Genomic DNA, 133488 nt, shown 5'->3' with positions numbered 1-133488 from the left:
AGGCCCAGCTTGTTGCTGGCTGATGGCTTGCCCTTATTCAAGGTTGGCATAGGGCGCCACCTATAGATCGAAAATGGAAATGGCCTCTTGAGTTCCAGACCTCTCAGGTATCTCCTCTATCTTTTCTGCAACATTTGATTTCTCGCTGGTTTCCTTTTACTGAAACGCCCGATCACACAGCTTTTCACAAACGTTTGTGCCTTGAAACAAACACAGTGGCAACATTTTAAGATACATATGTTGTTGTTTTTTTAAAGTCTACTAGAGAATGTCACAGTGGTTAAAGCTACAGCCTCAGTACCCTGGGGTTGTAGGTTCAAATCCTATGCTGCTCCTTGTGACCCTGGCCAAGTCACTTAATCCCCCCATTGCCCCAGGTACATTAGATAGGTTGTGAGCCCACCGGGACAGACATGAGTACCTGAAAATTGAATAAATAAATATTTTTTTTAATAATGGATGATATGAAGTTTATAAACAGTGGGGTAATCGATCTTTTCTGTACAAACATTTGTTTAGGGGATTCCCTATTTGCAAGGTCACCCTACAACCAGCAGCATCCGTTTACTTTGAAAATAGATTGTAAGCTCTTCTGAGCAGGGACCATCTATCGTATGTTACATGTACAGTGCTTGGTACATCGGTATAGACATGATAAATAGTCCCATAGATGGTGTCACATATTGTCATTATTTCAGCCACAGATAGGCCACGTCTCCATCAAACTAAAAGCAGCACGCCATTCTTTTAAATATGTCCCAGCCCTTTATCCCTTTTCAACTCACCTCATTAGAGTGTAGTTTTAGTCAATTGGTTATCGACTAAACAATTTATCACACTGAAAAGATCTCTCACAGATTACATTTTAGTAACGCAAACAATAAACCATTTGCCTTTCTAGATTAGACTGGAAGGATTCTGAAATTTCTGATAAAACATTTTTTTTTTTTTTACAAAATATATTTTTTTAAAATTTTATTATTTTATAAACTACAACAGTGTAATACATTTGATTGAATACAGAAAAATATTACAGAGATTACACCATTTTATACAATTAGTATATAGAACCATAACTTTACCCACCCACCCTTTATCAATTATCAATAATACAAGACATCTTTATTTATTACATTGATATGAAGAATTAATATCAATTTTTCAATTACCTCTCCCTCCCCCCCCCCCCCCCCCCCACCCTGGATGTGTAAGGAAAAACTATTTTTATGTGTGCCTTGTCTTCAAAGTGAAATCAGTATTCGTTTACCTTTATTTTATTTGGCAAGCCTACTACGAATCCAGATTTTTTTGAAAATTTTGTTTTCACACGTTTGGGCTTTTACAATTGTTAATACACATGCTTTTTTAAAATCGACTTTAGAACGTCAGTTCCACTAATAATACTAATAATTTAAAAAAATAGAAAAGAAAAAAAAGGCTCCAGACTCAAGAACGCCAATATTCTGGGAATGATTGGGGGTGCCAAACCCATTGCCCCTCTCTGAGCACTACGAAGAAACTTGCTAAGTATCGGGGGTGCTCAGCGCCCATAGAAATGGCTCCGATACAAGACACCAAAATAAGAGTAAACATCAGTTAATATAACTTGCTAAATACAGATATATTTATTCAAGTAAAAAAAAAAAAAGTCATCTGTCTCTTTTCCACATGCTCAAGTGGAGTAACAGGTCCACCACAATTCTTAGCTTTTTTATATTTATTTATTTATTTATTGAATTTTTAAAATTATTAGACATGCACTTCAATACTTGAATACAGATTTATATCATTAATTCTTTGCTTTAACAAATAATGGACAGAACTGTGAAGGTGCATGAAATGCGAACATTTGATTATGAATTTTATTATGAATTTTGCAAGGTTTAAATGACATTTTTTTCCTCTTTTTACAGCCTAGGAAGGAAATCAGATGAAAGTGAAAAAGGGAGGCAGTCAGAAGGATGAACCACGGACACCCACCTGAGATGTCTGCCTGATCGCCTTGTCAAATCACAATATTGCAACAGTGATGACAATAGTTGGAAAAAGCGACAGAGGATCTCAAGTGGCTTGTGCAGTTTGACAGCTGGGATCTTGGCGCCAAGGATAGAGCCGAAGCAGAACGAGGAAATCGTGATGCCTTTCCCCTCTAAGCCTGCTCCCAGCACTGGATGACAGGATGTCCTCGTGTGCTGGAAAATAAAAAAATGTGATGATGATAATAAAGAATTGAAAATGATGGGGTCAAGCAGATTCCAGGAGAGATTTTATCTTGCTTTTGATGTAAGAAGGGGGAAATAGTAAAAATAAAATATCAAAAATTAGAGTTGTTTTTTTTTTTTTTAAAAATGGTCATTTATTTCAACTGTCTTTTATTTATATATAATATTGAAGCATACGAAGGAAAAGTTGCCCTGTGATACTAACAAATGTAATGACATTCCTATGTGTCTCTGAACATGTTACTGAAGAGAAAACATCACATTCAGTAGCAAATAATGTAAAGATTATATTTTGTAGCAGAACAGAATAACTTTTAAGGTTTTTGTGTTTTTTTTTAATACTAAGGTCTTATTTTCCAAAGGTTTTCTTCCATTCTTCGTCTAAGTACAGTTATTGAAAGAAAGAAAAAAAATTGCTTTTTTAATTAAGGAACTGAATCGTGCTATACTTTGGACATAATTTTAACCACCCAAAAGCATCCTGCCTGTGCAATGGACACTAACATTTTAGGCATCTTCTCCAAGTTTTTGTTTTGGTTTTTTTTCCTTGAAAATGTATTGAAAGTTTTAGAAAATACAAATGCAAAAGGGAAAAGGGTACACAAGAAAAGTACAATAGTCAATAATGTACAGACAAAGTGTTGGTATCATATGAAAAGTACATCAATGTAAGTGAGGAAGGGGTATAATATATAATACTCAAGAATCCCAAATCTAATACAGGTAGGGACAGAAAAAAAGGAGGAAGGGCAAGATGGCCAAGGGGGTTTAAAGGCAATTGCTCACATATCTATAATATCACGTCAAATAGACTTTCAAATGATAGATCCCCCCCTCCCTCGGCAAACATGGTAAAGAAAACCACATAAGGCAACTACCTAATTTTACTCCGAAAGGAAAAAAGATTGTGATACTTTACTGTGTGCCTAATACATACGGAAATGTGTTTAATGTTCAATCATTTTTATTGGGTTTTTAAAAAATAAAATATACCTAACAAAAATCTTACAAAGAATATCATCTCAACTCAGTTAATACATTGTAGATATATAAATTCCAAGAAATCAACAATCAATTATCACCACAATACAGACACAATAAAGTACCTCCCAACACTCCCTCCCCCCTTCCCATCCCCCCATTCCCAAATATTACTAATAAATAGTGCTTCACTTTTTGATTACAAATGTAATGAGTTCACTCCAAAACTGCCTCCTCTGGCTGATAATTGCTGTATAGAAGGTTCCCAGGTCATCCCAAATGCGTTTAAATAATAGACAAGCAGTCTTTCGGCGCCCATCTATCATCTTGTCTCTTCATCCCTCATTCCAAGCGACCTTCTGGTCTGCTGAAGACTTCTATTGACCTGGTCTGAAAGAGATAACCATCAGTCTGGACCTGAATTACCTTAAGAACCTGGCTGGATTTTGGGCGCTGGCCCCACATTTCTTATCTGAAGTGCCTCAGTGAAATATTTTTTCGCTTGGAAAGCATTCTGCGTTTAGTTCAAGCTGAAATCTTCAAATGCATATGAGCAAGCTTGGACACCTATAGATCTGTTCTCTTGTGCTCTTAGAATCCTACCTGGGTACAATGAAAAAGAAATCGGAGAAGACCCGTGACTGCCCTGGAATCCAATTCTACCACTCCTGTACTGCCCCCTTAGAACGAGAGCATTTTGGAAACTCGTCTCAAGCAAAAGGTGCTTTTCTTAATATCTAGAAATGGAGGCGTCAGAGATTTAACCAAGGTTGTTCCAAATTAGTACAGGGTAAAGGAAAGTCCTTGGAAAACATGGTGGGATGAAAAATCCAGGGATCAAGGAAAGTTAAGATCACCTCTTCAAGTGGATGATGGCTTCAGCCTCTTGATTTACTTTTTAGATAATCCACATTAACGGCTCCTTTTACAAAGCTGCGCTAGCGGTTTTAGCGCACGCAGATTTTTAGCGTGCGCTAACCCCGTGCCACGCGGTGAGAACCAACGCCAGCTCAATGCTGGCATTAGCGTCTAGCACGGCCGGCAGTGTAGCGCACGTTATTACGCACGTTAAACCGCTAACACGGCATCGTAAAAGAGCCCTAAGTGTTACAACTTGACACGAGCAGGTCCTAAATGAATTTTTGGATATCAATATTTTTTCCTACCGCAAATAAAAGACGACAGTTAAATAATTGATTTCAAGTATGCATTATAATATTCACTTCCCTCTTTCAAATGATAGTAAAAAAAAAAAAAAGTTACAAAATATCCGTATTTTTGGAGTGTAATAGTTCTGAATATTTCTCTTAATCAGATGCTATTAAAATATAGATCATACTTACATATTGAAGGACTGGCAAAGACAATTTCTTTTTATAACCATCGCAGTCAGGCTTTAAACTTATATATCAAGTCAGCCATCTTTGTACTTATGGGTTTTCTTTTTTTTTAATTTATTTATTTATAGATTTTGAAATTACATATGAAGTAGTCACTAGTACAGAAAGTGGGTTAGTAAAGATATGACAAACAACCTATTTAAATAAAAATGAATAAGGAAAATTCTTTTCAACTAACCCAACTCAAGTCCTCAAAATTAGATCCAAGATTACGTTATGTACTTATGTGTTTTCAATAGGAAAACCTGAGTTTTCAGGACACCTTTCTTTCAATGCAATTTAATTAGTAGCATCATTACTACTACTAGTAACTATTCCTATTATTTCTACTACTTCTGCTAAAATCAGTGTTTGAAATGTCCGCAGACGTGCCAAGGGGTGCTGAAAAGTTCTCAGCCCAACCAAGAAGAGAAATGATGCGGGTAAGGTTCAAAGGTCAAAACACAGAAAGTCCTTTCCGCAAATTGGCCCCTAACGAAATACGTTAAGTCTCTTTCCAACTTAGCGTGGCAGAATAACGCTCAGAATTTAGGAAGTTGGTTGGTTGGGCCGAGAATCTTTCAGCTCCCCCCTGGCATGTACATAAGCCAAGAGAGACAACTTAATTTGGGGATTTTCAAAACGATCTGACCCTACAGCAAATTGAATGGGCCAATAAGCCTGCTCGCAAAACGGTCAGGTCCCAGAACATATCGTGAGATTTCACTGCCAGAACGAAGACAAAAAGTTTAGAAATTGCCTTTCAGAATAAGCAAATATACTTTGAACGATCATCGCAGCCAAAATTTCATTCTGACCCAGGAATTTTTTTTTCTTCTAAAAATCAGTTGTGAAAATAGATGTAACCATTCAATTTGAAAAGGACTCCCCCCCTCCCAATTTTATTTTTTTTCCAAAAACATAGTGTAGTTTTATCATTTTTTTTTTCTCTCTTTTAAAGCGTTTGTTTTAGTTACAAAAGTGCTTGGGGGGGGGGGGAGGGAAATGCTGTGTTTGCCATGTTTGATAAAAGTGTGGAATTAACCTTACAGGTGGGGGTCATATTGTATCAGGTTAATTCCATACATTGGCAAGTTAGTCTTCTAGAAAAACTAGGGGTGGGGTGTTATTTGGGGTATATGGACAAGGTAGAAGCATTTGATTTCAAAAGGCATGCATGATTGGTCATAAATGTATTTTGCAATATTGGTTATAGGAAGATCCTCCTAGTTTTTGGCATTGGAGGAACCAACTCCATCGTTTAATTTTGTTTGAGGTTAGGGAGGTGTGTAAGTTCCCTAGAAGAACACGATTATTTTTGAAACTATGGGACCCCTATATTCAAAACCTTTTCCCCAGAGCACGAAGTATGATTATTAATATTTTGCATTGAAACTTTGGTATCACAATACCTAGTAATATATGTCATCTTTCATTCAGGGGGAGAGAAGGAAAGTGGGGAAGGGGAGGGAAAGGAGGGAATTTTCCATTCTGGGGGGAAGGGGAGGGGAGTGAGGGGTATAAGATGTTTTGCAATAGGTCATTTTGAAAAAATATTTTGAAGGAATGATTAAAATATGTATGAAAATATAATAATTGTGAATCTAATTGAAATGAAAATCTATGTATATTATATTTTATTTTATTTCCTTCAATAAAATGTTGTGAATTAAAAATTATCGTCTTTGTTCACGTTTCTTTCTAAATTTTCCATATAAAGATAATAGACCTGTATCCGTGATTTTCAGGGGATTGGGACGAACCGGAGGCAAACATCAGTCATCTGACAACTACCAGACGTACGCAGCGCTGTACAGAGACACAAAGAAGACAGCCCCTGTTCGAAAGAGCTTACAATCTAAACAGACAAGAGAGACAAACAGGGGGAACGGTTAATCAACAACAAATAAAAAAACAATTTTCAATTTAGTTTGACTTCGCCAAAATAACTCGGTAAGGTTATATCTTCGTTTTGGATGAAATTAACGACTAGTGTTGTCTTTAAAGGAAAATAAATTTGGAAAGGGTTAGATGTTTTTGGTTTTTTTTTTTCCAAGTTCCGCTTCTACTCTCCCACCGCCCAATGCAATCACGTAAAAAAAAAAAAAAAAAAAGTCACCTGTCTGAAATTATTTAATTTTTGGCAACTAGCGAGGCATGACCTCTTTTTCTAAAAATATTCCGCAATGCGCTGCAAATCTTTTAAGAGCCAACCAATAAAAAAATGCATGACCTCTCGTTTGTAAAGAAACATTTTCAGAAAAAAAAACCAAACGCCGAACGCGTCCGTATCTGGTGTACTCCAAATTGTAAGCGATTTTTAAAGATTTGCGCGTACTGCGCACGCTATGCTAGTTTATTTATTTTTCTTGTCCAATGAATGTGTTTAGGGCAGATAATTTCTGAGACGAAACTTTTCGTATAATTCACCCCATAAGGTCGATTCTATTAACCTAAATTATTGTTTTTTTAATTCTCCGGTGTGTATAACCGCTGTATCATCAAAAGCTCATTTTCGGGTGATTTAAACCCAATCAACTTGTCCCCTAGACAAATGCAAAAGCAACATTTTAAAACTAATTTATTTCGTAGGGGATACCAAAGATATTACTGTTAAGAGCCTGTCATAATAAATTGAGAATAAGAAATTTGATAGTGAAGTCTGAGCAATTTAGGCGATTTTTGCTTTAAGGTATATAACGTTTGAAAACTTGGCAAGACTTTTCACTATCCTGTTAAGTACCTTGCAGGATAAAAGTAATTTTAATCCTAAATGTTCTCCCAGTTGTATTTTCACCTGTACATGGCTTTTGCTGAAAACGTTAGCCAAAATAGATTCAGCTGACGCTGGAATGGCCTCAAAGCTGTGTAACGTGTTCCGATGGCGCCACCTGGTGTCCGCAAGGGTGCACCTGCAGCTCCGGAGATCAGGAGACGTGCGGCCACCAGCCAGTTGGAAATAGCCTGAAAAAGTTCCTGAAGAGACTTGTCTTGTGTGCTTTTCCCTTTGCTGCTGCTACCTGAGCTCTCCTGCATCCCATGGTTCCACCCCTTGGTAATTGGGGCAGGGTGATGGATCCAGAAGCCAAATTTGGAAGGAAGTTGCCAACATTAGGGGCCCATTGGCTAGTGTGGCCCTCAAAAAAGGGCTTATTTTGCCACCCATTCTTTTTCATTAATAGCTGTACACTAATGCTTGTATTGGCATGTGACCATTTGAAAAAAAAAAAAAAAATGCAGGAAAAACACATATAGCCATTGATTTAGGTTCGCATTACAATATGGCTCTAGAACGGGGGTGTCAAAGTCCCTCCTCGAGGGCCGCAATCCTGTCGGGTTTTCAGGATTTCCCCAATGAATATGCATGAGATCTATTTGCATGCGCTGCTTTCATTGTATGCTAATAGATCTCATGCATATTCATTGGGGAAATCCTGAAAACCCGACTGGATTGCGGCCCCTCGAGGAGGGACTTTGGAGACCTCTGGCATAGGGTGTAAGCAAAGGAGTATAGAGATCAGGGGTGTCAAAGTCCTTCCTCGAGGGCCGCAATCCAGTCGGGTTTTCAGGATTTCCCCAATGAATATGCATGAGATCTATTAGCATACAATGAAAGCAGCGCATGCAAATAGATCTCGTACATATTCATTGGGGAAATCCTGAAAACCCGACTGGATTGTGGCCCTCGAGGAGGGATTTTTACACCCCTGCTCTAGAAAAAGGAAGATGGATTGAGACATCCGGGTTTTACCTCCATTACTTTCAATGGAAGCAAAGCTCAGATGTCTCAATCTGTCCTTTTTCTGGAGCCATATGATAACCTTAATTTAGCTGGTGTTACAGACATCTGCATTATGGATGTGCTAACCAGCTAACAACACACTAGCCAGACCCATTCTTTCTCCATTACAGACCCTCTAAAAAATTATCAGTAACTAGTCTTATAGCCGTTACATTAACAGGTGCTAGAATATATGTGTATGTGTGTGTCTGTCTTTATTTCTCTCTCTCTCTCTCTCTCTCTCTCTCTCTCTCTCTCTCTCTCTCTCTCTCTCTCTCTCTCCTTAGCCGCTTTCTGTATTTTTGTCTTTCTTTTTCCTTGGCTGTCTACCACCCTTGCCTGCTCCCCCTGTCCATTCTCCCTTCCTTTTACCTCCCCTGTGTCCACCACCACCCCTTCACTGCTCCCCTTATCCAGCAGCAGCCCTTCTCCCTTTGTTTTACCTCCCCCCCTGTCCAGCAGTAGGCCTCCCTTCCTTTTTCTTCCCCCCGTCCATCAGCACCTCTTCCCCTGTCCATCAGCACCTCTTCCCTGCTCCACCTGTCCAGCAGTACGCCTCCCTTCCTTTTTCTGCCCCCTTGTCCATCAGCACCTCTTCCCCTGTCCACCAGCATCTCTTTCCTGCTCCCCCTGTCCAGCAGTACGCCTCCCTTCCTTTTTCTGCCCCCCGTCCATCAGCCCCTCTTTCCTGCTCCCCCTATCCAGCAGTACACCTCCCTTCCTTTTTCTGCCCCCCCCTGTCCATCAGCACCTCGTTCCTACTCCCCCTGTCCATCAGTACACCTGCCTTCCTTTTACTGCCTCCCCTGTCCATCAGCACCTCTTCCCCTGTCCATCAGCACCTCTTTCCTGCTCCCCCTGTCCAGCAGTACGCCTCCCTTCCTTTTTCTTCCCCCCAATCCATTAGCACCTCTTCCCCTGTCCATCAGCATCTCTTTCTAGCTCCCCCTGTCCAGTATGCCTCCCTTCCTTTTTCTGTCCCCCCTGTCCAGCAGCACCCCTTACCTCAGTTCGCGTCTGCCCTCCGCCGACAGCCGCCGCGTACGCCTGAAGCCGACAGCCACCTCGGTAGCGATTCCGCCTTCCCTGCCACCGCCGCTGCTTGAGAGACCCACTGGTCAACATGTCTGGGGCTCAGGAGGAGGAGTCCTGGTGTCGCGCATGCGCACTCCCGCCGACCACAGCCCTGCAGATCAGGGATCAGGGAACCCGGCGGTAAGAGTGCACAAGCGCGCTTAGCATTTTATTATTATAGATTACTGCACTCTTAGGATGGGCAGATGGCAAAGCTAACTCAGAGCACTTTAACATGTCCCATGTTAGGGGGAGGAGCCAAGATGACATTGGGAGCACAGGTAGCATTTGGACCTCCACTGGTCTGAAATTTGGCAGCAAAAATCTAATGCTAATGGTGGGCAAACTTATGTTGCAGTTACAAATATGAAAGAATGAACGCTGGCTTTTTGGGATCTAGTAATGCATTTAGAAGGGTGTGGAGCCCGTTGACATCATTTGTTGAATCACATTAGTTGTCATGTACCTTTTCTTTTTACTTAATTCCTTACACATCCAGGGTGGGAGGGAGGGAGGTGGGAAGGCATCATGATTTCTTCTATTTAGTTTATTGAAATTCTATATGTGGTGATACTTTTGTGGATGAATGGGAGGAAGTGCGGGAGAAAATGATTGCTTTCAGAATGTTTGTATATTTAAAGTGCTTTTCCTGATTCATTTATGTTTAAAATTTTTGCAATGCACTATTAATATTTGAAAATTAATAAAGATTAAAAATAAATTAATGCTAAGAAATGCAAAGGCATGCATTTGGGCTGCAAAAACCTGAGGGAATGGTACAGTTTAGGGAGTGAAGAGCTTATGTGCATGACAGAAGAGCAGGACTTGGGTGTGATTGTATGTGATGATCTTAAGGTGGTCAAACAGGTAGAAAAGGTGATGGTGAAACCTAGAAGGGTGCTAGGTTGCATAGGGAGAGGTATGACCAGTAGGAAAAAGGAGGTACTGATGCTTCTGTATAAGACTTTAGAGAGACCTCATTTAGAATATTGTGTACAATTCTGGAGGCCTCACCTTCAAAAAGACATAAAAAGGATGGAGTCGGTCCAGAGGATGGTATGTGGTCTTCATCATAAGCCGTATGGGGACGGACTTAAAGATCTCAATCTGTAGACTTTGGAGGAAAGACAGGAGAGGGGAGATATGATAGAGATGTTTAAATACCTACATGGCGTAAATGCGCATGAGTCGAGTCTCTTTCATTTGAAAGGAAGCTCTGGAATGAGAGGGCATAGGATGAAATTAAGAGGTGATAGGCTCCGGAGTCATCTAAGGAAATACTTTTTTACAGAAAGGGTGGTAGATGCGTGGAACAGTCTCCTGGAAGAAGTGGGGGAGACAGAGACTATGTCTGATTTCAAGAAAGCCTGGGATAGGCACATGGGATCTCTTGGAGAGAGGAAGAGATAATGGTTACTGTGGATGGGCAGACTAGATGGGCCATTTGGCCTTTATCTGCCATCATGTGTCTGTTTCTATAACCATAAAGTTCTATGACATCACAATGCTAGGAGCCTTAACCAATAGGGAGAGGAGGAGATAGTGTATGCTGTGGATGGGCCATTTGCCCTTTATCTGCCATCATGTGTCTATGTTTCTATGGTATGAAGGACGGGTAAAATGCCTACCTTTTCTACTGAGGATGGCACTGGTGATCCTCCTGGCCAGCGAACTTTGGATCAATTCGCAAAGCCCACATTAGAGTCAGCTCCAGTGGAGACACATAGCACTGGAGAGCTCGTGTCAGCAGGGGGAGGTGATTACTCCTTAAACCCAGAACTTCTTAGCAGTCCCTGATACCCAGAAGTGAAACTGTGGTCGTAGGGAGAGTAGATGAAGCTTTCTTGGATGGTGTTTTAGGTTCAGCATTGTCCGGTGGGGCTCCCATTCCACGAAGGCTGGTTTCTGAAGGATTCTCTGGTGAGGATAATACGTCAGAGTGACCTGGAAATCCTGATAGAATTCCTAGTACTGCGATGAGGCCTTCTGACCTTGGGTTCCATTCACTGGAGCTCAAGACAACTGTTGGGGTGTTGGGTTCAGTATGGATGGAGGTTAACTGCAACCATAGTGCAGATGGAGAGATCCTTGTTCGAGGGGTGATTCGGGAAACTACAGACCAGTGAGTCTGACCTTAGTACCGGGAAAAAGGGTAGAGGTGCTGATAAAGGATCGCATCATTGAACACCTTGATGGACACGATCTGATGAGGAAGATCTTGCTTGACAAACTTGCTGCACTTCTTCGAGGGAGTAAAGAGGCAGATAGACAAGGGTGACCCAGTCGACATTGTATATCTGGATTTTCAGAAGGCGTTCGAAAAGGTTCCGCATGAATGACTACTTTGAAAAATTGCGAGCCATGGAATCGAGGGTGAAATACTCACGTGGATTAAAAACTGGCTGGCAGATAGGAAACAGAGAGTGGGGGTAAATGGACAATACTCGGACTGGAAGAGCATCACCAGTGGAGTGCCACAGGATTCGGTGCTTGGACCCGTGCTCTTCAACATATTTATAAACAATCTGGAAATTGGTACGACAAATGAGGTGATTAAATTTGCAGACGATACTGTTATTCAGAGTAGTGAAGACGCAGGAGGATTGCGAAGATTTTCAATGTGACATAAACACGCTTGAGAAATGGGCCGTGACATGGCAAATGGTTCAGCTTGGATAAGTGTAAGGTTGATGCATGTCGGTAACAAAAATCTTATACACAAATACAGGATTCTCCGGGACGGTACTTAGAGAGACCCCCCAGGAAAGAGACTTGGGAGTACTGGTTGACAAGTCGATGAAACTGTCTGTGCAATGTGTGGCGGCAGCAAAAAGGGCGAATAGAATGCTAGGAATGATTAAGAAAGGGATCACGAACAGATCGGAGAAGGTTATCATGCCGCTGTACTGGGCCATGGTGCGCCTTCACCTGGAATACTGTGTTCAGCACTGGTCGCAGTACATGAAGAAGGACATGGTACTACTCAAAAGGGTCCAGAGAAGAGCGACTAAAATGGTTAAGGGGCTGGAGGAGTTGTCGTACAGTGAGAGATTGGAGAAACTGGGCCTCTTCTCCCTTGAAAAGAGGAGACTGAGAGGGAACATGATCAAAACATTCAAGATAATGAAGGTAATAGACTTAGTAGATAAAGACAGGTTGTTCACCCTCTCCAAGGTAGAGAGAACGAGAGGGAACTCTCTAAAGTTGAAAGGGGATAGATTCCGTACAAACGTAAGGAAGTTCTTCTTCACCCAGAGAGTGGTAGAAATCTGGAATGCTCTCCCGGAGCTTGTTATAGGGAAAACATCCCCCAGGAATTCAAGACAAAGTTGGACAAGTTCCTGCTGAACTGGAACGTACACAGGTAGGGCTGGTCTCAGTTAGGACACTGGTCTTTGACCTAAGAACCACCGCGGGAGCGGACTGCTGGGCACAATGGACCAGTGGTCTGTCCCAGTAGGGGCAATTCATATATTCTTATGTACTTTACATTCGAGGTGAGAGGATTTCCAACTCCACTATTTTGATTCAGCTCTTTTTGGTTTATATCTTCCCACTCATCTGAATCCTAGAACCACTTTTAAACAAGTCACAACATCCCTCAAAAATGTCAGTTTCCATCTTTCAGTGCCTAATTTGCATAGGGAGTTACCCTCCTCTGTCACATAACCTAAGTGAACTGAATGCAGTTCCCCTATATCCCCAACAGGTGGCAGTCACAACAGTTCCCATTCAGTTTCAGGGCTAAACAGATAAATACTGGTTTAAAATCAAACTAAGGGCCAGATGCTCAAAACTTAAGGTTACCTTTAACGCGGTCACTAAACTGGGGTTCTAGCTGGTTTACCCTGCCTGCATTTTAGCGGTGGATTATCAAAACAGCTTATCATGGTCTTTCGTGAGCTTTCTAGCAGTCTCTGACACTGTCATGCAAATGGGCTCTTGAATATTGAAACGAGCACTCAGGTGGATTCTTAAACATCGCCAAATCATTCTCCAAGCGTGGCGTTGGCTTATGGCGGCAAAAAAAATCTGCGACTGTTCCCGGGATGCTGGTACAGTGTCAGCACTGTGAAAAGTGAATCTTGTGACATTTGTTTGGACTGTGGTTAATGAAACAAATTAAAAATTACATGATTCACATAAATTATAGTCTTTTTTTTAAGGGGAATAGTAAAAGCACGAATTATAGTAGTTTTTGTGGGAGAAAAGGCATGTCTTTTGCATGCTTATTAAAAGCCGAATTTGCATCTCCCCTCCAACACACCCCAATTCTCCTCCCCCTGTACCCCCGGCAGCGGGAGAGATGCCCACTTTCTCCTGCCACCACGCAACCCCCCTGTGTCTCTGACGACCCCCACCCTTTCCTCCTTACGTTACTTAGATGGCTGGCCGGAGCGATGCCTACTCCCTCCAGCCAACAGGCCCGCCTCTTGAAAATGGCAGGCCTTTCCCTCCCCAGTGCATCCTGGGATGCACAGGGGAGGGGCCTGAGGCTCTGATTGACCCAAGTTGATTAAGGCCCCTCCCATGGGAGAAAGGTGTGTCAATACCTTTAGTACTTAGGATGGAGTGGGCCACTGTGGCCTTGACATAACTCTTTGCTCCACACAGCTTCAGAAGCTAAGGAGTTTGGAGGTCAGGGACAGAAGAGCTTTCTTTGCTCCTTCAATCCCAGCACTCTTCTGCTGCCCCAGCCTAGAACCCCAGTGTATGAATGGGAAACCTGCTTTAGTGCTTAAAAGTGCTGACTTACCGCCATCCCTCGTTACACTATGTATTACGATGATATGCAAAACACCTGCAGGCAGGCCAAGCCCTACCAATCAGCAAGCAGGGTTCAGGCGTATCCCAGTTAGATCTGAGAATCGAGTGCTATGAAGAACCGGGGCAGGTTGGTTTTCACAGCCTTCTCTCGGCTTTCAGTTGGTTAATCCTGTTGCTTGTCCTCTGAAGCCCAACTTAATAGTAATGTTTTATTAAACTAACGTGACAGAGTGGTTGTGCAACCCTCTCCTCTTACAAAATCCAAGACCAGCCTGAAAACTCACCTCTGAGGTTGCATCCCACTCCTTCTTGATCACGTAATAGAGTTATCCATCTGCTTGCTGTGCCAGTTCCTTAGACAGAACTGGGACGGACATTACATTGGGAAAGGCAGATTAGCAATACAAGCATTTAAGTATTTGAACTCATCCACTGTTCTATTGTACAACCCAAAGAGATTTACAATCGTACATTAAAAACACAAATGCAAATACAAATACTTCATTTCTCACATCCAGCCCATAACCTAGTTCCTTCCTCCACCCTCTCCATACACCCCTATTCTCCATAATTAAAGTTCTCCTCACTTCCATCCCACCTGCCTCAACTCTTCTGAGCCTCGCCTAAGGCCTCTTAGACGTGTTTTTGTTGTGTACCTTGCCTAGATCAGAAGCTCCTTTGAGAAAGGATTGCCCATTACGGGAGTAGTTTCATAACAGGACACCCATGTGAAATGTCCAAAAGTCACCTTGTAAAGGCAGCTCAGGCCCCTGTGTGAATACGTATACCCTAGAGGAAAGGAGGGACAGGGGAGATATGATTCAGATGTTCAAATACTTGAAAGGTATTAATGTAGAACAAAATCTATTCCAGAGAAAGGAAAATGGTAAAACCAGAGGACATAATATGAGGTTGAGGAGTGGAATGTAAGGAAATTCTTTTTTACGGAGAGGGTGGTTGATGCTTGGAATGTGCTCCCGAGGGAGGTAGTGGAGAAGAAAACGGTGACACAGTTCAAACAAGTGTGGGATGAACACAGAGGATCTAGAATCAGAAAATAATGGGCATACATTGAAGGAGCTATGGCCAGTACTGGGCAGGCTTGCATAGCCTGTGCCCCATATATGGACATTCAGTTGAGGACGGGCTGGGGAGGGTTTCGATGGCTGGGATGGTTAAGATGGACCGGAGTGAGCTTTGATGGAGATTCTAGGAGATGGAGCCTAAGCACATAACTGGGCAGGGCTCTGGGTTTCTGGCCCAGAAGTATCTGAGAAAAAGGACCATTTAAATCAAATTAATTTATGGAGCGTGTGTGGTTGGGCAGATTGGATGGACCACTCGGGTCTTTATCTGCCGTCATTTACTATGTTACTATGTATACAAGGTTTATTTATTAATTTAATTCCCGTGATAGCACACCAATCCTCTTGCACAAATTTACGCCTGTTCCCAGGAAGGCGTAAACGTGTGAGTGTTTGCGCAGTTCTTGTGTACAAGTGTGTTTTGTGAGACAGGCGCTCACATTGCAACTCTGTCCCAGTCTTGGGAGCTCAAATGTGTAGATCACTTAAATCTAGGCATAAGATGCATCCACGTATCAAATGTGTGTTACTTGTTGTCAGCTTTGTATGAGCCATTTTCGTGTGCATAATAACATACTTTACAAATGGAGAAATGTTTTATAAAATCACCCCCTATGAGGGCAAGTCTGTAACTGGGCGCTTTGGGTGTGAGGGTCAACAAAATCAGAACCTACGCATGTGGGGCATGGGCGCAGTGCGTAGTGAGAGGGGTGTTCTCTGCCCCAGGCGTGGTCTTCCTAAGGGCGCGGCAGCACTCTTACTCCTCTCTGCCTCCTCCGCTTCTCTGCTTGCCGTGCGCACCCCTTGCCTTCCCCTGTATCTTTTTGATGCTCTCTTTGACGTCACTTCCGGGACTCGTACCTAGGAAGTGACGTCAAAGGGGGGTATGGGGAAAAGGAAGAGGGCGCCCCTCACCCTTACTACGCCACTGCATGGGCATGTCTTCAACTTACACGTTTAACTTAGAGACTGCTGTAAACTGCGTCATTGACCTGAGGTAAATGGTCAGACCTGTATTTCCGTGTCGATGCTTGTAATGTATTCTATGACAGCATCTTGGCCAACAGATGGCATTACAGCATTGATACTCAGTGTGTGACATTGGTTCGCCGAACCAGAGGCGCCAAGTTATAAAACTGCCCCTTAAGCAGCTCTGGGTATGTCTTACTTGCCCCATCAAAGTCATGAAGTCATTGGCCAGTAGGAAAAAAGGAGGTGATGATGCCACATGAAGTCATTGGCCAGTAGGAAAAAAGGAGGTGATGATGCCACTTTAAGTCTCTTGTGAGGCTTCATTTGGACTACTGTGTACAGTTCTGGAAGCGGCGCCTTCAAAAAGATATAAACAGGATGGAGTCGGTCTAGAGAAAGGCTACTAAAATTCGGGTTGCCAGATTTTCCAATCGGAAAATCCGGACCCCCCTAGACCCGCCCGCCAGGCCCGCCCATCCCCACCCTATAATGCACTAATCCCACCTCAGTCCCTCCCTAGCCCCGCCCACTCTGCCTGTTCTTGTCGGGCAGGGAGGAAGTCCACGCATTGTCACAAGCCCGACTCCCGTTCCGGCCTTGTGCCAGTTAAGAGCCCCAGAAATCACCTGGTGAAAATGGTTAGAGCTGACCAGTATGTCCCTGCAGGGCAGGAACAGGACCAGAAAGCTCAGGCTGAGTTCAGGCAGGACTTAGTACATAGCCCTGGGAAAACGGTGTGGTCCCTTTAAATCCTCCATCTTGAAAACTGCTGACCAAACAGGTTAGAAGGCAGCCTCAGCTGCAGAAAGCCCTTCCCCCACGTAGGGCTGGGCGTGGCACAGCAGCTCTTGAGTATTTAGAGAGCTGGCTGTCTCAGAGGAGGGAGCAGCCCAGGGAAGCTCCCATGTTGAAAGAGCCTCCACCTCTTCAGGAGCCAGCAGATGTGGAAATGCTAAGCCCAGAGGCGGAAGAAGGAAATCAAGAACCAGAGGATATGGACTGGAGTGCTCTGCCAGAGTTTGCTCTTCCTGAGGAAATGGAAGTAAGCTGATTTGACTGTGGGTTTGCTTTTGAAAAGTTTTCTTTTTCTGCATTTTTTGGGGTTTGGCTGCTGGGAGAGCTTTTCAGCTGCTGAAATGTTTTGTAAAAGTGTCACTGCTGAAGAAGTTAATTGACTGGGTTTGCTAAAGAAGGAAAATTGTTAGTAATTTATTTTGGTTGTTTGGAAGTTTGTTTTTTTTGGAGGCAAGATGGCCGCTGCAAGCAGAGGCTGGGCTGCAGTTAGGCAGCACTCGTAAGGTCCTTCCTGGAGCTGTTATAACCCTGACGGTTGGGGGGCAGGATCTGGCCAACATCTATGTGGTGGGATTTGAGGTTTTATTTTGTTCTTTTCCTTGTCAAGGAACCAATTTGGCAAATCTACCAACCTTCTACTCCTGAACTCTGGGGAGAAGTGAAGATCTGCAACATTGCAAAGTGAAAAGTTTTTTGTTTGAATTAAACACTACTGGAGACTAAATTGTGAATTGTTCTATTGTTGCCACTATGTAGTAGGACTTACCTGGGACATAAGTTGAACACTTGGGAATTAACCAGACCAGGCTGGTGAGTGCAACATTATTTTGGTTCCATTATTTTTGCTGTTACTTTTGGATTTTTGCTTTTCTCGCATTTTGTTTTGCCCTGATTGGATGATAAATAAATCTGAGTTCATTCTTTTTGATACTTACCTGTGTGGTGCCATTCTGTCCATTGTCCACAAGGTAAGCTCTCCACCACAGGGACTTCCTCCCTCTTGGGGAAGCACGCCGGGGCTATTTTGTGGTTGTGTGCCAGTCCTTGCCTTGCCCTAAGGGACGGCCACGCTACAGCATGCACGGATGCCACGCGATGACATCACATGCACGCGCAGACTGCTTCCCTGCCCGACACGACAAAGTGCCTGATTTTGAAAAGCTGTCTGGACCCCCTAGACATGTCCTCAAAAGGAGGACATGTCCGGGGAAATCCGGATCTCTGGTAACCCTAACTAAAATGGCTGGTGGTCTTTGTCAGAAGGCATACGCGGACAGACTTACAGCTCTTTATCTGTATACTTTGGAGGAAAGGCGGGGGGGAGGGGAGCTATGATGGAGGCGTTTAAATACCTACATGGTATGGTGTCAGGTCAAAAGCGCGCTGGGTCAAAGGCGCACCCAGACAATTGAGCGCAGCGCGGAGGTGCGCGCCGCTCAAACTTACTGTTTTTAGGGCTCCGACGGGGGGGGCGTGGGGGGAACCCCCCCACTTTATTTAATAGACATCGCGCCGCATTGTGGGGGCGTTGTGGGAGGTTTGGGGGGTTGTAACCCCCCACATTTTACTGAAAACTTCACTTTTTCCTTGTTTTTAGGGAAAAAGTTAAGTTTACAGTAAAATGTGGAGGGTTACAACCCCCCAAACCCCCCATAACGCTGGCGCGATGTCTATTAAGTAAAGTGGGGGGGGGGTTCCCCAACAAAACCCCCTGTCGGAGCCCCTAAAAGCAGTAAGTTTGAGCGGCGCGCACCTCCGCACTGCGCTCAATTGTCTGGGCGCGCCTTTGTCTTTCGCGCCGTTGTCTATGAACCACATGGTATAAATGCACATGAGTCGAGTCTCTCTCAATTGGAACGAGGGGGGCATACTATACTCTCTCGAAGAACGTAGGGAGAGGGGAGCCATGATTGAGACGTTTAAGTATATCACTGGTCGTATTGAGGTAGAAGTTGATATTTTCTTTCTGAGAGGACCCTCGGCCACAAGAGGGCACCTGCAGAAAATAAAGGACGGGAAGTTTCATGGCGACACCAGGAAGTACTTCTTCACCGAAAGAGTGGTTGACAATTGGAATGAGCTTCCAGCACAGGTGATCGAGGCCAGTAGCGTGCCGGATTTTAAGAACAGATGGGATGCTCATGTCGGATCTCTAAGAGGGAATGGGACATCAGAGTGCGATCTCTCAAAGCGTAGCTAGGAGGGTGGGTGGGTCAATAGAGTGGGCAGACTTGATGGGCCTTGGCCCTTTTCTGCCGTCACTTTTCTAGGTTTCTATGTTTTTAAGGTGAAAGGGGATAGATTCAGAAGTAACCTCATGCAATACTTTTTCACGGAAAGGGCGGTGAATGCTCGGAGCAGTCTCTCAGCAGAGGTGGTGGAGATAAAAAGTGTGTCTGAATTCAAGGCAGTTTGGGACAGGTACGTTGGATCTCTAAGGGAGAGGAGGGGGTCATGATGATAATAATAATTATTTTTTTTTTTTTGCATACCGCTAAACCAAAAGTTCAAAGCGGTTCACAACAAAATAAAAAAACACATACAATCAACATATATAGAGTACATTAAAACAGTCAAAAATGCATCAATTAAAAGGTTAAAAGCAAGGAGAAGTTAAACAGTACAGCAACTAAAATGTAAACATGTCAAACAGGCGTGTCTTTAGTCATTTTTTAAAATCAGAATAAGAAATAGCCTCTAATATAGGTTTGGGCGGCCTGGAATGATAAAATTCTGTCAAAAAAACTTCTTATATTGACATGATTTTTGTGAAGGGTAATTACATAGTAGATGGCATGGGCGGGCAGACCAGACGGGCCAGATGGTCTTTATCTGCTTTCATTTTTTAAATGCGGGATTCACTGTATCTTTATAGAATCTGAAGTACATTTTATTCAATGTGTGGATTCTCCCCAAACCTCACAATCTGGGGAGCAAGGGTTGCTAGTTATCAAAATACTCTACCATATGAGGTTCGTGTATTGGAATTAATAGGGCTTATTATGCAGGAAGGCTAGAGCCCGAAGCACACGTCCACCCTATGCCTTCTGGTTTCTCAGCATCCCCACCCAGTTCTCCCATATGGTTTTTACCTGTTACTTATAGAAGGAACCCTAATGTTTCCTTACTGTATATCCAGTTTTGTGACTAGTTTCATCATATTGCTTGCTGCCCTCAGTTTACTGGAGAGACAGGTTTTAAATCTGACAATACATGATGATATGATAGAGGTCTATAAAATAACAAGTGGAGTGCAAAGGGTAGTTGTGAATCGCTTGTTTACGCTTTCTAAAAATACTGGGACTAAGGGGACTACGATGAAGCTATAAGTAGTAGATTTAAAACAAACCGGAGAAAATATTTCTCCACACAACATGTAAATAAACTCTGGAATTCATTACCAGAGAACTTGGTGAAAGCAGTTAGCTTATCAGGGTTTAAAAAAAGGCTTGGATAATTGCCTAAAAGGGAACTCCGTAGGCCGTTATTGAGATGGCTTGGGGAAATCCACTGCTTATTCCTAGGGCAGGATTAAAGCATAGGCATACTAGGCATGGGCCTAGGGCCCAAATATTTAGGAGGGGGCCCTCTCAAATCACAGGGCAGAATTTTGCCCTGATACGTTAGCTGCTGCCCCAGTTTTCCTCTGTAGTCAGAATCATGCAAGGCTTTCAAATACATTTAAATTACAATGAGGGGCCCCAATATACCTGTTTGCCTAGGGCCCAACAAAGAGTTTATCCTGCCCTGCTTATTCCTAGGATAAACAGCATAGAATCTGTTTTATTACTTGGGACCTGGGTGGGCCACTGTTGGAAACAGGAGACTGGGCTTGATGGACCTTTGATCTGTCCCAGTATGGCTATTCTTATGTTCTTAAACAAAATTCACTTGCTGTGCTCTGTCTTTCACTCACATTGGGTCTAAACACATCAGTGGAAACTTATTTGAAAGCAAGTTTTCATGTCAAATAAATAGTGCATGGAGAAGGAGAAAGCCTGAAGAAACTTGAGAACATCATGAAAAGGGCCCAGGAAGGCAAAGATCACTCAAATGCACAAATAATCTAATCTAATTTTCTATTTCTGTGTCGCTCATACCTAGGTAGGCTCAGGCCACTTAAAGAGGGGGGAGGAGAGGGGGAGGAAGGAGAAGGGGGAGGAGAAGAGAAGAGGGGGTAGGGAGAGGGGTGGAGGGGGGAGAAGAGGATACAGGTTTTTAATTGTCAAATAGATGAGTTTTCAGTTTCTTCCGGAATTTGGGGTGTGCTTAGGTTCCGTCCTGGTCATTTCAATAAGGTCATTCCAAGTTTTTACGCCTAGAAAGGTGAACATGGAGTGGGAAACACACTTGTATTGTAGATTTTTTTGTGGAAGGGAGATTTAGAATTATTCTGTTGAGGGTTCTGCGGGAAGTAGACCATGCCTTGGGAGAAGAGCTGGATGAGAGGAGCCGCGGAGTTTCCGTAAAGTATACGGTGAATGATGCATGCAGTTTTGAAGGTTATTTGTGACGGGATAGGTAGCCAGTGCAGTTGCCTGAAGAAGTCTGTAATCGAGTCATATTCTCTCAGGTTGAAGATTAGTCTGACAGCGGTGTTGTGGATGAGTTGCATTTTGGGAATCGGAGTGGTGTTGATTCCCATGTAGATCAAATAAAAATAATTCACTTATGTACTTTTTTTTTTTCCTTTAACTTCTTTTCAGTGGTGCAGGATTTTGAAAATGTGTGTCGTTCTTAGATTTTAACAAACACTGCGTAACATTAGCTAATAAGATGCACAAAAGTACTGAATGGAAGTCCTAAAAAGCAGCAAAATCAGATTATGGCCAAATCTGATAATACTGATCAGGTTCATTAGGAATCCCTTTTACGACAGGAAAGCAGAGTCCTCGCTGTTTAAAGTCTGAAGTTTGTCTCTATGAAATCTGAAAGAGAAACATCCTGCAGAGAAGGGGCAAAGGGAATAAGGGATCGCCTTTATTTATGCATTATCTGCTTGTTACCGCAGGTTTAGGTGAATCTCCCCATCTCTGTGGTTTGTTTCTTTCCAGTTCTCGTTTCTTAGTTTCAAGAAAAATTTAGCGCCCCGCTCTCCGTCCGCTCAGTGAAATGGTGTCGTGGCCATGTTAGTCTATTCCCTTCATTATCTTGAATGTTTCGATCATGTCCCCTCTCAGACTCTTTTCAAGGGAGAAGAGGCCCAGTTTCTCTAATCTCTCCTCCAGCCCCTTAACCATTTTAGTCGCTCTTCTCTGGACCCTTTCGAGTAGTCCTGTGTCTTTCTTCAAGTACGGCGAAAAGTTGAACATCAAAAGTTAATGTCAAAGATGGATGTAGGGCAGAAAGTGAAGGGGAGAAAAACAGCAAGTGGATAAGAAGGTCCTGGAAACACAGTTAAGAGCACAGAGAAAAGGAAGTTTAGCCAGAGTCTAGGAAAAGATGATTAGGTAAATAAATCACCAGCCAACCAAGGTAGGGAAAATGATTTTATTTTCAATTTAGTGATCAAAATGTGTCCGTTTTGAGAATTTATCATCTGCTATCATCTTCAAGATCATGAGGGGCATAGAGAGGGTGGATAGGGACAGATTCTTCAGACTAAAGGGGACAGCAAATACAAGGGGGCATTCTGAGAAACTGAAGGGAGATAGGTTCAAAACAAATGCAAGGAAGTTTTTTTTCACCCAGAGGGTCGTGGACACTTGGAATGCACTACCAGAGGAAGTGATCAAGCAGAGTACGGTCCAAGGATTCAAACAGGGATTGGACAGATTCCTGACGGATAAAGGGATTGTGGGATACTGAGGGAGGAGCTGGGATGTAACACAAGTATAGAATGTTAACCAGGTAATGAGTATAAACCAACCAGGTCGTGCATGTGCAAGACTGGAGGGCTAGGACTTCGATAGGAAGGCAGGACTTAAACGAGATACCAAGGTGGCAAGGGAGCCCCTTCTAGTGATTCAGACAGGTCGTAACCTGTTTGGGCCGCCGCGGGAGCGGACTGCTGGGCAGGATGGACCTATGGTCTGACCGGCAGAGGCACTGCTTATGTTCTTATGTTCTTATGTTCTTATGCTGTCTATATTTTGCACTATATTTGTCTATTTTTCTATAGTAATTACTGATTGTATATTTTAAAGTCATCTGCCTTGATCTCTTTGAAAAACCCTAGAATATAAATGATAATTAACATTTTCTCACGACCACCAAGCCCAAGCTCCGCCCCAGACCCCCCCTAATAATTGCACTAAATGTAATGTCATTTCTTCCATTTATCTTTCTATACACACGATATAATGTTATTAACAATACATAATGGTAAAACCACAAAATTAAACTAAACAAAAAAACTAAAAATCTATCTTTAAAATTTGAAACTGTTGATGTAGAGGTAGAAAGCAGAGGTTGAAAGCAGAGGTAGAAGAATCTAATTGATAAAAGTCTGTCTCCAAATAAAGCCAATTGATTCATGTTCAGTCACTTTAGCTGTAATTTTGATCGAGAACTGACATAATTTAGAAACCGTATCTTGCTTTGAAACTTCAATTTGATTCACTACTTCCCAAATATCTTGTTTTCTCCACAGAAACGAGGTTTGAATTTAAATCTGCCGGGCTTAGGGAGAAGCGCTCTGGATCCTTTGCTCCCCTGCAGGAGCTCCCAAAACGATACCCAAATCAGTTATTTTGGGGCGAGAGGAATCCTTTAGGGTGTCGGACTCGCTCTTCCCTTTAAGTATTGTTCTTGGTTGACATCTATGGTACTTTGCGTGTCTAAGGGCTCCTTTTGCAAAGACGCGCTAGTGGGGTTAACACGCGTGACTTTTCATCGGGCACTAACCCCCGCGCTGGCCAAAAACTACCGCCTGCTTAAAAGGAGGCGGTAGCGGCTATCACAGCCGGAGGTTTAGCGCGCCTTTGTAAAAGGAACCCTAAGTGCTTTGAAAATGAGCCTCATTATCTTTTTTGAGATACGGTGACCAGAATTGAATGTAATACTGAAGATGAGGTAACACCATGGAGCGATACAGAGGCATTCTAATATTCTCGGTCTTATAATAATTCCTAGCATCCTGTTTATTCTTTTGGCCACCTTTGTACAATGGGCAGATGATTTTAGCGTATTGTCTACAATGGTGTCAGGTCAAAAGCGCGCCGGGACAAAGGCGCGAGCAGACAATTGATTACAGCGCGGAGGCGCACGCTGAAGAAAATTACTGTTTTTAGGGCTCTGAGGGGGGGAACCCCCCCACTTTACTTAATACAGATCGTGCTGCGTTGTGGGGGTGTTGTGGGGGGTTGTAACCCCCCAACTTTTACTGAAAACTTCACTTTTTCCCTGTTTTTAGGGAAAAAGTTAAGTTTACAGTAAAATGTGGGGGGGTTACATCCCCCCAAACCCCCCACAACGCCGGTGCGATTTGTATTAAGTAAACTGGGGGTGCTTCCCAACAAAACCCCCCGTCGGAGCCCCTAAAAACAGTAATTTTCTTCAGCGCGCGCCTCCGTCTTGCGCTCAGTTGTCGGTGCGCGCCTTTGTCTTCCGCGTTGTTGTCTATGAACCGTCTACAATAACACCTAATCTTTTTTTCGTAGGAGGACCCTGGCATCTGGTAACTGAACATAAGAACATAGGAATAGCCTTACTGGGTCAGACCAATGGTCCATCAAGACCAGTAGCCTGTTCTCACGGTGGCCAGTCCAGGTCCCTAGTACCTGGCCAAAACCCAAAGAGTAGCAACATTCCAGCATCTCAAAGGATAGCAAGATTCCGGAACCCCAATGAGAGCAACATTCCAGAGCTGAGATTGTGATGTCATAATGCCTCATTCCACACTGCCTCAGAGCCAACCTCATCAGTGATGTCACAGTGGCTCGATTGCCCTATATTTGGCTTGTGTAAGAACATAAGAAAAGCTTTACTGGGTCAAACCAATGGTCCATCAAGACCAGTAGCCCGTTCTAATGGTGGCCAATCTAGGTCACTAATAGTAATAAATAATAATAATAATTTTATTTTTTATATACCGCCCTACCACGTAGTTCTAGGCGGTTCACATGCATTAGAAATTATACAACCAATGAATAAAATACAATTTGCTAAAATACATTGGGATCAATAAAATGTGCTGGCTATAAAATCAACTAGTACCTGGCCAAACCCCATGCAGCAGTGAATGGCCTTGACCCCGTACCCACGGCAACTAGTGTTTTTTCCTCCCTATTTCGGCGGGTTACCCATGGCTACCCGCAAGTAACACTCACCGTGTCATTCTCTAATGGAGATGAATAGAGTCCTCTAAGGTTGAATAGAGTTGTCTCTAAGGTTGAGCAGGAGTCCTCCACCTATTGTCCCGCCAGTAGGTGGTGCTGTTTCACTATCACATTTTTCAATAGTGAGGGACAGGCAAGCTCTGCAGGTCTCCAGGAAACCTTCCTGTCTCTAGATATTGGAAACACAATTTTGAAGTACCGCCCCCACCAATGGTAGCAAAGTAGCTGGAGGACTCCCGCTCAGCTTAGAGGGGACAATGGCTTTTCAGTCTCTAAGAAAAGAGACGGGTATGATCTCAAGAAGGGTTTAAAGCCAGAGACAGGGAACACTGGCCATGGTGGCTAATTATAATATAGATATTCAGCACCGCTATCCAGATACTGGGCACTGTTGAATATCCAAGGAGTGGTGCCTACCCCTACTATCTGGATATTCCGACTTCTTTCCAGATGGCTAAACAGATGGCTTAACGGGTCAGAGTCAGCAAGGGTTCAGCCAAAGGAAGTCTTGCCTCACTAAATTGCTTCATGTCTTTGAAGATGTGAATAAACATGTGGCTAAAGGTGAGCCAGTTGATGTGCATCCAGATTTTCAGAAAGCTTTTGACAAAATTCTTCATAAGAACATACGAATAGCCTTACTTGGTCAGACCAATGGTTCATCTAGCCCAGTAGACTGTCTTCATGATGTTTAAATCCAGGTCTAAACAGTCCTCTGATCTCCGCAGATGGGGCCTAAAAGGACCTCTCTTTCTGCTGTCCACTGGAGTGCCTATCTGTTGATGGCAAAGAAAGGTACCAGCTCAAGACAGTACTGCTTGCCCTGGATCAGTAGCATGGAATGTTGCTACTCTTTGGGATTCTGGAATCTTGCTATTCTTTGGAGTTCTATATGGAATGTTGCTACTCTTCGGGATTCCAGAATCTTGATGTCCTTTGGAGTTCTTCACCGAGAACGAGGCCAACAGCGTGCAAGAATTTAAGAGCAAATGGTTTGCCCATGTGGGATCCCTTAGAGGGTTAAGCCAAGGGAACCTGTCACCAGGAGTCGGATCCCTAGGATAGTACATAAGCACATAAGCACATAAGCAATGCCTCTGCCAGGTCAGACCTGAGGTCCATCGTGCCCAGCAGTCCGCTCACGCGGCGGCCCAACAGGTCCAGAACCTGCGTAATAATCCTCTATCTATACCCCTCTATCCCCTTTTCCAACAGGAAATTGTCCAATCCTTTCTTAAACCCCAGTACCGTACTCTGCCCTATTACATCCTCTGGAAGCGCATTCCAGGTGTCCACCACCCGCTGAGTAAAGAAAAACTTCCTAGCATTTGTTTTGAATCTGTCCCCTTCTAATTTTTCCGAATGCCCTCTTGTTCTTTTATGTTTTGAAAGTTTGAAGAATCTGTCTCTCTCCACTTTCTCTATGCCCTTCATGATCTTGTAGGTCTCTATCATGTCTCCTCTGAGTGTCCGCTTTTCCAGGGAGAAGAGCTCCAGCTTCTCCAATCTTTCAGTGTATGAAAGGTTTTCCATGCCCTTAATCATTCGTGTCGCTCTCCTCTGGACCCTCTCAAGTATTGCCATATCCTTCTTAAGATGCGGTGACCAATACTGAACACAGTACTCCAGGTGCGGGCGCACCATTGCCCGATACAACGGCAGGATGACTTCTTTTGTTCTGGTCGTAATACCATTTTTAATAATACCCAACATTCTGTTCGCCTTGGGGGTGGGTCAGTAGAGTGGGCAGACCTGATGGACTATGGCCCTTATCTGCCGTCATCTTCTATGCTTCTATGTTTCTATGACAATTCCATCAAGAAAAGAGCTGAGCCTGCGGGCGGTGAGGGGGGGGGCCTTTTCATGTTATGGTCCAGAAGAGTGGCATAGACTCCATCTTACATTAAACATTACAAAAATTTGGATGCCTTTAAGAAAGTGTTGAAAAGACATCTGTTTTGTTGGATGAAATACACAATATGAGATGTTGGTCGGTAAAAATCTGAGTTGTATTAGGTTGCTTGAGATTGACTCTTGGTAGGAAAAGTGATTGTATTGCTATTATTGTCAGGCTGGTATTTTATTTTGGTTTTATGCTGAATATGATGTATATTGCTGTTATTTTTTCATAAGATGTCTGAAATGTCTGTGAAGTACCATTATGTGTATGCTGTTGTACTTTGAAAAAGGCGGATTATAAACAAACCATTAGTGGCGTACCAATGGGAGGTGGGAGAGGGCAGTCCGCCCCGGGGGGGAAGTTCGCCCCGGGTGCAAGCCCTGAGGGGGTGCTCCCGGCCTTGAAGCCGTTGGCGTACAGTTCCCCTCCCCCGATGTCTGGATTCTCCCCCCGGCCCCCACGCACCGTTTGCGGTGGAGAAGCAGCCTGCAGCGGGATCGCGATGCCAGCGATCCCTGCGCTGCTTGGGTGCTGCTTCCTCCACCGTGGGCCCACCCCTCCTCTGACGTCAGAGGAAGGGCTGGACTTCAGCGGAGGAAGCAGCGCCGAAGCAGTGCAGGGATCGCTGGCATCGCGATCCTGCTGCGGGCTGCTTCTCTACCTAGGTAGTGCGGGGAGGCTAGGGGGATGAGTGGTCCTTCAGGGTTGGGGGTTGAGCAGTCCTTCAGGGTTGGGGGGGGCGAGCAGTCCTTCAGGGTGTGTCGGGGCATCAGGCCTTCAGGGTGGGGCGGGCAGGTAGGCCTTCAAGGGGGGAGGACAGGCAGGCAGGTAGTTGGGAATAGAAAGGGAGAGATGGTGGACCCTGGGGTGGTGGGGAAGGAGGGAGAGATGCTGGATGAAAGGGTAGTTAAGAAAAGATGGATCTGTGGAGGGAGATGAAAAAAGGAAAGATACCAGACCTCCTGGGGAGGGAGGGGAAACGGGAGGACAGAGATGGCAGATGGATGGTTAGCATGCAGAAAGAAGGAAGAAGGAGACCCTGGCAAGCAAGTTATCAGAAGACAACCAGAGCCTTGGACCAACAAGATTTGAAAAATAACCAGACAACAAAAGGTAGAAAAACTAATTTTTTTTTCTGTTTTGTGATTACAATATGTCAGATTTGAAATGTGTATCCTGCCAGAGCTGGTGTTAAGACAGCAAACATGAGCTAGATTTAACAGAGAGAGGAAAAGTCCTTTTTGTTTCTTTATTTTATTTACACTACAGTGCCAGTGTGGTTAGGAGAAGCCAAAGGGGGGTGAAAAAGCTATAAAATAAACCCACCAGGATGTTTGGAAAAAAACCCCACCCAATTGGGCAGGAAAGTCGAATCAAAAAACCAATTCAATAGGCTGAATCAAATCGAAATTTATTAATTTTTTTCCTGAATCAGGCAGCACTAGTTTGCGCTACTGTCTTAGGCTTTAGGACCTGGGATTGGGGAGAGATGGCATCCTCCGTACTTTATAATGCAAGTGAAACGAGGATTTGGTCAGACTTTTGATGGGTCTGCAGAAGAAAAATATTGTATAGGCCGGGGACATGAGACAGCAGGAAATGGGAACTTTTCTTCCTTCTATTTTTGTGAATGGCAAGGCTGAGGATGTCAGAGAGTTCAATTAAAATATGTGCTTTATAAGAAAATATAATAATGTGTTTTATAAAGTTTATAAGCATTGCTGGCCTACCCGGTGAGGTGTTCCTAAAGGTGGTGGTGGTGGTGGCAGCGTGTCAATGTGTTGAGAGGAAGAGGTGGTCTTGGAAATTCTGCTGAGCAAACTCTGGGCCCATTTCCACCCCCCAGTTAGTCCACTCCATTCAACTGGTTCACACACTGGGTGGGTCTTTGGGTAGTTGTTTTGGGATCTGTTCCAGTGGTTTGTCAGTATCTCCTTGTGGTCCAAGGAAGGAAACTTTGTTAACCTTAGCATTGACCTACAGAATATGTTTGTAACAGTGCTGCTTGTGTGGCATTAGGCTATGTAGTGATCAAAAGAAAAAAACAGACCTTTGCACATTTTTGCACTATATGGTGGGTGTATGAGGAGATTCACATTTCCTGCACAGCTAAGTCCATGTGAAGTTACCTTGTGCTGTATTTGACATCTAGCAAGGTCTCTGTTTGAAAGGAAAGATCTAAACTTAAAAATGAAGTGGCCAGAAGTTATGGTAAAAGCAGATAGTGTAGCTGGTTTTAAGAAAGATTTGGACAAATTCCTGGAGGAAAAGTCCATAATCTGTTATTAAGACATGGGGGAAGTGTCTGCTTGCCCTGGATCGGTAGCATGGAATGTTGCTACTCTTTGGGTTTTGACCAGGTATTAGTGTCCTGGATTGGCTACCATGAGAATGGGCTACTGGGCATGATGGACCATTGGTTTAACCCAGTTAGGCTATTCTTATGTTATGTTCTCATCTGTAGGGGCCTTTGTTTTCACTTCTTATTTTAATGTATTTTTTTTCTGGGAACTTATCAGTGTCTTTTATAATGGGAACAAAAATGGAAGAGAATTAATGTGTGTGGGATGAGGGGGTAACTAATTTCTTCAGCTAAATAATTCAATCCACCTCAACCAGACATAGGAGAACTCACACACCATTCACACACCCTCCAACCAAAAACGTCAAAAGAAAAAAACTGTTCGACAACCTCCTAGCCATTCGAGCTGCAACACTCGACCCCCAACTCTACAACCAATTGATATCGACCACAGACTGCAAAACCTTCAAAAAGAAATAAAAACCCTTCTATTCAAAAAACACATAAAACCGAACTAACACAATCAGAACTGTCCCAAGCATCACCTGCAACTACTCCATATGTACTTCTGATGTCATGACAATTCAGACATAATTTATGTTATGTTATGTTTGGAATATAGGAAAATTTTCACTGCCTGTTTCTATTCTGACCATTTATTCCGTTTCATGGTTATTACAAAAATATATTTTTACATGGGGGGGGGAGGTGTCAAAAAATGATGGGCTCTGGGTGCCACATACCCTAGGTACGCCACTGCAAACCATAAACCATAAATGTTAGACACAGGCCTGGTTTTTCTTGGCCTAAATCGATACACCTAAAAGTTATGATATTAGTGATTAGTGATAGAGAATGACATGGGGACTGTTTACCGTGGTAAACCGCAGGTCACCGCAGTAAGTCCACAGGAATGGAGACATTTGCAACTGGTTTACCGCAGGAATGGGAACAAGACCTTTCACCGCCCCGCGGGAACGGGGACAAGACCTTTTACCGCCCCTTGGGAGCAGTGAAAAGTCTTGCTCCTGTGGTAAAAAAAATGGCATCCGTGTCAGACTCGGCATCTCCTCCTCAGCTCCTCTTGCGTCTATTTTACCTTCAGGAGCCAGCCATGCCACGATAACCAAAGCCTGAGATCAATGTGATTTGAAGAATAAAATTACCAGACAACAAAAAGTAGAAAAAAATTAATTTTTTTAATATTTTGTGATTAGAATATTTCAGATTTGAAATATGTATCCTGCTAGAGCTGGTATTAGACATAACGGGACTGCAAAGCCCAGACTGTGCTTCTTTAGCTTCCAGCTGACTTAGGTCTCTCTTTCTCTGACCAGGGGGCAGTTGCTCTCCCCTAACACTATTCCTGCCATGTGTGACTGAAGTATTCTGTTAGCTTGATTTTTCTATGTAGCATTCTGTAGTAATTTGGTTTGTTCAGTTTTCACAGTAGTGGAGGGGATATTTGTGAAAGGGAGGGGAGACAGGGGTGATCCATGCTCTGGATTATTTGTGTTTCTAAAATGACAATTATACAGAATATTGACTCTTTTTATACTTTAATGAAATAAGTTCAGTATAAAATCATAACTATTCGAGGCTTGTGCGGATGGGATCTGACAATTTGCAAGGCGGGGACGGGAACCGAGCTCATGGGGATGGGGCAGGGACGGGGACCGAGCTCACGGGGACGGGGCGAGAACGGTGATAAATTTTTTCCCCCGTGTCATTCTCTAATTAATGAGACTCCATAAGATGTGCTTTATAGAATCACGCTAAGCGCTGTACCAGTCGGTGCCAATTTATTGGACACCATAGATAGAATATGGCCCAAAATATGGGCTGCTGTTCTTTTTTGCTTATTTGCAACAACATAGGATGTATTGTTGACATTTTCCATTTTCATGCAACTGACAGCCCATGTCTACTGGCCCATCCTAGATCTAAGGAAGCGTACTATCTCTTTGCGAAGCTTTTTCCCCGCTTTCTGTTTCGCTTATATGGATTTCTTCTGGTCCAAAGAACTTACGGAGGCCTCAGTCAGCAGATGGATGTCGGTGCTTCTTTAAACAGTGGTCGCAGATGCAGAGGTCCAGCTTTAGCTCCTATTTGGTCACCAGCACTGAATAAGCAGATAATCGACAGCCTGCCAAGAGTTCCCTGGGTATCGTAAATGTTCAGCACAGGCTCTCGTTAGCTACCTGGTAAATTTAGGGCAGCTCTTTTGTTGCTATGCAATGGAGATTTCTCTGAGGAAAGGGATGTTAGCAGTGGTGGGCTTCAAGGTTCAGTTCTTGGGTCGGTTCTTTTTAACATTTTTGTAAACAGTGTTGTTGAAGGGCTGACTGGTAAGATTTGCCTCTTTGCGGATGATTCCAAAATCTGCAACAGAGTAGAGGCCCCTCAAGGTGTGAATAACACGAGGAAGGACCTAGCGAAGTTTGAAGAATGGTCTGAAATATGGCAGCTAAAATTTAATACTAAGAAATGCATTTGGGCTGCAAAAACCCGAGGGAACGGTACAGGTTAGGGGGGTGAAGAACTTTTGTGCATGAAAGAGGAGTGGGACTGGGGTGTGATTGTAGGTGATGATCTTAAAGTGGCCAAACAGGTTGAAAAGGTGACGGCAAAAGCTAGAAGGATGCTAAGGTGCTTTGGGAGAGGTATGGCCAGTAGGAAAAAGGAGGTGTTGATGCTCCTGTATAAGACTCTGGTGTATAATTCTGGAGACCTCGTGTTCAGAAAGATATAAAAAGGATGGAGTCGGTCCAGAGGAAGGCTACTAAAATGGTACGTGGTCTTCGTCATAAGGCATAAGGGGACAGACTTAAAGATCTCAATCTGTAGACTTTGGAGGAAAGGCGGGAGAGGGGAGATACCAAAGAAGATTCTATTAAGGCTTCGATTAGTTCAGAATGCAGCAGTTCGTTTAATCTTTGGTCTTAAGAAGTAGAGAATGACACGGTGACAAAATTCATCACCGTTCCTGTCCCCACGGATAACCGCAGGAAACCATCTTCATGTCATTCTTTAAGGAGAGAGGGAAGAATCAGAGTATGAATGGCCACAACCACTGACCCGCAAGCTTTGCTTTGAAGAATGCTGGTGTAGAAGGACCGAGGTTGAAATAGACACTAGAAAATGACATGGGATTATTTCCCGCAGTTATCCGCGGGGACGGGAACGGTGATGAATTTTGTCACCGTGTCATTCTCTAGAAGTATGATCATGTTAGTCCTTTTTATGCTAGACTGCATTGGCTGCCTTTCCAGGCCAGAGTATTTTTTAAGTTTGGGTGTATCTGTTATAAAGCTCTCTTTGGTTTATTACCTTCCTATTTGGTATCTTACCTGAAACTGTTTAATTCATTAAAATGTACCAGAAATTCAGGTACATTCCTCTTCCCTACACCAAGGGCCTGTCGCTATAAGACTCGGAGAGAACGAAAGCTAGAAGGCTTTGAGCATGCGCAGACGCTCAAGGCCCAGTCCGGCAAGCAGCACGATCTTAGGGCACCGGCACCTCCTGTGAGTTGGTGCTGCGTGCCGGTGCCAGATGGGGGTAAGGCTTCAGTTTGGGCGGGCGTTCGTTCGTGAGGGGGGGCGATGTCGGTTAGCGGGGGGGGGGGGGGGGCGGCGTTCGCAGGCGGGGTGGGGGCATTGCCGGTTCGCAGGCGGTGGGTACTCGCAAATCGAGTCAACGCTCGGTTTGTGAGTCACGATTTGCGAAAATGTTTTGCTCATCTTGCAAAACACTCGCAAACCGCGTTACTCGCAAACCGAGGTTTGACTGTATTTGATAAACAAGAATGTTGATATTTAAGAAGGTGTTTTTTTATTAGGCTCTGTATTTTAAATCTATTTTTTTATCTGATGCTGAATTTAATGGATTTAGTAGTTAGAATAGTTGTGTTTTTTAAAATTGTATTTTTTAAATGAAATGTTTCAGTTCTTCTGTGGTGAACTGCCTAGAACTGCTGGTGGGGCGGTATACAAGAAAATAAATTATTATTATTATTATTATTATGATAGAGATGTTTAAATACCTGCATGGCATATATAAGCATGAGGTAACTCTCTTTCATTTGAAAGGAAGCTACAGAATGAGAGAGCTAAGCTAAAGTGGTTAGGGCTCTTCAGCTTGGAGAAGAGACAGTTCAGGGGTGATATGACAGAGCTCTATGAAATACTCAGTGGAGTGGAAAGGGTAAATGTGAATCACTGGTTTACTCTATCCAAAAATACTTGGACTAGGGGGCATGCGATGAAGCTACCAGAGAAAATATTTCTTCACACAATGTGTAATTAAACTCTGGAATTCATTGCCAGAAAATGTGGTGAAATCAGTTAGCTTAGCAGGGTTTAAAAAAGGTTTGGATAGTTTCCTAAAAGAGAGGTCCATAGGCCATTATTGAGATGGCTTGGGGAAATCCACTGCTCATTCCTAGGATAAGCAGCATAAAATCTGTTTTACTACTTGGGATCGAGCTAGGTGCTTGGGACCATGGTTGGCCACTGTTAGAAATGGGATGCTTTGCTTGATGGATTTTTGGTCTTTCCAAGTAGGGCTATTCTTATGTGAGCCAAGTAAGTATAGGACTATGAAGCCATTGTGACATCACTGATGAGTTTGGCTCTTAGGCATTGGTGGAATGAGGCATTATGACATCACAATCTCAGCTCTGGAATGTTGCTACTCTTTGGGTTTCTACCTGGGTTGACCACTGTTGGAAACAGGATACTAGGCTTGATGGACCTTAGATCTGTCCCAGTATGGCTACTCATATGTTCTATGAAGTTACTCATAATATTTGATAGGCTCGGGAATAATCTAAGGAAATGCCATTTTACAGAAAAGGTGGTAGACGTGTGGAATAGTCTCCCGCTAGAGGTGGTAGAGACAAAGACTGTGTCTAGTTTCAAGAAAGTGTGGGACAGACACATGGGATCTTTTAGGGAGAGGAAGAGATAGTGGATGCTGCGGATGGGCATACTGGATGGGCCATTTGGCCTTTATCTGCCGTCATTTCTATGTTTCCAGCTACATAGTTATCGGAAAACACTGCTGACTAACTCCTTATTCTGCCCTGACTGTATGCCCAGACTACCTCGGCACCAACCAGATAGTTTTGCAGTGATCAGATAAAATATTTAATAGCGCAATCATTTTGGGTGCTAAAAATTGACCCTTTGTATACTTTGGAGGAAAGGTGGGAGAGGGGAGATATGATAAAGACGTTTAAAAACCTAAGTGGTGTAAATGCGCATGAGTCAAGTTTCTTTCATTTGAGAGGAAACTGCAATGAGAGGACGTAGGATGAAGTTAAGAGGTGAGAGGCTCCAGAGTAATCTGAGGAAATACTTTTTTACAGAAAGGGTGGTAGATGTGTGGAACAGTCTCCCAGAGAGGTGGTGGAGACAGAGACTGTATCTGAACTCAAGAGAGTATGGGATAGGCATGTGGGATCTCTCAGAGAGAGGAAGAGATAATGGTTACTGCGGATGGGCCATTTGGCTTTTATCTGCCATTGCGTTTCTATAATCAGAAAGTTCTATGACATCACAATGCAGGTGTAAAGAGCCTTAGCCTATGGGAAGAGGAGATGCAAATGTTAAGAGCCTTAGCCAATAGGGAGAGGAGGAGACAATGGATGCTGCAGATGGGCCATTTGGCCTTTATCTGCCATCATGTTTCTGTGTTTATAACCATAAATCTCTATGACATCACAATGCAGGTGTAAAGAGCCTTAGCCTATAGGAAGAGGAGATGCAAATGTTAAGAGCCTTAGCCAATAGGGAGAGGAGGAGATAGTGGATGCTGCAGATAGGCAGACTGGATGGGCCATTTGGCCTTTATCTTCCATCATGTTTCTCTGTTTCTATTTATCTTTATCCAATTGGTCCATATCTATATATATAAAATCGGAGGTATGTATGTGTGTATGTATGTGTGTGTGTATGTGCCGCGATCACGCAAAAACGGCTTGACCGATTTGAACGAAACTTGGTATGCAGATCCCTCACTACCTGGGGTGATATGTTCTGGGGGTCTCGCGGCCCACCTGCACACGTGGGCGGAGCTACAAACAGAAAATCAGATTTCACCCATTCATGTCATTGGAAAAAATATAAAAAGCTGCCATTCTCACTGTGACCAATTTGGACGAAACTTAGTATGCAGATCCCTCACTACCTGGGGTGATATGTTCTGGTGGTCTCGCGGCCCACCTGCACACGTGGGCGGAGCTACAAACAGAAAATCAGATTTCACCCATTCATGTCAATGGAAAATATGTAAAAAGCTGCCATTCTCACATTAATTCAAAAACGGCTTCACCGATTTGAACGAAACTTGGTATGCAGATCCCTCACTACCTGGGGTGATATGTTCTGGGGGTCTCGCGGCCCACCTGCACACGTGGGCGGAGCTACAAACAGAAAATCAGATTTCACCCATTCATGTCATTGGAAAAAATATAAAAAGCTGCCATTCTCACTGTAATTCAAAAACGGCTTGACCGATTTGAACGAAACTTGGTATGCAGATCCTTCACTACCTGGGGTGATATGTTCTGGGGGTCTCGCGGCCCACCTGCACACGTGGGCGGAGCTACAAACAGAAAATCAGATTTCACCCATTCATGTCATTGGAAAAAATATAAAAAGCTGCCATTCTCACTGTAATTCAAAAACGGCTTGACCGATTTGAACGAAACTTGGTATGCAGATCCCTCACTACCTGGGGTGATATGTTCTGGGGGTCTCGCGGCCCACCTGCACACATGGGCGGAGCTACAAACTGAAAATCAGATTTCACCCATTCATGTCAATGGAAAATATGTAAAAAGCTGCCATTCTCACTGTGACCAATTTGGACGAAACTTGGTATGCAGATCCCTCACTACCTGGGGTGATATGTTCTGGGGGTCTCGCGGCCCACAACTCTATGTTGCTTGCTCAAGGGTGGGTTCACCCAAGAATTTATATGTTCTTGCTCCAGGAGGTGAAACTAAAATTGTTGTTTATAATCACATTTTGCGTTAGTTGTATTGTATTCATTTTGTCAAATATTTCACATTATAATTTGAATATTGTACTTTTTATTAAGCTGTAAAAAAATAATTTCATTCACCACTATAAAGTATCTTTATTTGAATCCATTTACAGTGTTATTGCTATAATTAAATACCCGTGCAACGCCGGGGCATCAGCTAGTAGTACATAAAACACTTCTTAATAACCCAATTTGAGATGAATTATTTTGCTGATTTAGGAAGTTGCTGGTCCCCTTTAACCCTTTATTTGGCATTGTTGCTCAGAAGCAACATGTGTCTTCTACGGCTCTTATGGGAGATCTGCATCTCCAAATGCCCGTTACTTGGCACTGTTCTCGTTCAACATCAAGTTACATAAAGCAGCCGTTTCGCCATCTGTTAATTAAAGGGTTAATAATACTCCCTCCTAGAGTCACCTTAAACCTTGTAATACAGAGCAGAGAGGGCGTGGCTCGGTGAAGGAGGATAAAACTCCTGAGCACAGCCAAGCCAGGGAAGGCAAGAACTGTTCTCCAACAGAAGCCTTCGCCACATATTTATAAGCGGCAGAGGCTTGATTGACGAAGGCCAAGTTTTACCCCAGAACGTGTGAACTGCTAATCCCGGTTTTGATTTATCTCGAAGACAAAGGTTAGGCACAAGGGAAATTATCCTTGAATCCAAAAGGCTGTTTTTGTTCTCTTTTTATGATGCTTGAGAAAGGAACAGGCTGTTGCCTTCTTGTGATAATTAATAAAGTGTATTTATTTAACCTTCAACCCTCTGAATGGTTGTGTCTGTTATGACTCCACGGCCAACCCTTGATTATGCTGCGAGACTTTAGTTTCCTTGTCTGTCTGTCTTCACTAGACTGTGGGTTCTGTAGTGCAGGATGGGCAGGGACTGTGTCTTTTGTGCATCTATGCAGAGCTGTCTTTTCCTTGTAGCTCTCTAAATATTTACCAGTAGAAGTCGCAGTTTTCTAGCTACTAGGAGGGAGGGAGAGTCAAAAGGATTGGGACTTGTATACAGTGTTCCCCCGGTCATTCGCAGTATTTTCCGACCGCCGACCAGAAGAGGACAGCCAGAGAGGCAGGAGAGAGCAGCCGGAGCACCAGCGAGTGAAGGAAATCACTCGCGGTATGCTCCGACCGCCTCTTCCTGCACTACAGTCGGGCCTCACCAATCAGGAGCTGTTTTGACACGCAGCTCCTGATTGGTGAGGCTCGACTTCCGTGCAGGAAGAGGCGGTCGGAGCATACCGCGAGTGATTTCCTTCACTCGCCGGCGCTCCGGCTGCTCTCTCCTGTCTCTCCCGCTGCCCTCTCCAGTCTCCCCCACGAAAAACCGTATTTGCGGTTTTTCAAGGTTCGCGGGGGTTCCTGGAACGGAACCCCCACGAATTTCAGGGGAGTACTGTACCACCTTTTTGTAGTTTTGCTACCACACTCAAATCGGTTTCCATCTTTTTCACACCTAATGGAAGATCAAATTATCTCTTTACTAAAAAGGTTAAGTTGATCTGTATGCACTTTAGATCTATGCCCTTAGAATGTATTTTGCAATCTACCTGGAGAAGCGGCCCAGTGGATAACACTACTAAAGGAACAAGAGGTCGTGGACTGAAACTGAGGGGAGATAAGCCCAGGACAAATGCCAGAAAGTTCTGCTTCACACAGCAGGTGGTGGACAACTGGAACGCTCTCCCGGTGGAGATTGCTGCGGAACCCACCATTCTAGGATTTAAGGGCAACTTAGATGCACATCTCTTCGGAAGGTGTTCCCTCTAAGCTGAGCAGGAGTCCTCCACCCACAGTCTCACCAATAGAGGGTGCTGTTTTACTGTCACATTTTTCAATTGTGAGGGACATGCAAGTTCTGCAGGACTCCAGGGAACATACCTGTCCTTAGCGACTGAAAATATTCCACCCCCTAGTGGTAGCAATGCAGCTGGAGGACACCTGCTCAGCTTAGAGGGAACACGGGGCCGGCCGGAAGTTTTCGCCAGGTCGCACCTGGCTGGCCTCCGCGTGAGCGGATCACCGAACTTGATGGACCCAGGGTCTGATCCGGTGATGGCAGTTCTTATGTTCTTATACTGTGTCCAACACTGGTCTCCTTACCTAAAGAAGGATATAACCCTGCTGGAGATGGTGCAAAGGCGAGCCACGAAGCTAGTAAAAGGTATCGAGAATTTGAGCTACAAAGAACGCCTCGGAAAACTGGGAATGTTCACCCTCGAGAAGAGAAGACTGCGAGGGGACATGATAGAGTCTTTTAAAATACTAAAAGGATTCGACAAAATAGAGCAAGAAACATCGTTATTCACATTGTCCAATGTGACTCGGGCAAGAGGTCATGGACTGAAACTGAGAGGCACCAGGCCCAGGACAAATATCAGGAAATTCTGTTTCGCACAACGAGTGGTGAACGCTTGGAACGCTCTCCCTGATGGAGACCAACATTCCGGGATTCAAGGGCAAGTTGGACGCACACCTTCTCGCAAATCACATTGAGGGATACGAGTAAAAAGGTTTCTCAGCAGGGAACACCTGGCTTGGCCTCCGCGAGTGCGGGTCGCCGGACTAGATGGAACTAAGGTCTGATCCGGCAAAGCCATTTCTTATGTTCTTATTTTCTTGACTATGGGGCTCATTTTCAAAAAAGATGGACGTCCAAGTGGGCCTTCTCAAAACAGACTTTCTAGATGTCTTTCTGGTTGTTTTGTCTCCAGTGCGTCCAAATCTTAAGAGGGGCGGGTTAGAGGCATGTTTGGGCAGGCTTAGGGAGGGCTTAGAACTTGGACGCTTGTTAGGCATAATCAAACCTTTAAGAAAAAGTCCCGGGCTTTTTTTTTTTTTTTTTTTAGAAGTTTGGAGGTAGATCTGTTTTAAAAGCATCTAAATGCTAACCACATGACCACTGGAGGGATTAAGGGATGACCCCCCCTTACTTTCTCAGTGGTCACCGACCTCCCCCCTCCCACCACTCAAAGATGTTAATAAAACCAGTACGTTCTAGCCTGTATTATGAGGGGGTGCTGAAAAGTTCTCAGCCCTAGCAGCTTCAGATGTTAACACAGACATTTGAGCCCAGAGAGCAGAGGGGCATTCTGGGGGTTACTGCAGTGAATTTCACATTAAATGTCCCAGGTACAGATGTCACTATATCTTGCTTCTATTGTATGGTGAACCCTCCAAAACCTACTGTACTTACATTAAAATGACAGCTGCAGGCTTAAGGGCTATTGTGGTATACAGGTGGGTACAGTACATTTTTGGTGAATTTTTGGAGGGCTCACTATACAATATAAGCCAGATATAGTGACATCTGTACCTGGTACTTTTAATGTGAAATTCACTACAGTACTTCTTAGAGGAGCCCCTCTGCTATGTTCAGCTGTCTGAACAGTTTGCTAAGAACGCCTGGACGAAAACTTGCTTTTGTGCGTTTTTCATGTGGACGTATTCAATATTCAAGAATGACCGAAAAAGATAAACATGTACTGAATAGATGTTATATGTAGCCCAACTTTTAATACTGTAAGTCAGGGGTGTCAAAGTCCCTCCTCGAGGGTCGCAATCCAGTCGGGTTTTCAGGAATCAAATAAGGGACATCCACTCTATTTCCTGGTTTAAACCTCAATGCTCCTGACATCGGTGAAGTGGGAGGTTTAAAAATACAATCCAAAAAAAACGCCGCGGCCATCTGTGTTCTAAAGTTATCATTGATCGGGACGGTGTGGAGCTGAAACAGAAGGGATAACTATTTAACTAATAAGTGATATATGGTTAAGTAGCTAACCTTAAGAGAAGATTGTAAATTATATGAAGGTTTTTATCAAACTGATTTTTCAATGAATTGAATTCTTTATTGTAGGGGACTTTTCTTGATACAGCCTTCGGGCGAAACATGTCGGAATGACAGGTCCCTTCCCGATATCAGTGACAAAAGCAAATTTAACAACAAAAGATAAGTTGAAAGACTTTTTATTTTTATTAAGATATTTAACACAAATCTTTACAAAATTTGAAAACGGGTCTAATGAGGAGGCCAGTGCCAAAATAGTATTCTAGCCATCGGAAACACTTGGCTAATGCTGGAACTTCTTAAGACCTACAAAGAAACATGTTAGAAAATAGAAAGATTGAAGTTTTGAAATACTGTCTATTGTGAGATGAATCGAAAAAGATAAACAGCATACTAAGGACCAAAATGTCTACATAGGTCATTTTCAACAACAACAACAAAATAAAGATAGATGTCTTGCTATTTTAAGAATGGATATTTTCTCTACTGAATTTCTGGATATCTTTCCCAAAACATCTAGAGCTCCTTTTACGAAGCTAAACCGCCGGCCACGCTAGCTGCTACTGCCTCCTCTTGAGCAGGAGGTAGTTTTTCGGCTAGCGCGGGGGTAGCGCGTGATTAAAAAGTCGCTGCTGCGTCTTCGTAAAAGGAGCCCCTAAACTCAGATTTAGGCGTCCCATTGGAAATACCCCTCCATGGTTTGTGTTTTTTAATCTTTCTTCATGGGACAGATTATGCTTACTCCATTCTTGAAATCCTCTACATTAGGCTCTTCGTCTACCACTAGTTCTTGTCCCATCGCTAACATTCCGATATTAATTAAGCATTTGGAATTGATTGTTTTTAAACAACTTTTGAAGTATTTAGGTAAACACTCTGTACCGCTTGTGTCTCAACATGGATTCTGCCCAAATCATAGTAAAGAGACCCTGCTTCTTTCACTTATCTCTAAAGTTCATAATTTGTTTGAAGGAATTGCTGCGGTTTGACTTATCCACAGTGTTTAATGCCATGAATCACATTTTATGTAATGTAATGTAATGTAATGTAATTTATTTCTTATATACCGCTACATCCGTTAGGTTCTAAGCGGTTTACAGAAAATATACATTAAGATTAGAAATAAGAAAGGTACTTGAAAAATTCCCTTACTGTCCCGAAGGCTCACAATCTAACTAAAGTACCTGGAGGGTAATAGAGAAGTGAAAAGTAGAGTTAGAGGAAAAATAAAAATAAAATAAACATTTTAACAAGACAGCATTGATCTAAATACTTTGGAAGGTAGAAGAGAGGAGAGAAAGGAATAGAAGCAGAAGGGGGGGGGGCCGTTGAACAGTAGAATTCTGGAGAAATTTAAATGATAGAAATAAAACTTCATCTTTTTTAAACTGGTTTAAAGGGTTTTTTTTGCACAAAGGTCTTATGTAGTAAAATTTGGTGGAAAAACATCTTCTTCCTGGGGGCCTGGATGTGGAGTGCCTCAGTGCCACTGTCCCCAATATGGTTTAATATTTGCAAGTTTTATCCTTATCTTCTGGTGAAACCCTCTTTACGTATGCAGATTACATTTTTTTAACTACAGGAGGTAGGTCCAGATTTGAGTGAATTCTCTTCAAATATTTGTTCTTGTAGTTCTATGTTATCTCACTGGTCATTGCTATTTTGGATGAAATTGAACCCTACTGAAACAAAGTTATTGTGGTGTGGGCCAGAGGTTTTTGGTCTTCCTAACAAAATCTCTCAAATCAGGGAGGCCCACGACAAAATGCAATCTGAGTCCATGGTAATTCTTCTAAAATAACTTATTGATCAAAGGCTGCAGCATTGGTTACACCATATGTCAACTTAGCCATTAATATAAACAAACAACTTAGTCCCAACTTAGATATAACAATGTCTTAGATATAACCACTAACTACGTATCTAGCCTAGTATTGACACTATTAGCTGTCCCTACCTAGACCCAGGGCCACCCTATTACACAAAATTGGGTTAATAGGAGACACTGCTATCCACATATGAATAGGCACCACCATTCAAGTTATACTCTACTCCCACTCAACTCAAGCCATCATCCAAGTTTCTCGGGCCCCATTGACTGTGCCCGTTGGCCTTTTGCCATTCAAGCGAGGAGGCTCTGTTGGTCCCTTTTCGGGCATACAGTCCATTCAAGGGGTTTCTCCAATAGCAATCTCTTTACATACTGGGGAAACTTTACGAATAGAAAAATCCTCTAGAGTCTTGGTATTATCCTACACTCTACTGTTTCTTTTCTTGAACAGATTCACTGTGTGATTAGAAAATGTTTCTTGAATTTACTTTCACTGAAATCTGTACACCTATTATTTTATACCCAACACTTTTCGATTTTAGGGGTCTTTTATCAAGCTGCGGTAGGGGTTTAACGCGCGTAATACCGCATGTTAAACCGCCTGCCGCGCTAGTCGCTAACGCCTGCATTGAGCAGGCGTTAGTTGTTTAGGCGGCCGCGGGGGTTAGCGCGTGATGAAATGTCCGACGGGCTAACCCCGCTAGCGTGGCTTGATAAAAGGAGCCCGTAGTTTAGTCAGTTATTTTAACACAACTGGATTACTGCAACTCAGTATGATCGAAGTAAAAGTTATTTGAAGAGATTGCAGTTAATACAAAATACGGCTGCATGATTGATTTTCAGTGGAACAAAATATGAACACGTGACACCTCTTTTCAGGGCTCTCACCATTTGTTGCCCGTTCAAAACAGAGTTAAATTTATAGTTTTTAAAATTGTTCATGGTCAGATTTCCAGTTGACTTTTATCATTACCATCAAACTCAAGTCAGAGAAGTCGAAGATCTACAACACAGCATCCTTTACTTTTTCCTTCTGTTAAAGGTGCTCAGGTTAAAGCTTCTAAGAATATAAGAACATAAGCAATGCCTCCGCTGGGTCAGACCTGAGGCCCATCGTGCCCAGCAGTCCGCTCACGCGGTGGCCCAACAGTTCCAGGACCTGTGCAGTAATCCTCTATCTATACCCCTCTATCCCCTTTTCCAGTAGGAAATTGTCCAATCCTTTCTTGAACCCCAGTACCGTACTCTGCCCTATTACGCCCTCTGGAAGCGCATTCCAGGTGTCCACCACACGTTGGGTAAAGAAGAACTTCCTAGCGTTCGTTTTGAATCTGTCCCCTTTCAACTTTTCCGAATGCCCTCTTGTTCTTTTATTATTCGAAAGTTTGAAGAATCTGTCCCTCTCTACTCTCTCTGTTTCTCATTCTTGCTTTTTTTCATTTTGTTTCTATCTGGAATGAGTTACCTCTCAGTTTAAGAATGTGCATATCGTATCAAACGTTCTGAAAAAATTGAAGACTTTGGGCTCCTTTTACAAAGGCGCGCTAGCGGGGTTAACGCACGTGACTTTTAATCACGCGCTAACCCTCGCGCTGGCCAAAAACTACCACCTGCTTAAAAGGAGGTGGTAGTGGCTAGCACATCCGGCGATTTAACACATGCTATTACGCACAAAGCCACAATAGGCTTTTTATCATTGGCTGCAGTAATATTAGGAAAAGTGAAAAGAACTTTTCAACTGTGTTACGTACTGGGAAATAGAGCATTTTAATCCCTTCCCTTCACTGATTCAACTCAGTTTGCCTCATATCATTGGTGTTTAAAGCAAATGTTTTATATTTATTTTAGGGGTCCTTTTATTAAGGTGTGCAAAATGCTAAGGCATCCATTATATTCTATGGGCGCCTTAGCTAATCTTTAGCGCACCTTAATAAAAGAACCCCTTATTATTCAGCTGTTTTTCTGCTGCAGTGCTGGAGTGCATTCCTGCAATTTATTTCCGATTACTATTTTCTTGAGACCTTAACCAGTATACACAGTTGTACATAGCATGGAGAATTTGAAACTATTTTTGAAAGCAAAACGTTCTTGAGAACTGAAGATCTAAAACCTTAAGAGTGATCTCTTGTCTTTGAATTCTAACAGGTTCTGTGGTGCAGTCAGTATAAGCTATGTGTGAGAAACTGTGAAGCTGTGAGGTAATTACCGAGGAATTTCAGATATTGTGTGAATGTATGTGTTGAAACTCTGTGAGCTGATTTTATAGCTGAAGCATTTTTTTTCCCTGGAAATGTCAGCTTAGGGATAAAAGAATTATCTGTTCTTTTGCACATTTCACCCCCTCCCTCCCTTTTACTAAACAGTGATAGCGGTTATTAGCGCAGGAAGCCGCGCTTCTCCCGACACGCATAGAAACTCAGCACGGAGCATTCAGCGCGGCTCCCTGCGCTAATAAACACTATCACAGTTTAGTAAAAGGGAGAGGGAGGGGTTTTTTGCCTGCATTCATCCAGGGAGGTTAGGGTTTTGCTTCTTTTCATTTGTTTACAGATAGGATAGTAGCAAACATCAGGATTTTCAGAAGAGCTGCTGGCTCCAGATTGGTGACAGGACAACAGCTCAGCAATACCCAACACAAGAAAGCAGTGATACCAATGAAATCAGGTTTTTAAAAATACTTTTATTTTTGTGTGCATACTTGTATATACACATTTTGTATTTTATTGAACTTTGGGACTGAGAAACAGTCTCTGGTTTAAAAGAATCATCTAGTCAAATGTTTACTTGTGGTTCTGGAAATCCTGGAACAAAGTTGGTGCTCTGCTGAAAGGCATAAGAATAGCCTTACTGGGTCACACCAAAGGTCCATCAACTCCAGTAGCCCATTTTCACAGTGGCCAATCCGCGTCACCTCTTTGAGAGTGCTTTCAACCCCTAACTCTTTTCACCTTGGGTTCTGCATCCCCAACACTATATGTCGTGTCTGTCTGTCCGAGTTAGATTGTAAGCTCTTCTGAGCAGGGACTGTCTATAAATGTCAAAATATACAGCACTGCGCATGACTTTCAGTGCTATATAAGTGATAATAGTAGTAGTAATACCTGGCCAAAACCCAAAGAGTAGCAATATTCCATACAGAATCCCAAAGAGTAATAAAAAGATTCCGGAATCCCAAAGAGCAACAAGATTCTGAATTTCAAAGAGTATCAACATTCCATGCTACCGATCCTGGGCAAGCAGGGGCTTCCCCCCATGTCTTTCTCAATAACAGGCTATGGACTTTTCCTCCAGGAACTTGTCCAAACCTTTCTTAAAACCAGCTACACTATCCGCTCTTACCACAACCTCTGGCAAAGCGTTGCAGAGCTTAACTATTCTCTGAGTGAAAAAAAATCTTCTCCTATTGGTTTTAAAAGTATTTCCCTGTAACTTCATCGAGTCTTTGTCATTTTTGACGGAGCGCAAAATCGATCCACTTGAACCCGTTCTAGTCCACTCAGGATTTTGTAGACTTCAACCCTATCTCCCCTCAGCCCTCTCTTTTCCAAGCTGAAGAGCCCCAACCGTTTTAGTCTTTCTTCATCCGAGAGGAGTTCCATCCCCTTTACCATCATGTTTGTTTGAATATTATCACTAAATCTAATGGTGTGATCAACGTGAATTTGATCACACATGAATAGTAAATTAGCTTTCCTATTCATTTATTTGAAAATTTAATTTACCTTGTGTAAACAACATCTGATAACAATTGGACTTAACTATTTAGGGGTCCTTTTACAAAGGCGCACTAACTGATTTAGTGCCTGCTAAAAATTAGCATGCCCTAAATGCTAATGCGTGCTAACATGTCCATTATATCCTATGCTGTATAGCTGAGTAAGATTTCTCAGTGCAAAAATAAGTAAGAAAAATGTATGTCTCGCTTATAAGATAAATAATTTAAATATTCACATACACTCAGAATTATATCCTATGGACACATTGTCGTGCATTAGTGTTTAGTGATCACGAAATCAGTAACCTCTGTGTTGGTGTGACTTGAAGGGGAAACCTATTGAAACATCTGACCGTGATTATATCATAAGAATATAAGAACTGCCATCTCCGGATCAAACCTTTGGTCCATCAAGTCCAGCAATCCGCACACGCGGAGGCCCAGCCAGGTGTACACCTGGCGTAATTTTAGTCACCCACATCCCTCTATGCCTCTCGTAAGGAGATGTGCGTCTAGTTTGCTTTTAAATCCTAGAACGGTGGATTCCGCAATAACCTCCTCTGGGAGAGCATTCCAGGTGTCCACCACTCGTTGCGTGAAACAGAACTTCCTGATATTTGTCCTGGACTTGTCCCCCCTTAGCTTCAGTCCATGTCCTCTTGTCCGTGTCACTTTGGACATTGTAAATCATTTTTTTTCCTGCTCTATTTTGTCGATTCCTTTCAGTATTTTGAAAGTCTCGATCATATCCCCTCGCAGTCTCCTTTTCTCAAGGGAGAACAATCCCAGTCTCTTAAGTTGTTCCTCGTATTCCAAGTTCTCCATACCTTTTATTAGCTTCGTTGCTCGTCTCTGCACTCTCTCCAGCAGTTTTATATCCTTCTTTAGGTTGGGAGACCAATGTTGGACACAGTATTCCAAGTGTGGTCTGACCATTGTCCTATAAAGCGGCATTATAACTTTCTCCGATCTACTCGTGATTCCTTTCTTTATCATGCCTAACATTCTATTTGCTTTCTTTGCTGCTGCCGCGCATTGTGCCGACGGTTTCAGGGTCCTATCTATCAGTACAGCCAGGTCCTTTTCTGGTTCGCTCTTACCCAGAGTTGCTCCTGACATTCTATACTCGTGTTCCTTGTTCTTTCTGCCTAAATACATTGCTTTGCACTTTTCCACATTAAACTTCATCTGCCATTTCTCCGCCCATTTCTCTATCTGACACAAGTCACTCTGGAGTTCCTCGCTATCCTTCTGCGATCTGATTGCCCGGCATAGCTTTGTGTCATCTGCAAGCTTGATGATCTCACTGGATGTTCCTTCTTCTAGGTCATTGATGAAAATATTAAATAAGATGGGCTCAAGTACCGAGCCCTGGGGCACACCGCTAGTCACATTCTCCCAGTCTGAGAACTTCCCATTTATGCCCACTCTCTGCTTTCTGTTCTCCAGTCATTTGCCGGTGATGGGATAATCGCGCGAGACACCAGCACATCGACAATCTAGCGCAAGACAGAAGTGCGCCGTCGAAAGCTGCCGAAAACTTATTTTTTAAGAGCTCCGATGGGGGTGTGTGTGGGGGGGCACTTTAATGCATAGTGTTTGTGCTGCCGTTGGGGAGGTGTGGGGGGTGCAACCCCCCACATTATAGACAAAACAGACTTTTCCTGAAAAAAATTGGAAATTGTTCCATTTTCTCTATAATGTGGGGGGTTGCACACCCCCCCCAATGGCAGTGCGAACACTATGCATTAAAGTGCCCCCCCACACACCCCGTTGGAGCTCTTAAAAAATATGATTTCAGCGGCTTTCGGCAGCGCACTTCTGTCTTGCGCTAAATTGTCAGTGCTGGATTGTCAGCACGCTGGTGTCTCGTGCTGACAATCATGAATATGAACCCATTTGCCTATCCATCTTAGTATATCTCCCTCTATTCCATCTCATAAATTTAATTGTAATAATTAAGGGGTCTTTTTGCTAAGGCGTGCTAGCCGCTATGGACGCATTGGTGCTCGTTAGCATTTAGCACGTGCAAATTTTTAGGGCATTGCTAAATCGGCTACTGCAACTTAGTGAAAGTACTAAATTGTAATGTAATTGCATCACATCACCACTAGGGGGCTATACACTAGGATTGGCTTGTTCAACCCGCCAAGTGCTTTTTTCTGGACCTTGGAAGCGGAAGCTTGGCCATTCTAATTGGCATTTACAGCAAGAATCCTGCGTCTCTGCTGCAACATGGCTCTCTGCAATCTTGAGCCACACAGGGACAAAGTTACGGTTGATTTTGCAATTCCATGTCTTTTCAGGACCAACCAGAACTTCCTGCACAACTTGGCTCAAGCATGCAGACCGCTAAGTTGTGGTGGAGAAGCAGGAATCTCGCTATTTCTTCTGCAGCTGAGGGAAAAGAAACCAGGGGAGTGCTGGGGGGAAGCGTAACAGGAGTTAGAGAGGTCAGTCAAAGCTGGGGAGGAGATGATGTTTTGACAAAACACGGGGCAAAATCTGATGGCAGTGTTTTCGTCCTCCCAATGTTACAAAATATAAAATGTGGCCCCTGATAGAAAAAGGTTGGACAAACCTGGTCTATGAAAATCCTTTAATTACCCCAGATCCTAGTACTTCTTGGGTGACCTGGATTGGCCACCGTGAGAACGGACTACTGGGCTTGATGAACCATTGGTTTGACCTAGTAAGGCTATTCTTATGTTCTCTCTATCTGGTTCCTTTCAGATCCATAATCTCTCCCCTTCTTCTTGTCTCTCCTGGATCTGGTCTCTCTTCCTCCCCTCCCCACAGGTCTGGCACCTTGCCATACTCCCCCTTCTCCCACAAGCCCAGCATCTCTCCATCTCCCGGTCCTCCACCCCATTGGTTCTGGTATCTCTCCGTTCCTCTCCTCTCCTCCCAGTGGACCTCCAAATTCATGCTGGCAGTAGCAGCAATGTAAACAGCCAATCCGACCAACAGGAAATTACATCATAGCAGATAAAAGGACATGGCAGACAAATGGCTCCCGTAGGGACGGCTGGAGGGTACCAGTTTACATTATTGCTGCTTTTAACATTTGGAGGACTGCGGGAAGGGGGGAGGGGAGGTGTGCAGGCAGGGCTACATAGAGATGCTGGACTCATACAGGAAAAGAGAAGATAGGTTGATGCTGGACAGTGAGGATGGAGAGTAGAGGGTTCTTTAGTCGTTAGCAGGCAATTTCTAGGCTTTTTGCCCTGTTAGCGTATAAACTGATTCCTATAATGAGAAGAGAGTTTGTTTTTAAAGAAAAGGCTTTCTACTTTAAAGAGGCTACAGGGTATCCTGGCAGTGATATAAGCTTTTAGGAGAGAGGGACTGGTGGAAGAATTAGGGTTTGGGGGGAGGGCCAGGAAGAGGTATAAGAGTTTAGGAGAACAAAAAGGTAGCACTATAAAGATGTAGGAATGGGACAGCAGCTGTAAGGGCACGAGGGAAAGGGTACATAGGAGAGGGAGGGACAGCTGGCAGCGTGGGAAGGAGAGGCAATCAATTGCACGAAACCCTACTTGAGAGTGTGCAGCTGACTTTGATCCCAGGGAGCTGGGTTCAGTTCCTACTGGGCAAGTCACTTAACCCTCCTTTTCCCTAGGGACAGGAAGCAGCTTGTGAGCCCATTAGGGTCAGAGAAAGTGCCTGAAGTTCATGTTTACAGCTATAGAAACGATTCGTTGCAGGATGGTTATTTCATAGCGTCTGTTAATAAATGTTTACAGTTCTGCGTTTGTAATTAAAAAAAAAAAAAGAAGAAGAAGAAGAAGCAAACCCCCAAATGCATGGCCAGAAATAAGCTCGAACTCCTGCTATTTCTGCCACTCGAGCTCTTCCAGAAGAGTGACAACAAAGAGTTTCTGTTTGAGTCATTTTCTGTTGCCAAATCAACAACTTAAAACAAACCAGGTTTTCCAGTCTCTCCTCCCTGCAGTCTTTGGCTGGGTTCTTGCTTCATTTTTCGAAACACCTCTCACCGTGCGGCTGACACTCGTGCTTGGGTCCTTTCCAGGCACTTTAGCAAAGCTCTAATGAGCCCTTCACCCCCCCCCCCCCCCAATCTGACAGCTCTCTCTTCCCTCCAGCCACCCCCCCCCCCATCCTCACACATGCATACAAATATTCACGTAAACGCAAATAAAGGCTCAGTGTCCACAGGTTGGATGTGACATCTCCAGTGCCTCTCTGTTGATTTTGCTTTGCCTCGAGGCCTGGTACCTTCTTTCCCTTTCCTCATTGTTTTGGGTGCCTGATTAAAAAGAACTTCCAAGCACACCTGGATAAGTTGCCTATACCAGTGTTTTTCAACCGCTGTTCCGCGGCACACTAGTGTGCCGCGAGATGTTGCCTGGTGTGCCGCAGGGCCGCCATCAGGGCAGTACTACCAGTCCTGCATTCAGGGGCCCGGAGCTGACAGGGGGCCCGAGGCAGGGGTGCCAGTAGCTCACCAAGGCAAAGTGAGTCGATCACCCAGGACTCACTTTGTCTTGGCGATCTAATCTATCGAGCCGATAAGTCTTCTTCTCCCCGACGTCAATTCTGCAGTCGGAGAGGAAGTTCGGGCCAGCCAATCGCTGCCTGGCTGGGCGGAACTTCCTCTCCGATTGTAGAATTGACGTCAGGGAGAGCAGGCGTCGGCTTTGGGGCCTGTTATCCATTGGTGGGTCCTGTTCCCCGATGGCAGCGGCAGTGGCAGTGGCTTGGGGAACGGCAGGGAGAAAGAAAGAAAGGGGGCGGGCAGGGAAACAGAAGGAAAGAAGAGACAGAAAAAAAGAAAGAAAGGTCAGGGAGAGAGGAAGAAAAAGTTGGGGGAGGGAATGAGGTGTGGAGGAGAGAAAGCATACAGGCTGATAGAAGGGAAGAAAGATTGGATGCACAGTCAGAAGAAGAAAGTGCAACCAGAAATCACCAGACAAGGTAGGAAAAATGATTTTATTTTACATTTAGCAAAGTGGAGGCAGTATTACCACAGTTTTCAAAGGAATTTGCCCAAATAACTTAATAGTTAACTGGGTAAATTCCCAGAGATGAAAACTTCCCTTCACTTACTATGCACAGTTCTGAATTTATATCTGCTGTCTATATTTTACAATATGGTCACCTTTTACTAAACCGCAATAGTGGTTTTTAGCGCAGGGAGCCTATGAGCGTCAAGAGCAGCGCTGGGCATTCAGCGCAGCTCCCTGCGCTAAAAACTGCTATTGTGGTTTAATAAAAAGGATGGAGAGTATATTTGTCTATTTTTGTATGCTATAAAAACCAAATACAGAGAGAGACTGAGAGCTGTTGACGAAGAGCTACGTGTGTGTCTTTCTTCGATTCCAGCCAGAATATCAGCTTTGTGTTCAGCCAAACAGGCCCAGGTTTCGCACTGAATAAAGTATTTTATCATTTTTCACTATTCTGTTTACTTAATATTTCATAATAAAGTAATTATAAAATACTTTCTTTGTGTTTATTTGATTCCTATTCAAGAGAATTACTTTATATATAGTCAATATAGGCACAGAGTTAAATTTTTTAACATTTTCTAATGGTGGTGTGCCTCGTGATTTTTTTCATGAAACAAGTGTGCCTTTGCCCAAAAAAGGTTGAAAAACACTGGCCTATACTGTACCATGTTGCACCTTATAAACTTCAGAAGGAAGTTCGGTTCGGCATGATGCAAGTACAACTAGGGTGAGTGTTAGCCAAAAATTGGGGAGACTGAGATCATACTCAATACATGCCCTGGCTTAGGACTGAGATTCATTCCTGTTAAGCTGTGCACCAAACTAACCCCCCCTGTGGGGAAATTGCTTACAAGATCCAAACACAAAAATAGACACACATGCTCACACATTCATGCAGACACCTCCAATGAGAGGAGAAGATACACACCAATTCATGCACTCCCTCTCTCTTCCACTTTCTCTCTCCCCCTTCCACATTCTCTCTCCCCCTTCCACGCATGCTCTCTCTCCCTTCCATGCTCTCTCCCCCTTTCACGCATTCTCTCTCCCTCTCTCTTCAACGTTCTCTCTCCTCCCTGTTCTACTCCCCTCTACTCTTTCACCTACATTTTTCCTTTTCTCCTTTCCTGACTCATTTTCCATTTCTCTTTTTCTCTTTCCTTCAGTCTCTCTCCCTGCTCTCTTTCTTTTTCTTTTCCCTTTTCCATTTCTCTATCCCCCCCCCCCCTCTCTTTCTCTGATGGATGTCTGCCTTGCTTGAAGTCCACCTCCATAACCCTGGCTAGCTCTGCTGCTTCAGACATGAATACCAAACAATCAGGTCTTTCTTGGAGCAGACATCAGTTAATTAGATGAGGGAGGAAGTGCTCGAGTGTGTGTAGCAAGTCTGCTCCCAGCAACAAAAGTAACAAAGGCAAGGAAACATCCAGCCCTATAAAACCAATCCAGGGGTTTAGACTTTGTTTTGCTTCTGTGTTTCTAACACTAGAATAAGTTGCATGGAGAGTGGGAGTCTGAGAAGAATGTGACCCTATTATGCTGCTTCCGGGCTTGAGTGGGCCGCTTCCAAAAGAGTGGAGGTCGTTCTAGACGGTCACTTCAGCAAGACCTTAGTGGGTTTCAGAAATTAATTAAGGGGGGGAGGGAGGGAAAAGTGTTTAATAGTGAGCTTAGCCTTCCTTTATACAAAGAACTGAAATCCCTTTTATTTGGGGGGGGGGGGGGCGCTTGGCGATTTCTTCCAATGTTTTATCTTGCACTCTGCTCCCCCTCCCTTATTACTTGGAAGACTTGGTTGTTTTTTTTCCCCATCCCTGTTTGTTTTTCTCCATCCCAAGACTCTTTCTTCCTCAACACAGGGTTTTGGTCAAGCTTATGGTCATGTTTTCCTACGACAAGTGATATAAACACTGAAAAGCACGCTGGAGGCAGAGAACGCTGTCTAGATCAGTGGCCTCCGATTGTTTTCGTGGAAAGGGCCACAGGGTGAACATGAGAAAGCTCTGAGGGTGACCAAAAGGTTTCAGGCTTACACACGCTACTAATTTTGTAAACCGCCTTGTAGCAATTTCCATAAATGAGACACCTGAGTAACACATTTACTACATCAAGTAGGCAAGATTGAAATTAACACATTTATTTATTCAGTTTTCTACACTGTTCTCCCAGGGAAGCTTAGAACAGTTTACATGGATTTATTCAGGTACTGAAGCATTTTTCCCTGTCTGTCCTGGTGGGCTCACACTCTATCTAATGTACCTGGGGCAATGGGGGGATTAAGTGACTTGCCCAGGGTCACAGGGAGCAGTGTGGGATTTGAACTCACAACCTCAGGGTGCTGAGGCTGTAGTTTTAACCACTGTCCCACTCTAGAAATCAAAGTGAACCAAGTGTAGGACAATCCAGCCATTGTGACATCACTGATGAGGTTGGCTCTTATTGGTGGAATCGGGCATTATGATGTCACAATACCAGCTTTGGTTATCAGAGGCTGAAACTTTTTCACACTGTTTGTTCAGTTTTCTATACCATTCTCCCAAGGAGCTCAGAATGGTTTACACGGATTTATTCAGGTCCTCAAGCATTTTCCCCTGTCGGTCCTGGTGGGCTCACAATCCATCTAATGCACCTGGGGCAATGGGGGTGATTAAGTGACTGACTTACCCAGGGTCAAGAGGAGCAGTGCGGCATTTGAACCCACAACCTGAGGGAGCTGAGGCTGTAGCTTTAACCACTGCCTCACTCTAGAAACCATAATGTAGTAAAAGTGAGCCAAGTCTAGGACAATCAACCACTGTGACATCACTGAGGAGGTTGGCTCTTATTGGTTGAATGAAGCATTATGACATCACAATACCAGCTCTGGCTATCAGAGGCTGAAACTTGTCACACTATTTATTCAGTTTTCTATACTGTTCTCCCAGGGGAGGTCAGAATGGCTTACATGAATTTATTCAAGCATTTTTCCCTGTCTGTCCTGGTGGGCTCACAATCCATCTAATGTACCTGGGGCAATGGGGGGATTAAGTGACTTGCCCAGGGTTTGAACCCACAACCTCAGGGTGTTGAGGCTGTAGCTTTAACCACTGGGCCACACTCCTTATTTTCCTCTAACTTGGGCTGGGAACTTCTTAGCAGCCCCTCGTATTGTGATGTCATAATGCCTCATTCCACCAATGCCTAAGAGCCAACCTCATTGGTGATGTCACAATGGCTCAGTTTAACCTATTCTTGTGCCCATTTACTAGATGAAACGAAAAGTGTGGAATAACTTATAAGTTTCATGGCTCCACATCATATTTATTTATTCAGTTTTCTATACTGTTCTCCCAGGGGAGGTCAGAACAGTTTATCAGATTTATTGAGGTACTCAATCATTTTTCCCTGACTGCCCCACAATCTATATAATGTATCTGGTGGCAATGGGGGGATTAAGTGACTTGACCAAGGTCACAAGGTGCAGTGTGGGATTTGAACCCAGAAGCTCAGGGTGCTGGGGCTGTAGTTTTAACCTCTGTGCCACACTCTCCCTCGCAGTTACAGGATTTGAAGAGCATTTCCGCCAAATAGTTGAGGGCCACAGTGGAGGACTTTGAGGGCTGCTTGTTGGAGACCCCTGCTCTAAAGTGTGTATCACAAGGTTGCATACCTTTCTGCAGAAGTGGTGTCTACTGTCTGAACTGGTGCCGATAGAAAGTCACACAGTAGAGCTGCATTCAGATGGCTTCTACCATGAAATGAAAACCATGCGATGCAGTAAGCTAATGGGATGTTAATTTCAAGTGCACAGAACTTGCATCTGCCAGACAAATGTGCACAAAAAGCAGATAGTGTAGTTCATTTTAAGAAGGTTGGACAATTTCCTGGAGGAAAAGTTCATAGGCTGTTATTGAGAAAGACATGGGGGAAGCCACTGCTTGCCCTGGATCGGTTGCATGGAATGTTGCTACTCTTTGGGGTTCTAGAATCTTGTTGCTCTTTGGGATTCTAGAATCTTGTCACTCTCTGGGATTCCAGAATCTTGCTATTCTTTGGGATTCTGTATGGAATGTTGCTACTCTTTGGGATTCTAGAATCTTGTCACTCTCTGGGATTCCAGAATCTTGCTATTCTTTCAGATTCTGTATGGAATGTTGCTACTCTTTGGGATTCTAGAATCTTGTTACTCTCTGGGATTCTGGAATCTTGCTATTCTTTCAGATTGTGTATGGAATGTTGTTCCTCTTTGGGATTCTAGAATCTTGTTGCTCTTTGGGATTCCGGAATCTTGGGATTGTTTGGGATTCTGTATGGAATGTTGCTACTCCTTGGGTTTTGGTCAGGAACTAGGGACCTGGATTGGCCATTGTGAGAACAGACAACTGGGCTTGATGGACCATTGCTCTGACCCAGTAAGGCTGTTCTTATGTTCTTAGCTACAAACTGGGCAGGCAGGATGCATGTAGACCAGGGGTGTCAAACCCAATCACATAAGGGGCCGAAATCTAAAACATAAGCTAAGTCGTGGGCCAAATTTTTTATTAAGATACTTAGGGGTCCTTTTATTAAGCTAAGACCCCTTGGTCTTAGTAGAAGTATAGGGTTACCACCTCTCCAACCCCACGTCAGCTTTTCCTCTCTCTTTTAGGTCCTAGTTCACACTTGCTGTCTAACACCAGCTCTGGAGGGTTATAAATGTATATTTTTTCCTTTTGGTTTGCAGTGAGGGTATATGCAAGCAAGGTTCCTAGCTATTAATAATAATAATAATAATTCAAATGCCACATGCTTTCCATTTCCTTCAAGTTTCACACTCTGCAAACTTCTGCAATCTGCTGCCCAGGTCTGGACACCGCCCACAGGAGACTCTTTATAAGCGCCATCGAAGAGCAGGAACTGCATCCTGAGGTTTGTATACCCTGGTCTCCCGAAACGCACCTGCCAGCTGCATGCTAAGGTGTTCTCCGCTTCTCCTTGATCGAAAAGACTTGCAAGCGAGCTCCTTCTCCGGGCACTTAACGTTTTCCTGTATCATGGGGTGCGGGTCCCTCGGCGTGAGACGATCGCGGCGCTGCAGGGGGAGAGTGTCCAGCAAACGCTCTAGAGTCGGCCTCCGCAGCACTTCCTTCTGCTGCGGCCCCGCCCCTCCTCTGACGTACTGGACCGCGGCAGATTGAACGTGCCGCTGAGGCGACGGCAGCCTGCAGGGATCGCTGTGGCCGACCAGCGATCCTCTGCAGGCTGCTGATGCGGCGCTTGTACCTGCGGGCCAGCTTAAGTTGAAAGTGTCTTGCGGGCCAAATTTTACTACTCCGCGGGCCAGAGTAGACAAAGCGAATCACTGCTATTTAAAAGGAAGAGAGTTATCCAGAATATTCACACAGAAAGCGTTGCTAGGCCTCCTAAAAGTGATCTCCAATCCCTCACCTTGATGCCTGCTCGGGAGCTGCCCGTAGTTTTCAGCCATCTAAATGAAATGTCGCAAGCCTGGTTTTTCTTTGATCATCGGGGCTTTAATGTGCTGATAATGTGTCCCTAAGCGACTGCTCCCCGTTGCTCATCGCTTGCCGAGTTCTAGGAATCAGGTTAGCCCTTGAGAGAGAAAACTGCTTCTAGCACCTTCTCTTGAATTACCATGACAGTATTAATGTTCAGTACCGTTGAGTCAATGGCGACTTCAAATCATTCAAAACACCGCCATTAAATTGATTTATAATGCAAAGAAATATGATCATTTATCTATTTATCGATGCTCATTGGCTTCCTATCAGCCACCGTATTTTATATAAGGTAATCCTGCTTATTTTTAAAACCCTAGACCACAACGAGCCTCAGTTTGTATCAAGGATGTTAATTCCTTATAATCCCGTTCGTTCACTCAGATCATCCTCCCAAAACTTACTAGCTATACCTTCCCTTAAAACAATAGGAACAAGAAGAGCTGACATGATAAAACAACTCCAGACCATACAAAACACCGCCCTCCGATTGATCTACTCACTCAAAAAATATGATCACATAACAACTGCCTTCTTAGACTCTCACTGGCTACCCATACAAGCACGAATCCAATTCAAATTCCACTGCCTGATATTCAAAGCATTACACGGCTCTTCCCCCTCCTTAAACCAAATCTCCACCTCAAGACACAGAAGAACCTCGAACCCTTTCGCCTTCCCCCCACTCAAAGGCACACAACGCAAGAAAATGTTTGACAACCTTCTGGCAACACAAGCAGCAAAAATCAACCATTCCATCTCCAATCTTATGACAATATCAGACAACTTCAAAACATTCAGAAAAGAAATCAAAACCCTGCTTTTCAAAAAATTCATCCAAAAATCTTAACCCCTCCTCTTTTACCTCCAGAAGATTCACCTACCTTCAGATAACCTTCCCCCAAATTACCCACCTTAACACCTTCCAATTAAACAAATACCATCAATAGATTGTAACCTACCCTCTCTAACTGCATTCCATATGTATTTTTCATACAGTTCTTCACTGTCAGTTTAATTTCCATCCTATAAGTTCACATAGAATTTTTCTTTTTTCAACCATCTTTATTTTCTCTTCTTTATTAATTTCCAGGTACTTTAGTTAGATTGTGAGCCTTCGGGACAGTAAGGGAATTTTTTAAGTACCTTCTTACTTCTCATTTATAATCTTAATGTATATTTTCTTCAAACCGCTTAGAACCTAACGGATGTAGCGGTATATAAGAAATAAATTACATTACATTACATTACATGTTTTCTGTTATGGGCCCACAATGGTGGAAATCTCTACCACAACATATTACAAATGGAAGAGATCTTCTTTCTTTTAAAAAATCTTTGAAAACTCACCTTTTTAAAGATGCTTTTAATACTCAATATTAAAATTTTTTTTTCGTTTTTTAATCTTTTACCTACCCCCGTTCCCCTATGTTTTTTCCCGTATTTGTTTTTCTATATATAACAGATGTAATCTTTGCCCTTCTTTCCCTCCCATTTCAAGTCTGTCTTGTCTTAAATTTGATGTTACTGAATTTTAATTTGTATCTCTATAATTTTATGCTTTTTTACATATGTACATCGCTTTGTAAACAGATTCAGCGATAAATCAAATATTAATAAACCTTGAACCTTGACTCAGAAAAATCGATGGGTAGGACGAGACTGGCAGCAATCAGTGTTACCAGGCCTGGGGTTTTGCCACCAGATCTGTGTTTGTTTGTTTGTTGGGGGGGGGGGGCCTGGGTTTCTGGGTATTTTTCTCCCAAATCTATCAAAATCTGGGGTTTTATGGCGCAGCGTGTTTTTGTCAGCACGTCATAACCATTTCACCCACTAACATTAATAATAACCTTATTTTTTTCTTTACCGCCACAATCTTGCGAATTCCAGGCGGTTTACAGTGAAGAGAACTGGACAATCGCCGAATTACAGACGACAAATAGGGAAGATGTCACTGAACAGTCAGCGAGTTACAGAATACAATTAGTGAAAATACACATATTTCTCAAAGGTATCCGCGTGGTGTTAATAGTTTTAAAACGGTATCTGATTAGGAGATAAATCTATCGAACAGCGCTGTCTTGATTTCTTTCTGAAATGCGCCGTAGGTCAACGTGGCACTGAAAATCCCGTCGCAGTAATTATTTTGACATTCATTTCTTTTACGTTATCAATCATTTTCTCATATTGTGGGAAACTGGGAAGCAGCATCTGTGGTGCTACGATGTCCTCACCGTTTCGTGAAATGATTCACGTCAAGTGACTGACGGCATTCGCGTCACTGGTCACGTGCTGCGACGTGCCATTATTATTATTTTTTTTTTTTAATTATAATTTTGAATACTTACAATATCCAATAATTCAAAAGGAAATCACTCAACAATACATAATCATTCATACATACAAAATTCCTTTTCAAGCCCACATTATGGGAAAACTTGTTACAATTTTTAAACAAAACAAATTTTCAAGAAAAAATAAAGGACAATAGTTCTCGGTTCATCTCAACGAACCTTGAACCATTCCTTACTTAATTGGGATACTAATTTTTCTCCTCTATTTTCTCAACTAATGAAACAAATCATTTTTGTTCTCTCATGACTAAAAATTGTTGCAATTGAATGGGGGGTCCCAAAAAACATACTCAACATCCTGCAACTTTACCAAACATTTACAAGGAAATTTCAGGTAGAAAGATGCCTCTAGAGCCAAAACTCTAACCTTTAACTTCAGAAACTCTTTCCTTCTTAACTGAGTGGCTCTAGAGACATCTGGAAAAATCCTAACCAGATCTCCACAAAATTTCATTAACCTGTTTTTAAAATAACGCTTCATTATTAACATCTTATCTATCTCACTCATGCATGTTATCACCAGGGTGGACCGACTCTGGATCACATCCGGAGTATCTTCCAAAAATTCAGTCAAATTTACTTCTGTCGTGACCAACTGGTCCACCTCCTGGGCAGATTCTATTTTTTTTTTTAGGAATATAATAATAGTTATTTATTGGAAAATTTTCCGCATTTGCCAATCCCAGTACTTCTTTGAAAAACTTCCTATTTTTCCCCACTTGAAAATTTGTCCTTGAAGTTTTTGCGGCTCGTATTTTGAAAATGAACGGCGATGATGTAGCTCAACGGTTTGGATGCAGGAGGGGGACGCGACACTGAAGCATCGCCTCGTAAAAAGGCAAAGCTGCGGCATAAGCTGCTTTCAGTGACGATGATCTGTCAGATCCTGAAACCGAAAGATTGGATAAATCCCGACAGCAGTAACTGCTAAGCCTCTATCTGTATGGCAGTGGTGTAGCCAGGGAGAGAGGCGCCCGAGGTGGTGGTGTCCCCTCCCCCGCCCTCGTCAGCCACTCCTTCCACAATCCTGCCCCCCTGCCTCCCCTTCCCTTTCCTTCCACCTCTAGTTGAAGTTGTTGCTCATGGCGGTCAACAACGTGCTCCTTGCGACCCCATCGGCTCTCTCTCTGATGTCACGTCCTACGCGCGGCACCCGGAAGTGACGTCAGCAGGAGAGCTGACGTGGTCGCAAGGAGTACGTTGTTGACCACCACGAAGAGCAACTTCACCTAGAGGTATGGGGGAAGAGAAGGGGCGCGTGCATGGAGAGGAGGAATGGGAAGAGGCGGGGAGGGGGACAGAGAGGAGGAGGGGTGTCGGCATCCCAACCAACATGGTGCCCAGGGTGGACCGCCCCCTCCCCCACCCCTTTACTAGGCCAGAGCTGTATGGTATGTAGCAGAACATTATCCAGTATCAACAGAACAGGCTTATTGACCCATAAAAACACAAACGCATGAAGAACTTTGAAGCCAAGTCAAAAACGCTGACGAAAACCTTGATCAGTGGTGAGAACTAGCACCAAATAAAAACAGATTTGTTTCATCTTGACGACGTGGAATCTCCTGCATTCTGGCTCGAACTGTAACAAATGACAGATTGCAACAGCCAGCCGAAATTTCAAGTCTTGTCGGAATTCATGTGTGTTCTGGGCTGCATCGCCTCGTTCTTTGGCGTGTGTCAAGCAAATATTTTTTGCAAGTCGTCGACATTGTTGAAGACTAAACAACGTAGCAAACTGCCATGCGGAACTGTTTCTAACCAAATACTCGCCAAGCAAGCTGTGAAGAAAGATGGTGCCTGCTGCACACGGAATCCATCCAAGAACCTGGTCGAAGATCCGAAAGAAGGACGTTATTGGAAGCGATACGAGAAGACTTTGGAACGACATGCAGAACCAAAGACATTCAATGTTGCTGACTGCATTGAAATCAATGATAAATGATGACTAGAAACTTGTATTCAAACGTATCGGGGTTAATAATACTAAGGGGTCCTTTTATCAAGCCACGCTAGCGAGGTTAGCGCGTCTGACATTTCATCACGCGCTAACCCCCGCGGCAAGCAAAAAAACTAACGTCTGGTCAATGGAGGTGACTAGCATGGCAGGTGGTTTAATGCACGGTATTCCGTACGTTAACCCCCCTACCGCCCCTTGATAAAAGGACCCCTAAGGAACAGAGTTTAAATTTATTTCTCGTCTGGGTTTTTCTGTTTTTAGTTGGGAATCTGGGTTGTTTTTGAAAACTCTACTGGCAGCAATGACCTAGTATATGTTTGTGTTTCACAGTTGTGATGTGGGTATATGTAGGTATGGGATACATGGGTGATGTAATGTAATGTAATGTAATGTAATTTATTTCTTATATACCGCTACATCCGTTAGGTTCTAAGCGGTTTACAGAAAATATACATTAAGATTAGAAATAAGAAAGGTACTTGAAAAATTCCCTTACTGTCCCGAAGGCTCACAATCTAACTAAAGTACCTGGAGGGTAATAGAGAAGTGAAAAGTAGAGTTAGAGGAAAAATAAAAATAAAATAAACATTTTAATAAGACAGCATTGATCTAAATACTTTGGAAGGTAGAAGAGAGGAGAGAAAGGAATAGAAGCAGAAGGGGGAGCCGTTGAGCAGTAGAATTCAGGAGAAATTTAAATGATAGAAATAGAACAAAACAAAGACAAAAGGCAAAACAATAGATAAGATTAAAGATAAATCATAAGCTGGAAAGAAAAATAAAATAAGCTTGTAAATGTAAGCTTTGAATCTATGAGAAGGGGAAAGGGATAGAGGAAACGGTTTGGGACAGTGTAAATGTGGGAATATGTGGTGTGAGATTGTCCCTGGGAGGGTGGGGGAGTTGTGCATTTTTTTCAGGGAGTTATTGGTAGGGATGGACTGTTGTTTGCAATGAGAAAGCAGAACAAACATAATATTTTGTGAATCTTAGAGCTTTTCCACTTCTTCCATTCTGTAAGCTTGATTTCGATGACTTTGAATCGTGACCTCTTCGCTGCTTGTCCAGCACCTTTCGTTGTAAACTGCCTCGAACTATCATGGCTTTGGCTGTGTATAAGAATAAAATTATTATTATTGTCGTTCATCGTCAATGGAAATAGCTAATCACATAAACTGTGGACTTATAAAATCCCAGGCCCATATTAATTTCAAGTTTATTAGGATTTTATATGCCGTCTATCAAGGTTATCTATGTGGTTTTACAATCAGGTACTTGAGCATTTTCCCTGTCTGTCCTGGTGGGCTCACAATCCATCTAATGTACCTGGGGCTAAGGAGGATTGAGTGACTTGCCCAGGGTCACAAGGAGCAGTGCAGGATTTGAACCCACAACCCCAGGGTGCTGAGGCTGGAGCTTCAACCACCGCGCCACACACTATACTTTTGTACAGACATTGAGATATCCATTCACAAATTATCCAAATTTAAGAAAGCCAGGAAACATTCCGAGGGCAAAAACTTTGTGTTATTATCTTCCTGGCTAGAGATATAGCAGGCATATGATATTTGAATAAAGTTATTTGGATAGCTTTAACCTGTGGCTATTCAGCAGTGCCACCAAGAACTGAAGATTTTCCTGAACTATACACAAAATTAACAATACAAACCAAAAAAAGAGCGAAGATAATTGGATCAGGCATCCAGTTACCTTTCTGACTTAGGCCTAGATGCATTAAGAGGATCGGTAAGAAGAGCATGTGGGTGTGCACCAATCCGATTTTTGGGGCCAATTCAGAAAGAGCTGTTGATGCACTAAAAAGTCTGCATGCAAATGATCCACGCGGATATTCGTCATAATGCCAGCCTGATGATCGTTGTGAGATCGAGTCTCGCACATGGCAGATGCCTCCTGCCACTCAGCTGTTCAGGGCAGGAAAAAAAAAAGCAACCCAGCCAATGATGGCTCTCCCCCAAGAACTAGCACCATGAACCGGCCCTCACCCCATGCTAATGAAAACGGCAGGAAGAATACCCACTCACTTCTGCCATGCCAACCACCCCCTTCCTGTGGCAGTGAAATGGCAGGAGGGATGCCCCCATTCCTCCTGCCATCAAAGGCCCACTCCCGTACCAGATGCCCCCCAAACATCCCCTACCATCCCCATTCCACCCAAAAAGTAGGAGGGATGCTCCTGTCACCGCAAGTCCCCCGAACCCACATCCCCACTCTCTGAATCCCTCGTACCTTTTTAGAGAAGCCGGAGGGACGCTCAGTCCATCCCACATGTAGGCCCGCCACTTCAAAATGGTGGGCCTTTTCCTCCCTAGTGCATCATGTGATTGGCTCAGATGCCTAAGGCCCCTCCCCTTAAGAGGGGCCTTAGGCTCCTCCTTCTGTATCCTGGGATACAAGAGGGAGGAGTCTAAGGCCCTGATTGGCTCAAAGGGTGTACGTGGTAGTGGAACATATAAACACATAAGACAGAGGGATAAACTTAAGGAACAGGAACACAATTTCAGCTAGGTTACAGTGGCTAGTGTAGATGGGTTTAAGAAAAATTTGGACAAGTTTCCAGAGGAAAAGTCCATAGTCTGCTATCATGACAGACTTGGGGGAAAGCCATTGCTTGCCCTTGGATCGTTAGCATGGAACGTTTGCGAGTATTTGAGATTCCGGAATGTTGCTGCTATATGGGATTCTGGAATCAGGAAACTAGGCTAGACGGACCATTGGTCTGACCAAGTATGTCTGTTCTTATGTGGTGGATAAGCAAGTTCTGCTTCATTCTGGAAAAGAAAACAAAAACTGACCTTTATAAAGGAAACTGTGAATCCTGAGCGTGGTATTTATAAAATAAAGACTGCTGTTTTCTTCACAAAGGTCTACTTTTGTTTTCTTTTCCACACTGGGTCTAGTGGACTCTTTGCCTTGTTGCTTTCTAAGCCCTGCTACAGGCTGTGCAGCTGAAGTTAATCTTTGTGTTTGCGATTAGCTAGTCAGTTGCTTCTTTCATGAAAGGCTTGGATAAGAGCCAAGCTTTCACCTGCTTCCTGAGCTAGAGATAGTCCTGCATTAAGCGAAGCCTTCACGGGACTGCGTTCCAGAATGTTAGTGCTACTTTGGTGCCTGATTCAGGGAAAAATGTTTCAATTCAATTTGATTTGGCCTATTGAATTGATTTTTCGATTCGATTCAATTTACTTTTCCTGCCTAATCAGACTTTTTTTTTTTTTTCTTCAAACATCCTGGCAGGTTTATTTTGTAGCCTCTTCACCCAGCCCCCCCTTTGCCCTCTCCAACTCCACGCTGGCACTGTGGTGTAAACAAAATAAACAAAGAAAAAAGACTTTTCCTCCCTCGGTTAGATCCGAGCTCACACTCGCTAACACCAGCTCTGGCAGGATACACCTTTCAAATTTGACATATCGTAATCACAATACAAAAATGATTTCTTTTACCTTTTCTTGTTTGGTCATTTTATTATTCACACCATGTTGGTCCCAGGCTCTGGTTTCTGTTTGTCTTCTGTTAATTCACTCACCAGGGTCTCCTGTCCATTCATGTTTTCTTCTTTCTCTATGCTCACCATTTATCATCGCTGTACCTTCCCTCCCCCTGCCATATCCACCCTCTTCTCACCCTCACCAGTTCCCTCAGTTTAGCTGAATCTTAACTCCACTATAAGTAATGAAGGTACTCAAGTTATATAGTGAAGTGATAGAATCTGAACCACTGGAGGGTTTTAAGAACAGGTTAGATAAACATTTGCCTGGAGTAATATGTGCATTAGATCCTGCTTGGGGGAGGCCCCTTCCGGCCTTCTGCTGTCAAATCTCTTTAGCTACTGGGGATTAATGGGGAAATGTACCAGCTGTTCCCTTGTAAAGACTAGCAAATAATAAAACCGATCCCATATAAATCAACATTTCATTTTCTGATGGTAACAGCTAAAATTCCTTATGAAGATCCGCCATACCTAGCACAGTGCCAGAAATGGTGAGAAATGGAAAGGTACAAACTGAGCAATTGAATTATGACCTGCTGACCAGTGTGGACTGATCTGATCTCAAACATGCAAGATAATCTGTGGCATTCCTTCTCTCAGTGCCTCAGAGGGGCTGATTCTGTATAGGACACCTATAGGCAGGTGCTTAACTTAATTGGCAAAATGCCCTTCGGTCTCAATAATTGGTTTGAAAAAATGAATTATATAAGCAGCTTCCCTTTGAGAGAGTGGTGTAGTGGTTAGAGTTACAGCCTCAGCACCCTGAGGTTGTGGGTTCAAAACCTGTACTGCTCCCTGTGACCCGGCATATAGGGAAAATGCTTGAAGAGCTTGTATGCAAGCTGATATGAGTGTCTTTGTCAATTCATGGAAACCGTTCTGAGCTCCCTTGGGAGAACGGTATAGAAAAATGAACAACAACAAAAAAACCACTATGGACTTTTCCTCCAGGAAGTTGTGCAAACCTTTCTTAAGAGCAGATAGCGTAGCTGGTTTTAAGAAAGGTTTGGGCAATTTCCTGGAGGAAAAGTCCATAGTCTATTATTGAGAAAGACATGGGGGAAGCCACTGCTTGCCCTGGATCGGTAGCATGGAATGTTGATACTCTTTGGGATTCTAGAATCTCACTCTCTAGGATTCCGGAATGTTGCTATTCTTTAAGATGCTGTATGGAATGCTGCTACTCTTTGGGTTCCGGAATCTTGATACTCTTTGGGATTCCGGAATGTTGCTACTCCTTTGGTTTTGGCCAGGTACTAGTGACCTGGATTGGCCACCGTGAGAACGGGCTACTGGGCTTGATGGACCATTGGTTTGACCCAGTGGGGCTATTCTTATGTTCTTTTGATTGTAAAACTACAAAAAGGCAGTATACAAGACTCAATCCTTTTCCCTGATGTCATAATGCCTGGCAGAAACCCAAAGAGTAGCAACATTCCAGCACTCATATTGTGATGTCATAATGTCTCATTCCACCAGTGTCTAAGAGCTCAACCTCATCAGTGATGTCACAATGGCTTCATTGTTCTCTACTTGGCTCACTTCTGACATTGCATTAGAGGAGAGTGTGGGGAAGTGGTTAGAGCTACGGCCTCAGCACCCTGTGGTTGTGGGTTCAAACTCCTTGTTGTTCCTTGTGACCTTGGGCAAGTCACTTAATCCTCCATTGCCCCCAGGCACATTCGACAGATTGTGAGGCCACTGGGACAGATAGAGAAAATGCTTGAAGGATCTTTATTTAAACCACTTTGAGTGTGATTGTAAAATTACAAAAAGGCAATATACTTAAAGGTATATGCAGCACTGTGTATTTTGACGTTTTTAAATGGTCCCTGCTCAGAAGAGCTTACAATCTAACTTGGACAGACAGACATGACATAGAGGGTTGGGGATGCAGAACCCAAGGTGAGAGGAGTTAGGAGTCGAAAGCACTCTCAAAGAGGTGGGCTGACATTTATAGGTGGTCCCTGCTCGGAAGAGCTTACAATCTAAGTTGGACAGACAGACATGACATATAGAGTTGGGGATGCAGAACCCAAGGTGAGAGGAGTTAGGAGTCGAAAGCACTCTCAAAGAGGTGGGCTGACATTTATAGACGGTCCCTGCTCAGAAGAGCTTACAATCTAACTTGGACAGACAGACATGACATAGAGGGTTGGGGATGCAGAACCCAAGGTGAGAGGAGTTAGGAGTCGAAAGCACTCTCAAAGAGGTGGGCTGACATTTATAGACGGTCCCTGCTCAGAAGAGCTTACAATCTAACTTGGACAGACAGACATGACATAGAGGGCTGGGGATGCAGAACCCAAGGTGAGAGGAGTTAGGAGTCGAAAGCACTCTCAAAGAGGTGGGCTGACATTTATAGACGGTCCCTGCTCAGAAGAGCTTACAATCTAAGTTGGACAGACAGACATGACATATAGAGTTGGGGAAGCAGAACCCAAGGTGAGAGGAGTTAGGAGTCGAAAGCACTCTCAAAGAGGTGGGCTGACATTTATAGACGGTCCCTGCTCAGAAGAGCTTACAATCTAACTTGGACAGACAGACATGACATAGAGGGTTGGGGATGCAGAACCCAAGGTGAGAGGAGTTAGGAGTCGAAAGCACTCTCAAAGAGGTGGGCTGACATTTATAGACGGTCCCTGCTCAGAAGAGCTTACAATCTAACTTGGACAGACAGACATGACATAGAGGGCTGGGGATGCAGAACCCAAGGTGAGAGGAGTTAGGAGTCGAAAGCACTCTCAAAGAGGTGGGCTGACATTTATAGGTGGTCCCTGCTCAGAAGAGCTTACAATCTAAGTTGGACAGACAGACATGACATATAGAGTTGGGGATGCAGAACCCAAGGTGAGAGGAGTTAGGAGTCGAAAGCACTCTCAAAGAGGTGGGCTGACATTTATAGACGGTCCCTGCTCGGAAGAGCTTACAATCTAACTTGGACAGACAGACATGACATACAGGATTGGGGATGCAGAACCCAAGGTGAGAGGAGTTAGGAGTCGAAAGCACTCTCAAAGAGGTGGGCTGACATTTATAGACGGTCCCTGCTCAGAAGAGCTTACAATCTAACTTGGACAGACAGACATGACATATAGGGTTGGGGATGCAGAACCCAAGGTGAGAAGAGTTAGGAGTCGAAAGCACTCTCAAAGAGGTGGGCTGACATTTATAGACGGTCCCTGCTCAGAAGAGCTTACAATCTAACTTGGACAGACAGACATGACATACAGGATTGGGGATGCAGAACCCAAGGTGAGAAGAGTTGGGAGTCGAAAGCACTCTCAAAGAGGTGGGCTGACATTTATAGACGGTCCCTGCTCAGAAGAGCTTACAATCTAACTTGGACAGACAGACATGACATATAGGGTTGGGGATGCAGAACCCAAGGTGAGAAGAGTTGGGAGTCGAAAGCACTCTCAAAGAGGTGGGCTGACATTTATAGACGGTCCCTGCTCAGAAGAGCTTACAATCTAACTTGGACAGACAGACATGACATACAGGATTGGGGATGCAGAACCCAAGGTGAGAAGAGTTGGGAGTCGAAAGCACTCTCAAAGAGGTGGGCTGACATTTATAGACGGTCCCTGCTCAGAAGAGCTTACAATCTAACTTGGACAGACAGACATGACATATAGGGTTGGGGATGCAGAACCCAAGGTGAGAAGAGTTGGGAGTCGAAAGCACTCTCAAAGAGGTGGGCTGACATTTATAGACGGTCCCTGCTCAGAAGAGCTTACAATCTAACTTGGACAGACAGACATGACATATAGGGTTGGGAAAGCAGAACCCAAGCCCCAATCTTTCTCTTACCTATCTGATTCTATAAAAGATGGGCACAATCACAAAGCCCTTAATGGCGCCTCATGAAGTGGGCGTTTCTATGGGCATAGCGTGAATTAGGTCCCGCTAAGTGTAATTATCCCAAAACTTAGGCACCTAAAATGTAGACCTTTAAAACCCTTGCCTACATTTCAGGCGCTTAAGTTTTTCCATTGGCACCGCTAGCCGTGATTCTGTAAATGGCGCTTAAGCATGACTGACACGCAAACGATGACCTTTTTTCAGGCTATGGAAGAATTAAAGCAAATTGATTTAAGGAATTCCAAATATCTTATAAGAAATATTTTTAAAGGATATGGAGAAAGCACAAGATATACCTCAGAATAATTGCAGAGAACGTAATGGTTATAACTTTCATTTAAATATCGTCTTTTGTGATGAAACATTGATATAGATGGTTTTCTTTTAATATCTTCCTTTGGGGATTCAAGGAATAAAGCTTCTAAATTTTGTAAGATACTGAGGGCTAGATTCTCAAAACTTTAACGTCGTCGTGAAACTGTTTTCCGACGGTTTAGCCTTCACGCATTTCAGCGGCGGATTATCAAAACGGATTATCTCTGTATTTAGGGAGGTTTGTAGCAGTTTCTGACAATGACATGCAAATGGGCTCTTCAACATTGCAATGAGCACTCCAGTGGATTATTGAAAATGGAACCATTCTCTAAGAGCGGCGTTGGCTTTTGGTGACAAAAATCAGCGACTGGTCCGGGGGTGTCGGTACAGTGCCAGCACTGTTAAAAGTTCATCTTGTGGTGTGTGTTTTACATTGGCTAATGAAAAAAAATGAAAGTTACATGATTCTCATAAACTGTAGTTATTTTTTTTTTCACGGGAGAGGTAAATAATAATAATAATAACTTTATTCTTGTATACCGCCATACCCAGGGAGTTCTAGGCGGTTCACGCTTCTTGAGCGCATGTATGATACCTGTATCTTATGTGTTTCTGGCTGTGGTTCATGATAAAATTACAAATTACAAGACTTACCTGAATTATAGTAGTTTTTGGGGAGAGAAAGGCGTGTTTTATGCGCGCTTGTTAAAAGCCAACGTCGATTCTCTCCTCCTCTCCCTTCCTTCCCTGCTTTATTTTCACGCTGGGCTTTGCAACACGAACTGCTCACGCTGTGATTCTTGCGTTGCTTTCCCGGCACATGCGCACATTCACGCCTCTTCCCTGCGAACGTGCCAATCGCTATCAATCGGTGACTTGCCGCATGCACATTTAGCGAATCTTTGCTACTGTCCGCTGACCTCATTTACATGAGCAGTTTTTTTGTTTTTTTTTTTTTAGAACGACTCGCGCTTTTGAATTTGCAACAAGAACGCCTGTGACAGCGCCCCGCCGGTTTCTAACACTGTTTTTGTAAGAATCCTGGCCTGAATGATGAGAAGGGAGAAAATAATAATAATAATAATTAATAATAATAATAATTAATAATTAATTTATTTTTCTATACTGCCATTACCCAAGAGTTCTAGGCGGGTTACATCATAAGAAACTGAACAGTAAGCAAAACATATACATATAATGAGGTGAAAACAGAGTAAAAGATTAAAAAATTACCATCTTAAAACAATCTAGTTAAGTGATAAATTTATCAAACAAAGCAGATTTTACTAGGTTACGAAAAGAGCAATAAGACAGGGCTTAATGGATGATTTCACCGAGCCAACATTGTAGTATTCCTGCCTGGAATGCTAAGGATTTACTGCCACGAATGGTAAAGAAATGCCATTCATATGTTAATTTTCTTCATTGGAGAGATCAATCTACCTGCTTTTAAATATCAGCAGCAGTGGAGATCAACTGCTTTTACATCTAAGCAGCAACGAGACCAGCCACAACCACCGAGAGCACACAGACCCGATCCTACCAAGAGTGTGAACTCTTCCCCCCATGCAATCCGCTAAGAAGATCGACTGTCGGCTCCGGGCGGCTTTCCCGCAGAGGAGAGAATCCTGCATTCACCGTGGGCCTCATCTGGGGCAGCCTCCTTGGAGCGGCTGGGGCACGGGCAGTGTGTCTGGGAGGGAATGCATGGATGGGAGAACATCGCAGGGGAGGAGACATAGGCATCCTGGGACTGTCTGCCAAGTCTCTTCCCTGAAGAAGCCCTTTCTGGAAACGTCAATCGCTCCTCCTAAACTTACTTGCTCCACTTCATCACTGACGCTGAAACCGTGGATTGAAGACAAAGTTTTATTTTATTTTTCTTTCCAGCTTATGATTTATCTTTAATCTTATCTATTGTTTTGCCTTTTGTCTTTGTTTAGTTCTATTTCTATCATTTAAATTTCTCCAGAATTCTACTGTTCAACGGCTCCCCCTTCTGCTTCTATTCCTTTCTCTCCTCTCTTCTACCTTCCAAAGTATTTAGATCAATGCTGTCTTGTTAAAATGTTTATTTTATTTTTATTTTTCCTCTAACTCTACTTTTCACTTCTCTATTACCCTCCAGGTACTTTAGTTAGATTGTGAGCCTTCGGGACAGTAAGGGAATTTTTCAAGTACCTTTCTTATTTCTAATCTTAATGTATATTTTCTGTAAACCGCTTAGAACCTAACGGATGTAGCGGTATATAAGAAATAAATTACATTACATTACATTACATTACATTCATAGGAATATATAGCTATGGTTTCGTGCTAAACAGATAAGGGAAACATTAAACTAGATGCTGTATATGAAGAGTGCACCTTTGTTTACTAGGTATTTTTCTTTTATTGCTTAAAATAATATGTACCTGTTTTCAGCTTAATTTGGAGAGCATTCTTGGCAGCATCCGATGAATGGAGAGGTTTTTGAGATGTAGTGACCTTGGAATACCAACAGATGGCACTCTTCAGTACACACAAGGAAAATGTTCATCTCAATGGACTCTGTACCAAACATCTTGCCCCCATCTAAAAACCGCACTTGGCCCCTTAGCTGTATGATAAGCTGTATTGCAGAAAACCATTAGCATCATATTTATGTCATTTGAATGTTCTGATGTGTGCTTATTGTTTCATAAGTATTATGCTGACATTGTATTATACCTCTGCTATTTGAATTTCAGTGCTGTTAATAAGTTTATTTTTGAAATTGCTTCACGCTAGTCCTGTTATTAAGTTTCAATTTGCTGATACTGAGTTTACCTCATTCACTATTTTTTTTCCATGAAATTTTATTAAACTTTTAAATTGTAAATTATACAATAAGAAAAATAAGATCACCATATCATACAAAAGGATGTGTTGAATACAATTAAACAGAATCTCACATCAGAATTATATAAAAGAACGCATATAATATCCATGAGATAATATGTATATTCAAGACAGTAAGGAGAAAGGCAAAAGAAAGGTAAAGAATATTAAACTGACCTTAAGAGGAAATGAGAAAATACGAGGGTCATTTCATAAATAATGTACACTATTTTTTTTTTCTTTAATTTACATGTTTTACTTTTTTTTTCAAGTATTTTTTTACAGTCCTTCAATATAGTCTCCCTGCTTTGCAATGATCGAGTCCCAACATCCAGGAAACTTCATTATTCCATCCAAGACACCGTTTTTGTTCAGTTGCCGAATGGCTCGGGTACCAGCGGAAAAAAGCTCTTCCAGAGATGCAAAAGAATGTCCACGCCTAGGTGGTTTCAACTTTGGAAAAAGGTCGAAGTCTGGTGGACTCATGTCTGGACTGTAGGGAGCATGAGGTAACACCTCCCAGCTGTATTTGCGCAGTTTTTCAATGAGTGGAGAGCTCCATTTTCTCCAAGACCAAAACAATTTCAACGAGCTCAATCAAAAGTAAAAAAATAATGACTTTTGCTTATGATCCATGAAGGCATCATCATCACAGACAAAGTTCCTTGTGGAAGAAGTGTCACAGCAGTGTATTATCGTGATTTTTTGCAAAAAATACGCAGAAAAATACACAAAACCCAACCTCAGTTGTTCTTGGCTGGGCCACTCATTCTTCACAACAAAGCTCGCCCGCACATAGGGAATGTCGTCATTGAAAAACTACACAAATACGGCTGGGAGGTGTTACCTCATGCTCCCTATAGTCCAGACATGAATCCACCAGACTTCGACCTTTTTCCAAAGTTGAAACAACCTATGCGTGAACATCATTTTGCAGACCCCGTTATCACCAATATAGCCCCCAACGAATTCATACCCCAATGGCGAGCCATAAGCGAAACCATCCTGAATGAGCTAGCCCCTACAAAATTCAAAATCTTCAGACCATCAGATAAATGGTTCAACTCCGAACTTCACCAATCAAAAAAGCTCTGCAGACAACTAGAAAGAGAATGGAAAAAAAATAAGAGCTTAGAACACACCAAAACAGCATGGAGAAATCAAATTAACCAATACAAGACCAAACTCAAGGAAAAACAGAAAGCCTACTACTCCAAATTGATAGGCACAAAAACCCCAGACATAAAAAAGCTATTCAATCTAGTAAAGAACCTCACTGACACCAAACCTTACCTAGCTACTCAAGGAACCTACCCACCGACAGCCATCCAACTAGCAGACCATTTCAAAAACAAGATCACCAATATCAGAACCGCATTCATCAACACACACACCCATCTCGAAAAGATAACAACAAACCCCTCAACAGGTGAAGCCATCGTAGCAGACAGAAGCTGGTCCAATCCTACTTTGGTCGGATATGAACAGACTCTACAATAAATACAGCCATGCCTCCAGCGACCTAAATAATTGCCCCACCTACCTGTTATCAAACGCTTCCACCACTTTCAAAGCCAACTTTATGCTATGGATTCAAACCACATTGACAGAAGGCCAATTCCCTCAGGACCTAGGAGAGATCTTAATCACCCCAATCATGAAAGATCACAAAGGCCCAATAGATAGCCCCTCCAACTACAGACCTATCGCTTCAATACCGATATACGTTAAAATAATAGAAGGCCTAGTTGCACAATACCTCACCAACTACCTGGAAAAACACAACCTTCTTCACCCCTCACAATCAGGATTTTGAACCAACCACAGCACAGAAACATTACTTGTCTCACTACTGGATACAGCCCAGCAACACATCAGTAAAGGAAAAAAGATGATGTTAATTCAACTTGACCTCTCCTTATTACTACAGATACTTGACGCCATAGGGATCTCAGGCAAGGTCCACAATTGGTTTCAAGGATTCCTCAAATCAAGAACCTATAGGGTAAAATCCAATGATATCAAATCAGAACCATGGTCCAATCCCTGCGGAGTTCCACAAGGATCACCTCTCTCACCTATGCTCTTCAACCTCTTTATTTCCTCCCTAGGAGCCACTTTAGACAACCTAAATGTCACATCCTTCAGCTACACAGACGATATCACCATACTCCTCCCCTTCGACCCATCAGAGACCACCACCACAGCAAAGCTAGAAACAACCCTAGATACAGTGGAAAAATGGATGATGGACCACAAACTGAAACGAAACTCAGAAAAAACAAAATTCCTTTTGCTCGAAAAGGCCAAAACTCCTACCATCACAGAACTGAAAATCAAAAATACCAAATACCCAATACAACCCGAACTCAAACTCCTAGGAGTAACGATAGACAGATGCTGCACAATGCAATCCCAAATCAACAAGACAACCCAGAAAGCTTTTCTAACTATGAGAAATCTATGTAAAGTCAGAAAATTTTTCAATCCAGCACAATTCAGACTAATTACCCAATCCCTAGTCTTAGGTTTACTGGACTATTGCAACTCCCTCTATCTACCTTGTCCTGCCATGATGATAAAACAACTTCAGACCATACAAAACACCGCCCTCAGACTGATCTACTCCCTGAGAAAATATGATCACATTACAACTGCCTTCTTAGACTCTCACTGGCTACCCATACAAGCACGAATACAATTCAAATTCCACTGCCTATTATTCAAAGCGTTACACGGCTCTTCCCCCTCCTACCTAAACAACCGCTTAAACCAGATCTTCACCTCAAGACACAGAAGAACACCGAACCCTTTTGCCTTCCCCCCACTCAAAGGCACACAACGCAAGAAAATGTTTGACAACCTTCTGGCAACACAAGCAGCAAAACTCGACCATACCATCTCTAACCTGCTGATGACAACGGGCGACCTCAAAACATTCCGAAGAGAAATCAAAACCCTGCTTTTCAAAAAATTCATCCAAATATCTTAACACCTCTTCACCTACCTCCAGATAATTCTCCCCTATAAAATCCTCCCCAAATCACCTACCAAGTAAACAGATCCCTGAAATGTATTGTAATCTTACCTACTCCAAATGTAATCTATTTGTTTATATCACACAGTTCAGCACTGTCAATTTGCTATCCAACTTGTAAATCCCCTCGGAATCTTTCCAGCTATATCTCCTCTGTTGTTAAAAAAAAAAAAAAAAAAAAAGTGTATCTTCACTGGAAAATGTCCAGCCAAATCTTTTGTAATCCGCCTTGAACTGCAAGGTATAGGCGGAATAGAAATCCGTAATGTAATGTAATCTCTGGAAGAGCTTTCTACCGTCATTACTCGAGCCATTCGGCAACTGAACAAAAACGGTGTCTTGGATGGAATAATGAAGCTTCCCGGAAGTTGGGACTCGGTCATTACAAAGCAGGGAGACTATATTGAAGGACTGTAAAGAAATACTTGAAAAAAATAAAACATGTGAATTAAAAAAAAAAATAGTTTGCATTATTTATGAAATGACCCTCGTATTATTTCAGAGGCTTGTTTGAAAATATTACATATTGAGAAAAAGTGGAATAATCTGGAAGTAAATAGTTATAATGGGTGAGCAGAGGTGATAGTTCTCTAAAGAGGCAACCTCGTCTAGAACCTCTTTGTAAGGGTTACTGGTTCTGAGAAATGGTTATTGGTTAAAATAGTCGCTTTAGGATTTGTGGATAAGTGTTTTTCACATGTTCAATAAATTTAGAGTGGAAACCAAACCAGGACAAACTGTGAAAGAGAGGGCACCGTTCAACTCTATTGAATGCTTTTCCCGCGTCGAGCATTGTAAGGATCAGATGATGTCTGGGCAACTGAAAGAAAAGACGAGAGTTATCGGTAATAAGTCTACAAGGCATGGAACCAACTTGATGCGGGCAGATAATTTTACCAATTATATGTTTAAGTCGATTAGACGGAATTGTAATCTGTATTTAGCAATGAAATAGGTCTATAATTTCTGAACTAATTGTGGGCCCTTATTGGGTTTAGGAATAGCGGTTATAATGGCATTTGAGTAATGGCTGTTTACCTCATTCGCTGTAATTAGGATTATACTTGATCTTTTTTCTACTGTTATGCTGTTAACACAATTGTACATTTTATGTCGAATTGTACTTATGGTATACCAGCTTGGATGAATCTCTTCATAAAGGCAGTTAATAATTCCCAATAAATAAATGAATGCTGGGAAGAAAATGGTGGCCTTGTTGCCTGAATGACTGACAAATGGAAGGCTCAGACTAAGAAAAAGAGAAGCTCTGGTCAGAGAATATAAAATAAGCCCCTCCTGCCTTCAAAGTCTTTAATCGGCCCGGTCAAACTGTCTCTGTTAGTAGCAGTGATGAAAATGTTATACCAAACACCAAAATCAGATTTCTGACAGGGGTAGGGTAAGAACACATGGCCCCGCCTCCAGCCCTGTTCTGTTCCGCCTCCAGCCCCTCCTGTTCTACTCCCGCCCCCAGCCCCATACAAACCTCATCTCTTCCTCCCCAAGCTTGGGCTGCGTCTGGAAAGCCACTGCGCGTGCGCAGATAAGGTTACCAGATGTCAGGATTTACCCCGGGGGGTCCAACCTTTTGGCTTCCCTGGGCCGCATTGGCCGAAAAAAAAAACTTTCTGGGGCTGCACAAACGTGCAAACGCTGCAGCAAGACAGAGGAAGGAGCCGGCAAGACGGTAAACACCCGGGGCAGCAGAGGAAAACAACGTATCACCCTCGACCTGGGCCACACAAAATGCTTCACGGGGCCGCATGCGGCCCTCGGGCCGCAGGTTGGACACCCCTGATTTACCCGGACATGTCCTTTTTTTTAGAGGGCATGTCCGAGCATCTGTCCGGGTTTTGAACAGCTTCTTTTTTGGGACCACATCGGGAGGGCATCCATGCATGCGTGCATGCAACGCAGTGACATCGCAAGCATACGCAGACACATGCAGGACACCATCGCATTGCATTCGTGCATGCGCGGATGCCCTCCCTCCCAACAAGAACAAGTTGAAGGGGCGGACCTGGGAGCGTGATGTGGGCTTAATGGACTGGGGCTATGGGTACAGATTTTAATCAACTAAAATCTGGTAACCCTATGCGCAGGTGTGATGTGACATCATCAGGCGACATCATCGGGTCGCATCTGCGCATGCTTGGCGTCTCTCCAGACGCGGCCCCAAGCTCGGGGCTTTCCAAAACCTGGACAAACTGCCAGATTTTGGAAATCTGTCTGGGAACCAGGACAGTCCTCTAAAAAGAAAACATGTCCGGGTTTTCCCAGCTATCTAGTAAACCTAGACAGGGGCCCATGTGCCGAGCTTTGGGAATGGCATCCACAGCAACACTTACAGGCCAGTTGTTACATTCTGGAAGTTTTTCTGTTCTCCCCAGCTTTAAAAGGTAAATGTCAGGTGGGAGGATGGGAGGTAAGTACTGCCAAGCAACTCAGCAGAAGTGGGGTGGCGTCGACTGTCTGCGATAGTGTATAATGGGTGACTAATTATTGCTCCTGGAACAACATGAAGTTGAGAATATGTTATGTGAGAGTAGAATAAAAACAGGGTAGATAGAATAAAGAAAACATGAAAAAAAGCTAAAATCTTCAAAGAAAATATTATGATAGGTGTGATCAGCTTTTGTGACATCCAGGGTCACGAGAGACCCTACAAATTGAGAGGTAAGAACTTAAGAATAGGCAATGGTCCATCAAGCCCAGTAGCCCGTTCTCACGTTGGCCAGTCCAGGTCACTAGTACCTGGCCAAAACCCAAGGAGTAGCAACATTCCAGCATCTCAAAGAATAGCAAGATTCCGGAACCCCAATGAGAGCAACATTCCAGAGCTGAGATTGTGATGTCATAATGCCTCATTGCCAACCTCATCAGTGATGTCACAGTGGCTTGACTGCCCTATATTTGGCTCATGTAAGAACATAAGAATAGCCATACTGGGTCAGACCAATGGTCCATCAATCCTAGTAGCTCATTCTCACGGTGACCAATCCAGGTCCCTAATACCTGGCAAAAACCCAAAGAGTAGCAACATTCCAGCATCTCAAAGAATAGCAAGATTCCAGAACCCCAATGAGAGCAACATTCCAGAGCTGAGATTGTGATGTCATAATGCCTCATTCCACAGTGCCTCAGCGCCAACCTCATCAGTGATGTCACAATGGCTTGACTGTCCAATACTTGGCTCACTTAAGAACATAAGAATAACCTTACTGGTTCAAGCCCAGTAGCCCATTCTCACAGTGGCCATTTTCTCAGGGGAGATTACCAAATAGGAATTCCATGGGTTCAAGGGACCAACAGCCAATTTCAGATTCCATTTAAAGAACTGTCTAACAGTGGAGAACTAGAGAATGATGTTGTAGGAGTGTTCCATCATTGTCCTTTCAAAGGCTTAAGACCAGAGTAGGCCTGACACCATTTGTTGAGCCATAAGGAACTTTGATGAATCAGCTCTTTTGAACAAAGAGACTAGCTCCATCTTTTACAAAGGTGCGCTAAGCTAAACATGTGATAAATACTAATGCAAGCATGTTATCCTATGGACGCATTAGCGCACACGTTGATTTAGCTTGCGCTAAATCCACGCTAAAACGCTTAGGGAGCCTTTGTAAAAGAGGGCCTATGTATTTTGCTGTGCTACAGAGTTCATTTTGGAAAAAGTGTATAGAAGCTATAAGTTCTAAGCATGGTGATGACGTCTGTCCTGTTTCTTTATCATGTTGGCTGGACATGCTGTATTAACCTTGGATAATCTTGGAAGAAGGTACACAAAGAAGCCTCTTCACCCTCCTTGGGTTCCGTCCCTGATTGGGATAATTCCTGATTGGTCAGGTGGTCACCTGAGCATGTGAGGGATGAGGAACAGAACCAGAAAGTGAAAAGAAGGGGGCTGAGGCCAAAAGAGAGAGAGGGAAAGAGATTTCCTGGATGGCTATCGCATCTCTGAAAAAAAGGACTGATCTTTGCGCTAAGCCAGAGTAAGGAAGAACTCTGCAGCTGAATATCTTTTGGACTGTTGCCAAGCCGAGACCTGCTATGTGCACTGAAATAACCCTGGAATGATCTCAAATCGGTCTCAGTGTTGGTTCACAATCAGCTTTGAAGCCTGGAGAAGATTTCTACCCACATAACGCTGGATAAAGGGGGGAGGATGTGAAATCTCCTTCAGTTCTGAGATTAGTCACTGGTATTTTCTATGCTAAGGGTTGATTAATTCTAGGACAAGTACGTATTAATTTAGCTCAAGAGACAGTGGCTGTTTTATCAAAGTTTCAAAGTTTATTAAATATTAATCTGAAATTCAAAGCGGTGTACAATAAAATTAATTGTCAGCATACAATGACATAAAAACAATTAATTAAAAGCAGAACATATCATTACGGGGGATTTGTCAGTAAAAACAAATGTACATATACCAGACAAAGAAAAATAACAAGAGGAAGAAGGGGAGAAGTACAGTTGGTAAAGGAAAGAACAAAGAAGGGTAGACCTGAAAAATAATGAAGAAATTGTTGCCCTAATGAGGGCAGTTGTGTCTCAAAAGCGTCTATGAATAGGAAAGTCTTCAACTTAATCTTGAAAGGGCCTACGGATATTTCTTCCCTTATATAGGGCTAGCTTCACAAAGCAAACCGATCATGTACCAATTGGTTTGCGACCCCTTTACTATCAAATTTTCATCCGGCCTGATTCACTTACCTCTCCTGCGATCCGCTTTGAATCCATGCATGCAAAGTAGGCTGGGACGCGATTCACAATACCAAATTTCCGATCCGACTGGGCTGGCCGATCACCTGAAGAAGCGGCTGCTGGGGACCAGTCGAAAACATCTTTCCAACTGGAAGCCCTGCAATCTCTCCTGCCCTGCTCTGCCTCAATCTTCCCCGAATCTCTCCTGCCCATCACCGTTCTCCTGCCCTTCCCTGAAGCTCTCCTGCCCTTCCCCACCCAGCGAGCCCGTGGTTTCAACCCGTGGGTTTAAAGCGGGTTAAAACCACGGGCTCGCAGGGCTAAAAACTAACAAAAAAGTTTTAAGTTAAAAAAAAAAAAAGGTCGCGTCTCAGATGGGCATGCGCAGATCATCTACATGTGGCCTGCGCATGCATGGGGATCACTATAGAGCGATCCGTGCAGGCAGATGAGGCGTTCCTCCGATCGCCCCTATCTGCATATTTTTCATTCCTGAATTCATCGGACCTGCCCGGATTGGACCCGGATCGGGCCCGATTGGGCAGGTTAGTGAATCCCAGCCATAGTTGGGAATGGATTTCCAAAGGGAAGGTGCTGTCATAGCAAAATGATTGGATCTTAAAGTAATAATATATTTTAAGGATGGAATGTTAAGGAGATTGTGAGCTGCAGAACGGAGAGATCTGGATGGACTATATGGAATAAGTAGTTTATCAATAAATTCTAGTTGATTGTATAATCGGGTTTTGAAGGTTAAAAGAAGAAGTTTGTAGGTAGCCAATGTGCCTTATGCGGAAGAGGGGAAACGTGGTCATATTTCTTTGCGTTATAAATGATTTTTACTGCTGTATTCTGCACAATCTGAAGTCGCCTAAGTTCTTTTTTTGTTATTCCTTTAAAGAGGGCGTCTATACATGAAATAACAAGGGAATGGATTAGGATAGAAACATAGAAATAGACGGCAGATAAGGGCCACGGCCCATCTAGTCTGCCCACCCCAATGACCCTCCCTTACCTTTTTCTGTGAATAGATCCCACATGTCTATCCCATTTGGCCTTAAAATCAGGCACGCTACTGGCCTCAATCACCTGAAGTGGAAGACTATTCCAGCGATCAACCACCCTTTCAGTGAAAAAGAATTTCCTGGTATCCCCGTGCAGTCTCCTGCCCCTAATTTTCCTGGATGCCCCCTTGTTGCCGCGGGACCCTTGAAAAAGGATGTTCAAAGATGCAGTATCCAAAAGTTTAGAAATTGATCTAATCATTCTTAGCCAATGAAAACATCACTGGACAACCGTACTAATATGGGGATGATACGAAAATTTGCTATCTAAAGTGATCCCTAACAGGAAAATTTTCAAAAATTATATTATAAAGTTAGGTTTCGTATGTATTTCTTGCATTTATTTTAGTATGTCAGAAATATATTTGTGAATAATTTTTTTAAATAATTTATTTATTTAATTCATTCATTTATAGTTCTATCCCATTCTCACAGGAGCTCAGAAGGGTTACAGTTGACATTCACAATAAAATATAGGACAAAAATTATGGGCATTTGTAGAGAGAAGGGTGAGAAGAGGGGGAGCAAGGGGAGTGTGGGAAGGGAGGAGGAGGGAGGGGAGAGAGGGAGCGGGAGTTTAAGGGAGGGGAGCGAAGAGGAGGCTGTCCGTTAGGACTGTTCATCATTTTCCGGAAGGTCATCAGCGAGTCTTGAGATCTTATCTGAGCAGATAATTGGTCCAAAGACGGGGTGATGAAGTGGCTGTACGAGCGTTTGCAAGCTGCTTCCATTTGGAGGGATTTTCCTGAAAGGATGTATAGTCTTTAGAAGAAATTGTAACTATTTTTAAAAGTAATTACACTGTGCCAAACTTTTTTTTAAAAAAATAAAGCAGCAATTATATGGAATCAAAGGACATTAGGTGCAGTTAATCCTACTTGAAACAAGTCCAGAATAGCTACTTTCTTAGTGATTTCTCTGTTGTAACCTCTGCACACTACATGTAAAGAACTGCCTAATAATGGAGAACTACAGAGGGATACATCTAAGGATTACCCCAAAGCTGAGAAGCAGAGAACAGAGAGAAAGACGGGTTGGGTTTTGCTTGTTATATCTCTGTTATCATAGATGAACTGTTTGAATTCTTATTCATAGAGCTTAAGAAAACATAGAAACTTGATGGCAGATAAAGGCCAAATGGCCCATCCGCAGCATCCACTATCTCCTCCTCTCCCTATTGGCTAAGGCTCTTAACATTTGCATCTCCTCTCCCTATAGGCTAAGGCTCTTTACACCTGCATTGTGATGTCATAGAGCTTTATGGTTATAGAAACATGATGGCAGATAAAGGCCAAATGGCCCATCCAGAGCATCCACTGTCTCCTCCTCTCCCTATTGGCTAAGGCTCTTAACATTTGCATCTCCTCTTCCTATAGGCTAAGGCTCTTTACACATGCATTGTGAGGTCAGAGAACTTTATGGTTATAGAAACATGGTGGCAGATAAAGGCCAAATGGCCCATCCATAGTAACCATTATCTCTTTCTCTCTCCGAGAGATCCCATGTGCCTATCCCAGGCCCTTTTGAATTCAAACAGTCTCTGTTTCTACCACCTCTTCCAGGAGACTGTTCCATGCATCTACCACCCTTTCTGTAAAAAAGTATTTCCTTAGATGACTCCTGAGCCTATCACCTCTTAACTTCATCCTATGCCCTCTCATTGCAGAGTTTCCTTTCAAATGAAAGAGACTTGACTCATGCGCATTTATATTACGTAGGTATTTGAACGTCTCTATCATATCTCCCTTCTCCCACCTTTCCTCCAAAGTATACAGATTGAGATCTTTAAGTCTGTCCCCATACGCCTTATCACGAAGACCACACACCATTTTAGTAGCCTTCCTCTGGACCGACTCCATCCTTCTTATATCTTTTTGAAGGTGAGGCCTCCAGAATTGTACACAATATTCTAAATGAGGTCTCACCAGAGTCTTATACAGAGGCATCAATACCTCCTTTTTCCTACTGGCCATACCTCTCCCTATGCACCCTAGCATCCTTCTAGCTTTCGCCGTCACCTTTTCAACCTGTTTGGCCAAATTAAGATCATCACATATGCCGTATATACTCGAATATAAGTTGAGACCCCCATATTCCCCTCAAAAAAGGAGGAAAAATGGTTGACTTGAACATAAGTTGGGTGGCTTAATATTCAAGTGCCCTGCCCTGCCAGGATCTGTACCCAGCGTCCCCTCCCTGCTCTGCAATGGTCTGTACCCAGCGCCCCCTCCCTCCCCTGTCAGGCTCTGCACCCAGCCCCCTTCCCTCCCTCCCTCTCCACCCTGACCCCCCTCCCTACCCTGTTCATTGTACCTCCTCTGCCACTGGAATCCCTGGTGGTCCAGAGGTGTAGTGGCAGGAGCGAGCTTTCAGCGCTCCTGCCCCGCTGCTAACCCAGTCGGTCGCTGCCACGAGTTCCAGCTTCAGCCGCTGAGTGGTACAGAGCAGGAGCACGCTTTGGCGCTGCTGCTCGGCGCTAAGCGGCTTCCAGAATGGCTCCCGTGAATTCTGTCTATGTGAACCGCTCCCTTGCACACGCAGATTTCCACCAGGTGTATCATATTCCATATTCTGTACCATAGCAAAGAAAGTGCGTGAAATTGGGTCACATTATCGTATGTGTTAATGACTCATTCAGTGTTAACAATCATTGCTTAGTACATCCAGCTCTACTCCAGTGACATGTTGAGCAGTCATTAGCAAACACTGAAGTTTTATGATAAGACTTGTAGCTGAGAATCTTGCATGTTTGCTTCGCTCTTTCTCTGTCGGTCTCTGCCCTTTTCTCTTAAAGTCAGGTCTTCCTTCCTTCCTTGTCTCCACCCAGGCATGCTATTGCTTGCGCGGCTGACAAAATAACAAGAGTTATCACATAAGTACTGCGAGGTTCTTGCAAACGAGGAGGTTGAGGGCGGGGGGGGGGGGGGGGGGGGGAGGATGGAGAAGCGGAAGAAGGTATGTTCAGCAAAGAAGGCTGAATTGGCACACGTTTGACATTTTTGAGAAATAATGCCAATTGCCAGAGCATCTGCCCTGCATAATGCAATTACATTTCCTCTCTCGACATCATCAGGCGTGTGGGTTGTGCGTTCGTTAGTGGACGTGCGGTTCGTTAGGGGCCTGAGAATTTTTTTTTTGCATGTGCTAAATTCATTTAGCATGCATTAACCTCACATGATGCCAACTAACCTGTTTTTCTATGGTACAATCCCAGAGTATTTTAAGAGTAAGATGATTACTTATCAGCCTAAAAGATGGCTACGTTCTGAAAATTCTGCTTTGTTAAAGGCTAATGTTAATCCAAAATATGTCTGATTTGTCCTGTTTAAGGAATTGTGCATTTAAATTTTTGAGGCTTTGTTCCTTTTGTAGTGCTGTTTTAGCTACCGTGTTTCCCCGAAAATAAGACCTACCCCGAAAATAAGCCCTAGTCGCCAGCAGCAGCGGGACTCGAGAGAACTGATGCCACCCATTCAGAAAGAGGTGCGGGCCCAGGCAGCTGCGCAGAAAGCACGCACCTGCCGGCCCATACATCGCTGGACCACCAGGCTTAAGGGACGTTTTAAAAGGTACTTCGTGGAAGATTACATGAAATCGCTGATGCCGGAGTAGTAAGGAGGGAAAATGCAGGTGGAGAGGAAAGAAAGGGACTGCAATGGAGGAGGGATAGAGGGGAAAAGATGGCAGCATGGGGGGGGGGGGGGGGGGTCAGGCTGGGAAGATATGAGGCCTTGAGGTGAGATGGGGTGGGGGAGGTGATCTTTACAAGAAGGGAAGAGACAGGGGAGAAGCTGAACATGGGGAGAGATAAGAACATGGAAGAGAGATGCTGGGCGAGGAAGGACCGCAGGGTCAGGGCTGCAGACTGTCAGTGGTAGACAGGGAGAGGGTGGCAATGCTGGAAAATGGAGGAGATTAGGACACTGAGGGACAATTTTAGAAAAGGGGCAGATGGGGACGTGGGACAGAGAAGAAAGATGCTGGGGAGGGCAAATAGGGGTGCAGAATAGAAGAAATGTCAGAGGGACAGGAGACCCTGCTCAAACAGAAGAAACAGATAAAAACAGAAAAGAGACACATGGGTCAAAGTAAATTACCAAAAACAAAACAAAACGTGTTCAAACAACAAAGGTAGAAAAAAGTGTTTTATTTTGCATTTATTAATTTAAATGTTAGCTTTTGGAAATAAACATCTCTGATATCTTGCATTTAAAAAAAAAAAGGTACTGCAGGCCGGGAGGTGTTTTAAAAGGATGGGCGGGTGGAGGTGTTTTAAAAAGGCGTTCGAGGGTGTTTTAAAAAGGTATCAGGAGGGGGTGAGGAGGAAAAAATTGTTAGTCGGCTGGAACAGATCCCTCTTGTCCCAGCCTACCACTAGACCACCAGAGGTGAAGGAGGGGGAAGGTTACATTTCAGGGTAGTGGGACAGGGTACACAGCCTGTCAGTGAAGGGGGGACAGGGTGCAGAGCCTGGCAGTGAAGGGGGACAGGGTGCAGAACCTGAGTGTAGGGTTGGGTGCAGAGCCTGGTAGGGAGTGAGGGAGGCTGGGTGCAAAATTTGGGTCAGAATGGGTTTTTTTCTTGTTTTCCTCTTCTAAATCTAGGGTGCGTCTTATGGTCAGGTGCGTCTTATAGTGCGAAAAATATGGTATATGAAATGAAATGGAAAGTGTCATTGGGCTGGTTTCAGTAAATGATGCTGAAACTTAGGTGCTGAAAATATTCCGTGCCAGCACTATTTTATACAAGTTGCGTATCTTATAAAGAATATATTTTAGCGTGAATCTTAACTTTTTGAAAATCTGGTGCAAATGCCAGTGCCCAAGGTTGGCACAATTAGGCAGTAATACTGCATGCAACGCTCCCGACATGGCCACACCCCCTTTTCAGCTATGCGCTATGGGAGTTAGGCTTCGTGCTTTACAGAAAAGTGTGCAGCCAGATTCATGTGCAGATTTTAATGAGTGCCAATTAACATCAATAATTAGCACCCAATTATTGATGGTTCAGAGCTCATTATCCAACATATTTGCACACATATTTCGGAAGCGCGCTCAAAGTTGGGCACATGACTTTGGGCACCTTACATAAAATCCAGGTGGTTATGCATGAAATACTAGGGACGTGGAAAGGCAAGAAAAATTTGATCAGTTTTCATTTTCTTCTTGAATTCCACTCTTCCCCCTATTTTCTGGTGCTTCTTTTTTGTTCATTTCATATATTCATTTTAAAAACAAATTTTTTTAAAACATCGTGTAGGGCACCTTCCTTCCCCAAAATTAATTCTATCCCACTCTTCCTAGCAGCAAGAAAAAAGAGTGTAATGGACCAGTGAAAACAAGGCATGGATTGTGTTTTAGCTGATTGTCTGCATCAGGAGTCATATTATAATAGCTTCCTTAACCACTCAGGGTCAGATTCTCAAAACTTACCATGCCCTTAATGATGGCTGCTAAACCAGTTCCAGCCAGTTTAGTTTGCCAGCATTTTACCGGTCAATTATCAAAATGGCTCACCTTGGTCTTTTCCAAGTTTCCTAGCCGTCTCCGACTCTGCCATGCAAATGTAGTACAATGAGGCCATTAATATTAAAATGGAAGTAAAATGGGCTCATTGGCAGCATCCACTATCTCCTCCTCTGCATATAGGCTAAGGCTCTTTATGCCTGCATTATGAGGTCATAGGGCTTTATGGTTATGGAAACTTAGAAACATGATGGCAGATAAAGACCAAATGGCAACAGCATTGAATTTTTGGTCTATTTTTGGCCAGCCGAGACATAGCCAGTTAGATTAATGCTCCTAGGGGCCACTGCTGGAGGGGACTACTAGGCACGATGGACCACTGGTCTGACCCAGCAGCAGCAAATTCTTATGTTCAGCTGCTAGCCAACTAAGTCTTAGCAGCCAAAGATAGACTACCCTTTTAGGCAGCTGTCTTTGGCCACCAAATTTAGCCTGCAAGCCTCTGAATATTGGTGGTGACTGTCTACGTCACGTGACATGGTTGTCACTGGCCAATCTACTAAGCTGGATAGTCAGTGGGAGACAGATGTCTACCTCCCGCTGAATATCACGGGATAGGTGGCTATGCGCTATTTAGCCGACCTGGAGCCTTTCCTGGCCAGCTAAATAGCGCTGGATATCAGCCTTATTGTGTTCAACAAATACAGGTCTGCCTGTTGTGCCAAATTTAACATGCCTGCGTTTGCATATTACAAGAAGTAGCCAGCCTCTCAGAAGGGAACAAGCTGCCCCTACCACTGAAACTGCAGTTGAATGTAACATCCTTTAAATCAATGCTAAAAGGTCGTCTACTAGTGCGCTAGCACTTTTAGCTACACCGCGCACTACACTTCTAGAACTAATGCCAGGTCTAGTGCGTGCGGCAATGTAGCGCACGCTATACCGCGCTTTAAAGCCCTAGCGCACCTTGGTAAAAGGAGCCCAAAGTCAACCTTTTGACCTGCCGTGATTTGTTTGCGCCTCTCTGACTCTTTTCCTTACTGCCCTTGTGTATGTTTATTGTTTGTTGGTTATGTTGTAAAGTACTCCCCCAAAATTCACGGGGGTTCCGTTCCGGGAGCACCCGTGAGTTTTTAAAAAAACGCACATGCTGTTTAGGAGCAGATTGGAGGCAGGAGAGGGCTGCAGGGGTGGCGGCGGGTGCTGAAAATTGGGTGCGGGATCGTTCTGACCGCCTCTTCTGGGAACTAAAGTCAAGCTACACCAATCAGGAGCTGCTTTGAGACGCTGTCTGGCGCGTCAAAGCAGCTCCTGATTGGTGTAGCCTGACTAGTTCCAGGAAGAGACGGTCAGAAAACACCGCAAAAGACTGAGTCTGTGATTCGCGAACCGCAAATTCACGGGGGTTTACTGTAATTGTCTAGGTTGTTTTGTCACCCACTTTGGATAAAGGCGAGCAATAAACTATAAAACATAAAGCATAACCACGTTTGCAGTTTAACATTTGGATGTTATTGGACTGAGCTGTTTGGCTTTTGTTGCTGCTTCCATCTGGTATATTAACTCCAAACTTCTCCTAGTCATTTCATTCCAGCCTAAAGCCTGTAGGGCAGGTATAGAGTAGCCCGAGAGCCCGTCTCGAAGGGCGAATGATAACACGGGGCTGGGAGCCCCGTGTCGCCTTCGAGTCGGGGGGGGGGGGGGGTTAGGGGGAGGAGAGAGAGCAAGGTTAGGGGGTTGCCAGGAGCGCGCGAGGAAAACGATGCGCGATTGGAGGAGGTAGTGGGGGTGGCTGCGGAGGAGGTCTTAAAAGCCGGGACCCTGGAGGACTGAGGGTTTTTCTGGTCCTCCAGGGCGGCTTTTTTCCCGCCCACCCACCCTCTTTCAGTGGCCTTAGTGGCTTGGGAAGGCGGATCTCCCGAGCTACTGGGTGCTGGGGCTCATCCGGCGATGAGCGGAGGGCCGGCGGGGAGCCGTGTCTTGGGGGATATTGACCTGGTTAAAGGGGCATGAGGTCATGCCACCCCCTTGGACTCTTGCTGTTTATGGCAGGGTTGGGGGCCATTTATTGATGGTCACACCGGGTAGCTCGGGAGGAGCTGGCAGATTTTGTTATATGAAGTTACTGGGTTAAAGATGTTAATTTATACAAATAAATTTGTTGATATTTTATTAATAAATTGAGCAGCGGCTATATTCCAAGATGGTGTGTGGTTTCAGTTATTTGGTCTAGGTTAAGGGGACGGGGTGGTTGGGGTGAAGACAGTAGGGGCTATCCAGATCCCGCTGTTAATGATCCTTGTGTCAGCAAGCCAATGTGGCAAGAAATCTCACCCTAATTTTGCCATTTAATCTTCATTCTCTTTCCTTTTCACCGTCAATATTCATTCCTATTAAGTTTCAAGTTTATTTAAAAATGTCTTATACCGCCTAATCAGACTTCTAGGCGGTGTACATCAGAAAAAAGGGTTATACAAAATACATTTGGAGTTAAAACAAGGTTACAAAATTAGTAAAGAGGGACATCACTAGGGATTATTAATTCAAGGAACAGATGAAAAACAAGACGCGCGCAGACAAAAGGGAAGTGGGGTAGAACGACAATGATGAAAGGAAAGAAAACAAAAAAAGGGACAAACAAGAGGTCGGGAAAGACCGTAGTAAAAGAGAGGCATTTAAGGACACTTACAGTCCGAAGTGGCGGTGAACAGAAATTTTTTTACCCCCCCTCTTTTACAAAGGTGCGCTAAAAAGCTTAACACGCCTTTGTAAAAGAGGGCTTTAGTTTTGATTTGAATTGATTTAAGGATGTTAAAATAGACTGCCATGCTGAATAGCCTTAAGCAAACACTTAAGTTTTATGGCAAGATTTATAGTTGACAATTTCTGTCTGTGGCTTCTTTACCTTCTCTATCTAAATACAAGGATGTGAATGAGTTTAAAAGCATGAGAGTGGAAGGGGCGGAAACTAGGAGTTATTTAAACGGCACGGCCAAGCAATAGCTTGAGACCAGGCTCGGCCACTGGGCTAGATGGACCATTGGTGTGACCTAGTATGACTATATATGAGCCAGGTATAGAACAATCAAGCCATTGTCACATCACCAATGAAGCAAATTTCAAGTTTTTTCCAATGCGATTTACAAATAATAATAAAATCAGGGGGAAACCCCCCCCACCACAATTGTTAAAACTATGACACTACAGGACACAAGGTTTAAATACAATTCATAAACAAATAAAATGAACATAGAGGTTAAGACAGTAGGATGGGAATAGTTACCCACTTAATTTTCATTTAGAGGATTTTTGTCCACTATAGGATGTTTGAGTTTTATAGAATTCAAGCAGCTCAGTCGAAAGCGTCCTTAAAGAGCCAGCTTTTTAAGAGACCTTTGAACTTACTAAGTGATTTTTCTTCCCCAATATAAATTGGAAGCAAGTTCCAAGTCTGAGGTGCCGTAACAGAGAAGATCATGTCCCTCCTCGTGTAAATGAATCTTAGTGAGGGGACTGAGAGGAGAGATTTCTCCTCTGATCTTAAAGATCTTGTTGGAGCGTAAGGGATTAGAAGTCTTTCTAAAAATGCAGGAGCTTTATTCATTAACGTTTTGTATGTAAGTAGTGCTATTTTGTACGTAATTCTATAGTTTACAGGTAACCAATGTGCTTCTTTTAATAGGGGAGTGACAAGATCAAATTTTTTCTTTTTGGCAATTATTTTTTGGGCGGTATTTTGTAGGATTTGTAATCTGCGTATTTCTTTTAATGTTATTCCCTTGTACAAGGCATTACAGTAGTCTATTTTTGACTAACGAGTGTGTTAGAATAGTCAATGATGATTCGTCAAGGAATGAGGATAACGATCTAATCATCCATAGCCTATAAAATCAGCTTCTAATCGATGAACTTATTTGCTCGTGATAATTTAATTTCTGGTCCAGAATAACTCCTAGTATCTTAACCTTTGAAACTTCCTTTCTTATTGTTTTATTGATGTTTATGTACGATCCTAATTTTTGCCCTTCCCTACATGGGAATAGAATAACCTCTGTTTGGGATGTATTAAGAGCTAGTTTGTTGTCATTTAGCCATTTGTAAATTTTCAATAATTTCTCATTGACTTGTGAGATTCTTCTGTTGAATTTGAATCTAGGGGATACGAAAGTTGAACTTCATTAGCATATGGAAATGGTGTAAATCCGACTGATTGACTAAGAGTTAACAGAGGGGCCAAAAATACTTTAAACAATAAGGGTGGAATGAACCATTATGACATCACAATCTAAATATTGAATACGTTTTCTATTCCATAGTCCTCAAAGAGCTCAGAACGGGTTACAGGTTAAACATGCACAATATACAGTTAACAGATTACGATTTATCCTAATTTGACACCTATTAGGGATGTACTACCAATATATGTGGATGGGCATTTTCGATAGGATGTCTAAGTCTGATGTTGGAAGTTTGGGGCAAGACGTCTACAAACCCAGCAGAAAAAAATGTCAATTTTCAAAAGTGTTAGACATCTAACTTTTATTTTTGAAAATGACCTATGTATAAGTTTTGGTCCTTAGGACATCTATCCTTTTGGGCCATTTTTGAAACTAAAAATGAAATGCAAAAAAGCAAGTTTTGTAGATTACCCAACTACCTTGTCTGATCAAAGCAGAGGAATCCTCATCTGCTGAGCTGGTTTCAGGGATTTCTCCCAGCTCAGCTGATGGGGATTCCCCCCTGACAGGATCAGCTGAGCCTCAGAGCCCTAAACCCCTCCTCGACATTCCCCAACATCCCCCTGACATCCCTGGACAACCCCGCTCCCCCTCCCCCCGCATCCCCACCTGGTGTTTTTTCATTTTTTTTCAATGGCACATATATTTTGCATGTGTGGATGTGATGCGATGATGTTGCACGCATGTGACACGATGACATTGCGTGTGATGTCACTGCGTTGTGTCCGCACGTTCGCTGATGCCGTCCCGACGTCGGAAGCTTTTCAAAACCCGGACAAAGTGGCCGGGTTTTGAAAAGCCGTCCGGACCCCCGGACATGTCCTCAAAAAGAGGCCGTGTCGGGGGAAATCCAGCCGTCTGGTAACCCTAGTGGTGACAACAGCAGAACAACCACAAGTCACACAATCACAGAAAAAAAATCTAACGCAGGCTGTGTTTCGCCCATGCAAGAGCTGCATCAGGGGCTCAAGGGAACCAAGTGGTGTCTAGAAATAGCATCACCAGCAAGGTTATAGTCATGTAGTCCAGAAGATGGCAGTGTTTCCACAGTCAAACAAGATAAACAGTCCCCCAGCATTCTACTCCCCCTTTCTGCATGTAAAAGTCTGCATCAATGGTTCATTTTTTTTGCTTATTAAGATTAAATATACTGCCTTATATCCATTCCAGACCGGAATGCTGCAGTTTCACTTTATGTGCTTTTTTTTTTTTTTTTTTTTAGTAAGAAACAGGGATGAGAAGAGAAATTAAGCAGATATAATGCTGAAAACCAGTGAAAAGAGCAGAATATGAAATGCAGAGCAACTTATTTTATTGAAGTTCCAGGGCAGCCTTGTTCACAGCACTGTCCCAAAGATAAATCACGATGACTGAAGGACAAATTACACACACAAATAAATCTTGGTTTACTCATCAGCCATAAAACCTTCAGCTCCCGGTATAGTACCATCTTGTGAAAATAACGCAGGCAGTCCAAAATCCAGTTTCTTCCAAAACTCACCCAACTGGTAGAGCTCTGTATTTGCAATCTGGGAGCAAATGCAATGAAATATCCTTTCAAATAAAGACAGTGTATGCAAAGTGTACATGGACTTGTGTCTATAAAGCTGTGTGATTCAAAGCCTTGTTTCCTCTTTTTTATCCTGAGGCACCGGTTTCTTTTTGTAGACTGGAAAACAAAGAGAATAATCCAACAGTCCCTGGAAAGAATTCTAACAGAATCCCTCAACTGCCTATAAAATCCATTCTATTCTGAGCGAATGTACTGCTTACATAATTATCCTTGAAAGGCCAGGTACAAGATCCTGTAAATATTTTAATACCGGCTGCAGGAAGGGCCTGATTTGTGTTCTGTCTTTGTGGGAAAATAGCTAATAGGGAGCCACCTGATTCTTAATCTCTCTTTGTGCCAGCTCAGAAGGTTTGTTGCGACTTCACATAAAATATTTCCAAATTACCGTACATACTTGAATATAAACTGAGGTAACCTTTTTTCCCCTGAAAAAAGATGGAAAAAAGTTGACTTGAATATAAACCGTTTTTTTTGGGGGGGCTAGTTAGTTTAATATTCAAGTACAGTGCCTTGCCTTGCCCTGTCAGGCTCTGCACCTACCCCCTCCCTCCCTCCCAGGCTTTGTACCCTTTCCCCCCTCTCCCTCCCAATGCCTTACAGGCCTCCACCAGGCCTGCCATGAGACCTGATGGTCCAGTGGTGGCCGGGACAGGAGGGATTCCCCCTGCCTCCTGTCTTAGCCCGATTCTAATTATTTTTATCTCCCTCCTTACAGGTGGTCCAGCGGTGAATCGCAGCAGGAGTGACCTTCCTTTGCTCCTGCCCGCTCAGAACCATTACCTAATTGGCTTCCTCGAGTTTCTCGCAAGATCGCGAGAACTCGCGGCAACCAATTAGCTTGCGGCTATGCACAGGCAGAGGCGAATGAAAGTCACTCCTGCCCGAGCAGAGCCGCTAGCCGATTGGCTGCCCTGAACTCGCAGCAGCAAATCAGCTAATGCCTATGCATGGGCAGGAGCAACCTTCCTTCGCCTCTGCCCATATAGAGCTGCTAGCTGATTGGCTGCCGCCATGGGTCTGTAGTTGGTTGGAGTGGATAAATCAACTCCTTGATTTTATGGGATGAGAGTGAGTGCATTGCGACCCATTTGGACTGGTAGCTGGCCTGTTGTTAGTAGGTTATTGAGCAGACTAGCCAGGGTATTTAGAAGTTTGCGATATGAGCAAAGTGGCACAAGAGGCAGTGGGCCCTCTCGACGACCTAGGAAAGAAAGGATACATCAAGGAAGACAAACAGATTGCAGATAGACTAAATTCATTCTTTGTGTCTGTCTTTACCAAAGAGAACACTGCAACAATACCTGAACCAGGGAGAGTATTCAAGGGGGAAATTGAGGAAAGCCTCACCACAGTGAATGTGGATTTGGACATGATATACTATCAGATCGATAAACTAAAAAGCGATAAATCCCCTGGACCGGATGGAATTCACCCGAGAGTGCTAAAGAAGCTTAAGGTAGAAATTGGAGAACTGTTACAATCCCTAGCTAACTTGTCAATTAGAACCGGACAAATACCAGACGACTGGAGGATAGCAAATGTCATCCCAATCTTCAAAAAGGGATCAAGGGGAGAACCAGGAAACTACAGACCTGTGAGTCTTACGTCGGTTCCTGGAAAGATGGTTGAAGCACTAATCAAGGATAGCATAGTGCAGCACCTGGATAATCATGACCTGATGAGAGCTAGTCAACACGGTTTCAGGAAGGGGAAATCATGTTTGACAAATTTGCTTCAATTTTTTGAGAAGGTGAACCAACATATTGATAGTGGAGAACCGGTGGATATCGTATACTTGGACTTCCAGAAAGCATTCGACAAGGTACCACACGCAAGGCTCATGAGAAAACTACAAAGACATGGAATAAAAGGGGATATACTAAGATGGATAGGCAAATGGCTGGAGAACAGATTGCAGAGGGTGAGCATAAATGGGAAGTTCTCGGACTGGGAGAAGGTGATGAGCGGCATGCCCCAGGGATCGGTTCTTGGGCCCATCTTGTTCAATATCTACATAAATGACCTAGAAGAGGAAACAAGTAACCTAATCAAGTTTGCAGATGACACAAAACTATGTTGGGCAGTTGGGTCGCAAATAGACAGAGATGCACTTCAAAGAGATTTGAACCAACTGGAGAAATGGGCGGAAAAGTGACAGATGAAATTTAATATAGAAAAATGCAAAGTGATGCACCTGGGCAGGAAAAACAAAGAACAAGAATATAAAATGTTAGGTGTAACATTGTGCAAGAGCGAACAAGAAAGGGACCTGGGGGTACTGATAGACAGGACCCTGAAGCCGTCGGCTCAATGCGCAGCGGCGGCAAAGAAAGCAAACAAGATGTTGGGCATGATAAAGAAGGGCATCACGAGTAGATCGGCGGATGTCATAGAGCAATGGTCAGACCACACTTGGAATACTGTGTCCAACACTGGTCTCCCTACCTAAAGAAGGATATAACCCTACTAGAGAGGGTGCAGAGATGAGCCATGAAACTAATAAAGGGTATGAAGAATTTGAGTTACGAAGAACGCCTCGAAAAACTGGGATTGTTCACCCTCCAGAAGAGAAGGCTGCGAGGGGATATGATAGAGACTTTTAAAATACTAAAAGGTTTCGACAAAATGGAGCAAGAATCTTGGTTATTCACATTGTCAACAGTGACTCGAACAAGAGGTCATGGACTGAAACCGAGGGGCGGCAGACTCAGGACTAATATCCGGAAGTTCTGCTTCACACAGCGAGTGGTGGACGCCTGGAATGCTCTCCCGGAGGAGGTTGTGACAGAGACCACCATTCTGGGATTCAAGGGCATGTTGGATGCACATCTTCTTGCAAATCACATTGAGGGACGCGGGTGAACAAGGTGTCCATTGGAGAACACCTAGCTTGGCCTCCGCGTGTGCGGGTCGTCGGACTAGATGGACCTAGGGTCTGATCCGGTGAAGGCAGTTTCCGTTGTGTGAAAAGTTCAGTAGGCGAGATTGATTCAAAGTTATTCCAGATTTGGTCCGCTGCGCAGGGGTCTGCAATTTTGGGCTCAGACTGGGACACTGTGTTTTTGGAGTTGGACAATTTGTTTAGTTAATTTGGAACGCCTTTGATCTTATCTAGGAACAAAATGGCTGCAGGATACGCTTGGAAATATTACAAAAACTGCAGTAGAAATCTATTAAAAATCATTCTTTTCCAAATGTTGTCTTCGTTATGAATTCATTCTCCAAGGAAGTTTCTATAACACAGGGACCTTTATCTTAGAAGCTCTAGTTGCACTTTATACATGTAAATTCTGAACACGTCTACTGCCTGTGTGTAGACATTGTAGATTATCAAAATCTCTTGAAATGGTCTAAGTACGCAGCATGTCAAATAGCCCAACAACCTCGTTTGCGGGAGATTCCCAAGAGATATATAACAATGTTCAAAGCAGTATTCAATTAAATTATAGGAGAGAATGTCAGTAGGGGGAACTTCCCTTGCCAAGGTAAAGTATCCCAGTGGTACCACGCATTTAGCGCTATACAGCGAAAATTATACAGGTCCACCACTACGTCATTTCCTCTCTTCACTTTAAAATAATAGTTTATTTTTAACTTGATATAAATCTTGGAAATCTCTCATTATATATATATATATAAAATTTTTAGCGCAAAAATTAAATTAACTCCTCGCTTGTTCACCAGTATGTCAATCTAATATTTCAAGGAGAGATCACTTAGCTGAGTTTTGTTTAGAAAATGCGGCGTGGCTTCAAACTGCTCAATGGAGTTCTCCATTTCGTCAGGGGTAGACGCCCACCTTTTCTGTGATCAACCTTGGGGTGATCTTTGACTCCTTTCCCTCCTTCTCTGCTCAGATCCAACAAACCGCCAAATCCTGTCGCTTCCTCCTCTATAATATTACCAAAATCTGTCCTCTTCTCTCTGAACACACGATTAAAACCCTTGTTCATGCTCTCATCACCTCATGCTTAGACTACTGCAACGTACTTCTCTCGGGCCTGCCGCGCACCCGTCTCTCACCTTTTCAATGTGTTCAAAATTCTGCTGCACGACTCATATTCTCACATTACCCCTCTCCTCAAGTCACTTCATTGACTCCCCGTCCATTTACAAATACAGCTTCGGCTCCTCTTGCTGACTTCAAGTGCATTCGCTCTGAAGCCCCCCAATATCTCTCCTCACTTATCTCCCCCAATGCTGCTCCCTGTGATCTCCGTTCATCGGGGAAGCCCCTCTTATCTGTACCCTTCTCCTCCACTGCCATTGACTTTAAGAATAAATGGGATGCCCTAGTAGGATCCTTACGAGGGTCGAGTTAAGGAACTAGGTCATTAGTACTCAGACTTAATGGGGTGGGTCAGTAGAGTGGGCAGACTTGATGGGCTATAGCCCTTTTCTGCCGTCATCTTTCTATGTTTCTATGCCAGCTCCAGACTCCGCCCCTTCTTTCTTGCCACGCCGTATGCCTGGAACAGGCTGCCTGAATCAATGCGTCGTGCTCCATTCCTAGCAGCGTTCAAATCCAAGCTAAAAGCCCACTTTTCTGAAACTGCTCCCCCTCACTGCTGTCAGATACCTCGACCCACTGTATCATTTCCTCTACCAGAATCTCCCCAATCCTGAGATGTCCTGTCGTGTCTAATTAGATTGTAAGCTCTTCTGAGAAGGGACCGTCTATTGTATGTTAAAATGTCAGACACCTAGACCCACTGTATCATTTCCTCTACCAGAATCTCCCCAACCCTGAGATGTCCTGTCTGTCTAATTAGATTGTAAGCTCTTCTGAGCAGGGACCGTCTATTGTATGTTAAAATGTCAGACACCTAGACCCACTGTATCATTTCCTCTACCAGAATCTCCCCAACCCTGAGATGTCCTGTCTGTCTAATTAGATTGTAAGCTCTTCTGAGCAGGGACTGTCTATTGTATGTTAAAATGTCAGACACCTAGACCCACTGTATCATTTCCTCTACCAGAATCTCCCCAACCCTGAGATGTCCTGTCTGTCTAATTAGATTGTAAGCTCTTCTGAGCAGGGACCGTCTATTGTATGTTAAAATGTCAGACACCTAGACCCACTGTATCATTTCCTCTACCAGAATCTCCCCAACCCTGAGATGTCCTGTCTGTCTAATTAGATTGTAAGCTCTTCTGAGCAGGGACCGTCTATTGTATGCTAAATGAACAGCGCTGTGTATGCCTTTCAGAGCTATAGAAATAATAACTAGTAGTAGTATAAGCTGTTAGCTCATTTTGAAAGCCAATTGACTCTCCCACTGATGTAAAGCTGCATCTATGTGGCACATCTGACATTAGAATACCTGTATTTCTGCAAAGTCCTTCTTTAGCCTCACTTTGGAGGGGGGAAAGTGTAGTAACTAGAGCAAGGGCGCGCTCAAGGCCCAAACAAAGCGGACCCACACAGCAGGTTCAGGGGAACAGCAAATAATAGTTTCTTTAAAATCAAGTTTCAAGTTTATTAAGTCTTGATGAATCGCCTATATAATTTGCTAGGCGATGTACAATAAAATAACATGTATTAATAAATGAAACAAGTACAATGTTAAAAATAACATAAAAACAAATTTGTTGTGTAGACATATAACATACTATACAAACTCATCAAAAATCTAAATTCACAATAATGTGAGGGTAAAACATACAAGACATGTGAGGCTAAATAGGGAAATAGTTACAATTTTGATATAAGAGAAGAAGAAACATAAAAAGGGAAAAAACAAAAGGTGGGTAAGAGGTGGCTGTTTTTTTTTTATTTTTTTAAAAAAGAAAAAACCGAAAATGTATAAGAGATTGTCAATTTTTACTATGACAGGGACGCTAGCATAACAGGTAGGGGTTGGGTTACGGCAGGCCTTCAATATTTGCTGGGGTTAGGGGCAGAGCTGGCCCACGAATAGGGAAAATCGCAAATGATTTTTTGGGCCGGCTTGACCCAACCCCGTCTCCCTCCCACCTCCCCGGCCAGACCTGGTGTTCTAGCGGCGACGCGGGGCAGGAGCGATCTTCCTACGCTCCTGCACCATGCCGAGCCGTGCAATGCCCCCCGCGCCGTGAGTTCCCACGGTCTCACGAGTTTCCGTTGTAGTCTCGTGAGACCACGGGAATCCACAGCGCGGCTCTGCGTGGGGCAGGCGCCTAGGAAGATCACTCCTGCCACGTGTTGCCGCTAGACCACCAGGTCAGGTGTGGGGGATGTCCAGGGCAGCGTTTCTGAATTAAAAATCAAGGTGGGGGAAAAAAAAAATCGCAAATAACCGAATTCACGACTGGGGAAACCGCAAATCGGGAGGGGGAGCTGTATTTGATTTAAATCCTGTGGGTCACTTGTCACTGTCTGCAGTCTTTGTGGATTGTTTTGAAGTTATTTGGACGCTTATTAAATCACAAACTGGTACATCCGATTTTCTCTATTTGGAATTTGTTTTTTCTATTTATTTTCAAAACATAAAATCTAAAAATCCCTTATTGCCAGCTTTCTGGCTCTGTGTTTGCCAATGTAAAAATGTACTCCTGATTTCCCGAAGCTGATTTCCTGACGCAGTGGCGTAGTAAGGGTGAGTAGCGTCCGGGACGGTGGCGTTCCTCCCCCCCCACCCTCTTTCCCGCCCCACCCCCCTTACCTTTCCCCCCATCTTTTTAGCTTCTTCTGCGTGAGCAGCGTGCTGCCCACGTCGATGTCAGCTCGCCCTTTGACGTCACTTCCTAGGTGCGGGTCCCAGAATTGACATCAGAGAGAGTGCCAATGCCAATCTGGGCAGCAACCTTGCACCGGGGAAATGTACATGGGAAGGCAGGGGGGGGGGGTGTGCACGGCAAGGAGAAGAGCGAGGAGCGGAGAATGAGGGGGCAGGGTGGAGAATGAGTGTCGCCGTGCCCTTAGGAAGACCATGCTCGGGGCGTTCCCCCCCCCCCACACCCTTATTATGCCACTGTGCTGATGGTTTTCCTAAAGCATCTCACCTGAGCAAAACAGAAGAATTTTAGCTTACACTGGAGCAAAGGAGAGGTTTGTCAATTAATGCATCCACCACTCATTGTGATAAGAACCTAAGACTAACCTTACTGGGTCAGACCAATGGTCCATCAAGCCCAGAAGCCCTTTCTCATGGTGGCCAATCCAGGTCACTAGTATCTGGCCAAAACCTAAGGAGTAGCAATATTCCCTACAGAATCCCAAAGACTAGCAAGATTCCGGAATCCCAAAGAGCAACAAGATTCTAGAATCCCAAAGAGTAGCAACATTCCATGCAGAATCTCAAAGAATAGCAAGATTCCAGAATCCCAGAGAGTAACAAGATTCTAGAATCCCAAAGAGTAGCAACATTCCATTCAGAATCCCAAAGACTAGCAAGATTCCGGAATCCCAGAGAGTAACAAGATTCTAGAACTCCAAAGAGTATCAACATTCCATGCTACTGATCCAGGGCAAGTAGTGGCTTCCCCCATGTCTTTCTCAATAACTGACTATGAACTTTTCCTCCAGGAACTTGTCCAAACCTTTCTTAAAACCAGTGATAAATGCTAAGAAATTGCAATAGTTTGCTTTTCCCTGTTTGGAGGAGATGAAAAGCACTTATAGCATGGGACGATCAGGACACACAGAGATTCTAGGAACTTCCTACTTTAACTCGGTGCTTTCAATACCCTGTGAAACCAAAAATTACTCTGCTGTGCTAAACTCTTTTGACATCACTTGATTTATAGATCATTAATCAATCTGTTTGAAGATGCCTTTTGGTAATTAGAAATTGTAATGGATATCACACGCATTTTAATTTGTGTGAAGGCTCTGGAAACGGGTACAACCCATGTGAAAAAATAAATCAGACCTATTTCTCGTACATTTATTCAAATAGTAATGCCGTGAGGCGTGTGACTCCCAGACTTTGCCTTTCTGTATTGCTACATGGGATTATTGTAGTTGGCACAGACACCAACAGTGAGTTACGAGGGCTGATTGGAAAGGAAAGAGACTGCCTCTGTTTTTCTTTCCAAGAAGTAGACGTGGCAAACTGCAAATATTCACCATGAAGCATTCGATTATCTCCACTGAATATTAATAGTTAGAGTCCAAATCTTCTCCCTGAAAATCAAAGGTCCTTAGCAGGGCAGGATTAATTCGTTGAGGGCCCCTAGGCACCCAAGTACACTGGGCCCCCTGCCCTCCCCACCCCACCATATGCCCAGGCAGAAACAGGAAGCTGCGTCAGAGGGAAGCTTTGGGCAAGCAGCACCGCTTGCAAAATTACAGTTCCCGTTGCCTTTCTTACCCACATTGCTTGCTTGTCTTACTGTCCGTCAGTGGGGGGGAGGAGGGGGGGCAGCGTTGCCGATTGATGTTGGAGGGGCCCATCTCCGTTTGGAAGAAACAATGTTTATGCCCTCCTTCATCGAGCCCCCATGACCATTTCGGGCCCTAGCCACGTGCCTACTTGGCCTGGCAAAGATCAATCTAACCACAGCACTTTCAAAATCGGTATCAGCAAGGGACGGACTGTTGTTTGCAACGATACAGAACACGACAAAAGGACATATCACATGACGTTGCACGTCATTAACAAATAAAAACAGACAGAAACCCCCCCCACACACACACACATTTTGTAGATGGTCATTTGCTGATAATGGTGCCCACTCTCTCCTCTGGATTCCATACATATGGTGGCTAGATTTGGACACACTCCCAAGATGGGGACACACCCTACTCTTCCCCTCCATTCGAGCAGCCCCCACACTCTTCCCCACTGCTTGGGTGCCCCCTGCCCCCCACGTACCTCTTGAAATGTTCACCAGTGCGAGCACCATCTTCCACCCGCTGCTTGCGCCAGCATCGGCTCCCTTCTGAGGTCACATCCTGGTCCCATGACCAGGAAGTGACATCAGAAGGGAGCCGAAGATGCTGGTCGTGAGGGTGACCATTTCAAGAGGTGAATGTGACGCTGATACCCACATAGAGCTCGGATATGCGGGATATAAATGCTTAAAATAAATAAATAAAATCAACCCAACCCTTCCCCCTCCTCCTAGATAAATTCTCCCCCAAAACCTCCACTTAAATAATCTCTTCCTCCCCAAAACACCAACCAAGTATTCAGATCCCTGAAATGTAACGTAATTTATTTGTACTCTAACTGTAATCTATTTGTTATATCACACAGTAACGTACAGTCAATTTAATATCCAATTTGCAAGTTCTTCCAGAATTAATCCAGGTACCTCTCCTCCCTTGTAACCAAAAAACAAACAAACCCCAAAACTGCTGTAACTTCACTGGAAATGTCCAGTTAGCTCTTTTGTAATCCGCCTTGAACTGCAAGGTATAGGCGGAATAGAAGTCCCTAATGTAATGTAATTAAATAAAATTAAACCATAAACCACACAGGTTTTAGCAGGCGTAGGTCTGGAGTAGGGTTACCAGACGTCCAGGTTTTGAAAAGCCTCCTCTAAATCGCGTCGGGTGCGTATTTCCTCCTGCCCGACGAGAGCAGGCAGCGGGCGGCGGGGCTAGGATGAGATTGGGGGGGGTGGGGGTGGGAATGGGACGTAACGGGGATGGGTGGAACTGTGGGTGGGCCTGGGAGCGGGTCTAGGGGGGTCCTGGGGAGGATGGGAAGATATTATTAATTTGGGTAGGGTGAGGTTATTGTATTGAATAATCATTGGGTGGGAGAAAATAGTTTGGTTATGTCTATTTGTAAGTTGAATGTGCTTTTGTTGACTAATTGTATGTTATTTATCTGTATTTTGCACTATTGCAGTTTGGAAAATCAATAAAGAATTTAAAAAAATAAAATAAAATTCCATTATTAACATTCAAAATATTAACAACTAAAGCCCCATCTTTCCTAGAAAGGTACATTGTTCATTATATTCCTACTAGAAGCCTGAGATCTGAAGAAAAAAAAGCTTCTAGTAATTCCATCGCTAAGAATCATTAATACCAGACAAGATACGATCTTTGCTGTTACCGCGCCCAAAATATGGAACTCTCTACCAGCATTTATTAATGAAGAAAATCTGCTAATTAAATGTAAAGGACTGTTAAAATGCCTTTGAGACATGATCATTGATCCAGCACTTTGCAAAAATTTCTGGTTCCTTATTCCAGGCCTTGAGAAATTAAAGCACTTTTAGCTTCTTTTTACTTTTTATTCTTTTTATTTTAAAATTCTTCCCCCCCACTTCCCTTATGTATAAGTCTGTCATGTCCATGTGTTTGTTCTATTTAATAATTGAATCCCCGTTTTTAATTGTAAATCGCTTTGATGATAGATCAAAATTTGAATAAAACTTGAAACAACCGGAAAGTAGGCATGGTTAGGGGGGCGGGTCATGGGTGCGATTTTTATGAAGGCGCCTGTTTTTGACTTGGGCGCACTTATTTATGTCAAGAAAACCCTGGCGTATATAGGCCTAAGCCCACTTTACATATCATTAAGGGCGATTCTATAAAATGCACATAAGATCATTTGTGGCGCGAAGAAATACGACCACGTCTCATCTCTCTTAATCAGTGCACATTGGTTACCCGTCGAACATAGAATTAGTTATAAAATCTTACTTTTAACCTTTACATCACGATTAAATAATCAACCAGAATTTATTAACAGACTTTTAATTCCTTATAATACTTTAAAATCGCTTCGTTCAATGTCACAAAATCTTCTCGTCATACCTTCATTAAAATTAATCAATACGTTGCGTTCCAATAACTTTGCTGTCGCTGCCCCCACTCTCTGGAATTCGCTGCCCAACCATTTGCGCAGTGAATCCGAAATAAAACAATTCAAAGCAAAATTAAAAACATTCTTGTTCCAGGATGCCTTTGGACAATAACTGTCCTCTTAAGGACAAAACTCTTAAATTTTATTACTTTTTACCCTAACTTATTGTATTTTCCTTTTATAGTTCTTCCCCTCCTCTCCTATTGTTTGAAGTTGGTCCATTTGTCTAATTACGGGTTTTATTAAGACACTTAGAGGGGCATAATCGAAAGGGACGTCTAAGTCCGTTTACGTCCATCTCGCAAGTCGTCCAAAGTTAAAAAGAGCCCAAGACACATTTTCGAAAGAGACATCCAACTTTTTTTTACTTTTGAAAATCGTCTAATTATACGTCCTGCCGATCTGATCGTCCAAGCCGCTAAATCGTCCATCTTTATACCACATTTCTGTCCAACTTTCCGTCCAAGTCCAAAACGCCTAGAACAAGCCCTGTTGGATGTGGGAGGGTTCTGCAAAGTGATGGACTGAACACCCAGGCATGCCACCTAAACAGTGGGGTACCTTACAGGGCACTGCTGTGAACTTCACAAAAAGGGTGCCATGGCTTCTCCTCACTGCAGCTCCCTTATAGGTGATGGTGAGCCCCCCAAACCACCTCCAGAATCCCCTAGACCCACTTATCTGCCACCCCAATAGCCCTTATGGCTGCAGGAGCCACTTATATGCCAGTAAAAAAGGGTTTGGGGGGTGTATAGGGGAGTGCAAATGTTTCAATATCAATGCAGTGATTACAGGAGCTTATGGGCATGGGTCCTCCTCTCTAGGGGTCCCTAACCCACCCCCAAGACAGATTAAGCCGCCTCTGTGCTGAACGACTAGGCTTTCCTATGCCAGGTGATGATGGTCTGGAGACTGAAATTTAAAGTTGTGAATAAAATTTTTATGGGGGGGGTGGTTGGTGATCACTGGGGTAGTGTGTGGGGGTCTGTGTTATGTGTTTTCAGTGCTTATCTGGTGAGTTTAGGTGGATTTTTGTGACTTAGACCATGTTTTACATGGTCTAAGTCACAACGTCCAAGTTCCGTCTAGGCTCTGTTGTTAAACTTTCGGTTTTACATGCTGTACGGCTAAGTCTAAGCCAACTCCCGCCCTCGACACGCCTCCCGAAACGCCCCATTTAGCTTTGGACGTTGAGCGGCACTATGAAGGCCTAGGTCGTTTAGAAATACGCCCAGAACCCATTTTTATTATCGGCACTTGGACGTTTTTGAGACATGTTCGTCCAAGTGCCGACTTAGGCCGGTTTTTGGACGTTTTTCTCTTTCGATTATGAGCCCCTTAGGTTATAGCTAATATCCCCGATTTTTAATCTGTTTTTATGTAAATTTTTATTGTACACCGCTTAGAAATCTGATTAAGCGGTTTAAAATATTTTTTAATAAACTTGAAACTTGAATCGTGCTCAGGGCTGCCGTTCTAGGCACTTGACTCTAAGGCACCATTTCTAGAATCGGGCCGTTAGCACTGACCTTTCGCAGGACTGATTTTTGAGCACCATTTACAGAAACCATTCACATCAGTTCCTGGGAAGATAATTGAGGCACTAATAAAGACAACATTGTACAACACTTGGAAGATCACAACCTAATAAGGGCTAGTCAACACGGCTTTAGGAAAGGGAAGTCATGTCTGATAAATCTACTTCAATTCTTTGAGAAGGTGAACAAACATTTGGATAGTGGAGATCCAGTGGACATAGTTTACTTGGACTTCCAGAAAGCGCTCGACAAGGTTCCGCATGAAAGGCTTATGAGAAAACTACTGAGCCATGGAATAGGAGGAGAAGTGCACAGATGGATTGGCAAATGGCTAGAGAACAGAAGGCAGAGGGTTAGCATAAATGGGCAATTCTCGGACTGGGAGAGAGTGACTAGCGGAGTGCCCCAGGGTTCGGTTCTTGGGCCTATCTTGTTTAATATTTTTATAAATGACCTTGAAGAGGAAACAACATGCAATATAACAAAGTTTGCAGATGATACAAAACTAAGTCGGGTGGTTGGCTCTATAGGGGACTGCGAGGATCTCCAGAAGGATCTAAACCAGCTGGAAACTTGGGCGAAAAAGTGGCAGATGAATTTTAACATAGACAAATGCAAGGTGATGCATCTGGGAAAGAAAAACAAAGAACATGAGTATAAGATGATGGGGGTGACATTAGCCAAATGCGAACAAGAAAGGGATTTGGGGGTACTGATAGACAGAACCCTAAAGCCTTCGGCTCAATGTGCGGCAGCAGCGAAGAAAGCAAACAGGATGTTGGGCATGATTAAGAAGGGGATCACGAGTAGATCGGAAGAGGTCATAATGCCACTTTACAGAGCAATGGTCAGACCTCACTTGGAATACTGTGTCCAACACTGGTCTCCATACCTTAAGAAGGATATAACTCTGCTGGAGAAGGTGCAGAGACGAGCCACGAAACTAGTCAAGGGTATGGAGAATTTGAGCTACAAAGAACGCCTCAGAAAACTGGGACTATTCACCCTCGAAAAGAGAAGATTGAGAGGGGATTTGATAGAGACCTTTAAAATATTAAAAGGATTCGATAAAATAGATCAGGAAACAGCATTACTAACATTTTCGGAGGTGACACGCACACGGGGTCATAGCCTGAAACTGAGTGGCAGCAGGTTTAGGACAAATGTCAGGAAGTTCTGTTTCACCCAGCGAGTGGTTGGCGCTTGGAATGCTCTCCCGGAGGAGGTTGTGGCGGAGACTTCTGTTCTGGGTTTCAAGCGCAAGTTGGATGCACACCTTCTGGCAAATTGTATTGAGGGATACGGGGAATCCCGGTCTCCAAAAAGGAGTACCTAAATGGGCCGCCGCGTGCGCGGATCGCCGGACAGGATGGACCTCGGTCTGATCCGGTGAAGGCATTTCTTATGTTCTTATGTTAATCCTGGCTCATAAAATCAAGAGTTAACGTTTATGCATTACAGATGTCTAAGGGGTTCTTATAGTAAGCTGCAGTTAAAAGTGGTCTTCGTGAGCCCTTAGACAGGTTTTCCCCCCACACAAAGGCCATTTTTACTGCAGCAGCAAAAATACTTTTACTTTTTTTCCAATGAATGGCCATGCGCTAATATTATTATTAGCATGTGGCCATTTAGTGGGTGAGTGCTGTTGACACCTATTTTGTAAGCGGTAAAGACTCCTGCGCTAATCAGTTAGAAAGCGGTAATATCGCTGCATTAACTGATCAGTGCAAAAACACCCATTCTCCTCCACCAACATGCCCTTTCCGCAGAAAAAAATTAAAATATATTTTAGTGGCAGATGAAATTTAATGTGGACAAATGCAAAGTGATGCACATTGAGAACAATATCCCAATCACAGATGCTAGGGTCCACCTTGGGGGCTAGCGCCCATGAAAAGGATCTAGGTGTATTTGTAGACGATACGATGAAACCTTCCGCCTAATGTGCGGTGGTGGCCAAAAGAGCAAATAGGATGCTAGATATTATTAAAAAAAGGGATGGTTAACAAGACTAAGAATGTTATAATGTCCCTGAATCGCTCCATGGTGCGACCTCATCTGGAGTATTGCGTTCAATTCTGGTCTCCTTATCTCAAGAAAGATATAGCGTCGCTAGAAAAGTTTCAAAGAGCGACCAAGATGGTAAAGGGGATGGAACTCCTCTCGTATGAGGAAAGACGAAAACGGTTAGGGCTCTTCACCTTGGAAAAGAGACGGCTGAGGGGACATAGGATTGAAGTCTACAAAATCCTGAGTGGAGTGGAACGGGTACAAGTGAATCGATTTTTTACTCCATCAAAAATGACAAAGACTAGGGGACCCTCGATGAAGTTACAGGGAAATACTTTTAAAACCAAAAGGAGGAAATTTTTTTTCACTCAGAGAATAGTTAAGCTCTGGAAAGCGTTTACAGAGGTTGTGGTAAGAGCGGATAGCGTAGCTGGTTTTAAGAAAGGTTTGGACAAATTCCTGGAGGAAAAGTCCATAGTCTGTTATTAAGACATGGGGGAAGCCACTGCTTGCCATGGATCAGTAGCATGGAATGTTGGGTTTTGGCCAGGTACTAGTCACCTTGATTGGCCACTGTGAGAACGTGCTACTGGGCTTGAGGGCTGTTGGTTTGACCCATTCTTATGTTCTTATGCGCAGTTTGGGCTGGATTCTTTAAATGGCGCCTTTATCAATGGCATCTACAACAATGGACACTGGCCACATGTCTATCACGCTTAGGGTCCGTTAATAGAATCACAGCTAATGACACCTAAGAAAAAACAGACACCCGCAAGGTAGGCCAGCATTTTACTGGCCTTCTTCGCAGGCATCTAATAATAATAAAAATAACTTTATTCTAGTATACCACCACACCACATCAGTTCTAGGACTGTACAAACAGCGAACTTACACATCTTACGGCACAACTGGAATAATCGAGTCCTTCAGTGAATCGTGCCTGACGCGCCAAGTCCTGCTCCGCCTCTAACCACACGCAGTTAGACCTGAGGCGCGTTAGCCCATCCTGCTGCGGACGCAACAAAGGTGCCCACATTTTAGAAGTGTCGTGGCGCTGGCTTATTTTCATGAGGTTTTTATCGGTTTTCAATTACGCCGTCAATTGCCCTGCCGATAAAGCCAATTCAACCAATTAAGTAAGGTTCCTACTGCCACCTAATTGGAAAAAATGGGGCGCTTTGTGCATGCAGATCTCAAATCCGCTGCTGGGCACTTGCGCTCTTGCCACGATAAGCTATTTTAAGTTGCGGTACGGGCGCTCTAGTGCTTGCCAGAGCTCGTAAAAGGAACCCTTAATTCCAGTTTATGTACATCTAAAACCGAAATCATTTTTCTAAAATAAGCACCTTAGGTGGCACGCGAAATCATTTTAACATCTATTAACCTACAAATGAACATGTAATGCAGTTGATTCCTGAACAGCGCACATTTCTTTTCTTTTTTTTAAATTCTTTATTTAGTAATTTTAATACATTTTAATACAAAAATCTCAATGCAAGGCACAATTAGCATTGAATATAATTCGTAATCTTAGTAAGCTAATAAAAAATAACACATCTTATCAATACTGCAGTTAAACAATCCCATTCCCTATCTCACCCCCCCCCCTCACCCAGGGCAGGATTAATTCTTTGAGGGCCCCTAGACACCCAAGTACACTGGGCCCCCCTGGCCCTGCCCCGCCCCTACCCTGCCCCATTTATCTGTTTTCTTATTTACTACTTTATTTCCACTTGTATTTCTTTCTTTTTTTTTAATTCAAAACAAAGATTAGCATACCAGTGCACAGTTTTTCTTCTATGCAACCCCCCAACATCTCTGAACAAATCCCCATTTCTTCCCTTCCCACCTACTTACCCAGGACTTTAACTCTGAACCCTTTCCATGCATATATAAAAGTGTTCAAATATTTGTAAAGCAGTAATACTATCCGAAATATAAGTCTATATTAATAACCAAGTTTACAACGCTTCTCAACTGCCTCTCTCTACATCAACCAACTGTAACCCATATGTTCAAAGAAGCGTGGGATGAACACAGAGGATCTAGAATCAGAAAATAATATTAAATATTGAACTAAGGCCAGTACTAGGCAGACTTACACGGTCTGTGTCTGTGTATGGCCGATTGGTAGAGGATGGGCTGAGGAAGGCTTCAATGGCTGGGAGGGTGTAGATGGGCTGGAGTAGGTTACATTACTACTCGACCCTCCATCTCTAAATATTCTCATCCACTCCCTAATCATTTCCAGCATCGATTACTGTAATACCCTCTACCAGGGTAAAAATCAAAAAGAGATACGCAGACTACAAATCTTACAAAATACCACTGTTAAACTGATCTGCCATGCAAAAAAGTTCGACCATGTCGCTCCACTTCTACGTGATGCCCGCTGGCTTCCAATCGCTCACCGCATCACATTCAAAATTCTACTTCTCACTTATAAAATACCCTGTGGTATTTTTACTCCTCTAGTCCCTTTATCTTGGAACTCTTATAGATTCTCTTTTGCAAGGGGTGACCAACAATTCAAGTTGTCCTGTCCGTTTAGTAAAGGTATTAAAAGAATCAAGACTCTTAGCCAATCTCTGTCTTTTAAGCTTACCCAACTCTGGAACGACCTTCCACTTCATTTAAGAAGTTCTGGTTCCCTTCCTTTTTTTCGTAAGTTTTTGAAAACCTTTCTGTTCACTAAATATTTTGGAAACTATTCTTTCTGATAACTCTCTATATGCATTTACTGGCCTAACTTAATCGTTGTAAACCGAGTCGAGCTTTCCTGGACTGAAGTATCGGTATACAAAACTAAGTATTACACTAGATTAGATTAGTTAAAATCAAACAACACCATATTCCTACCTTTATAGACAAATATTTAATCCCCTGGACCTGTTGGGCTGCCGCGTGAGTGGGCTGCTGGACACGATGGACCTCAGATCTGACCCATCAGAGGCATTGCTTATGTTCTTATGTTCTAACCCATACACTACGCTCAAACTGTCAAGATCTGCTTGTTGTCCCCTCCGTCCGAGAAATCTTCTACGACACCTCCAGAAAGTCCATCTTCTCAGTCACGGTGCCCTTGCTCTGGAACGCTCTTCCCCTGCATATAAAAAAGAGTCTTCCCTCACATTTCAGGACAAAACTCAAAACTTTTTTATTCAAGGATGCTTACAATACCTAATCCAGAAACCCTTTTTTTTCCCCTGGAATAATATTCATTTCAGGTCCTCAACTCCAAATGCTTCCCTAGAGGCCAATTAACTCCTAATGTTCTACCCATTCCCCTCCATCCTTTAAATAATTTTTTATCTCGATGTATTTTGTACCACCTCTTGTTATGTCAGTCTCAAGTAATATATGTAACTTTTCCGCCCCCTCCACATTTAATTATCATGTGGTGGATTTTTTTTTTTTTAAACTCTTGCTTTTAAATATTTTTGTTGACTATAAATGGTCTAGATAAATAATGATGGACGGTATATCAAAGAAATAATAAACTTGGAAACTATGATCGCTTCACATACCTCGGAGAATCTTCTTTTCACACTTTCACTGTATTCAAAGAACTTTAAAGCTGCTTTTGAAGAAAAGATCTCCTTGCAAAAAAAATCTGCTCGTGGCAAAACCTGGCACTCTTCCAGAATTGGCAAAGGAAGCGCAAATGGCCTGAAGAACAGGGGCCAAGGTGACTTTGCGCTTTTGTCATCCCTTTCTTTCTGGTCTTGGTCTCGTCTAGAATTACTCAGCGGGGGCTTTTCTCGCCTACTTCTGCAGCCTGGTTTTGATGCAGAGTAAGTTGAAGGCAGAACTATGTTGGTGTGATAATTAATCGAGAGGATTTTTCTGGCAGGAGTTTGGAGGAGCCTTTGGCAGAATTGCACAACTCAGATGATGTCATGAATTTGTCTTGTCCCGTGGCAGAACAATACATTTGTCACTCTTTAGCTGTGGGGGGGTGTTTTCATGTACCCACATGCAAATAGCTAGAAAGTTCCCCAGCCAAGGTCTCTCTAGGAAGGCTGAAATAAATTGTAGCATAATCTCCTCTGGAAAGGTAGAACATTCAGAATTAAAAAGGGAACATTTCATATTTTGCAGTTTTCAGTTAAAACTGATCTGATAATATTCTTTGCATTAAATGTTTTATTCCTTGGATTATAGCTACATACTTGGGACCTGAGTTGGCCACTGTTGGATATTGGGCTTGATGGACCATTGGTCTGGCCAAGTATAGGACAGTCTAGCCATTGCGACATCATTGATAACGCTGGCTCTTAGGCATTGGTGGAATGAGGCATTATGACATCACAATCAGTTCTAGAATGTTGCTACTCTTTGGGTTTCTTTCAGGTACTTGGGACCTGAATTGGCCGCTGTTGGAAACAGGATATTGGGCTTGATGGACCATTGGTCTGGCCAAGTATAGGACAGCCAATACATTGTGATATCATTGATGAGTTTGGCTCTTAGGCACTAGTGGAATGAGGCATTATGACCTCACAATCTCAGCTCTAGAATGTTGCTACTCTATGGGTTTCTTTCAGGTACTTGGAACCTGGATTGGCTGCTGTTGGAAACAGGATATTGGGCTTGATAGACCATTGGTCTGGCCAAGTATAGGACATTGTGACATCATTGATGAGGCTGGCTCTTAGGCATTGGTGGAATGAGGCATTATGACATCACAATCTTGCTATTCTTTGGGTTTCTGCAGGTACTTGTGTCCTGGGTTGTCTACTGTGTTTAGCTTAGAAGTTTTATAGGCGATATTATCAAATTTTAAATAAATCTGAAACCTGTTGGAAATAGGAAACGGAGCTTGATGGACCTTCGGTCTAAGCCAGTATTTTATTGATTTATTTTTATTTATTGAACAATTTATATACCGCATAAAATTATGCGGTTTATACATTGCTTACATACATAATATCCTGGTCACCCTTTAGTCGCTGAACATGTGTTACAAACAATAGACAAACATAAATTTCCCAGAAGAAATAATACAATATCAAAACAAGCATCATCAAATCATAATATCAAAACAAACATTACCAAAACATAAGATACAAATCAATGTGGTTTTACCAGAGGCAGATTGTGCCAAATGTATCTAATGAATTTCTTTGACTGGGTGACCAGAGAACTAGATATAAAGGATGCAACTGGATGTGATGTGTTGTATTTTAGCAAAGCCTTTGATACAACTCTTCAAAGGAGGCTGTGAACAAACTTACCATCCTGGGTTCGTTAACTGACAGAAGACAGAGGGTGGTGGTAAATGGTCTTCATTCGGGAGAGAAAAAAATAGATGGGCGCCCTAAGGGTTGGTCCTGGGGTTGATTCCGTCCTTTTGTGAGGGTTAGATGACAGGAAGATGTGCAAAAGGAGTGTTCATTCCTTTTATTTGGTAGGTATCGAAGGGTTTTGCATCAAACCACAGCTGGGAGGGGCGGAGAGGATGATGAGTGAATCTTAAATAAGCAATACCAAAAGAGACACGGCATCATCCATTAAAATCAATCTTATCCACATTTTTCATCAGGCTTTCCTTGTCCTCCCGTCTAGACTGTTCTTTATTCCTTTCTTCTCATTCACAGCAGCAATTCATTAGAGAATTCTGTTTGAAAAGATCATTATAATCGGAAACTTCTACCCTGCTTCAGTGAAGCTGAGAAGTACAGTATGGCGATTCTTATGTTCTTTTGGCCATCTTATGTGTGTGACAACGTGCCTGTCTCTGTCATTTTTCCATCTGCGAATGCATCAGCATAACGAAAGTGTTAACATTTAGGTATCAGATACACACAGACACTTACCAGCTGATATTCAGACTGTGGAAGACATAAGAACATAGGATTTGCCGCTGTTGGGTCAGACCAGTGGTCCATCGTGCCCAGCAATCCGCTCACGCGGCGGCCCCTAGGTCAAAGACCAGCACCCTAACTGAGACTAGCTTTACCTGCATATGTTCTGGTTCAGCAGGAACTTCTCTAACTTTGTCTTGAATCCCTGGAGGGTGTTTTCCCCTATGACAGTACTGGTCGCCGTACCTTAAGAAGGATATGGCGATTCTCGAGAGGGTCCAGAGGAGAGCGACAAAAATGATAAAGGGCATGGAAAACCTCTCATACGCTGAGAGGCTGGAGAAGCTGGGGCTCTTTTCCCTGGAAAAGCTGAGACTTAGAGGGGATATGATAGAAACTCATAAGATCATGAAGGGTATGGAGAAGGTAGAGAGGGACAGATTCTTCAGCCTAGCAGGGGCAACAAAAACTAGAGGGCACTCAGAAAAATTGAAGGGAGATAGGTTCAGAACAAATGCCAGGAAGTTCTTCTTCACGCAGAGGGTGGTGAACGCCTGGAATACGCTTCCATACGTCTGCTTCTATTCCTTTCTCTCCTCTCTTCTACCTTCCAAAGTATTTAGATCAATGCTGTCTTGTTAAAATGTTTATTTTATTTTTATTTTTCCTCTAACTCTACTTTTCACTTCTCTATTACCCTCCAGGTACTTTAGTTAGATTGTGAGCCTTCGGGACAGTAAGGGAATTTTTCAAGTACCTTTCTTATTTCTAATCTTAATGTATATTTTCTGTAAACCGCTTAGAACCTAACGGATGTAGCGGTATATAAGAAATAAATTACATTACAAATTACATTACATTACATTCCAGAGGAGGTGGTAGAGCAGAGTACGACTTTGGGGTTCAAAAGGGGATCGGACGAGTTCATGAAGGAAAAGGGGATCCAGGGGTACAATTAGAGGGTTACTATACAGTACAGAGTAGTAGAGTAATAGATCACTACAGGTCATTGGCCTGGGGGGCCGCCGCGGGAGCGGACTGCTGGGCGTGACGGACCTATGTCTGACTCAGCAGAGGCAATGCTTAGTGCTTATGACAGACTCCGGAAGAGCGTTCCAGTTTTCTATCCCTCTCTGACTAATTTTCACAGTTCACAGTGACTTTGGATATTCAATTCCAGGCCATTTCCAGTGACCAGCATCGAATATCTAGTTTATTTTTGGCCGCTAAAAGGTTAACCAGCTAAGTGGCCAAAGATAGGGCTGCAGTTTGCGCTGCCTGATTTCGCTCTGCTGAAAATTGCCGGTTATCAGGCGATATATCCGGTTAACTTTTAACCGCTGACGGAATATTCAGCAGAGATGACTGGTTATCTCACGCTGAATATTTGGATTCAGCCAGCTAAACACGATTTGACCAGTAAGTGCCATTTCTGGCCAGTTAAATAGCGCACGTGTGGCACAATAACTGGCTGGCCCACATCATCTCACGCACTTCATCCTACTTCAACTTCAGGAAACTACTAAAAACTAATCTTTTCACCCGATTCATACCCTAAGACCCCTATGCCCACCCTGGCCCCTGACCTATGTCCTTTACGCAGATTATCTTGACCTTCTTCCCTGTACCATTTCTTTGCCATAATTGTACCCATCTTTGCTGACTGTACCATCCTTCGCCGATTCTGTTTGTACCATTTTTTCTCTCTGTTGTACCATTTTTTTTCTCTGATTGTAACATTGTACCATTTTCGCTGATTGTCCAGCCCTTCTTCGTTGTAAACCGCCTCGAACTACCATGGCTTTGGCGGTATATAAGAAATAAAATTATTATTATTATTATTATGTGCTAGTTTATAAACGTGTGCATATATATTTATTTAACTTATTCACTAAAGGATCAATTGTCAAAGGTCATTAAATAAGACAAAGGGGTAATTTCTGGAAAGGTTTGCAAACCAATGCCCACAGTATGGGAAACAAATTTCCAGGCCTAGCGGCTCTCATGGTAGAAGCTGATTTGGATTTAGAGGTGATCACGGAGATGTGGCTCCCGGAGAACCATGACTAGGATTTAGTTATACCTGGCTGTAACCTATTCAGGAGGGACAGGGTAGGTTAAAAAGGGTGGCGGAATGGCATGATATGTTAAAAATAATATTAAAGTGACAGAATCCAGGATATAGGGGTCAAAGAAGAAGCATTCTGGATTAATCTGGAAAAATGGAATGGAAAATGTGTTTACGTTGGTGTGATACACAGGCCCTGTCAGAAGTTTTTCAAGTTTTTATTAAAAATTTCATACTTTCACTTATCAAAACTACGAAGCGAGTTACAATTAAAATTGGGGAGAGAGGACAGACAAATAAAAAAGATTTTTCAATTTTTTAAAAAATTAAAAAAGTAGACAATACTATAAACAAACGGACAAACGTGACACAGATGGTTAATTGGGTAAAAATATCATTTTAAATAGGAAAGAGAGACAATTAGGGGAAAAAATGGATGAATTTGGGATGCGGAAAAACAATAAAAAGAAAGGGAATTCTAAGCGTTAGGAAAGAGAACTTACGCTTAAGGAAGTTTCTAAAAATTTGATACGAAAAACCTAATCTTAAGGGATGAATGCTTCCTTACATAGATGACTTTTGAGGAGGCCCTTAAATCGATCAAGATTTTTTTTCATTGCGAACAAGTACTGGTAGAGTGTTCCAGAGCTGAGGGGCGACTACAGAGAAGATGTCGTGCCGTTTCATGCCAATTATTCTTACAGATGGAATCGTCAGTAGGCCAAGGTTAGTAGATCTCAGGGCTCGAGAAGGTTCATAAGGAATGAGATACTTTTCTATGAATTGGGGGGTTTTGGATTGTAATGTTTTGAAGGTCAATAGTGAAATTTTATAAGAAATGGGCAGAGATTTAGTTGAAGATATTCCCAAGATAGCTATGAAAGGCTATGCACAGTCCAGAATGCAGAGGTTCACCTGAACGATGGATTGAAAAAGTTCGATCGTGTGAGTCCTTACTATTGAGAATTGCACTGGCTTCCTGTGGAGGCTCGAATTAAACTTAAATTCGGTTGCCTATGTTACAAAATCCTTGTCGGCATGGCGCTCACTTACTTATCTGATTTATTTTCCTTTACTCAATCCAAGCGTTCATGCAGTTCACACAGCCTTTTGGCTTTTCCATCTGTCAAAGGCCGTCGTTATACAAAATACCACCGATCTTTGCTTTCTTATCAGGCAGCTTTCTGGGACAAGGAACAGAAACCTTTATTATCGAGTTCAATATCTTACAATCATTTTCAAAAGCAACTAAAGACACATTTGCTCGCAAATTAATCAATTTTCTTTAGATTGTATTATTTGTTAAATTTTGTAAACCACATCGAACTTATCGGTTATGCGGTATAGAAATTACTTGTTCTATTCTGGTGCATCTTCTATAGATGTTGACTTCTGAGTTGCTGTCATAGAATGGGGAGGGGACAGATAATGATTTGTAAGTTCAAAATTATCCATTCAAGTTCCAGAAATCATTTCTCTTATTGCAATTTATTGCATTTTGCTCTGGGACCTTTGGATCACAGCAGAGAATTAAATGTACAACCAAACTCCATAAACAGCTGAAAAATAACTTCATAAGAAAGTTCTACATTTCAAAATAAGGGAAGCCAGTCAAACCTTTGATTAGAAAATATACACTTCTTCCTCCGTATTCGCAGTTTCAGCAATCGCGGTTTCGGTTATTCGCAGTTTTTAGTTTCCTCCAATTACATCAGCTTGCATCGAGAAATCGCCGATTCCAAGCGTTTACAGTGAAAATCGCTGATTCCCAGCACTTTCTTCACCGTGTTTTGCCTCTCCTTGAGGAACAGGCCAGGTCTCCCGCCGTGTTATTCACGGTTTCACATATTCACAATGGTTTTTAATAGAAAATAGCGAATAACATATGAAAAAGTTATTTGCAGTTTTTCTGTTTTTGCGGGTCTGTTAATCCCCTATCACAGCGAATATTGAGGGAGAAGTGTACCATCAAACAACCGATGCTAATTCCTGGATCTTTTTTTATTTTCCAACCTCTCCCCCTCTCCCCAGCTCCCCCAGGCTTTCTTGAATTCAGACACAGTCTCTTCTGGGAGACTGTTCCATGCCTCTACCACGCTTTCTACGCAGCTCTACCCAGCCAACACTTTCCCATAGAAACATGACGGCAGATAAAGGCCAAATGGCCCATCCGCTCCATCCATTATCTCCTCCTCTCCCTATTGGCTAAGGCTCTTAACATTTGCATCTCCTCCTCCTATTGGCTAAGGCTCTTTACACCTGCCTTGTGATGTCATAGAACTTTATGATTACAGAAGGCCAAATGGCCCATCTAGTCTGCCCATCCGCAGTAACCATTATCTCTTCCTCTCTCAAAGAGATCCCACATGACTATCCCAGGCTTTCTTTGAATTCAGACATAGTCTCTTCTGGGAGACTGTTCCACGCCTCTACCACGCTTTCTACGCAGCTTTTCCCAGCCAACACTTTCCCACAGAAACATGACGGCAGATAAAGGCCATCCGCTGCATCTATTATCTCCTCCTCTCCCTATTGGCTAAGGCTCTTAACATTTGCATCTTCTTCTCCTATTGGCTAAAGCTCTTTACACCTGCATTGTGATGTCATAGAACTTTATGATTATAGAAGGCCAAATGTCCCATCTAGTCTGCCCATCCGCAGTAACCATTATCTCTTCCTTTCTCAAAGAGATCCCACATGACTATCCCAGACTTTCTTTGAATTCAGACACAGTCTCTTCTGTGGAAATGTAGGTCAGTTTCCTTTGGTGTTTTTCATGCCAAAGTCTAATTTGGCTCCGATGGTTGTTGGGATTTAGTTGTCGGAAGAGTATATGGAGCTGAAGAAGTAGGTCTTTATTTTTTTTTGCGAAACATGAGGTAGTTTTGTTCAGATCTGATTGTTGATGGGAGCTTTGTTTTGGGTACCTTTCTGCACTTAGATGCTTCTAAAACAACTCTAACGCCAAATGTCTACGTTCTGTCCAGGATGTCTTGGAAAAGGTTTGCTTATTGCCGCAAAATGTCCAAATGAAGCACGCCCAAAACACGCCTCTGCCACCCTTTCGACCCAGCTCTGCTCAGCTAACACATTCCCAGCTCTCCCCCCCCCTCTTCCCAGCTAACATATTCATTCCTCTCATGCATGTTATAATTGGGCAAATATTGTATTCCTTGGAGCATTAATAAATATGTTTACCAAAAAAATCATACAATACGTAGAACTGATTAAAGTTTATAAAAAGCAGGGGAACAAGGACAAGAGCCCTGCGAGATTTCAAAGCCAAGATTGAGACTGTATTATTTTCATTATAATACTGTGCATTGCCTGGATCGTTCTACTATATAAACAGTATAAAATTTAATTTCAAAAAGGAATAAAAAGCAGAATGTTAATGGGAGTAGTCTGAATCGGTAAAGAGAACTGGGGAAAGTTGAGAAATGATATCTGAATACAGTTCAAACTCCATTTAATAATAATAATAGTTTATATACCGCAGGACCATGAAGTTTTATGCGGTTTACAATGATTAAAAATGCTGCAAATTGAGTAGAACTAACAAGTTAGAGATTAGTGACTAACAGTTTTAGAGATCACTTGTTGTGGGAGAGATTGTGCAGATCAGCTACCTAGGTGTAATTTTACACTTTAATGCCAAGACGTGTAAAATTATGCACCTTGGTAGCAGAAACCCTTGCAGAACCTACACTCTGAACGGTGAGATCTTAACTAGAACTGCTACAGAACGGGACCTGGGAGTAATCATTAGTGAAGATATGAAGGCTGCCGATCAAGTGGAGAAAGCTTCATCCAAGGCTAGACAAATGCTGGGTTGCATCCGGAGAAGTTTCGTCGGCTGAAAGCCCAAAGTGGTGATGCCGCCTTACAGGTCCATGGTGAGACCATATCTGGAATACTGTGTTCAATTTTGGAGGCCACATTATCGAAAGGATGTGCCGAGAATGGAGTCGGTTCAGAGATTGGCCACTAGGATGGTCTCAGGACTCAAGGATCTCCCATATGAAGAACGTCTAGGTAGGCTGCAGCTATACTCTCTCGAGGAACGCAGAGAGAGGGGAGACATAATAGAGACGTTCAAATATGTTACTGGCCGTATGGAGATGGATGAAGACATCTTTTTCCTTACAGGACCTATGACGACAAGAGAGCATCCGCTAAAAATCAGGGGTGGGAGATTTCTTGGGGATAGTAGGAAGTATTTCTTCACCGAAAGGGTGGTTGATCATTGGAATAATCTTCCACTTCAGGTAGTAAAGGCCAGCAATGTGCTCGATTTTAAGAATAAATAGGATAAACCCTATGTGGGGTCACTTCGAGGAAGTGCTTAGGGGGATGGGTTATTTGAGTGGGCAGACTTGTTGGGCCGTCGGCTCTTTTTTTGCCGTCATGCTCTATGTTTCTATGTAGGCATTTCAAGAACAGATATGTTTTTAAGTGTTTACTAAATTCCCCACAGTTGTTGGCCTCAATAAGTAATTTTTCCAGATCTTTATCCCATTATGCTGCTTGATAAGAGAAAAGATGTTGATGATGTCTTTTAAATTTACATCCTCTAACCGGTGGTGAGACAGACTTCAGGTGTGAGCTTCTCTTATGTCTATTGGTTGAGCAGGAGAAGAGGTCAGTTATATATTTAGGGGCTAGACCGAATAGTGCGTTGAAGCATAAACAATCCAACTTAGGGCTCCTTTTACGAAGGCGCGTTAGCGGTTTAACGCGTGCAATACCGCGCGCTAAACCGCCGGACGTGCTAGCCGCTACCGCCTCCTTTTAAGCAGGTGGTAGTTTTTGGCCAGCGCGGGGGTTAGCGCGTGATGAAAAGTCGCATGCGTGAACCCCGCTAGCGCGCCTTTGTATAAGGAGCCCTAAAACTTCGCACAGGCTGACCTACAAGTGCATTCATTCTGCAGCCCCTCAGTATCTCCCGTCACTTATCTCTCCCTATGCCCCCTCTTGAACTCCGTTCATTGGGCAAGTCCCTCCTTTCTGTACCTTTCTCCTCCACTGCCAGCTCCAGACTCCGTCCCTTCTATCTTGCTGCACTGTTTGCATGGAACAGACTGTCTGAATCATTACAGTGTTCAAATCCAATCTTAAGGCCCACTTTTTTGAAGTTGCTTTTAACTCTAACTTCCTAACCTATGTCCACCCTATCATTCTCTCTGCAAGAAACTCCCCAACCTCTATAGGTCCTGTCTGTCCAAATTAAATTGTAAGCTCTTCCAAGAAGGGACCACTTAATCCATGCTAAAATGTACAGCGCTGCTTACTATCACAGGGCGGCCCCTGTTCTTAGCGAGGAAGCCTTGCCAGAAGAGGGAAATGAGGTTAAAACCTTTGAAAGTATTCCTAAGCCTGCTAAGGAGAGTCCCAAAGCAGCCCCTAGGAATACTTACAAGCCAAGCCTTCCAGCAATGAAACCTCCTAAAGCCCTGCCTAAAGCAGGCAGATCTGGTCTAGCTTTCTCTAAGTCAGTTGTGGGAAAACAGACGGAAAGACTACATCTCCCAGCAGCCTTAGGGCCAGGGAAAGGAAAGAGCAGGAATGGCATACTGGCCACACCCAATCAGGTTAAAACTGGTTTAGGCCAGGTGAGAAGTTCTCTAAGAGCAGGCTACCCTAACACACCTGCAGGGAGGACTAATCAGCTCCCTGCAGTGAAAGAAAAAGAGGTACCTTTCCCAAAGCAGGAGATCCAGATCCATTCCAGTTCCAGGGCCATCCTCGGAGTGCACGCCTGCACCAGACCCAGCAAGTCAGAGCCATTCAGCAGGCTGCAAGCCACAGATTGCAAGCACAGAGAACCAGAAAAACACAGTCCACCTTGTGGCAACAAGCCCAGGGAGAGGTTGGTGAGGAAGAGGCTATTGAGAAAGGTGATTCTGTGTTTGAGCAGGATAGTGAGATGGCTGGTGATGACCTTACTTGTGATATGGAGGTAGAGGAAACAGTGTTGCCTAGCATGGAAGAGATGGAGATATGTTAATCTCTTCAGGATAAAGGGGGGCTGGGTGAAATGCATTGTGCACCAGATCAATGTACAGCTGATAATAATAATAATAATGATAATAAATTTATTCTTATATACCGACAAAGCCATGAAAGTTCGAGGCGGTTTACAACAAGAAGTGCTGGACAATCAGCGAAGAGGTCACAGTTCAAAGTCGTCAATACAATCTTACATAATGGAAGAAGTGGAAAGCTATATAGATCCTAAGGTTACGTGTTGAATTTGCAGAGGTATAAAAATTCCTTAGTTTACAAAACGATTGAACAAACTCGTTTTTACCAATTTTCTAAAATTGAGTTAGGTTGAGGAATGCGTGATGATGTTGGTCAGCCAATCGTTCCATTTCCCTTCCAAGCCACGAGGTAGCCATTTTTGTTAAGAGAAATGCAGGAGAGGATCCCTTCCTTGGGCTACTAAGTTTAATCCCCATGGGGAGTTGCAAAAGAAAAGTTTGCAGTCTGGACAAGATTTTTTTTTCTTTTCTGATATTGACGGCTTGGAACTGAAAATTGTTTTGCTGTCTGCATGCTGAAATGATACACAAGGGGATACCAACCTGAAAATCCCATCTGGAAATTTGGTTATGATTGGCGAACAATGAATTAAACCAAGAAACTGCACCATTGTTGTTGAAACTCTTTATTATACCAGTACCAAGCTTGTAAAACCGCTCGGCTGAGGTTTGTGCGCACTAGGGACGGTCACTTGCTAAGCCCAGCTTGGCTGCGCCAGTCACAGTACGCCTTTCAGTGCTATAGAAATGATAAATAGTAAGGGTAAATGGTAAAAGTTTGGAACGACCTTCCCTCGATTATCAGAACGTCATTATCTCTATCACTTTTTAGGAAAAATCTGAAAACGTATCTCTTTCAAATATTCTTAACTGAGGACTGATCTAATTTATTGAAAATTTTTCTATTACCTTCATTATTGTTTTATATTATATTATATTCTTTTAAACTTTGTTAACCGGCTCGAGTCCTTACTGGAATGATCCGGTATATAAAATGGAAATTAGATTAGATTAGTCAGACACTATATAATAGGAGAGAAAGAGAAAGTTGAAGAAAAAGTGAGCAAGATTTAGAGGAAAGAAAACATAAGCTGTTTAACTTGTTTTAAATATTGTTTTTTTTACCAGATCTTCTCAGAGCTGTCCTTAAGAACATTGACAAATAGCAATTATCAGTGACAGAGATCATTAAAATGACAGAAACCTTGATTAGCATCTGAAGAGATGATGAATTAGTAACGATTTGACTCAGGTAATGTGCCAAAAACAGATTACAGTGTAAAATGACAGATGAGAATTGGGCAACGTCTCAAAACATACATTCGGCAGACCAGTCTGTCACCCAAGCTGCTACCTTGTAACAGTTGAAAGCATAATATTCCCAGAGCTTAGCTGCTTTTGTAAGTCATCTTGGTGCCTCTTACAGTCGGTCATATTAAAGAAGGCAACAGTGCTGAAACAAGACCATGATGCGTTTGGGGGGATTTTCTTGTCATCGTAGGCTAAAAACAATGGGAAATGGCATAGGAAATGTCAACAAATGTCGAGTAGACCAATGATCTTCTCTAATTTTGAAGTCGGTGTCACGTTGGATCCAAACGACCTGAAGGAGAGCTACCAAATTTCCTGCTGTTTGGAGCTGTGACACTGGTGACCAATGTGTGTCGAAATCAACATCCCTTCCAGCTTGCCTTCAAACCTTTCTTTGGTTGTATCCTCATGGAGATGAGTGTTTCGACTGGATTCTCTTCATCTATTGAGAAACGCCTTGTCCTTTGTCCTTCAAGCATGTGGATCTTCATCCTATCCACTTCCTCTTTTCCTTTTTCTGACCTGAACTTAGAAAAAGAAGTAGAGGGTAGTAGGGAAACTCCCCCAGCATGAACATGGGGGCTACTCCAGAGGTCTTCAGGAGCCACAAGTGACCCCCCCAGGCTTTGCACTGAAGAATACTAGTATAGACTAATAAAATCTATGAATTGTTCCATAACTACTTAAAAAGGCTATAGATGAGATTGGACGATAGCTAAAAATATCTGAAGAATCTAATTATTGATATTTTAATAGTGGGTGGACACTAGCTTTCTTTAGATCTTTGATCAAATATGTGGTAGGCAATTTTATAAGAATAGCCTTACTGGATCAAACCAATGGTCCATCAAGCCCAGTAGTCCATCAAGCCCATCACGGTGGCCAATCCAAGTCCCTAGTACCTGGCCAAAACCCAAGGAGTAGCAATATTCCATACAGAATCCCAAAGAGTAACAAAAGATTCCGGAACTCCCAAAGAGCAACAAGATTCTAGAATCCCAAAGAATAGCAAAATTCCATGCTACCGATCCATGTGGCTTCCCCCATGTCTTTCTCAATAACAGACTATGGACTTTTCCTCCAGGAAATTGTCCAAACCTTTCTTAAAACTAGCTACACTTTCCACTCTTACCACAACCTCTGTCAACGCATTCCAGACCTTAACTATTCTGTGAGTGAAAAAATATTTCCGCGTTTTAGTTTTTAAAAAAGCATTTCCCTGTAACTTCATCGAATGTCCCCTAGTTTTTGTCATTTTTGACGGGGTGAAAAATCGATCCACTTGTGCCCGTTCTGATAAAGAATGAAGAATCAGCACCACTTACACTCATGCTTGCCCAAAGCATTATTCTGTAAGCTCACGCTATAAGTGGCATAGTGCGCCATTGAAAAAGTGACACCCATATGGGAGCAGCATGGGTGGGAAGTGGGAGTGTCACCCATCAATACTATCAGATGTGTGCATTGATTGACAGAGCAAGACACATTCTTCTATGTCTGCCACTGAATTGGCATAAGCGGGCGTACCTTCTTGTTGGTGCACCAGTGTGGGTTTGCACTAACATTCTGTTATAGCATCAGGGTACCCTAATGCCATTATAGAATTAGCACGCCCTGTACTTCATTAGGGCGCCAAGGAGATGCTATAAAAGTGTTGCAAAAGAAACAGATCCAAGATGGACTGCTTCCGAACAAAACCTCTTTATTAAAGCAATCACCCAACGTGATCCACATTTCATCCATTCTTAGGCTGTTTCAGGGGTACAATACCAGATTTTGCTGTCAGCACTGAGTGTCGTTGAGCATTTTTGTACATTTTAGTTGGGATCGCGAATCTTTTAGCCACCGCACTTCTTCTATTATACCCCTGAAGCAGCCCAGCTCTGTGGCTCAAGGAAATGATCGCGCCTGATAAAGGCCAAATGGCCCACCCACAGCGTCCACTGTCTCCTCCTCTCCCTATTGGCTAAGGCTCTTAACATTTGCATCTCCTCTTCCTATAGGTTAAGGCTCTTTACACCTGCATTGTGATGTCATAGAGCTTTATGGTTATAGAAACACAGAAACATGGTGGCAGATAAAGGCCAAATGGCCCATCCACAGCATCCACTATCTCCTCCTCTCCCTATTGGCTAAGGCTCTTAACATTTGCATCTCCTCTTCCTATAGGTTAAGGCTCTTTACACCTGCATTGTGATGTCATAGAGCTTTATGGTTATAGAAACACAGAAACATGGTGGCAGATAAAGGCCAAATGGCCCATCCACAGCATCCACTATCTCCTCCTCTCCCTATTGGCTAAGGCTCTTAACATTTGCATCTCCTCTTCCTATTGGTTAAGGCTCTTTACACCTGCATTGTGATGTCATAGAACTTTATGGTTATAGCAACATGATGGCAGATAAAGGCCAAATGGCCCATCCACAGCATCCACTATCTCCTCCTCTCCCTATTGGCTAAGGCTCTTAACATTTGCATCTCCTCTTCCTATTGGTTAAGGCTCTTTACACCTGCATTGTGATGTCATAGAACTTTATGGTTATAGCAACATGATGGCAGATAAAGGCCAAATGGCCCATCCACAGCATCCACTATCTCCTCCTCTCCCTATTGGCTAAGGCTCTTAACATTTGCATCTCCTCTTCCTATTGGTTAAGGCTCTTTACACCTGCATTGTGATGTCATAGAACTTTATGGTTATAGCAACATGATGGCAGATAAAGGCCAAATGGCCCATCCACAGCAACCATTATCTCTTTCTCTCTCTGAGAGATCCCACGTGTCTATCTCAGGCCCTCTTAAACTCAGACACAGTCTCTGTCTCCACCACATCTTCTGGGAGACTGTTTCATGCATCTTTCTGTAAAAAAGTATTTCCTTAGATTATCCCTGAGCCTATCACCTCTTAACTTCATGCTATGCCTTCTCATTCCAGAGCTTCCTGTGAATGGAAAGACTTGACTCATGTGCATTTAAACCACGTAGGTATTTAAATGTCTTTATCACATCTTCCTTTCCCCGTCTTTCCTCCAAAGTATTCAAATTGAGATCTTTAAGTCTGTCCCTGTACGCCTTCTGATGTAGACCACCAACCATGAAAGGTACCTTAGGCTAGTTTTTAATAACCTTAAGGATGTGCTGAGGCTGGAATCGGTCCAGAGAATGGCCACCCGGATGGTCTCGGGACTGAAGAATCTCCCGTACGAAGAACGGTTAGATAAATTACAGCTATACTCACTCGAGGAGCGCAGAGAGAGGGGAGACATGATCGAGACGTTCAAGTATCTCATGGGCCGCATCGATGCAGAGGAGGATATCTTCTTTTTCAAGGGTCCCACGGCAATAAGAGGACATCCATGGAAAATCAGAGGCGGGAAACTGCGCGGTGACACCAGGAAATTCTTTTACACCGAAAGGGTGGTAGATCGCTGGAATGGTCTTCCACTTCAGGTGATTGAGGCCAGCAGCGTGCCTGATTTTAAGGCCAAATGGGATCGAACCGTGGGATCTATTCGCAAAGTAAAGGCAGGGGAGGGTCATTAGGGTGGGCAGACTGGATGGGCCGTGGCTCTTATCTGCCGTCAATTTCTATGTTTCTATGTTTCTAAGAGGCATCTATTCTCTTTATCGAATAGGCTTCAATTAGACGTCTTCCTAGCACCTAATTCTAGGGACTTTCTTATAGTTTCACCCTCCATGTGAACATGTTTATAAAACATGGGGGGGGGTAAATATTCAGCCAGCAGTATTTTAGTTGCTGCTGGCATTATTCCCAGATGCAAAGCAAAGAAATATACGACGGACTATTAGCCACCAGAGCAGCGAAACTAGACCGCCACCTCTCCAATCTGCTGACTATGACGCCCAACTACAAAACATTCAGCAAAGAACTTAAAACGTTTCCATTCAAGAAATTTGTCAAATGACCTAACTAAACCTGATCGACCCTCCACAGATCCCGACGCATTCTACATCTATTAACCGTGTATTCTCCCTGGAAATGCCCAGGCCAACTCTTGTTGTAAACCGCCTAGAACTGAAAGGTATTGGCGGGATAGAAGACACCAATGGAATGGAATGTACTTTTCAATACTGGTGTACTCTTGTCCAAGATCTAGGGGAAAGTTGCATCGGGATGGGCACAGAGCCAATGCAACAGTTCAAGAACCGTCTATGGACCTAGCACGGTAAGGCAATCCAAAGCAGTTCTCTCTTATATGGTTAAGTGTGATAGTCAGCATTCAAACGCATAAGGAGCACTAGAAAAAGAAGACTGACTTTTATGCCATTCAATATGGCCGCTTAACTTAAGCGATTAAGTGCAAAATATCGATACTTAACCACATAAGTGTTTACTCCGCCCCCCGGAAGGTCCACAAATGGCTGGTTTTCAGTTTAGTAGTATATGGTGATATTCGGCCAGTTCAATGCTACTGAATATGAACAGATAACCCTACCCAGTGGCATAGTAAGGAGGGGGGTGGGGGCAGACTGCTCCAGACACCATATTCAGGGGGGGGGGCAATGGCACCGGCACCTCCCCCCTCTTTAAAAGTTCACCAGTCCGAGCAGCATCTTCCACTTGCTGCTCGTGCCGGCATCGGCTCCCTTCTGATGCCACTTCCTGGTTATGGGATGCTGGTGCAAGAAGTGGGTGGAAGATGCTGAACATTCAAAGAGGTATGTGGGGGCAGGGGGCACCCAAGTGGTGGGGAAGGGTTGGGGAGGGGGTGCCCAAGCGGTGGGGAAGTGTGGGAGGCACTCAAGTGGCAAGGAAGAGTGTGTGTGGGGGGGGAGGTGCCCGAGCAGTGGAGAAGAGTGGGGGGTGCCCAAGCGGCGGGGAATAGTGGGGGGGGGGGCGGGCACCACAGCCCCAGCCACCAATCTTCCTCGCTATGCCAGTGTCCCCACACAAGTGATTTGATTGGCCAGGAACCTTCTGATTGGCTATATTGCTTTGAATATTGACCCGTGTGTTTTTAGCGTGTGAAAACACTGCATCATTATTGTACTGAATAGCATTGTCACTGCACTTGTAGCTTGTATGATTTTTTTTTTTTTTTTTAAACCCCAATCATGCATTTCATGGACGTTACTGAACCTCACCATCTGCTACAAGAAAGTTGTGCTTTATTCTACAGGTGCTATTGCTACGATAAGCAATTATCTAATCACACAGGAGCTGCCTTTGATACGCTGGGACCAGATTACATTAACGCTGCAAGATGAATCGCCTGAGCCCGAATTGAGATTCAATGACCTGACGTCAGAGAAAGGGCGGGACCGCCGGAAGAGGAAGCAGCGCAGGCGCAGGGCTCACAGAAGGGCCGGGACCGCCGAAGAGGAAGCAGCAGGACAACGCGGTAGGAGCTTCTACATGATGGAGGGGGGGTCGGGAGGCCGTGGGGGTGCGAGCGGTCCTTCGGGGTTGGGGTGCGGTGCGAGTGCCTGCGAGCGGTCCTTCGGGGTGGGGGTGCGGGTGCCCTTTTCTGCCGTCATGTTTTATGTTTCTATTTGGCATGTGGGATCTCTTCATGGAGGAAGTTAGGGGGTGGGCCATTAGGGTGGGCAGACTAAATGGGCCGTGGCCCTTTTCTGCTGTCATGTTTTATGTTTCTATTTGGCATTTGGGATCTCTTCATGGAGGTAGTTAGGGGGTGGGCCATTAGGGTGGGCAGACTAGATGGACCGTGGCCCTTTTCTGCCGTCAGTTTCCACATTTCTATTACTCGCTGTAGCAAAACGAAGCCGAGGGCTGTGTATATTGGGCCTCTTTACAGTCCAGTTCTGAACCAGACGGACCAAGAGAGGTTCCAGCACATAACGAGTTTAATATCTTCTTCAAGTACGCAAACCTGAATCTGTACAGACAGATAATGAAAGGGACTTTTGAAGTCAGACTGGCCCATGTGACATTAATATTCCTTTCTGCATGTTACACTCCCTTTCCTGGATATGTTTTGCTGATTAGATGGTGAAGGTACTTGTTATGTCTTGACTTTCAGATTTCAAAAAAATTTAAGTAATTTTTTTTCCCCTGCAGCTAGTTCAGCGGTAAAGCTAAATGAAGATTCTCTGTCTCTTTTGGTTTTGTTTTTAGGAAAAATATATACTCATTCCGGAAAGGGTTTGGAAAAGCATATGGATAACTCCAATCTTCAATCAGGTGAACTTGAAGAATGATTAAAAGCGAAGCCTGGCATTGGCTTTACCCCTTGCTCCTTGCTTTAGAAACCCTCTTCCAAGTTAGATTGATTTCCAGTTGCAATCCGCCTGTGCCCACGGCAGAGTTCAAAATAGCACGCACATTGCAAACATAAATCAAATTGCTCCCACACACACAGAATATAAGGGGGGGAGGAGGGATTGGTTTTATCCCCCATTAACCAAAATCACGTCTGTCCAAAAATATTCAACGTCCTGAATCTGCAGCAATAAATGCTGATGTAACAGGCATTTAAAAACACAAATTTGGTCCGAGCGTTTTAAATAAATGTCCTTTACATGTGTGAATATCTGAAGTTCCATGTCTACAGTAGATCACATCCATGTGTAAAGACTGATTTCAGAAAGCTGCTATTTACACAGGTAAATCTACACTGTGTGATGATTGGAAAGGTGGGCTTTTGGGTGGGATGGGAGGAGAGCAAAATCTACCCATGTATTTGCCATTTCACAAAAAAAAATGTGCAACAGAGAACACAATACAGGTAAACGATACTAGTATTATATGTATATCGATAGGATGATTGATTATGGTATCCACCTAGAACTGAAAGGTTTTGGCGGGATAGAAAACACTAATGTATTGAAAATCATCTCAGAAAATGCTAACTCTGTATTGTAACATCATTACAGAAGCTCTGAATTGACTCCCCAGTCATTAGTAGAAACAGGGCTTTAAATCATTTAAAATGGCTTCAGCTAACTCAACAATAAATACCTACGAACTTTAAGAAGCCTTCTATTGCACTTATCGTGTTTTATTACCACACGAGTTTTTTAGCCCGTTACATTAACGGGTACTAACAGCCCTTCTCCTTTAATTTTACCTCCCCCCTGTCCAGCAGCACCCCTTCTCCCTTCCCTGCTCCCCCTGTCCGGCATCCGTTAGCCCAGGCAAGCTCGGGGCTTTTGCTAGGGCATTATCAAAGTGGGTCGGCCTAGCAAATGCCCCACAGCTGCTTGATGAAACTGCGGCTGCTCGCGCTGCTGGTCCGGCCTCGGGTTTGGGAAAACACCGCTAGGCCATGTCTGTGCGCCTGGAATGAGAAACCGCCTCAGGGTCCTATTGCACATGCAGGAGCGCGGCACCACAGACGCACGGCACCACGGAGTTTGAAGTGCCGCATGCGCGCTAAGGGTTTTTTTTTTATAGCGGATAATTAATATAGTTCTATCACACTGATTTAAATAACATATTACCAGATCACACTACATAACTGTTTTCTTTATAAAATAGCTCAACGGGAATACCCCGTTGGGCCAGAAAACCTGGACTGGAACAAAGCCTTTTCAGTTTCAGTTCCTTTCAACACCACATTGTCTCGTTTTAAACAAAATTATCACACGTTCTCTTGCTGTATTTGCAAATTGTTACCACAGTCTCATGTTGCCAAACGCTATAAACTATCATTGTGATTGAGCAACATGAGACTGTGGTAACAATTTGCAAATACAGCAAGAGAACGTGTGATAATTTTGAAGGGCTTTGTTCCAGTCCAGGTTTTCTGGCCCAATGAGGTATTCCCGTTGAGCTATTTTATAAAGAAAACAGTTGTGTAGTGTGATCTGGTAATATGTTATCAAAATCAGTGTGATATAAATATATTTAATATATTTATTATGTGGTAATAAAACATAAGCGCAATAGAAGGCTTCTTAAAGTTAGTAGGTATTTATTGGCCTAGTCATTAGTAGAGATTTCAATAAACCTATACCTAGTACAGGGGTGAACAACCTCAGTCCTTGAAGCCTGCAACCCAGTTAGGCTTTTAGGATTTCCATCATGAATATGCATGAGATCTATTTGCATGCACTGACTCCATTGTAGATCTCATGCATATTCATTGAGGAAATCCTGGAAACCTGATTGGATTGTGGCCCTTGAAGACTGAGGTTACCCATTCCTGGTCTAATGTATCAGCTAAGGCAGTGGTTCCCAACCCTGTCCTGGAGGAACACCAGGCCAATTGGGTTTTCAGGCTAGCCCTAATGAATATGCATGAAGCAAATTTGCATGCCTATCACTTCCATCATATGCAAATCTCTCTCATGCATATTCATTAGGGCTAGCCTGAAAACCCGATTGGCCTGGTGTTCCTCCAGGACAGGGTTGGGAATCACTGAGCTAAGGCACCCTAGAGCAGGAGTGTCGAAGTCCCTCCTCGAGGGCCGCGATCCAGTCGGGTTTTCAGTATTTCCCCAATGAATATGCATGAGATCTATTAGCATATAATGAAAAGCAGTGCATGAAAATAGATCTCATGCATATTCATTGGGGAAATCCTGAAAACCCGACTGGATTGCGGCCCTTAATGAGGGACTTTGACACTCCTGCCTTAGATGGATTGAACGGCTGCTATCTTCTTCAAGAAAAGTTATAGCAACATTTTGGATTGCTGGTTGCAATTTTGATTTATACTCTTAAAGAATCACAGTGACATTTATATTAAATGTTTTAAAAGTTTTATTGCACAGGACACTTTGGTATAAAAATAATGGTGATTAAAATGATGTTTTGGGGTAAGACCCACAATGTGCTTTATTGTGCACGTTGTCTGTGGGATATACCCGGATGAAAGCCTTTGATCCATAGGTGATTCCCCAGAAACTGATTAATCACCTTATTTATTGATTTAAAATAGATTACCCCCAAGTGTTTTGTGCAAACCTAAAAAAACTTGGCAGCAGGTCTATCAAGAGGCTGTATTTAGTTTTGGGATCCCTTCTTACATTTAAAAAGGTTTTTCGATTAACTAGTGCAGGGGTAGGCAATTCCGGTCCTCGAGAACCGGAGCCAGGTCAGGTTTTCAGGATCTCCACAATGAATATGTATGAGATGGATTTGCATGCACTACCTCCTTGAGATGCAAATCTATCTCATGCATATTTATTGTGGATATCCTGAAACCCTGACCTGGCTCCGGCACTCGAGGACTGGAATTGCCTACCCCTGCACTAGTATATGAGCATCAAGGTTTATAGTTGGTCACTTGCACTGGTAGCCACTGGCAGGCTTAGGACCGCCCAGCAGCTGTGCACCCTAACTGTGGCTGGTGCAGATCCTCAGCCTTGGTAACTGAAGACTTCCTCCAGTCCTCTGAAGGCACCTAGCAACCTCGAACGTCATGCCACCAAGCTCTGCGATAATAGGGTTACCAGAGTTTCAGGAACGAAAATCCGGAGCCATGGCCCCACCTCCAGGCCCGCCCCTTTTTTGCCTGAGTCACATCCCCGCCCCCTCAACCCGGCCGCTTGTCAAGAGGGCATCTGTGCATGGGCTGGTGTGATGTGATGACACCGCATGCCTGCGCACCGCGTCCGCGCAGATGTCGTCCCGACGCCATTGCTACCTGGAAAACTTTTCAAAACCTGGACACAATGCTGGGTTTTGAAAAGCTGCCTGGTCCCCCCTCCCCATGGACATGTCCTCAAAAAGGAGGAAAACCTCGCTCGGTTCCTCCTGAAATTCATCCAGTGTCGGGCTACACAGTGACTGCCCAGTGCTGGTGGTCAGACCCAGCGACAGGCATTGAATACCTGGTTTCATGTCTGACCACAGCACCTTAACCAGTTAAGCCAATAGTCAACATTAACCCTTTAAGTGCCTAACTGGCTATGTTGGTTATCTCCCACGGAATATCCACAGTTCGGAACTAAAATGCTTTCTAACTGGCCTAAAAACTTTTGAACAGTAGCCAGTTGGTTTCTTCCTCATTTAAATCATTATTCTGTAAAGTTTTCCTTCTGTTCAGCAGCTAAATCGACTTCTGATGAACCGCACTGGAACAAGGTATTTCTGAGTCCTGGAAGAAATTTGTTCTCCCCCCATATACCAGCTCCAGAAGTCGCAGTCTCCACATCCGAGAACCAGTTACTAATGTGTACGGAAATACTGTACAACTTTTGCCAATTAAGATCCTTTGAATGTCTTAAATGTATGCTATTTGCTTTTAACATATACTCAATGCAAGCAAAATAAGAATGAGGCATGAAGCATGAAATTACTTCCTCTAAAGATTGGCTCAGTGCATGCAATTTGTTTTTTCATGTGAGTAACAAAGTCCTAAATAAATATTTTGGTGAGCAACCATGTCAAGTCTATGAGCGTATCAGCAATGGCTCATATGCTCAACTCAGAGGGAACATAACATGCAGACCTCCTTATTATGGAGGGGTAGAGAGCGCGGTGGGCTGAAGACCGGGAAAGGGGCCACTGGTTTGATTCCCATTGTGGCTCCTTGTGACCCTGGACAAGTCACTTAACCCTCCATTAACCAGATACGAAACTTAGCCATACGAACATAAGCTTTACTGGGTCAGACCAATGATCCATCAAGCCAAGTAGCCCATTCTCACAGTGGCCGATCCAGGTCCCTAGTATCTGGCCCAAACCCAAGGAGTAGCAACATTCCAGCATATCAAGGAGTAAGCAAGATTCCGGAACTCCACATAGTAGCAACATTCTATGCGGAATCTCCAAAGAGTATCAAGATTCCAGAACCCAAAGTGTAGCAACATTTCATACAGAACCTCAAAGAGTAGCAAGATTCTAGAACTCCAAAGAGTATCAACATTCCGTGCTACCGATCCAGGGCAAGCAGTGGCTTCCCCCATGTCTTTCACAATAACAGACTGTGGATTTTTCCTCCAGGAACTTGTCCAAACCTTTCTTAAAACCAGCTACGCTATCTGCTCTTACCACAACCTCTGGCAATGCGTTCCAGAGCTTAACTATTCTCCGAGTGAAAAAATATTTCCTCCTATTGGTTTTAAAAGTATTTCCCTGTAACTTCATCGAGTGTCCCCTAGTCTTTGTCATTTTTAACGGAGTGAAAAATCGATCCACTTGTACCCGTTCTACTCCACTCAGGAGTTTGTAGACTTCAATCATACCTCCCCTCAGCCAGCAAGCTAAATGCTCTGACAGTCAAGCGCGTCAGAGTATTTACCTTGCCGACCCGTGGTAGAAACCTCTACCGCCGTTTTGTAAAAGCCAGTGTTAGATTATGAGACAACTAGAGGCAGAGAAAGGACCTGCTTTGGTGGTACAACAGAAAGGCGGTATAGAGAATTTAGTAAAGAGAAATGTAAAAATGCTCAGAAGCTGCATTGTTTCAAGTTTCAAGTTTCAAGTTTATTGATTCTTAATGAATCGCCTATTATAGATTACTAGGCGATGTACAAAACCATAAAACATGTAAAATAAACAATGGTGAAAATATAAAAACTGATTTTTGTTATAGATAAAAAAAAAAAAAAAAAAAAAAATGACAAACAAAAATACTTATATATTAAAACAAATATTAGTTTTAGACATGGTACATACAAGAATTGTGAGGAAAAATGGGGAGAAATTACAATATTTTAGCAAGAAAAAAAGGGTTACAACTATGGTAAAAAACAAATAGGAGGGGAAGTTAAATTTGGTAAAAAAGAACAAAAAAAAAACTTTAAGAATCATCCCCAGGAGAACTGGGTCCCCGGTGCATAGTCCAGTGCCACACTTCAACCCCTCCTCTTTGCCATGTCAGTTGAATCTCTGCTTCTGACATTCCCCCTCCCCCAATATTTAATACCTATTTATTATGTATTTACATACAAGAGGAGATACAACTCATTGCCCAATATTATTGCTAAGTAGTTTACGATTCAGGTAAATAATCTTAAAGAACAGAAGACGGAAAGGAAAAGATAGAATGCACAAAATGAGTGCAGTGGTTACAAGTACAGCCTCAGCACCCTAAGATTGTAGGTTCAAATCCCACGCTGCTCCTTGTGACCCTGGGCAAGTCACTTAATCCCACAGGGACAGACAGGGAAAAATGCTTGAGTACCTGAATAAATTCATGTAAACCAGGGGTGTCCAACCTTTTGGCTTCCCTGGGCCGCATTGGCTGAAAAAAATGTTTCTGGGGCCGTGCAAACGCTGCAGCAAGACAGAGGAGGGAACCCAGGGGCAGCAGAGGAAAACACTGCATCGCCCTCGACCGGGGCCGCAGGTTGGACACCCCTGATGTAAACCATTCTGAGCTCCCCTGGGAGAACAGTATAGGAAACTGAATACATAAATAGCGTGAAAAGTTGCAGCCTCTGATAGTCAGAGCTGGTATTGTGATGTCATAATGCCTCCTTCCACCAATAAGAGCCAACCTCATCAGTGATGTCACAATGGCCTGATTGTCCTAGACTTGGCTCACTTTTACTACATTTTGATTTTTTTTTAGAGTGGCGCAGTGGTTAAAGCTACAGCTTCAGCACCTTGAGGTTGTGGGTTCAAATCCTACCCTGCTCCTTGTGACCCTGGGCACGTCACTTAGGCCCGAATTCTGTAACCAGCGCCTAATGTTAGGCCCCTAGTTTGGAAGCGCCCAACTGGATAGGCCAAGCCCAATGAAGCTTTTTAATCAGCAAGAATCGAAACGT

General features: G+C 43.3%; 1 protein-coding gene across 1 annotated transcript; it reads left to right on the top strand.

The window, feature by feature from the left end:
• Nucleotides 1-17165: 17165 nt before the first annotated feature.
• On the top strand, nucleotides 17166-131123 carry LOC117365534. The gene is made up of 6 exons (XM_033956016.1): nucleotides 17166-17303; nucleotides 44357-44409; nucleotides 119165-119382; nucleotides 125982-126203; nucleotides 126941-127006; nucleotides 130818-131123. Exons 1-6 carry the CDS (start codon nucleotides 17166-17168, stop codon nucleotides 131042-131044), a joined length of 924 nt encoding a protein of 307 aa, XP_033811907.1. The 3' UTR covers nucleotides 131045-131123.
• Nucleotides 131124-133488: the final 2365 nt, after the last annotated feature.

The sequence above is a fragment of the Geotrypetes seraphini genome, chromosome 8 (assembly GCF_902459505.1).
Source record: "Geotrypetes seraphini chromosome 8, aGeoSer1.1, whole genome shotgun sequence".
NCBI classification, from domain to species: Eukaryota; Metazoa; Chordata; class Amphibia; order Gymnophiona; family Dermophiidae; genus Geotrypetes; species Geotrypetes seraphini.
Note: the sequence above shows the minus strand (reverse complement) of the source record. Positions and strands in the feature narration are given on the sequence as shown.

What these genes read in the sequence shown, in the direction of transcription:
- LOC117365534 (XM_033956016.1), top strand. Translation starts at nt 17,166, where the DNA reads ATGTTGAAAGAGCCTCCACCTCTTCAGGAGCCAGCAGATGTGGAAATG. An exon ending in AGAAACTGTGAAGCTGTGAG is followed by an intron (nt 44,410 to 119,164) that starts GTAATTACCGAG and finishes AGCTCCCTGCAG; the next exon opens with TGAAAGAAAAAGAGGTACCT. An exon ending in GGAAGAGGCTATTGAGAAAG is followed by an intron (nt 119,383 to 125,981) that starts GTGATTCTGTGT and finishes TTTATTCTACAG; the next exon opens with GTGCTATTGCTACGATAAGC.